General features: G+C 48.4%; 12 protein-coding genes across 13 annotated transcripts; 8 read left to right on the plus strand and 4 right to left on the minus strand.

Annotated features, from left to right (window-relative positions):
• Nucleotides 1-3616: 3616 nt before the first annotated feature.
• On the minus strand, nucleotides 3617-7976 carry LOC128731397 (battenin). 2 transcript variants are annotated; one of them, XM_053824516.1, is made up of 5 exons: nucleotides 7690-7976; nucleotides 4853-4956; nucleotides 4621-4779; nucleotides 4177-4540; nucleotides 3617-4103 (listed from the first exon to the last, which is right to left on the minus strand). In XM_053824516.1, the coding sequence occupies exons 1-5, from the start codon at nucleotides 7906-7908 to the stop codon at nucleotides 3675-3677; spliced, it is 1275 nt and encodes a 424-aa protein (XP_053680491.1). In that variant the 5' UTR covers nucleotides 7909-7976; the 3' UTR covers nucleotides 3617-3674. The 2 variants fall into 2 exon arrangements, with proteins under 2 accessions (XP_053680491.1, XP_053680490.1); XM_053824515.1 differs by having other exon boundaries at nucleotides 4853-5016.
• Nucleotides 7977-11741: 3765 nt separating this feature from the next.
• LOC128731077 (proteasome subunit alpha type-6-like) lies at nucleotides 11742-12638 on the plus strand. The gene is made up of 2 exons (XM_053824173.1): nucleotides 11742-11817; nucleotides 11901-12638. The coding sequence occupies exons 1-2, from the start codon at nucleotides 11742-11744 to the stop codon at nucleotides 12563-12565; spliced, it is 741 nt and encodes a 246-aa protein (XP_053680148.1). The 3' UTR covers nucleotides 12566-12638.
• A 77-nt stretch (nucleotides 12639-12715) lies between these two features.
• On the minus strand, nucleotides 12716-13108 carry LOC128721964 (probable small nuclear ribonucleoprotein Sm D2). The gene has a single exon (XM_053815775.1). The coding sequence runs from the start codon at nucleotides 13106-13108 to the stop codon at nucleotides 12716-12718; it is 393 nt and encodes a 130-aa protein (XP_053671750.1).
• Nucleotides 13109-14423: 1315 nt separating this feature from the next.
• LOC128730463 (A-kinase anchor protein 12) lies at nucleotides 14424-19696 on the plus strand. The gene is made up of 10 exons (XM_053823509.1): nucleotides 14424-14698; nucleotides 15177-15328; nucleotides 15414-15647; nucleotides 15721-15985; nucleotides 16159-16291; nucleotides 16430-16639; nucleotides 16989-17212; nucleotides 18380-18630; nucleotides 18750-18788; nucleotides 19483-19696. Exons 1-10 carry the CDS (start codon nucleotides 14597-14599, stop codon nucleotides 19694-19696), a joined length of 1824 nt encoding a protein of 607 aa, XP_053679484.1. The 5' UTR covers nucleotides 14424-14596.
• Nucleotides 19697-21773: 2077 nt separating this feature from the next.
• LOC128720729 (uncharacterized) lies at nucleotides 21774-23252 on the plus strand. The gene is made up of 5 exons (XM_053814422.1): nucleotides 21774-22114; nucleotides 22181-22236; nucleotides 22478-22554; nucleotides 22636-22691; nucleotides 22823-23252. Exons 1-5 carry the CDS (start codon nucleotides 21774-21776, stop codon nucleotides 23250-23252), a joined length of 960 nt encoding a protein of 319 aa, XP_053670397.1.
• A 1874-nt stretch (nucleotides 23253-25126) lies between these two features.
• LOC128731520 (membrane-associated guanylate kinase, WW and PDZ domain-containing protein 1-like) lies at nucleotides 25127-27814 on the plus strand. The gene is made up of 3 exons (XM_053824646.1): nucleotides 25127-25595; nucleotides 26924-27063; nucleotides 27176-27814. The coding sequence occupies exons 1-3, from the start codon at nucleotides 25252-25254 to the stop codon at nucleotides 27595-27597; spliced, it is 906 nt and encodes a 301-aa protein (XP_053680621.1). The 5' UTR covers nucleotides 25127-25251; the 3' UTR covers nucleotides 27598-27814.
• A 97-nt stretch (nucleotides 27815-27911) lies between these two features.
• LOC128721146 (uncharacterized) lies at nucleotides 27912-28617 on the plus strand. Its single transcript, XM_053814868.1, has 2 exons — nucleotides 27912-28441; nucleotides 28503-28617. Exons 1-2 carry the CDS (start codon nucleotides 27990-27992, stop codon nucleotides 28615-28617), a joined length of 567 nt encoding a protein of 188 aa, XP_053670843.1. The 5' UTR covers nucleotides 27912-27989.
• Nucleotides 28618-45634: 17017 nt separating this feature from the next.
• Nucleotides 45635-48046, plus strand: LOC128721967 (forkhead box protein C1-A). The gene is made up of 2 exons (XM_053815777.1): nucleotides 45635-47440; nucleotides 47519-48046. Exons 1-2 carry the CDS (start codon nucleotides 45635-45637, stop codon nucleotides 48044-48046), a joined length of 2334 nt encoding a protein of 777 aa, XP_053671752.1.
• A 2648-nt stretch (nucleotides 48047-50694) lies between these two features.
• LOC128731839 (electron transfer flavoprotein regulatory factor 1) lies at nucleotides 50695-51336 on the minus strand. Its single transcript, XM_053824987.1, has 2 exons — nucleotides 51295-51336; nucleotides 50695-51225 (listed from the first exon to the last, which is right to left on the minus strand). The coding sequence occupies exons 1-2, from the start codon at nucleotides 51334-51336 to the stop codon at nucleotides 51016-51018; spliced, it is 252 nt and encodes an 83-aa protein (XP_053680962.1). The 3' UTR covers nucleotides 50695-51015.
• A 465-nt stretch (nucleotides 51337-51801) lies between these two features.
• Nucleotides 51802-53268, plus strand: LOC128720102 (zinc finger protein 2-like). Its single transcript, XM_053813748.1, has 3 exons — nucleotides 51802-51881; nucleotides 51945-52092; nucleotides 52193-53268. The coding sequence occupies exons 1-3, from the start codon at nucleotides 51862-51864 to the stop codon at nucleotides 52805-52807; spliced, it is 783 nt and encodes a 260-aa protein (XP_053669723.1). The 5' UTR covers nucleotides 51802-51861; the 3' UTR covers nucleotides 52808-53268.
• A 2877-nt stretch (nucleotides 53269-56145) lies between these two features.
• On the minus strand, nucleotides 56146-75752 carry LOC128731568 (DNA-binding protein RFX2). Its single transcript, XM_053824698.1, has 8 exons — nucleotides 75360-75752; nucleotides 75047-75293; nucleotides 60877-60970; nucleotides 59660-60035; nucleotides 58233-58340; nucleotides 57467-58060; nucleotides 56415-57398; nucleotides 56146-56256 (listed from the first exon to the last, which is right to left on the minus strand). The coding sequence occupies exons 1-8, from the start codon at nucleotides 75750-75752 to the stop codon at nucleotides 56146-56148; spliced, it is 2907 nt and encodes a 968-aa protein (XP_053680673.1).
• An 8588-nt stretch (nucleotides 75753-84340) lies between these two features.
• On the plus strand, nucleotides 84341-110264 carry LOC128721930 (rho GTPase-activating protein 100F). The gene is made up of 12 exons (XM_053815732.1): nucleotides 84341-84427; nucleotides 96347-96625; nucleotides 97848-97970; nucleotides 98069-98206; nucleotides 101530-103677; nucleotides 103744-104018; nucleotides 104097-104254; nucleotides 104309-104388; nucleotides 104465-104699; nucleotides 107476-107912; nucleotides 108311-108422; nucleotides 108493-110264. The coding sequence occupies exons 1-12, from the start codon at nucleotides 84341-84343 to the stop codon at nucleotides 110262-110264; spliced, it is 5844 nt and encodes a 1947-aa protein (XP_053671707.1).
• Nucleotides 110265-128890: the final 18626 nt, after the last annotated feature.

Genomic DNA, 128890 nt, shown 5'->3' on the forward strand with positions numbered 1-128890 from the left:
AACCAACCGGAAGCTGTTTTGCAAATCTTTCTCTACAGTCATAGTTCATGGAATTCATAGGCGTCTTAGTGGAATCCATTAGCAAAATTCTGAGTAGGGAACGTGACATTCCGGTATATTGCAATGCACGTTGCATACATTCAGGAGTTTTGAACGACGAAAAGTCGACATGTTTCAATATGCATTTTGCGCTATGTTTGGAGCATGCATATACAAATAGTATTTCAGGCTCTATCCATAGTCAAACTACTTCATTCTAAGCTACCATCGAACAGCTTCGAGCGCGCAGTCGACATTTGCTCCCATTTTCCCCCATCCACGAATGGCACCATCAATTTGGCATCGAAATCCTCTCTGATGGCGTCAAATTTGCAGCCAAACTAAATGCAACAATCAACAACGATTATCTGCGGTGCCTGGTCATGAGGCGTCGGTGTGTTTTTCCGGCAGCTTATCGACGGCTTACCGCCATTTGTCTCCGTTAAGGTGGCGTACTAATATCCACCCGGGACCCGATACAATCCGGCTCGAATTCTCGAACTCCACGGGGTGCTTTTAATCCGTAAGCGCCATTAAAACAAACGACTGTACCGTGCACGTCTTTGGCCAGCGGCCGGACGTTCTTGAGTGACCCTACAGACGGGGCCATCTTTCTTGCTTTGCATAATGGCCACGTTCCTCCGAAGCGACGTCCGGCGGATCCTACTAATGGGCATTACGTGCAGATCGGATCTGTTGGGGTCTGCCAGTCTGCGGCTCGGGTCCTACAGTCAGGGTGCTCGAAGCGTACTTATTAAGGGTACCTTTCTCGTACGATCCGTCGAAGGACTTGACCCGGATGCGAATTAAAAGCGACTTCGCACGCGCATTTCTCCCAACCCGTCGCTGCGGCCGTCGGTCACAGGTGAGCAACAAATAATTATCTGCTACACTTATCGTTTCTAATTTATTGCCCGAGTCTCCACCGAGTCCGACCGCTAGGGTGGCGTTCATTTAGGAAAACCCTCCAGTGAGAGGGCATTTTTGCCATCCTATACGCCCGGTCAAGGGCGTGCAGGTGTCGAGGAATAGGCTTTTGATTTATCTTCGCCACCCAGGCTTTGGCTGTGTGAGACGGTGTCGCCATGGTACCTAACCACAGTCGGGACTAATGGCTTTCCGGGGGATAATTTCAAAATTATTTTCTCTTGCTTCAACCTGCCACCTAAACCGGACCACGTTGCTAATGGCTAAACAAACGGTGTAAAATACGTCCCGGCACACTCCGCCACAGGCTTACATACGGCGCAGATTTATGCTTCGTGTGACTAACCATCCGGCCCAGCCAGCACCGGTTTCGGGTCTGGGTGAGAAACCATAAAGATGATGGCGGCTGCGGAAGGAAGCCAATTTTCATAAAAATTCAAATTTGCCTCCATTCAATTGAACCATATGAAAACAGGACGATTCGTTTTGTGCTGACTCGTGTCGGCGTTTCTCGGCGCCAAGACCACATGCGTCCCAGAGGAAGCAATCGAAACGATGTACGGACCTAGTAGTCGGCATGGCTCGTACGCGTCTGACTCGCATTCCGCCTGGAAGGTATGCAATTGTGTGTTTTGGGAGCGTACGTTTCGCTTGGCTGTCGAGCAGTTCGACGTTACAGCTCAACGTTTTACATCAATTTGACGTTGCCGGGCGAACGATCTGAGGTGGAACGGCAAACAGGCCCACGTGCTTCAAAAAACCTCCCTCTAAAGGCTGGGTAATAAAGAGTTGCTCCCGAAAATGGGAACGAACATATTCCGCACAAACTAAACAGCGCGCCCATTCCGGTTCCAAAGAAACCGAGTTCCCTCGCTGCTCGTACTCAAATACAGCAACCCAAAAACGGTAAGAACAAATAGAAAAAGGCTGGTAGGGTTCGTTTTGCGCCTCTGGTTCGCATGAGAATAATGTTAATTTCGGCGCCGCTCAACGTAGACGAGGCTCTGCCCGCAATCCAGCTCCAGTTGGTCGATGTCGACAAGGAATGGGGCTTTTCTCCGGCCCCGGTGACGAAAGGACGTAATTTATTTGCGCCGAAGCTCTTTTTTCTTGCTGGCTTTCACAAAACGGGTGGGCTGAGATGATAGGGCGAAAGGATCCAGCACCTTTCTGCCGGTTCTACGTGCATTATTGCATTTGTTTCTTTGGCAGCCCACGAACCGTTCGCCGACAAGTCGGGTGTAATTTATTTTCAGCCCTGCTACGGTGCTCGAGGGCCCCAATTGTACACTTTAATAAAGCCACCCGGTTTTCTTTACGCCTCCGCTCGATGGTTGTGTAACCTTATCCGGTGGAATTCATGGAATACAAAATAATAGACAGCCCGCTGCTTGGTGAAAATGTCGTGCAAAGAACAACGGAGCCAACTCGACGTAGGATTAATTTCTCAGCACACGTCGATTGGCGTAATTTTGATTAAAAAAGCGACATTCTTGCGTTCGTTAAGGTGCGAACGGTCGCTGAAAGCTATAGACTCAGACCAGCGAAATCGTAGTGCAAACATTCCTTCAAAAAGCTTGCAGAAAGGTCTTTCAATTAGCACGCTCTTTTCCCCGAATCAATTCTGGCGTGCCTTTCCCGGAAGCGCCAGGTTACCGGGTCTGTTATTAGATGAAAGAAATTTTGCAAAATTATTGCCCACCTGGCCCATACGCCGCAAGGATCGGGTAAAGGTGCTAATTTTCGCCGTACCAATGACCCGGCGCACTTTTGCCGTGGCAAAGTGACAATGGCCATCCGAAGAGAAAACCACGACGCCAAAGTTTGCCCTGACTTTTCCGGCACGTGTGCAGATGGCGCACATGGTTTGCCGCAAGAGAAGCAGAGAGAGAAAAATATGCAAATGTAAACATGAAACTATGTAGATTGCATTACTTCCGGGCGACAAGTGGGCTCACCGGTTGCAACAGGGTGGATGGTGTGGGTTCGGGTCCGGGGTAAACCTAACCTCGAAACCCAACGGAATGATGCCATCCAACCCAATCGCCTTCCAACGGCCCGGTCCCGGACACGGTGCACCGACCAAAGAAGAAGCACCGAAGCGAAAGCAAATTGTTTTTTCCCCCGTGCGCTAGCGATGAGTTTTAGAGCTTCCGTTTCGCCCCATCGATAAACTCCGAACTTCGGAACTCCCATCCCGGTGAAGCGGGCCAGGGAAAGCGAACGCAGGTAGATTCGACCTTCCGGGCGGCCCACCTCGGGGACTGCCGCATACGAGGGAGGATAGTTTATAAACCGGATAAAAACTTGTTTGCATAATTTAGGCCGCTACTCAAATCTGCCCAGCCGGGGCATCCTGCGGATTCCCAGGTAGCGAGCGAGACAGCGGAGACCGGAGCGGTTGTGATAAAAAAGTTTTGCTAGGATCCTGCCCGTTCGGGATGCGGTTGCCCGTATTGGCATGCCGGTACCGCATGTCACCGACAGATGGCTTCTCTGGAATTTGTGGTGCACGCTAACCGGCCGGCAACATTCCTGGGTCAGCTTAAGATGTGGTCGCCGGGTCTCTCTCTGGCGCTGGACCGGAAGACAAGCTTCGAGCTGCAAATAGCTCCCCGATGGGGGTAAACTTTGATCGTTGGATTTGGCTACGTTCGTTTGCATCGGTTTATTTTGCAAGCTTAAAATATCAAACAGGAAACAGCGTGTCACAGTAAGCGATTTGGCACGGGCAGATCACAGATCGCATTGTGCGATGGAATGGCAGCAACACCTGCCAGTGCTATGCCGACCGAGTCCGAAATGGACGTCACCATCATGGCGTACTCGCGACGAGCCGCAGGTACATCGGTTTGGATGCGATAGAACGTGTTCACGTAGCCACCGCCTCCAAGCAGGCCCTCCCACAGGATCAGCACGAAGATGATCCAGATGGAGGGCGTGAAGAAGTACACCGCCTCGAAGGTGAAGTACACCACGTTCAGGAACTGGAACACGGCCATGATCCACACATGCCGGAACTGGATCAGGTTGACGGATGAGCGTGAGATGAACACACCGATCTGGTAGATCACTTGGTACCAGCGATACTGAGATGATTGTGACAACCAGATTCCTGGGAAGTACACCAGCTCGAACTACGGGAAAAGGGAACGAAACGGAATTATTTCAAATGTCCCTCTATACAGGTGTTGGCACGTGCACACTTACCAGCCCTTGGTTGATGAAGTACTCCAGCAGGTACACCAGGATGAGCGGAATCATGAAGATGAACAGCGACGGAATGTATCGAATACGGTCGGGCCAGTTCGTCAGTGGTCGCTCGTTCTCCGGCAGCGTGTTATAATCGATCTCGGGTGTCTGCTCCTTACCATCCTCGATCGGTTCAGCCGGTGCGTCCGTGTTCTTGTGGCGTAACAACAGCCAGAATGCAGCCGCTTCCAACGCCGGTACTACCAGCATGATGAGTATGGTCGTTTTAGGTGTCAAACCGAGCTCTCTTAGACCAGTGTACGAGAGCGATCCGGCAATACCGGCACCACCCGTTCCGGAGGACCACGTAGAGATGACGTTCCTGTCGGGGTGAACATTGAAGCATGACTCGTTACTGACATGTTGACATAAACACCTGCATATCCCTCTCCCGATACTGACTTGTTGAAATAGGTCGCATATGCCAGGAACGTGGCCTCACCGAGTCCGGAAGAAAACGAGGTCGCTATCACGCCAACAAAGAGCACCCATTCGACGGTGGCGAAAGCCGTCAACAGGAACCCGGCCGCGGCTGCAACGACACACAGGAACACTCGAACGCTGAGGCGAGAAAATGAGTGTTACTCGAACGGGAAAGCTGTTCGAAGGTGTTCTGATACGAGGTGCTTCTTACTGCTTTGCTAGTGGGAGGAACGAAGCGATTGATTTGACTACTAAAGCCGGCAGGATGTCCGCCAGGAGGATGGCACCTGTTGACAGCTTGTTGCACGGACGCTTCTCATATCCGTAGGTTACGTCGTTAGCTCGGGCTGTCGTATTCGCTACGTCGTAGTTATACTAAAGAATAAACCAGAAAGATGAGAAAAGCTATGCTAACCACACAAACCCAACCCGTGGTGATGCTATTGAAATTGTTATTGTATATTTAAGCTAAAATAATGTGACTCTTATACCCTGCGTCAGTAAAGTAAAACACTGATCTCTTCCAAGAGCATGCTAAGTATAAAAACTTTTCGAAAAATGTTAGCTTAAGAGAGAATTTCTCTCCCTTTATGCAAAAAAATCTGATTCACTAATTATTACTATTCAATTAACAAATTCTGGTTATTTCCTTAATTAATTGGGTAGATTCAATAAACACAGATTATATATTGCCAATCGACAATAGCGTTGCTGGAATCGAGAATAACTTAAAACCCGGTAATTGGGTATACAGTTGAGTGGAATTTCACAAGGGCATCGAAGCCTGAATCCATTCTTTCATTGTTAAATTCCAGTGAGGCAGCGGTTAATGCGAACTCATCATTTGCGTGTGCCTGGCCCATTTTAATATATCCTGAGCTCTTTCGCAATACGTTTATAGCCAACGTGCTTCGAAGCACTATAAAAACCATCCACGTGGTCACCGCTCTGGAGAGGCTAAAGGACTTTTCTATAGAATGTTCTATACGCTCTTTTGGGTTTCCATCAACTAAATCCTTTCAACAATAAAGCAGTACAATTGGCAAGTAGAATCAACTCCCATGCACACGTAAAGCTGTTCTTTATCATCGAAAGAAGGATTTTCTTTTTTTTCTACTGAACTCCCGGTTCTCAAAAGTTCCCAGTTCCGACCAATCGAGTCATCAGGTTCCGGTGCTTTCATGCTTTTCCCTATTACGATGCAGGAACCATATGTACTCGCACGCGTACCAAAATACCTTCCCTATCATGGGTAGTCGAGGTCGTATTCGCGTATGCGGAACAGCTTTTACAGCCTCAAGCTATTTGCTGCCAGTCGCAGCAACAGCAGAGCCATAAAATGCACATTGTACAACCCGCGATACGGAGTGTGGTTTCGCGTGACTATTGTTCCCCCATAACTTACATCGACACCGGCTTCTGACCACACCGAGAGCAAAAACTTAATGGCTCGGGAGGCTGGATTTAATCGTGACCGGTTGAGGGTATTTTCCTACAATACCATTCAACCTGCTGGCATGAACGAGGTATAACGGTGATGTGCGCAAAAAACGCTTTACAAAACAGCGTTATATTCGAGTGAACCCGGTCGACTGGTATCGCCAAATGCACGCAGACTTCGCGTACGTGTTGGCAGAATTTTAGCACCTAAAATGCGCGAATAATTGTACCGATGAAAAGGCGAACGAACGTGGGTGTTTCGTTTGATTAAGCCCTTCATCCGACAATGGTCCTTTTTTGGTTCGATAAAACCTTCGTTTTCGACGTTTTCTACCTCCGGGAAAAGGTCGTGGAGCTCTTCTTGCCAGAGCTACTGATGGAACTGCTTCAATTCTCGCATTACTGACACCCTCACTTCGCCACTTCCGGGAATGGAGGCATGGTTTCGTAATTGTCAAATTCGTTTGAAGGACGAATTGATTTTAAAACCTCCAGACATCGAAGCTCTCCCTCTTCAACTAAGGACTGATTAGATAGACACATCACCCGTACCTCGTACCGATTGGCGTACGATCCTAGCGCCAGGAGGTATACCATAAGATTGGTTACGGTAGTACAATTGATGTACAATCGACAATAACAAAAATATCTCATCCTTTCGTCAACGCCACCCAACCTGTGGCGTCTCCTCGGATCTCCAAACGTGTCGCAGTAAATCATTATATCTTCCCTCGTGCAGGTCCAGCGTTCCAGGTAGCTGTTGTCGCGGTCTTCCACGAGGCGCAATCTTATCAATCAAACAAACCCCACCGGTAACAATTGACCAATCTACAAGCACAACGCGAATCGTCAGGCTACACCCCGATCAAACAGTTCATTGATTGCGCGGACTATCGCGTGATTTTGACCGCACCGGCGCCGTTGGACATCGTGATCCTCTTCCCAGACGATCTACGTCAAGTGGCATGATTTAATTAGCTTTTATCTCGGCCCTTCCCTCATCGTTGAATAGCCGATAAACTATTGTCTACCTTCCCATAAAGGCCGTTGTGCTACGCACAAAACCTTGACCATCTTCGACCGCAGCGAAGGCGATCCTCAAGCACGTCGCTTATCGGCCCAGAATGGCCGCGACATTGACGACCGACGAAAGAATTGACTAATCAATCATTCAGCAGACACACACGCCTCCATCACGATCAACGGCAAACCACGTGACGATCATGGTCGCACGTACTCGTGCCCTTCCCGTTTATAGTGCCGAGTTCTCCGCTTATGGATGTACCAACGCTAGACGACCTAGTAACGAACGCTTCATTGGGGGATTTCCCCGACCATAATCGTCCATCGGAGAGTGCAGCTGCAAACACGAGTACCTCCCGGTAGGGGTTAGGGTTGTTAGTACACAACGAAATGCACTCACAGCACGCATACGCCAACGATCGCGTTTAGCGATTCGTAACAAACGCGCGCACACAACCGCCGCGATCGCGCTCACGTTCACTAACGCACTAGCATCGTTGACACTTGGTTTACTAAATCCCTCCAGCTGGATGCGATAAGTCGATCGCACAATTCCCCCAGAGGTGGACGCTTTTCACAACTCACCAGTGCACTTTTTGCGTGATCCTCGTCGCCCTCCAGCTCCTTCAGGATGTCGTGTGCAGCCGTCAGCATCACCACGTAGCCGTAATTATTGCACAAACCTAAAATCCAGTACGCAACCAAATCACGCCACAAGCCTTTGTCCTTTGGTGGCACTTGCTCCGGATCGTCCACCGTCAGCGGAACGACCGATGGCGATGGGTCATCGCCTGTGTTCGTCATGATGACACACTTCCCGTGTACGAGCGCAGTGTACAGCTCCCGAGAGCTCCGCTGCCTTGTTGGACGGCTTTATCGGAACTGTGGTGCTGTTGAGCTGCCAAACCGTTGCATTGGCCTGTTAGGGCTAAGCTCGAGCTGTGCCGTATCGCAACCGTTGGTCGAGCCTCCTGGCGTTTCGTCACGGTCGTGGTGGAAGGGAGAACGTTGGCCGAAGGTCGGCCGTTGTCAGACGTGACGTGTTGTTACCCAGCTCGCAAACCCAGCAGCAGCTGCAATCAACTCCGAACGAGCGCACGCTGGCGAGTAACGACGCAGACCAACGCAAACGGGCCTCACACAAGCGCATCGACATCGATCGTGGAACCGGCGTACGATCGCGGATGATGGGGATGATGATTGGTTGTCGCTCGTGTGGTGAAGGAAGCCGCGTATTATTGTCAATTTTGTGTTATCAATCGATACGCGCCTGCGGGTTTTGGCGGTTTTGAAGCTGCGATGGAGATGGAGTCAAGCCTTAGCGACTCTGGGCTGCCAGCAGGTTTTTGAGTTGGCTGGTGTTCGAACTTGGGAACGAATTCTAATTGATGCCATCTGAAAAGCCGCTTTCGTGGGTTTTCTGAGGTGGCAGATTTTTGCAACTGCCATGCGTTCGAATCGCGAGAGGGATTTTTGTGGAAAAAATCATGGTGATCGAATGCAAGCGGATGGAAGCCAGCCAAAAGAGGTTGAATAAATATACCAAAGTAAGGGAGTAAATGCTTGTATTCATTTCAATTTTATGATTTATTTTCAAACTTACTTCATTTATCTCTGGACGCGAACTCAATCCGATTTTAATCAAATGAACTAATTACGTTCGAAGCTACGTTCCTGTTTGCTGCATTCATAACAACTCACCTGAGTTACGCAATATAGATTAATTCCCATGCGATGGGAGTGTTTTACCGCCAAAGAGTGAAACTCGTTTCAAATGAGTATTTATTTCTCGAGCTATACACGTGGCATTGATTGAAGCTTCCCTTTTTGGGTGAAAAACTCTGATCCACGCTGTCATCCCATCTACCCGAAGGAAAACATTGTCTGATATGCGCCTCCCACAACCCTGCAAGTCATTAAACTCCCTTCCATTGATCCTGCGGCCCATGAAAAGCACCCCCCAGACACCGTGATCCACCAGATCGGGAACGCTAATTTCCTGTGCGTAAATAACCATCTCGCTGGCAAATAACAAACGGCCGAAAATCTCTCTTTCCGCACCGAAACGGAATCGTTATTTACGCCACGGTAAAACGAGCGTGGCCACGGGGCGTGATATCCACGCGGCAAGACCACCAATTTACCATCACCGTCGAGATTGTAATTAATTAAATTCCTCCTCCCATCTGCCGCTCGTGGCAGCGTGACGAAACGTCCGCTATGCTCCCCAGGACCAGGACGTGCAATACGACCGCCTCCGCAAGGCTGCGAAACGCGACCACTCCGATCCAGGACGTTTGTGAAAAGAGTTTTCCGGTCTTTTCCCGGCGGCGAGAGTGAAACACGCCACCGCGCCATTCCGGAAGCAAACAAAATATGTAAAAGCACTGCGCGGAATTTGCGTCCCAACCCAACAAAAACCCTTTGGCCGGGCCGCGGCCCTGGGAATCCCGCTGCCCTTCAACCGTCCTTGCTACAGGGCCCTGGACGGTACCACACGCATGCACCACTGCAACTGCATCATCACTGCCACGCGACGAATAAAGGGGCGTAAGTTTTTGTTCTTTGCCACATCGGAAAACCGACATGCCTATCAGCATCTGAATGTGCCGCTTCTCGTCTGCATTTTCCCGGAGCGAGGACGACGGAGGCGACGCCGACGCCGGTGGACACGGACAGCTGCATCAGCTGCAATCTTCCTAGAGAGAATATTATTTTTCGTACGTGGGATTGCGGGGAAAATGCCACTTTCGATATTCACTCGGCTCGTTCCCGAGTCCGGGCGACACCGGTCCAACTATGCCGGAGGGAAAACTTTCCCAACCCACCCTCCTTTTTCACCCACTTTCCTCTTTTTGCGCCCAAACCGCACGTCGTTGGCGCGCATCTCCGAAAGAAGTTGGAATAGGAGAGTGTATTTTTAGCACACCCGAGGCCTTCCGGGCGCGACCGCGTGGGTGATGGCGAGGTCGGGTTCGTACATAAGGGGTGTCCCATAACGGGCGTAGTTTCCACAACGATGCCGACTGAAGCCCCTTCCGTACTACGTCATAATCACCGGGGCGACAAATAGCTACACCTTTGGGTTTGCCATTTTCCCTTTTTTCGACGGTTTTATTTTATTTTATTTTTCCCATGGATGCAAGTTCACGGAAGTGTTTCATGAATAGTTACATTCCTCTTTCCGGAGTTTGTATTTGCTGCGGGAGCGTGGGGTGACTAAATTGCGGTGATGGTTTCTTCGAAATTACTCACAATAGAGGAAAGCTAGGGTTGAAGATGTTTACCATCTGTACCGCATGGCTGCTTGGCGATTGCACGCGTTATAGATAAGCCTTCAAATCAGTGGGTGAGAAAATGTGCACCAGAAAATTACGGATTGAATTATGCAATAAGCTTTTTCCAAAAACAAGAACAATAATTATTTTATCAACGAACTTTGGTGCCGTTTCCGGCTTGGTTCACAGTAAACCTAGTGACTGGGACGTATAGAATACGATCTTCGCTTCATGTTCTTATATCTGTACGCATAATTGATATCCTTCGTAGTGCTACTAGTGTGTAACTTGAACGAGCCTACATAGCCTCACATCTTCGATTCGCAATCGAATTCTGGACTCAGCATCAAGTAGTCAATCCCGAGCCAGAGCTGTATAACTATCTGAATCAAAGCTGACAGTTTCTAGCAGAGTTTCTCTTCTGCACACATGCAATTGACCCGAGACTGTTTTGTACGGGTCCCGTATTTCCGAATCAGCCTTGAATGTAATACGACGCTTAGCATGCATTTTTAATGAAGAAATATCACAACGCCCTGCATGCGGGCTTTCCCCAAACTCTGTCCAATCCGAACCTCCCAAGGGTCCCGAACACGCTGGGGCTCGAAGGTTCATATCAGTATACCGCGCCGTTTCGATACCGCAATGCCGACAGAGTCGAACTGCGGCAATCCAATTAGGCTGAAGCAGGCTTTTCTAGATGATTTTGTAATTAACAGAAGCACATGTACAAAATTTACCGAAAATTGATGCCATATCTCACTGGAACCCACCTGGGAGTGGTGGTGGACGTGCATCATGAGCTCTAATGTAACTTCACAGATCATAGACGATTCTGGTTTTGTATACCACGATATTAAGTGCAGTTTTTTTACTTTTTTATGAAGTTCTCAAAACCATTCACCTGTAACTGTTAACATAAAACGGATACTAGGTACTACCTCGTAGAAATGTCCTATGAATAACTGTTTGATCGATTCAATAGACTGAATTTAATTGTATTAACTATCTTTCTACCAATATATTAACAAATAACCTTGTAATTACAATACAGTACGACATATTTATTTGAAATACGTAAGTTGTAACCGACATATCGAAACATAGCTGAAACACGCAATTCGAAGTATTCCACCTGTAGTCATGGCAGAAACTCATCCTGGCTTTTGACGTGACGTTCGTTCTGCTCTGACAGCTCAAACCGCTGAAAACAACAAAATCATCCCTCAAATATTAACCCCACAAATCCGTGTTTTGTCGGTCATCTATTCAGTTCACTAAGTTGTAGGAAGCTTGTTAATTTTGCGATCATTTCGAGTATCTTTACTCGTTCCTGTCTCAAACTCAACTGGCTGAAAAATGTCACGCGGAAGCAGTGCCGGATTCGATCGCCACATAACAATCTTTTCCCCGGAAGGACGTCTCTACCAAGTTGGTTCGTATAAACTTCTTCTAATATAGAACTACTGTTTTCGGCAATTAATGATTGATGTTTTTGATTTCGATATTTTTCCTTAGAATATGCCTTCAAGGCTATCAATCAGGAAGGCCTCACGTCGATCGCACTGAAAGGAAAAGACTGTGCGGTTGTCGCCACGCAGAAGAAGATCCCAGACAAGCTCATCGACCCCGCCACTGTGACCCATCTGTATCGTATTACTCGAGAGATTGGTTGTGTCATGACCGGTCGCATAGCAGATAGCCGATCGCAGGTGCAGCGAGCGCGTTATGAAGCGGCTAATTGGCGGTACAAATATGGCTACGAGATTCCGGTCGATGTGTTGTGTCGTCGGATGGCGGACATTTCTCAGGTCTATACGCAAAACGCTGAAATGCGTCCGCTCGGTTGCAGCATTGTCATGATTGCATATGATAGCGAGAATGGGCCGGCCGTGTACAAAACCGATCCAGCTGGATATTACTGCGGCTACCATGCCATTTCGGTTGGCGTGAAGCAGACTGAGGCCAACAGTTACTTGGAAAAGAAATTGAAGCGCAAAGCGGAACTAGGTGAGGAGGAGGCAATCCAGTTAGCTATCACCTGCCTTTCCACAGTATTGGCGGTTGATTTCAAACCCACTGAGATAGAGATCGGCATCGTAAGCAAGGAGAAACCTGATTTCCGTACTCTAACCGAGGAAGAAATCGAGGTTCATTTGACGGCCATTGCCGAGAAGGATTAAGCAACATGCCGTTTTTTCATTTGAAAAATAACATTAACGTACGGTTGCTGGATCTTTCATTCGTATCTTTCTTTTCGAACACATTCTAAATAAACAAAAAACAAATGAATGAATGTGCTTAATGTAGTGTATTATGTATACCGAAATGGCTCATTTACCAGCAGCAGTGGCCTGCGGATTGCGAAGAACCAAAATAACTGAATCTCCTCTGAGAAACATTTTTGAAATAAATCTGTCCTTGTTCACAGGCTTCACTTTCTTTTTGCCTTTCCCAGTTCGTGGTATTTCCGTCCACATTTCCTTAACATTTTCCAGAACCATGTTACAGTGCCGATCGAAGGCTTTCACGCGGCCTAATAGTTTCTTGTTGTTGCGGCAGTTTATCAACACCTGGGTGTTGTTTTTGACCGATTGTGTTAGGACGGACAAAGGTCCGGTATTGAATTCCTCCTCTTCCTGTCTCGCCAATTCCTCGGGAGTAAGCTCTGATTTTGGTTTCGTCAACGCCCTGGTGATGTTATGATAAATGAAACTCTTATTCATTTATTTGTTTCTATGTTTTAGCAATACTTACATTTTATTTCCGAAAAGATAATCTAGTTTATTGAATGCGTGATAGGATGCTCTTCTTGATTTTTGTTTGTTTGACAAGCGTCTAGCCGCCACTGTGGTACCAAGCCGTCGGCGGCTATATTTCAATAGCAGCCGCCCCCTTTGTAAAGAATCATAAAAGAAGTGTGTACTCAAATGTTTGATCGCATAACCGATTTTGTCATCCATTTCGGCAATAGATAATTTACAGCAGGTAAATTGTATTAATTTCTTGCATCCTGAGCATAGTTCTACATTTAGTAAAATGCGTTTATTTTCAAATAATTTATTTATTCATTTACGTGCTGATTTCAATTCCAGCTCGTTAATGAAAACTTCAATTTACATTTATACTCTTTCATCATTCACAACGGATGATTAGAAATGCTAGAAATTATGCTACTTGTCGAAGCGACTGGTTTGTGTTAATTTTTCAGATATTACTATATATCTATCTTAACAATTCATTAAATAGTACAACACATTCTTGACCCCTGAATGTATGCATTATTCATTCGTATGGACCTCAACTGATCTATGTACACCATGGTGGATTCCACATAGCAGATTACTCTGAGCAGGACTAGAATAGAGCTTCACAGAATTACGAGATGAGCCAGGAAAACATGTTAAGAATACTATCAATACGATAGACGTTTGTTGAATGAATCAAGTTCAATACAAAGCAAGTTTAATGAATGTCATCACTCTAAATTCCAGTTTGGAAAACTCATTTATATTTCAGGGATTTTAAATTTTTTTATTAATTTAAGTTCCACAAGTCTCTTTTTCTATTATCTAAACAAACTCACTATTCGCGTTAAACTATATTCTAATCTATGTTTCAATTCTGGTAGTCTCTTATTTTAGTCCTACACGGTCTCTCCATCATTCCGTTCGCCTGTATTCAAATTTGTCTATCAATACAACGTTGTTTGTTTGTACCGTAGCACGTGCTCAATTTAATTGCGTTTTTGAATAAATAGCAAGCCACCAAGGAAGAAAAAGAATCAATCAACAAATTTGCTGATGTGGCGTGGTTCAAAATTAAACTACCCACTTTAGCAGCATCAATGCATCGTCTCGTGCTACCTGTTCAGATCTCTTCTGCCGGGATCTCTATGACACACGCGACGGTAAACAACGGCAACTGGATGGCGACAATTGCGCCATACGATCATCTGATCGTGCGAAAGTGAATCACGACACGATGCATGAGACCTGAGGATGCAATCGCGCTTTGTCGTTCGTCGTTCGTCGCCACATTTCCCTGGCAGCGATCGGTCGGAGTGGTTCTCGAATAGAAAGCACCAAACCCGGTGGACAAAGACAGTTAGAAAGTTTAACCCAAGTTGACTATAGTGACGCAACGGTGCATCAAGAGCACGTTTCTAGGTATTTCATATCAGTGGTCAAAAGCATACAAGCAGCAGCTTCAAAATGGTGTTGGATTTAAACTTCTCCCGATACGACAATACGACCCCGTTCGGATTCAAGCTCGTTGGTGGAGCCGACTTTGATGTTCCCCTAACGGTAGTTAAAGTGAGTTTTCGCATGATTTCTGTTCTTTTCTGTGATCAGTGCTTAAAGTACAATCATATGGATGTTGAAAAAAAAACCCCGCTGGTCCTGACAACCACTGCGCGAGATGCGTTACGTAACGTTTGTGACTTCTCATGCCTTTCTGCTGCGATCGGTGGGTGACGAACGTTACATCGCCCACGATAGATGTGTCGGTTTCGTTATCTAGCACATTGCGTTAGTGCATTCGCAAAATTTTCCTCCTAACGGACGTTGTGGTTAACCTCAAAACATGAAAACTAAACCGAAGGCATCTAGCTTCTCGATCGATCGATTCGATTCGATTCGATTGGTGGGCTACCGATAAAAATAGCGTTCGCCGAAACTGAAAATGTCAGGCCTATGATAGGCCGCCCAGATCGTCGGTGCTGTCTATTTCCACGGTTTGATTTGCTTCTTTTCGCACCAACCGTAAATCCTGTTCGCGCTAAACTTGCAGATCCTACCCGGAAGCATCGCCGAAGACGTCGGTATGCACATGGGGGACGTAGTGGTGCGCATCAACGACATACCTACCAGCAACATGTCCTACTACGACGCCCACCAGCTGTTGGCTTGCGCAGGCAACCAGTTTGTGCTCGGCATTTTAAGGTTAGTATCTCGCGCGCACAAGGTCTTCTGGTGCTGGTATTCACCGCCATTGAGACGACCTGTCTGCTTCACATTGTCATGGTAGGGCGCGCGAAGTAACGCCATCGCAACGCCTCATCAAGGAGAAGACCCCATCAGGTGAGGTGGAGTACATCAACACCTCGCCGAAACCGTTCTGGACACCGAACATGACAAGTCAGTCGCAAGAGCAGCATCAGCTCGACGAACAAAGTGTCCCCGAAGTGCCGATCACCGACGAACAGATAGCCGAGGTTCTCTCGGGTGAGGCCGAGGTTCTCAAGCAACACAACGTGATCGGGTAGGTTTATGTCCCCAACACCCATCCCCATCCCCATCATGGCGGGTTGCTGATCGTGTCGATCACCACACAGCGTCAACTTCAACAAGATGATCCCGACGGCGGGTGTGTTCAAGCAGAGTGAGGTGTTCAAGACACTCAACAGCGAGCTGGTGCAGAGCGAGGAAAGTGATGACAAGAAGTGGACAACCTTCCTGCAGCGACCCCAGCGGCCAGCCCCGAAGACACCCGAGGAACGGAAGCTCGAACGGAACCCCCCAACCGAGCGCTACCAGGTACGAATTGTGAAGCAACCGAAACCGAAAATTGCCCCCGACTACAAGCCACCGAAATCGCCGGTAAGTGTCTGCGCCGAACAGGTGCACCGGAAGCGAACGACATATAAGCGGCTGCTGGCCCCACGGTGGACCGCACTGTTCGTGATCGCTACCGTGAGCTGAGCTGAGCTGTGTGTGTGTGTGTTCGAACTGCAAAAACAAACCACCTCCACCCAACTGCAAACCAATTCAAGGAACCCGAACCGGAAGCGGAACCGATACCAATGTACGACGAGTACCTGAGCGAACGCCAGGAGGCGGAGGTGGAGACGATCAAGACGCTCGTGGAGGAACCGAGCGGTGGAGGGCAGGGTGAGCCAAGCACAGGTAACCTCGATTCTCCTGGCCATCCGATCCACTGTCCCTGTCCCTGCCCCGAGTGTCCCGAGTGCCCGGACGGTGTTGTCCGCGGTGGTGAAGAAGAAGAGGACCTCGAGATGAACGCTAACCGCACTTCTACTGCAGGTGATGCAGAGGCTGAGCCCACACAGAGCCCAAGCGAAGAGGAACCCTCGGAGGAGTTCCGTGAGCAGCTGCAGAATGTACAGAAGCAGCTGGAAGCGCTGTCGGCGTTGCCCCTCACGATCCAGGCCACGATAGCAGCACTAACTGAGCAGTTGACTGCACTGGCGGCTCCTAAACGCAAGTCCAAGAGCATCTCACCCCGACCGGAAGGTATAGTCGCGATCAGTGTACTATGTGTGTTTCTGTGTGCTTGTGTGTGCGCCGGTGTTTCAGGATCATCTTCCAGCTTTGACGCACGTCGAACGCCATTTTGCAACGATCATCACACAACGTGACAGCAAGGACGAGAACGTGACGCAAACGAGAGCCATGAAGGATACGTTGAAGGCTAGTTTGCCATTGTGCAATGCCACAGAGAGTGCCCTCGATCGTGGCTGCCAAGAGCGGGCGCGCGATCGTGCGCACACACCGAGTAGAGGACTCGACCCAACATCGAGCATCGATCACCGAGAGTGTTGATCGACATTGAGTGAAAGTGTTTGACCTTACGTATTTGCAGAGGCGGAGCCAAAAGCGAGCGAGGACACCGCGGAATCGGCCATCGTGCCCGAGGTGTCCGAAACGTTCGAGGTGAGCGAGTTTAGCCGCGCGGATAGCAGCGGTGCCGAGCAGTCCTCATCCGTCGACGAAGGCGAACACATCCAGTACACGGTGGAAGAGCTCGAACAGCTTGAGAAAAGGATGCACGAACACGATATCGAGTGGACGAACCAAAACGATAAGGTTAGTGAGCGTGTTAGGGGTGATGGCCTGTGGCAGGTGTGCAACCACGGCCTACTTGATCTGCCCTTTTTTTTTGGGCTACAACTGCTCCGTGGATCGTGTGGATCCTAACCTAATGTTTGGATGGCTAACCTACTGCAACAGTTCCCAATTTCCGCCGGACCTGATCGGCTCGAGTGCCTCGCAAAAAAAAGTGTTCCCCCTTCAAAGTGTGCTTGATTTTTATTTCCGGAACACTTCTCTTTCCCTTTCTCTCTTTTTTATTCCTCTCGCTCTCTCTGTGTGTGTCTTCAATCAATCTATCTCGGCACCGAACCGGGGGTATCCTTCCGATTGCAATGGGCACTGGTTGTTAACCCTTTAATGCTAACCTGCGACTACACACCTCACTCGCACCACACCATGAACAACACGCAACGAACGACACACCTGAACGACACGAAAAGAAGCCAAAGTACCAGACGGTCGAGTGGGCCATCGTGTCCCAGCGCTACCGGGTGTACATCGACGACGAGGAGGAAGTTGAGTACGTCACGTTACCACTGCGTCTGACACCGGAACTGGCCTGTGAAATCTCTGACGTCCTGAACGTCACGGAGGCACCTACACTCGCACCACTCCCACTGGAGGTGGGGGCGTAATACGCCTGCACGTACACCTCGAACCTCTACTCAGCAACATCCTCGAAATACGACACACGAACAGACGCGGGCAGAAACCACGAATACTTCGCTACACGAGATCCTTTACGCACCGTCATGGAGCTCAAGCAGCGACACTTATATGCTCGAACCCGTTGTCTAATAGGAACTGTAATAAATGTACTTCGAACTAACGGCGCGCTGGTGGCTTTGTAGTGTGCGACGAAAGGGGATGATTTCGTCCTTTCGTCGCTGAGGACTATTTCGTCCTTTCGTCCTTTCTCCAGGGCTTTGCTTTGTACGAGTGTTCTAATTAATCTTCTCTTTTCTTATATGCCATCTCTGTTTCTGATCGGACCGCCTGCGCCTATGGTCTTGATCGCGGTTGCCAACCCTCAACTCCCACGCGGGAATTCGCGTCCCTTTTGCTCCCCCACCCCCCACCCCATCCCACCCTTTCTTCCACAAAACCCGGCGTGTTGTTTTGCTTTCCTTCGCACATGCGCGTTTCGTCCCGCTTCGCCAGGATTCCGACAGCTCGAGTCAGCACAATGTCACCGGTGACATCCGCACCGCCGTCCAGGACGAGCTCAAGCTGCAGGTGGTGAAGAAGAAGAAGAAGGCCACGAGCGCATTTGGTCCGCTGACGCCACAGGAGCGGCCCATCTTCCTGCCCGGTGGACGTAAATGGCGCACGGCTAAGGACGCCTTCAACGAGCAGTTCATCGCGGAGGTGATCAGCTCGCAGGCGGAGCTGATCCAGGGCACCACGCTCGGGTAAATGTCGCTATCGCTTTCACGCTCTCTCGATCGCAATTTCAGCCGCCGCATTACCAGCCGCCATCATACGTGCCGTCTATCATGCGTCGTTCATTGTCGTTCTTCTTCTTTTGTAGCACATCCTACGAAAGCCCTCATCTGGGTTACGACGACAGGTAACCGCTGCGACATACACACACACACAATTTTCATTGGGCGCACATGTGTCCTTTTTTTTTTGCTTTATGTCCACCCTCGCGCCGGGTGCTGTTCGTCACCTCACGCCACCCTTCTGTCACTAACGCTGTTCGGGTTTAACCGGACGAGTGCACTAACCGGGTTTTTGACGTGGCTGCTCACTAATCATCATTTCGCACGGGTTAGCTGCATCATCATTCCTGTCTAACAGCACATTCTATGTTTTAGGTAAAGTTCTGGAACTACTACTGGTCCGATGGAAAGGCGAAATCTCCACACGTCTACAGGTACGTCGGTCGGTGTGCATGATCATCACTCGTCATGCCCGGCAGGTTCATAAGACACGTTCGATCATCGATCATTGTGCATTTGTTTCTCTCTCTCTCTCTCTCTCTCTTTTCGGAAGAACATCGAACAAAGCGAAGAAGTTCTCCAATTGCGAACTGTTGGTGGAAAAGTTCGAGAGTGAGCTTTTCAAGTGAAACTCCGCGCGTAGTAAGTAACATTTTTCGCACCATCTGTCGTCCTTGGTGTGTGATCCTTATACCCGTTATCGGCGTTACCATAACTCCATCACTGTGCTCCAGCATGTCTACTCTCACTGACCATAATGTTTCCGAATACTCGAAGAACATCGATTTGTTGACCATAACTTACGTTTCTCCATCGCAGGGTGAACTTCCTCAAGTACCAGAAACCCGAGAAGGACCTAAGCTTCATCAGGAACAGCGACGTCTACAAGCTGGTACACGATATGGACCCCCCGAAGAGTGGCATCGAGCTGCGCCCGGAGATGGTGGTGGCCGAAGAAGATGTGCGAAAGGTAATGAAAGACGAAACCATATTCCAGCCGCGCAAGTCGAAGGTGTTCCTGTATCAAAATTGAATCCTGTGTTCGCTCCCGCGTTCACGTTCCCACTCGTTTGCTCCTTGTTGGAGGAAGACCCGCTGACTTGGTACCGTTCGGCATCGAATTCGGCACACACTTACTGACCTTTTTGCACACATCTTCTTTGCCTGCACACGTCTCGACGTCAACGCAACGCTTTCGCCAACCGGCTTCGACCGCTCATTGAACTTTATTCCTTGTAACGCCCCGGGTGGATTCTCAATCGCATCATCTCGCAACTCATCACTGGGTCTCATCTCTATACTAACTGCAACAACGTGGCATCATTCCGGGTTACCTTCCGGGGACGACAGTGTGCATCACCCTGCTGAAGAAGCCTCCCGAATGTCCGTCCCTGCTCCTTGGTCCCTTGAGTCCTTCTCCCTCTGCAGATATGACTTACTATTAAGCTTCCCTCATTGCTCAACGTTTGCTCCCTATCGTCTATATTGTGCATCGTTCCGTGATTCATGCTCAACACCCCGTTAGGCGTGGGTTCTGGATCAAAGTCACGCAAAGGTCACCGATAGGTCCTGCAACTTCTCCATATAAAGTTCACCGTTTCCGCTTTCATTATCTCGCGTGATTGTATAGAACATCGGGCAAAGGATCCCCTCATTATGAAGTAAATTTAGAGACTGGTATTGCTATGTAAATAAGTGAAATAAAAATAAAACCACTTCCGATACGTGTGTCCGATTGTTGTTCGCGTTTATTATTGTATTCTAAAACGGAAGGAGTAGCACAAACAAGTTGCCATTGCGTCCCGAACGTCACTGCCAACAAAGAGCTTCGACCTTACAATTTCGTAGGTTATCCTCGTGAACTACTCGTGCTAAATGGCGACTGGCCAGAACAGCACAAAGGAAGAGTTCCTGTCGAAAATAGAGTGTCGAAAGACAAAGGTCAAAGGTTTTCAACAAAGATGTATCACGGAAACGTTGATCATTTCTACAAAAGATTGACAAATATGGAGACTGAGGTGTGATTGTCGTTATGAATAAATTATCAAAAAAATCATATGTACATAAACTGGAATATATTCATTTCTAAAGGTAACTGAGAAATTATTATTCAATTATCAAAAAATTACCGATCGATCAATAAATGAAAAGTGAAACAATGTGAAAACAATGCTCTTTTCCGCCCGTTTCGTACGGTTTGTCGACGATGCATCCGTATTTCAGAGTTTATTTGCTTGTCATTTAATTGTTGGTAGTTTACAATTATGGCTCGTTCGCTTTGTAGGCTTGCCTTCGTTTTCTTTCGCTTTTGCAATCCATTTTATCTACATGCATTTACACACATAAATATTCAGCTGTCAACAACCGTGCAACCTTACTCCGAATGTACGATTGAAGGACCCACGTACGGGGTGCGTTGGCTGGCGCCACGAATAAACAATGTTGCCCCAGATAAACGACCACTAGCCGCAGCGAGCCTTCGCACAGAAGGATCGGCCCGCGGTCATTGGCATAAGGAGGAAACTCGCCAGGAAGCCAGCATCCTGACTCGTCGCAACGCGGGCGCGAGGAAACCACGCACCGGTACCGGAAAGGCGGGCAATATTTCGTCAGCGTTTTATTCGCCGATACGTGGAAATCCGGCTCTAATAATAGCCTAATCGGGTGGGCGGCGAAACAATCGGAAATTGATTAAAAATACGTTGATGACTTGACAGCACACCGCAGACCGGACCTCCGATATCCTCTCGCCACCTGCGTGATGCATTAGGTAACACCCCACAACCGATCACCCTGTTTCGATCGAACTTTGTTTGGCTCGGCCCTATCGGGAAGTGGTCGGCCGACCGAGCAACGATCGTGGCTCGCGCGATGGCTGACATTGAGCAGAAGATAATTTAATGCAGCATTACGAACGCTCCGACAGCAAACTCAATCGAACGGTGGTGTCCGGTTAAAGTGACGAGCCAAGCTTTGCTCTCAATTAGTTGTAACTGCTCAGTCAGCCGATCCCTGTAACGGTGCCGGTGGGTGTAAAGTGATCTCGAGCCGTCACAAACCAACCTAAGGGAACGAGCCTATCCGTCAGCCAACAAACAACAGCCTGCGAAATGGACGTACAAGTAGACGCCATGGAGATGGCCCTGCCACCGATCGAGTCGTTCAAGAACTGCGAGTATCACGTGCGCGTTTCGGGAACGACTGAGCTCGACCGGCGGGTTATGTCATTTGTGGACAACCTGTGGGGTTTCGAGGTGACGGGTGGTATCGATCAGTTTGAGCCGTTAACAGTGATTTCGGTAAAGCGTGAAGGACTAGCCCGGCGTGCTGGCATTCGCGTGAACGACATCATTACCAAAATCAACGAGACCCACGCGGAGAAGCTAACCCTTGCGCAGGCACAGGAACTGATAGCGGAGTCCGGCCGAACCGTGAAGATATTCGTTAGCGGGTATGAAAGGGTGACTCATCTGGTCTGTTAACGATTGGTTTTGACGTTTAATTATTGGTTTTACAGTGAGGTGGACGAAGACAGTGAAGATGAGATGACAGTAGACTATTGGTTCAAACCTTGTAAGTACTCGTGGTTCAGGCTAACGTCTGCATTCATACGTTATCGCGATCGCGCCTTCATGCTCATTAGGGCAACCATGCCAGACAGGGCGACCGAAGACGAACGCATATCAGATACTCGAAAAGCTCCACCCTGGCCCATTCTCTGTCCGCTCATGTACATCATCCCGTCTATGTCCTATCCCATCCAATGTCCGCCTGCATTTTGCAAGGATAGTCACTACCCCACCCGTTGATGAAGATGGTTTCTTTTCCTCAGTGAACGAAGCTGACCGGTCAATGCTGGATTGGGAAGCGCGTCTCCGTGCAAATCGCAACGTGAGTAGTATGCGACTAAAGTCGAACGCGTTTGAGTTGCAATTAGCGATCGATGTTGTTAACCATTGTTTTACTTTGCAGCCTGACAAATGGAACGGTTTGTGGCCGTGGAATGATCGCAAGAAGGTGGTCTACAAGTAAGTGAACTTTCCTCGGCATGCGGAACTTGGCAAGGATGCGATCAACGCTTCGATCGATGCTATGTGTGCCGCGAGTTGCATACACGCAGGCTGATAAAATATCTCACGCAAACTGCTTGTCATTGCAGGGAATCTAACTGCTATATGGTGCCTAGCGTCGCTGAAGATACACGTGAACGGGAACTGAAGCTGCGAGCTAGCGAGGATCAGTACGAAAAGCATTTGAAACGAGAACGGGAGGAAGCTGAGAAGAAAGCCGAAGAACAGCGCCTTGTCGATGAGGCTCGTCGAGCGGAGGAAGAACGTCGAGCTGAGGAAGAGCAGTTCTTCGCCACGTTCGAAGCAGAACAGAAAAAGCGACAGGAAGAGGAAGCAGCTAAGCGACTTCAAAATGAAGCCGATGCCTCGGAGCCCACAACGGGAGATGGACAGGACAAATCGAGCGCAGATGCCGAGGCAGATCAGTACATCGACGAGCTGATGGAGCAGGAAAAGGATCTCGGCGAGGTCAGTACGGATATGATCGAGCCAGACGACAGTAGCCCAACGGATGCCTAGGCAGGAGAGCTGCAATGCTGTTTTTACTATTACTTTTAAGCAATCAATGAAACAAAAAACAAATGTGTTTAATAATTATAATAAATAAAGATATTCGAAAAAGGACCTCCCAGAATTTATATCGCTATGATTGGTATTCCTACTGGCACATGGGGTGTATACACCTCCTTTTAATGCACCCTTCAACTGAATCAGTTGTCGTTCAAATGCTCGCATGAGAACTGTACTACATTGCATTGTGCACCAGCTTCGCCGTAACTGATGCAGTGTAGTTCTAGTGCATTCCAACCGAGCCTGATCGGCCTAAACCTCGCATCACCGCTCGAGTTTGTTTGACTCGTTGCCGACAACGACCCGAGTACATTCCCATACTTCGTGCCTACGATTTCCCGGCAGCATCTGATCAACGGAGTCAGTCACACTAAATTTATCTTCGCCACAGTCAGATCAGATGCTGTTGCTCTACCGGCGCGTACATATGCACGTGCAGTGTTAGTGTCGATACCGATCGAGTGATTGAACGTGTATTGATCCGCGACATTGGATCGAAAAATCAGTGCAATTTACAGTTGATTTGGTTCCGAAAACAGTCTCCAGTGGCTGGTAGTGAAGGGTTGGGGAAAGTTTAAGTAGTCAAGCGCCCAGAAACGCGTTGATCGTGAAAAAGATCAATTGTAGGCTTATTGCAAATATAGGTACCACCGAACAAGTGCACAAAAGTAGGCCACGACTACGTAATCCTTAGCGCTACTACGTGTGCATCAGGACGGCGACGACGACGAGGACTGCAGCCCTGTCTGACCTGTCATTGACCAGATCATCGTGTACTTGTCTTCCCCGCATTATCCTTCATCGGCAAAATGCCTGAATTTGTGATTGAGAAGCGCAATATTCCAGTACTGACGGTGTCCTCCAGAGATGGAACGGTCTCCGCAACCAACGAGAATAGCGATAACCCGCTGGGATTCCGAATCACGGGTGGGGCCGATTTCGAGATGCCTATTACCGTTTTCCAGGTGAGTGAGTCGGGCCGGATCTTTCCACGTTTTGTCGGTCGGGAGTTGGTCGGAAGCGTGCACACGTTTACGCTAGTTCGCTCCATTGGATGGCACACAGAGGCGCAGAGACAGGAAAGTGCGGCGCCACACAAGCTGGCTTCGACCGATGTGGTCAAAAATAGATCCCAACTACCACTGAATCTATGCTGTCGCAGCATCGTTCGCTGAACTCGATCGTCTGCGATCTACTTGTTATTGCATGCTGCCACGCCAGAACGCACAACAGTCTTCGGGCACGTTCCAACGGCCACCGGTGAACTGGCGATAAACATAACCTAGCATTCGAACAGTTGGATTGAGCGATGTCACTGTCTTGCGCAAGCGCACAAGGATCTCCGTGCGCACGCTCGTCCCGTGCTATGCGCAGCTGACCATCCACAACACATTGTTTTGAGAATTGGCGGACTGGTTTGTGGTCAAGCCGGGTTTCGACGTCACCAGAATTACATGGGCACGAAAACAAGCTCTTGAAGAATGATCTACACGCCACCGACCCCATCTTTATGATCGGGGCATCTCAACTCTCTCACGTAGCAGACACCATAGTCCTACAGAGATCACAAACACCAAGGCGGACACTATCCGTTTCGAAGTACATTCCCAGCAGCCCCAGCTTAACACAATTTCAAAATCACGTACAATACAGCCAACGAGAAGCTGAGAGAACATTTCTACACGAGCGGAACTGAAACATGTAAAAAATTAAATTAAATCTACCAAAACCACTCGGCCGTCGGTTGAACAGAGAACTTTGGGGGTTCCCGGATAAACTACTGATCTCCGTGGCTCAGTGTTACGTCGATTGTCACGGTAGAAACAGTCAAAGTAGAAAACGATTTCCCAGACGGACGTTGGGAATCTCGAATTATTGTTTTTTTTTGTCGGACGACTCCTAGCGAGCTAGGCATAGTACAGCGACACTAACAGAGCGCTCCGCAAGGATGGCACTGGACGAGCCCAAGGTGGCACCCGCGGGAGACCAGCAAGTGGTGGATTCCAATGGAACGAACAATAAACGTGACGACGCTCCCGACTACTACAAACAGCCCAAGTTCAAGCGAAACATCATCCCCTTCGACACCGAGGACCTGTCCGTGCGAGTAATCCGGGAACGTTTTCTCATCCCGAACCAGGTGTCCGAGAACAGCCCGGCCCAAAAGGCGGGCCTGAAACTGGGCGATCAGATCCTGAAGATCAACGGTGCCGACGCCTCGGCCATGCGCCTTGCCACGGCCCAGTCCGTCATCAAGCAGGCCGGGGAACAGCTGCAGATGATCGTGGCAAAGTAAGCAATTCACGTCATGTTCTGGGGGTTTGGTTTCCTTCACCACAGATCCGCTGCTCGGGGACTTCGAGGGAAGCGAACAAGCAGCCGGACTCGAACTGGGAGCTCGCGATGGGAGCTGTGAGCCGTCCGGTGTTCGTTAAAACCCAGTGTGCCCGCGAGTGAAGAGTGATTACTTTGCTGATAAAAATAACCGGAAATTTTCGGGAAAACGTAAATCGCATGAATATCTCGTGGGGGGGCCATCTGCGCTCGTGGTGTCGTTCGGCCTTCCCCGGGCTATCCACTACAACACGGCTTACTGAACTGGTGCACTAAAGGATGGTGTCGAAATTGCGTCCCCAGGGTGTCCTAGTTATCGCAGGCTAGACTAGCTCCCGGAAGGAGGTCAACAGTGGGAAATTCGAAGATCACAAGGGATTCAAATGTTGGTAGGATCATAGAGGTGGCGTAAAGGGAACTATTTCAAAATCGAAGCCTACTTCGACCTCCAAAGGTATACGATGTAGAAGCCACAACGTCACCTGTGTTGCCACCACAGCAGGCTTCGACGCTGTGGTGGAGATCATAGCGGTTGTATAGGAACTCGTGCATTGAACCTGCATTTTCAAACATCAACAGGTAGACGCAGTGGACGCATCACGTGACGTCAGTTGTCACCTGTTTATGCAATACGTCTGTTGTCAATGTGATGCGACTGAGCAAGTCGTCAACTCGACGATAGTGAGGCGCGTAGCGATATGCGAGACGGCGTTATCCACGTACCGTGGATCCGTCGAACTCGAAATAGATTTTTTTCCCCCTCAGGCTTGGCTTGACTTCGCACACATGAACTTTTGCTCGCGAACAACAATTGACACGGTGCGCTATGGGACACCGCGCAATCGTCTTATCGAACGAGGAGCAAAGCAGCAAAGGGTGGGGTAGTTTTCAGTATCTTGGGTCAGTTTCATCTTTCCTTAGCGCGCCTCGATCGCCAAACGGGTCGACGTTTTAATGTGTTTTGGTTGAAGTGATTCTATTTTGATCGCAATCGGTACCACCCATCGACCAGGGGAACGATCGAGGGCTCGGAGGTGGACATTTGAGCAAAAGTGAAGCGTATTGCGTCGTACAAGTTCACCTCAAGCTCTCAATCGCCACGAGCACATGAATTTCCATTTGAAATATGCACAGTAACGGAGGGTCTTGAGTGCAACCTGGGAGATGGCATGAAACGATGTTGATAGGGGATAAGCGTACCCACAGGACATACTGTCGGCATACAAGACATACATATGCAAACTCGTCGTAATGGTTTCCCAATCTGATCTGCATTCCTTTTCTAGAGACGACGAGCAAAACCGAGCAGCTGAAGAGCAGGGCAAACCAAAGGAAACGCGCGAGGTCAAGTTCGTAGGTAACGAGGAGCAACCGAAGGCCGATGTCACTAACAAACCCGCTCCCAATGTCCAAAACGACGAACGTGGTATGTGCTAATGCGTTTCCCAGTCACCCAGTCAACCGTCACACTAACTACTGTACCCGCTTTTCCCACTGTTTCTCGGACGGTGCCGCTCGGGAAAAAAACTGTCGTCCAGAAAACTGGACACAGCCTCCAGAGCGCAAGGTGTGGCATCCGATCGTATGGCAGCAGCCACCACCTCCGATCCCACCAGATCTATACGGCAAGGATGCACCGCACCAGCAGCTGATCGCGAACATTCGCCGGTTGCTGACGGAGACCGCAGCCAAGCCGGAAGAGCGCCAGAAGCACATCGAGCGTATGATGCTTTCGCTGCCGACGGGATCTCGGCGGGAGGAGGACGAAGAGGACCTGCCACCCCCGCCGGCTCCGAAGCCTAAGAAGAAGAAGAAGAACAAGGGCAAGGCGAAGGCGAAGGTCGCCCCAAGGCCACGCCTGGACAGCGAGACGTCCGAGGAAGGATCGACGGCTGAGTATGCGGAAGAAGCTATGGCTCCAGCAGAACCGATTCCGGAAGAAGTCAGTGTTGACGCCTAACCGAGGCGGATCGGTTGGTCGGCGAGTGCTTTCTAGGAGTAATGAGCAGACTACGAGGGCTCTGCAGATGTTCCAGCAGATCACACGCGCGCGCGTTAGGCAATGTATTACACGAAGCGAAACCGAAACCGCCAGAGCCCCATCGTTCTCTGTGACCACTGTACTTAACCTCGATTTGTTCGTTTGTTGAATAAAATCGTTTCTTTAATTTTTTAAACTACCCGACCCGATAACGCCCATTCATTGCGTTGTTCTCCCGTTTGGCAGTTCCTTCTTCTCCGGATAGCCGCCGGTCGAGCTTCGATTCGGTGTCCTCGCATGACCATCGCTCGTTATCGTGCGAGTCCTGTGACAGCCTGAGCGTGCTAGCGGTGGAGCAACAGCTGCGTCAAATGCAACAGCAACTGAACGAGATCAGTGTGATCCCGATGCAGATCCAGGCGACGCTTAGCTTCCTCACGCAAACGCTGACCAAGTTTGCGCCTCCCGAGCTGCAGCAACAGCTCCCAGAGGCTCTTCGTGCGACATCTGCTCAAGGACAAGCGCAAGATGTGCATGGCGCCGACATCGTTATCCACGTGGAACCCTCAGGCGAGGAAGAACCATTGGGAGATGATGAACAGCAGGAAGAGGACGCGATAACGTTGAAGTCCTTGTTCGACGAGTCAGTGGTATTGGACACGGTACCAGTACGGGATGAAGACGATGCTGACGCACAGTCTGATGAGGAAGACGAAGAGCCGGAAATTAGTGAGGAGGAACGTTCGCGCATCGAGAAAGTCGAACGAATCATCAAACTTCAACAAACCTGGCCTTGGAGCCAGAAGGAAAAACCAATTCACAAGTAGGGCATGGAGCTGAATGCGTAAAGGACATTGTATAATACTCATTTTTCTCTTCCACAGACGTTCGAATTGCCATCTGGTGCCGAGTGTGGCTCTGGAACGCTCGAAAATCAAACAGTTGACGAACCTTGAGTCGTTGCCTTTCTACAAGCATGGATATCTCACACGTGTCTGAGGTGGATGTGTGTGGAGATGAAAAGCCATTCGTTCCTAATGGCATCCTAGAAGTCCAAGAGCTGTTTAACACATGTATTTGATCACCTAGACTTCATCAAATAAACATAATTTAATGGTTTTTACATTAGTATTCCAACTATCTATTTCATCATTATTTTCGTAGAACAAAAGGTTATCATTATCACAAAAAAAAACAAAAATGTTTTTTGTTCTACAGGTTTTGCAGTTTCGTTCAACTGACCATTATAACGATGGCCCTTATCGTCACCCTTTCGTCGTTTCATTGCCACAATTTCCATCAATATTACTCTTCTAGATTGCATTAGAAAACTAACAAGGGGAAGGTAATTTAAAATCGCAAGCATTAATCTTTTTTTTTTTTCATTTAGCCCAAGATTTTGGTATGTCGGTATGATTGCTTTCGCGCCTCTGACTTCTTCAATCTCTCAAATTCATTCAAAAAGTTGATCGTAGTTTCATATTCTTTATAATATGATATATATTCATTCTGGTGCTGGGCCTTATGCATTTTCAGAACTGCATTATCCTTGTCTTAAGATTCATCTTCAATGCAGGGACAGGATATTCGTGCTATAAAATTGTGCTCTAAAATAAATTATGGTTTATATTACGTTTTTATTTAATTTCATTCAGGGTGTTTTGTAATTAAACATCAATGACAAATTATGTAAAAAACGATAATATAAATATTCATAAAATTCAATCAAATATTGTTTGGCAAAACAGCAGAATATCGAATCACTCTGAATTGCTATATACACCTCAGTAGCTATAAATTGTAATAGTTGAATAAACCGGTTGAATCGGTTCTTTATAGCAAATAACACGAATTTTAATTCAATTCAAAAACGGCTTGTCGTTACAATAAAATTTGATTTGATTAAAATACAATAGCATTCTTTCTAGCTAAATCCAGTTATATTTTTGCCATTTATGCTAAATAATCTCCGCAGCAAAAGTAGAATACGATCTCATTTTGTACCAAATTGCTTGGATGAGCATCTGATTAAATCATAGCTTGCAAAGATTTATTATTGGCAAATTATTCCAAAGTTCTACAGTGCGGATTCTGGAAATATTCTTTGATTCAATGTAGCCTGAAATTCAAATTAAACTGTACTTGATTTTTGAGAATACAGCAGAAGGGTTGGGATGTAACCGACCAAATATTGCAATCATAATCTCCGGTTATGTATGATTATGCAGTATACCACATGCGATGGCATTCCTGAAGTAGAGTGATTCAAAACAAGCTAGCTAGAGCATGAGTTGCGTAACTTAAATAGTATATCAGTTTTATGTAAATAGACAGCTGTACGATTTGAAATATACCCGGCGTATATGCAATCTTCTGACTCAATATTCTCGTTTTTTGGTTATTGCATTGCCAAGATAGGATGCATTAAGAAACGCAGGTATGATTACCAGCAAGATACGAAGATGCATTCAAAACAAAACGCAGCCAGGATCACATCATCCTCCCGAATGGAGTCTTCATATGCCAGAAAGAGAGCTGTGCATATGGTACTACGTGAGGGAGACAAATCATCAACACTATGGGACGGAGCACAAAGAAAACGTTCGTTAATGTTCCTAAAACTAAATGTCGCATTTTTGCCTCATAAAAACTATCTATGTTTTATGAAAAAAAAACATGAAATTATTTATAAAACGTTTTATGAAATACCCTTTACATATTACATATTTTATTGTCCCAACTTACTAGTTAGTATTTTGTCCGCTGTTGCTCCCAGTGTGCAACGAAACTGTTGGATTTCATGGAACTTCGATCGGGGTTTTGCCAGAGCGAGACAGGAATAGCACCACCGAAGTACGTTAGAAAGAGCAGCACGATTGGGATCGGAGAGCTTTGTTTGAAACACCGAATGGTGTGAAAGCGAGCAAGAAAGATACGTACACCATCCGCCAGAGCGAGATACCACGAGGCCATTTTTTTTCCCCCGAACAACTTCGGAATGTGTGTGGCGCAGCGCGCGTTAGCAGTGTGGGTTTCAGCCAAATTGTGTGTTGATTGTTTTCATTTCCATTTCTTCCCTTGTGCCGGTAACATGTGCACGCGATCCGTCGTCCCGTTTCGGTGCTAGTTTTGTTTTCGAACCTTTTCCCGCGTTTCCGGTGCCCGTTGTGCGATCGGCGGATATCCGCCTCTGGTTCACGCATATTCATCCACCTTTCCATGCCCGTTGGAACGCCCGCGCAACGACGCGCCTCCTATAAGCTATGGGTGCAGTATTTGGCTAGTGCAACGCACGAGATAAAACCCGCCGGAAATTAGTCCCGCCATCGCGCCAGTCAGTGCCGCGAGTGTATTTTCTGCTTATTCTTTTTCCTATTAACCCTTGCTCCTGCGAGTGGTTCAACGCGAGGCAGAAACAACACCAGAAACAGCAGCAAAATCCGGCGGTTGCCAACGGCAACCCGGTGTGTCCGTTCCAGCGCGTGTGTGTGTGTGTGCGTCTTGTGTCGTGTCGTGCGTGCGTGCATGCACACAGTGCACACGAAGTGTGAGAACGGAACCGGAAACGGAAACGGTGACAAAGAACCAACGGTACCAAAATGTACGATCTGGACGACATGAGTAGCGGTTTCCACGACGCGCTCAGCAAATACAGTGTAAGTACACCCGATTGTCCGTTGTTCCAAGATCTCGGTGAATGTTCGGTGCTACAAAATGGTGCCACAATCGGACCGGAGCAGATGGGCCCCCCGGATGCTGTTTCGCGCCCGTAAAGCTCAATACAAATGGTTCACAATGATCGTGTGGATATTTGCTGCTTCTTTCGACATCTGCTTTGGTGGTTTTTTATTTTGTGAGGTCCTTTTTGCGGTGGAATTTCTCCAGCATTTTCTGGCAAACCGGCCACGCACTAGCCAATGGTGACTTTTGTTTGTGTGTATGTGTGCGAGATTCCATCTTTTTTTTTTCATCATTTATTCACTCGTGGTTCGAGATTCTGTGCGCGAAAATTGTTTCACTGCGCTCTCTCTCTCCCAGGAACCGTGTCACGGTTGTGAACCGAGTTATGGGGGATGTTAACGGGGAGATGCCCCCCCCCGCCCATCTCCCCCTTCCTCTTTTCTCACTTATGCCCCCACTCTTCGCCGGCCGGCACTTGCCCACCGGGAGAGGATGGCCTGGATGGTGAGAAAACGCCGAAGCACGCGCAGTTCAAGGCCAAAAAGCCGGTTCTATTCGCGCCAGGGCAGCACGGGGTGTTGAACCGGGGTAGAGCGAATTTTTTTTCATCACCACCAACCCCCCCCCCCCCCACGAGCTCCCCACTCCTCATCTTTTCCCACCTCCTTTTCTAATGCTCTCCGTGCTGTGTAGATCAAAGGGTGATGGAAAATCGCAACATACACGTGGTTTTCGTCATCGTGGGAGCGAGGCAAAGGAAAGGAGCAGGGCAGGACATCATCATTCATTTTCATCACTCACTTCTCTCTCTCTCTCTCTGCCTCTCATGCGCATACGAAATTCTTCCAAAATAAACTAAGCTGTCACATGGAGTGTGTGTATGGTGTTTTTCTTGCTGTTTTTTTCTTGGATTGTTCGTCCCTACAATTCCCGCGCACAAATCCTTGATTGGTGAGCCGGCGCATGTAAGAGAGAGAGAGAGAGAGAGAGAAAACGGTGCGTGAGCGAGCGCCATCCAGATGTCGCCGAGAACGAAACACTCGAGTTCCTCCGGCCTTTACATCGATCCTTCGCGGTTTCGCGCTAAAATTTTCGCGCCACCACTAGCGAGAGCGAGAGCGAGAGCACACACACGCAGAATGCGTGAGCGAAAGATAATCATCAGCATCATCATCATCATCATCATCCCGCATCATTGGTTCTGCGTCCGACAGCGAGCGGATTGTGGGGTAGAAAAAGAACGTCACTCTTCTACTTGCCGGCGCGAAGTGTTGTCTTTCTCTTCGCGTCGCCATTTCCTGTCTCCCCCTTTTTTCTCCCCAATTCGCCACCCCGTGCGATGGGAAGGGTGGTTTTAAATTCGCCCTCCAACCCCCATTCGGCGGCTTTTACTACTATCCATCCTCCCTTCTCTGCTGGTTCTTCTCAGGCAGCATTCACACACACACACACACGCGTGCGAGAGAGAGAGAGAGAGAGATGGTAAAGCCGGTTCCCTGTGGGGGGGGGATTTGCAGCTGCTCCCCTTTTTCATCCAAGCAACCACGCATGATCGTTCGTGAGTAAAATCGCGCGCGCTTTTTTTAAATGCTCCCATCATCATGTCTGCGTGTGTGTGCGTGCGTATTCACCCCCCCCCCCCCTTTTTTTGCTTCATTTACAATCAATCCCGCGTGTTGGATTGAATTTAAAAACCCTGTCCTGCCCCCCGCGACACCATTCTCCACAGGAAGTGGGGAAAAAAACCTTCCAGAAGGGACGAATGTCCGCGCGAACAATCGATGCAATTGTTTTCCTTTCGGGCGATCGATCCTCACCCCTAGACGGTCCTTTGGAGGGTGGCTGGGAGGCCGTAGTGGAGCTGGTGGAGCTCCCGTAAACATTGCCACCACCGCCGCCAAGGACGTCGTGGCCTATTTTACGGCACACTACTCCCTTCGAGGGCACTTCCAAGGGTGCATTTAATTTCGCGCGTCCGCCGGACGTTCGTTGCGATCGCGATTCGGATATCGAATCGAAGGTAATTCAAATTCCGGTTCTAAAGGGCGGAAAAGGGCGCACTTAAAACAACAACAAAAAGAGGAGGAATCACTTTCGTTCGCTCAAGAACGATTAGAAACAATGAGAGAAAGAAAAAAAACACATTTACCGTACCATATCATATTCCCGAACGTGTGTGCGTGTGTGTGTTGAAGGGGGTTGCATATGCTTAACAGAAGTAGGTCATTTGGTGATGGCATTTCTTCGTGAGTAAATCGACGAAGAAAAAAAAAGCAGGACCTTTAAACAAAATGGTGACAAAAAAGCACATCGTGCGAAGAAGATCACCAAAAACCGCCGTTTGACTGTTCCGTCGTTGGTTCCTTCCATGAATGGCGATCGGTTGGTTGTTTTCCCGCGCGTTTGTATTTTTTTTATCCTTCCCTTTTTTTTCTTGCTTTTTGTCAACACTCCGCGCCGGGGTAACATTCCTCCAGCCAGCAGGTAACGATCCGTCCAGCGCGCCCTATATATAGCCCCGAACACCGAGGGAAAAGGATATCATCACCCCAGCGATGGCAGCAATATGTTACGCGTTTGTTGTTGGTCTGCCTTTTTGGTTTCCTTTTTCCCGTAGCAGCAGCAGCAGCAAAGGGTGTCCCTCGTTCCCATGCGGGCCGAAGGGAAATTAGGAAATCATTGCACTAAGGTCAGTTCCCAGCGATGACGACGGTGAAGGCAACAAACAAGAGACGACGCGAGTGGGTTGCCTTTCTCTGTCCTTCGGGCTACCTCCGGTTGCCGGTCAGAGGAAGGGAAGAAGGACTAAAAGAGGGAAAGCAGGATAGGGAAAGAGAGACGACGACAAAACACAACCGCTCGTAAATCTTGCCTGTAAGTTGCATTCTTTTACGACGGGAAGCGAAAGGGGCCTCCTCTGCTGGCTTGTGTTGACTTGGCGGGAAAATGCTGGAAATAAAACCCTGGACCCCTTGCGGGAAAAAAGGGATGCCAATAAAGCAATTAGAGAGATAGTTTTGCATTTAATCCGCATGCATCGCGCGTGAAGTGTCCTAGTTCAGGAAGGACAACACCGTTGGAGAGATCGTTCGATACCTCTCGAATTACGACACAAAACGAGCCCAAGCGCCTGGCGCTGGGGATTTTCCTTTTTTGGACCAACTCTTAGCAGCAGTTTGTGCGCACAAATGGTTGCTTTACAACCCGCGCGAGAAGCCCGACCATTTTTGTGTCAGAAATTGCCCACTCGGAATTGCAAATGTACCACCCATACCATGGCGCGATGCATCGTCAATCAGAGGGATATGCATTTTCCATCTCCTCCGTATGCGCTGGCCGAAGAAGTGTGGCGAAATCTTGTGGCCTTAACCCTCCCTAGTGTAGTGCTGGCGAGAATCGACCCACCCCGAAGTTCATGGCCCTTTAGGAAGCCACAGCTCCCGAACAAAACGAAAAAGGGGGCAGATCTTTTCTAAATCCCAGCTCTCACGATCGCAGAGAAGAACCCCTAGACACACGATGCGACCGATCACGTCCGTGTTCTCGCGAGATCGAATTCTTCGCGATCGCGCGCGCTGCCTTTTGTGGTGCTCCTTCGCGCCTTTGTGGGCGGTTTTGGGGGGGGCAGCGTTTGGCCCTCGTGTGCTGCACGGTGGGACGCTCTGGCCCGTGGCGATCGTATCTAGGCGTAGAATGAATGTTTTTCTTTTGTTTAGAAAATTAAATTACTTCCTCCCGGGTCTACCGGCGGCAGCGGCCCATGTAGAGAGAGGGTTCGGCGCTCGTTGGATGGGTTTCCTTTATGCTTTCGAATGGTCGTTTTTTTTTCCGAATTTACATATTTTTTACACAACTCTGGGGGGGCTCAGTTCGCTGCCCTCTGGGGCTAGCTGACCATTTTGTGCTCGAGTCGGTCTCGGACCGGAGGCGATTTTTGAGCATTTTTGACGTAATAACCGTTCGCATTCTGTTCTGGTGCAAAAACAAAACCCCGAGAGTCGAGCTTTTTCTGAGTGACCAAAACTTGTCCACTTCCTCCCGTCTTTGGGTTGCTCTTAAACTCTTTGGCCCCATCTTTGGCTTCCACAAAGTTAAGTGTTTAAGCTGCACCTCCCCGTTCCGTAAGCCACAAGACGAACCTCCTCTCCTCGAGTGAGGGCTTATTTTTGTAAATGTGCCAGGCAAATGTGATTTTTACGGCCGCCAGTTATGCAGTTCTCTCGGCCTGGAGAGCTCGCCCTGGAGGGGGCATCATTTTCTTACGATCCTCCTTCATTCCCGAAGGCCGCACTCTTTCCCGCTCGCTGGAGGGAAAACCTGTGGACAAACGACGGAGAGACGACGACGTAAGGAAAACAAAAATCATCCCCAGCCCCATGACACACACACACGAGGGGGACCCCTTTAAGACCCTCGGCACGAGATGCCCAACGGACCGAAGCGGCCAGAAGCAGCGTGGTGATTGGGTGGGAAAAGGGCTACATAAAAAACACCACCGGCCCCATCGCGGCACTGCGATGGTGGTGGTTCGTTGGGCTGTAGTGGATTTAAAATGCTTTTCCGTCAAACCCACCTCGATGCGGGTGGGTGGGTGGATCGGCACACGTGCAGGAAGCCAGGGGGGATGGGAAAGGGCGACACAGGAAGGCCCACAATAATGGGCCCCCCGATTGCAAGGGCAGAACGACGGAGCCCGGAGGATTGACTCTCCTGCCTTCCATGGTTCCAATCACACCCTTTCTTTTCGTCTCATTTCGGGCCAAACCAACCGAGGGTGGTTTTGCGGTGGCAGTGGTGTGTGGTGGTGGGTTTTGTGTGAAATATTTTCCTCCCTTAACTGGGCTCCAGCGTAAGAAGATACTCTCGTATGGTTCTCTCCAGCAGCTTTAGCATCGGGTGGGCAGAGTGGGCCACGAGGTGTATCCACCCCAAAAACAGAGAAGACGAGAGAAAAGCACAACGCAAAGCCCAAGAAACGCCGTCTTATACACCCTTCCACACACACACACACACAGGCCAATCGGTGAGGCGGGAGCAGAAGGAGAACCTCCAGAACGAAGGAACGATTTCAATGCCCAGCGATTTTCGTAAAGAAAAGCCAAGACAGGAACCGGTTTCTGTGCTCCCTTGTGTGGGAGGGAAGGGTTGGTAGTGACGGGGGGGGAGGAGGCTCTGCGGTTGTCCGATTCTCGGCCGGGTGCTTTAACGAGCCCACCTACCCCTTCACCTCATCCATCGTGATCTGTTTATGTGGAGGTTGTTGTGTTTTTTTTTCGTGTGTGTTTTCGTTGCCTTTTGCCTCTGTTTCTCCTGTGGGAGGGTTTTAAAGAGGAGGAGGAGAAGGAGTGGGAAGGTGTGACGGAGGAGAAGATTTTGTTCTTCTCTTTCATCACTCCCCCACTCAAAACCAACCATCCCCACTTCATCTGAAACAACCCCCAGAATGATGATCTTCTTTCCCGTGATCACGCGATCCCCGAGGGTGGTTTTAGTTTGACCGATGGAACATGTATCATTGCCGCCAGTATTCTACTCTGGATGATCTTGGTTCCCGAGAACGTTCCAGCTGGGTTCGTTCTTCCTCCAAACGGCGAGTTTCCGACCTAACCAAAGTCTTGCCGAGAGGCTGCCCAAAGCTCGTTCGTTCGTTACCTGTTGCTTTAAAAGGTACCCGCGAAAGGTACGCTGATCGATCTGAATTTCCCAAAAGCTCTTCTACATTTGATGCTCTTCTTTTTGTGCTCGTGTGTGTAGGTCCCTTTTTGCAACTTCATCCCACCTGCTTGCTGGAAAGAGAGTGCCTGTTCAGGCCAGGATACGTTTCTTTTCTTGCGCTTAAATCCTTTGATTTTCTCGCACCATTTCCATTGTCTTCCACAATCGCACTCGAAGGCAATTCAATGGGCAAAGTCATGGGGTCATTAGTCACGGTCTTCCCTAGGAGTGGGTAAAAGCTCCGGGATTTCGTTACCTGGTAACGAAATGTGTGAATCCTTGAATCGGTTGGTCGTGACCGTTAAGCTACAAATATATAAATGTGATATTTTTAACAAGTCACTTCACACTTGTCCGCCCGCACGAATGTGTTTTTTTTTCACTCAACCAAACCCAACACACACAGCTATGGGTTCTAATAGTTCATCAGAACGTAAAATGCCGGCACCTGCACTGGGGGGGGGTTGTTGAATAAAGTCGCACCAACGGGTGTTGATAACAGGCTCTTCGCCCGCGGCCGTCTGCCATTATTCTCATTCGGTTTTCGATTTTTTGGGCGGGAAAAAGCACACTATTCCGGTTATGTAGGGTGGAATAATACGCCACGAGAGTGGCATCGGTTGGTTGTCCGGGGTGTGCCTTATCTGCCTTTCAACCCCATCGCATAGTCGCATAGCCCGCACTCGGTCTCGGTTCTCGATCGAAACCGTCATACTACCGGCTTCGGTTAAGGAAAAACACCCCAAAAGGTCAAACACACACCGGGGGGTAGGGAGGGGGAGCTAGAACTCGCGGAGAAGAACTGCTCTCTTGGAGCGTTTCCACCCACGCTTTGCCCGACCGATAGAGCAGAGCGAGAGCAAGGACTCGTCGAAGGATTCATCCACGTGCCGCATGCGCACAACGTGTTCTCGTTGTTTTCCACCAATTTTCCACGACTTCGGTGGGTGGTTGTGTGCGTGTTGGGGGTGCAATGAGGAAGGAGAGTTTCCTTGTCATGTTTTCTATCCCCGACGACCTTCCCATGTTCCCTGCGATGAGCCGCAAGGGCTGAGAAGAGAGCCTGGAAAACACTAAAACACAACCACGCTATCATCGCGTATGGGCGCCTGGTACTTTCCGGAAGTGGCACGAGACTCCAAAACCCAATCGTCTGGGGGGGGGGGGGGGGGGGGGGGAGCCCACAATGTTTCGGGTCTCGGTCCACGTGGCAAACAGCCCACGCCGGCGGATGTCCGCCATTCCAGCCTCCAGGAAGTGGGTTTTGGCAACCGTTCACGAGGCTTCCTTTATCCCCACAAATCGTCCTTCCGATGGAACCGTGGCTCACTGAAACCGGAAGTCGATGGGGAAGGTGGAATCGAGAAGGAAGTAGATCCTTTTTGTCGAGTTCTGAGAGCAACCCGGCGTGCGTGCGTGTGTGAGAGTGTGTGTTGCAATCGATCGATAAACGAGAGCGCGTTCCGAAACACGATGGGGTTGGGTGTTCTCCTCGGCGTGTTCGGTACAGTTTCCGGTCGGAGTTTGCGCCCTGTGCGAGTGTTGGCGGCGCGAATTTTCCACCACCGGAAAATCTTGGCGCGAACGAGATACGGTCGAAATAATTTGAAAAATTGCCAAAATCACTTCACGCGGGGGGATGTTCCTTTGTGCGTTTTGTGTGCAATTTTTGGTTCGCTCGCAGGAACGGGCGGGGGCCATCTTTGGGTGGAAGGAGTTGTTGCCAGAAATGTGGTCTGATGGTGCCCTAACTTGTGGTGGCGTGGGTTGATTAATTGTTTTTTTTTTTCGCTTCCTGGTGTAAGTGAAAAACGCAGAACGACTCTGCTCGCGTTCAACTTTGCTAGCTGTTTGATGCATATACCGGAAATGGTTCCCTTTTTGCTGCCAATTGCAACGGTTCTCATCACCTCCGGGTTACGGGGAATTTGAGTTTGCCCAAATTGTCCTTTGCACTCTCATCCGCTCTCCCTCGAAAGTACAGGGGAGATGATGGCTAACTCTGGAGCCCACCAACAAGGATACGAATTTCATTTCGTCCTGGCGGATCGTTTCCGCCCATCGGTTTGATGATGAAAAATCCTCTTTAAAAACTTCACACATAACGCAATCTGTTTCTTCCCCCACTGTGGGGACGACCGATACATCCGCTAGGATACGCGCGCTAGGATGTGGTTGGATTTTCCCGCGTCGAAAAACGGGCGCTCGGCAAAGGCCGCATGCGCGCACGCCGGCGGCAAAACTTTCGTGTGTGTGATGAACCGCGCCGTCGTGGGGGCAGAACTTTGGTGAGGGTGGAAATTAGAAGGGAAAAGGACGAAAATTGGGGAGAGTTTTGAGCGGCTGAATAAGCGCAGATAAAGTTTTCCTCCCAATGCGGTACGGGGGATGATGTACCAACCCCCTTTGGTTGGAAGCCCGGAAAGGGTTTCAACCCTCGGTGATTCATTTGGTTACGACCGCCGAAAAAATACTATATCGTTACAAACGCCCCCGTAATGGGGCTTGTGTGTGTATGTGTGTGTGTGGGCTGATTGCTAGAGTAGGAATTTGTTTATCAGGTCTCAGGGTATGGAGAGAATGCTTCATCATTCATGCATTTTTCATAGAAAAACTTTCAAATAAAGAGATTGGATTGGATTAATGACTAAGAGGGTGATATGAAATATGTTTCATTCCGATGCTTTCCCCGTTCGGCAGGCGAAGGAATGTTTTTCGGAATTGTGCCCTGAGCGGAAACAAGATTTTAACGAAGTTTTGAAGGCGCTAGATAGTAAAATACCAAATCTAAGCTTAGTTTTGGTTCAATCAACGCCCAATTTTGTGAGCGGGAAAAAGCTGTTAAACTCGTCGTGCGTATCCTTTCATGTCGACTGTCGCGCTTGTTGCGATCCCTCAACGAACGACGATCCCCTAATCACGCGAAAGGGCTCGACTTTTCCCGCGGTCCCAACCGAAGAAGAACTGGTTGATCAGCGTCTCGCGTTTCCCACACTGACGAAGGAATTGGTTCAGTTTCAGAACCACAGACCGAATCACGATCAAGTGATGTTGTATTTCGTGTTTTTCCCACAAGACATCACCCCCGGCTTGGGCGTGAGTGCGCGAGAGAGAAAACGGAGGAAAATATGTAGTTTTTTTGTTGTTGTTATAACTTTCCCGAAACATAATTCTTTTCCCACGCAGCAAAACGGGAAGGACAAGCGCTCGCGATCGGTTTCGTGCTGAAGTTGAAAAACAAAGCAACAACCTGCTTCCGATCGAGTTCGACATGGCATTTAACGTGTTTCGGTGTAACGCCTCCTGAGAGCAAGCGCGCGCGCGCGAAGGTAAACGAGCCATGCTGCTGCGATCAGCATAAATATGCTCCCGAGCCCCAATGCTCGTACGTGGAATCATTGGTGCGAGGAAAACCCTAGGGAGAATGCAAGCTCTTTTCCCGTGTACGTGTTGTTGAGTAATTTTCGTTTGGTTCGAGAGGCGAATGGTTGACTCGAAAAACACACACACACACACTCCCTGTTATCGCATCGATAAACTATGCTCGCTCACGTGTAATTAATCAGTCAGTGGAAAGGGGGAAAAACGACACATCAAACACGAGGAAGGTGTGTGCTTTTTTACTGTCCCGATCAAAAAGTCCCACCGGGTGTAGCACGTGATCTGCGCTCCGTGACGAAGGATCGAACGATCGTAAGGAGAGCCGGCTCGGTGAGCAATGCGAGAAGCAGATGGCATCCACAAAAGGGCGCGTGCCGGTTTTCAGTACGCACGAAGAAGTGGAGAAGTTTTCATTCGTGGGGGAGAAAGTACGACTAAAGGAAAAAAAACAACACCGAACATATCGTGTATAGTCACTTGTCGTAGCACAACGTCCGTAAAGGAAGCAAGGAGCATCTGTCACAACTGCTTTCTGATGGCAGAAACGGCAGCTTGCTTGCGATTCACCTGCTCTCGTAGCTCTCGTAGCTTATTTTTAATTTTCTCAACATATGCAGCAACAAAAAAAGCAAAAATGGGGAAGCACCGAGCGCGCAGAGCACATCAAAGCCGCCAGCTTGGTTTAGGAGGCGATCGCAGGATCTTCTTGCGGGTCATGGAGATTGTTTGGTTTTAATTTCCTCTGGTTTTTCTTCGCCTGCGGACGACACGAGCAAGTTTGTTCAGGCGTAGTGCGCGCGTTCGGGAGTGATAAAACTTCTCCCCTACCGATATATGCTGCGTGTAGAGCAACAAGCAGTCGGTTTGGATTTTAAGGAGATTATTATTAGCGGTTTTCCACTTAACCAGCACTCTCGGTCGCTCTTTGTTTCAGAGCTCTTGAGCACGGGACGCGATCTTTTCCGGTTCTGGTTGCATTGAAACAGATGCTGATTGATGATTTGAGTGCCAGTGTCGTCCCATGTGTGTTAATATCGCCATGCCTCGTGCCTGGAACGTTTGCGCTTAAAGATCCCGCACCCAAAATCAGCACGGAGATGAAGTAATGACTCATATCACCAGCCCACACTGGCGTGATCCTTCTTCGTATGGTGCTGTACCGTTATGTTACGTGGGGGGGGTTGAGAAAAAAAGGGCGCGAAATTCAACGAATCAGCAAGAGGAGATAACACACAGCACAAAAAAAAACAATTCACCAGGCGCGACAACACATGTAAACATCTCGTGGGGAGTAATGACCCGCGTGAGCACTCGATTTGGCGCGCTTTTGGTGGGACTTCTACTGTGGGGGTTTTCTCGGGTGGGTGGGTGGGTGGGTGGTTTGTGGGAGCCGGTTTTTCGTCTCGTGGGTTCGGTTACACGCCGGAGGAACCTGGGAAGGGATTGACAACCAACCCCATCCGGACCCGAACTTTTTCCTCGCTCACGAACGAATAACAAACGGCCGCGTGCGGAGAGCAACGACGAGATATCCTTGCTCGTTTGCTTTGCTTTGCTTGAGAGCTGAGAAGCGACCGTCTCTCGTCATTTGAGGTGAATTCTTAACCGAATGATGGGGCAAATCATGACCACAATCATTCATCCATGCCTCGACTTCCTTTCGACCACCAGCAGAGCGCGATCCATCGCCGGAGGTTTGCTGATGTCACACGATGATGATGGTATCGCGAAAAAAAAACGACTCTTTGGAGGAGTCTTTCATCCCCAAAAAGTGCCCAAGACTTCGTTCCAGGCCCGCGCCACACACGCAGAGCGCGACTTGTACATGTGTGCGCGGGTTTCTTTCACGATTTTTCTGCCGGCATGTCGTATTTTTGGCGCGAAAATTGTTGCCACCCAGCCAGTCGAGAGAAAGCGATCTGTGACTTTGTTGGTGGGGGTTCGAAAATGGTTTGTACAAATATGGTTTGGAGTCTGTGAGGCTCGTGAGATTTCGCCTTCTAAGAGTGGAATAAAAACACCCAACGGCAGGCTTCCGGATTGGCCGAAAGTCTTCTCCCAAGAAGGTTTCAAGGGTTCTCCTCGCGATCTCTCGAGCTCGTGTGCTCCACCTTATTCGCAACACCAATCGACCTCCTGCAGAGTCCTTGTCTCCACGCGGCCGGTTTTTGGCGCGAAAATCTTCTTTCTTTTTGTCGACTTTACGAACCTTTCGTTCGTTCGTTTCTCGCAGACTGTGGCCGCCCGATTCACCCGTTCCGTTTCGAGGAAATGTGGTGTAACACTATGTGTTGCTGACCGGCAAAATTCCTTCGCCGGTGGTGTGCCTCGAACTCCACAATCGAGCAGTCTCTTCAAACCGGCCCTAATGCATCGGGCAATTCTCATCAACCCGTCCCAGAAATCCGATAGTATTCCTTCTTGCCGCCACACGCGAGAGGTTTGGGGATTATTTGCTTCCCGCAAACGGCAGGATGTTTTGATTTTTTTGTATCAATTTTCAATCCCCCCCTCACACTCGCTGATTTCATTTGACCGTTTTTCCCTTCCGGCTTTCGGGCGAGATTAGCTGCAACACTCCAACCCTGAATGATCTCACAAAAGGGGCAGCCTTCTTTCGACCCTTGTGCCTGCCCCATTCATAGCTCCTTCGCGGTTATCATCATTTCTGCACACTGTGTTCCCCGTCATCCCTTGCTGTGTGGTTTCGGTTTTCGCGCCAAAAATTTCGTGCCTCTCGACGCACACACACACACGTTGCCATCATCTGAGAGCATAACAAACGCGCAACACCCTCCACCGACGACAAGGGATGATAACGCGCGAGCCGCACGTCGTTGGGGAGTGAACACCACACCGCGCCCGTTTTGCTCTCGCGCTCTTTGTTGCAGCAGGGTTAGATTGTTTTGCTTTGCTCCACCTTGGCTCCACAGTGAGAGCGGTTTGGTGGCCACCGGACGGGGTGGCCATGCAAAGGGGGCGCGGGGGTGTTGAGAAAATTTGCGCGCGCGTTTTTTTTTGTACCATGGCCTCCTGCTCTCTGCTGTTGTAAAAGGCAGTTGGAGCTCGTCGTGCGAGTCGTCACCGCAGCCTGCTTCGATGTGGTTTGACTTTTTTTCGGTTAAAACCCCAGCAGCAGCAGGAAAAAAGGGCACATACTTTTCCACCCGTGTGCCCTGTGTGTGTGTGTGCCGTGTGTCGTAGTTGATCCTGTTCTGGAACGCGCGGCAAAAGGAAAAACAACCGGTGTGTGTGTGTGTGGAAATAGTTTTTCCGGGCTCATTCTTCGCTCCTGGTCGCTGGAATTGTGAGTGCGCGCGCGCGCGAGCCCTTTTCTATTACCTGTCACAAATTTTGTTCCCGTTTTTCCTCGTACGTCAATCGCGCGAGACCGTGGGGTGCAAAATTTTCATTTCCTAATCGCACCCACCATAATTCGGGGGAACGATAGAAGTGCCGTTTTTCCACTGATGACACCTCATTCCCGCAAATTCACCACAGAAAATTGCCCTCCAATGCGAAATGCTCATAAACGTGTGTGTGTGTGTGTGCGATTTGTTAGTGTCTCCCCGCGAGTTTGGAGAGTAGTCTCCATCGCGCGCGCTTTTTGTGTTGATTTTTTTTTGTTTTGTTCTTTTTACGTTATGCTCATTTTGCTGCTCTTCTCAGGCCACCACCCCGTTTTCCAAAACACACCCCCCCCCACCCCAGCTCGTTGGGGGTGAGTTGAGAGTCCGGGATGGTGCGCCCGGAGAGAAGGGCATCGCGGGAACGAACGAGCGCGAACGAGCGCTCCGAAACGTGGCTAAAAAGAGCGCACCAGTGTTCAGCACGCGTGAGCGCAACTTTTGACGTGACTGTACTTTCGCGGTGTCTCCTTTGCGCGGCTCTTTGTTGTGTGAGGCTACGCGCGTTTCCCCTCGGGTTTGCTTACGTTGATCGAGTGCGTATGCGCGTGTGTGTGTGTGTGTGTTTAGGGTGCCGGCCGGCCGGCCGGTCTTCTCTTCTTCCCAGCACTCATAGTGTTTCGGGTGAAGGGTAGGGTTTACATTACGCGCAGGGTTCCAGAACCTAAAGGGCGCTGGGTTCTCGTCGTCCTTGTCTGGCAAAAAGGATTCCCCTACCGGGTTGTGTAGGGCGTCTCGCTCGCTTGCACGCGAGCGGTTGAGTCTGCTGGATTGTTTGTCTGTGGGGGATTGGGTTGGAAGGGCGAAAGGAGGGCCACATCCCTTGTCCCAGGGTGGTTTCCTTTCCAGAGCGAACCTTTTCCCGCGCGCGCCCTGCTGCTTCTCGAGAGGGGTGGTGCGCCCTGGGTTTTTATGCTGCTTTTGCTGCTGCTGCTGCTGGGAATCCTCCAGGCTCACGGGTTTATATGCGGCGTAACGAAATGCGAGCCAGAACAGGAGGGGGCATCTCGGGTAAGGGCAGCGCGGCCGGAGGGAGGGTTGGTTCTCTTTCCATTTTTGTTTCCCTTTCTATCCGTCGGCCCTTTTTTTCCCTTCGCTCGTGTTTGCCTGTGTGCGTACATATGCCGGCCCAGCAAGCGAGGCAAAGAATTATCTACCACATCCTTTGTACACTTTTTTTCCTTATTTTTTTTTGTGTTACCCCGTCGTCCCGGGACCTCCTGTCTGTTTCCCACCCGGCGGTTGGTGTTCTCGGAGCCTGCCTGCTGCTGCTGCTGTTGCTGCTGGCCGACGACGGATGAAAATGGACGCATATTTTGCTGCTATCGCCCTTACGCGCGCGCGCGTTTCCTTTTGAACGAACTGTACTTTTTGGCCTGTTCCTTCCTTTGTTTGCTCCTCTCTCTGGCCTAGCAGCAGCAGTAGCCTAGGAGGGGTTGTGTGTGCCCTTGGGTGTGAGCAGAGCGGTGCAACGCTGTGTGAAGCGTAGTGAGAAGGGCCAGTTTTTATGGCATCGGAGCGCGGCTCACGAGGGTTTGTTTCGAGCAGGGTTGCTTCGAACGCTCGAATGCCATGCAATGCTTCGTACAAGCGCGCGAGCTTCTCGAATTATTGTTTGCACACAATCGATGCAATCGACGAGGTTTATGTGGAACTATTTTACTTATGGAATTGATGCACGAAAAGTGCACTATGATTTTCCTCGGGCCATGATTTTTCCCTGAACGTTTTTCTGTTTCGTGGCCAAAATGACGGCTTTTTGTTTCAAACAACAATCAGAACACGTAGAATGACCCTGTGCAATCTTGTTTTCTCCAATTCTCCAGAGCCCAATGTCGGACCTGTACATCTCCGACTCCATGCAGGACCTGCTGGACATGGACATCAAAACGGAAGTCACGACGGTGGTGGGTGGTGTGAACGAGTTCGTGTCACTGATGAACTACGACCTGCCATCACTCGAGCTAGACTCGAACTCACTCGACGGAGACAACTTCTTCAGTGGCGCGTTCACTACAGGCAGCAATGATCTGTATGCGGATGTAGGGACCTGCGCTAACCCGAACTACGTCATGCCCGTCCTGTCAGCGTCGTCAGCAGCCGTTGCCACCGCGAGTCTGTCACCGAGCTTCTCGACTGGAGCCGGCAACCTGCTGGCATCGCAGTCCTCCTCCATGAGCGCGCTACTGGCAGCCCAATCCCTGCTAAAGTCCCCGAAGCAGAATCTTAACCTCAACACGACAGTGCACGGAGCGGGCCCTAATCCGACGTTGCCGAGTCCGAAGGAGCGCAAGAGCCACCTCACGTTCTCACCAAACCTGCTCAAAGTGCCCATGGTGGTGCAGGAAGCGAAGAAGATGTCCAGCTTGGCGCAGATCACGCGAGTCACCGCAGCCAGCAGTAGTCCGGCGGTGGTTACGGCCACTCCGATTCAGAACGTGCGCAAGGATCTCAGCGCACAGATGGCGCTCAAGGAGGAGAAAATCATCGTTCGCAATGGCATCGTGAAGGCCAGCGCTAGCGAACACCTGGGAATGGGTGGTGGCCACACAACGACGGTGGCTGGTGACACGACGATCCACAAGACAACCACCGGCGCGACGGGACTCGGTGTAGGGCTTGGCAAAGGCAACACGATCAAGCTGGCGGCTGGTATCGGTGGGCTAACGTTCGCCAACAGCGTGCAGTTCAAGAACCTAAAGAGCGTACAGAAGATCACCAATGCGAGCGTGAACGGAGGTCTGAAGCGTGATGCGAGCCCACACCGACAGCTGAATGGCGGTGCATCCAGTCCGAAGACGTTCAACCGGGGTGTGATGATCGAGGGCAAAGCTGGTTCCGGTGGGATCATCATGCTTGGCAGCATGCCGCACGGATCACCAACAGCGATGGTCGCGAGGCAAGTCCAGCAGCGGGCGATGACTCCGACTGGTCCGAAGCAAAAGCCCGCCCATCTGGGCAAGGCTGGTAACGGTGAAGAGAGCGAATTTCCCAAACCGGCCTACTCGTACTCCTGTCTGATAGCGATGGCACTGAAGAACTCGCGATCCGGCTCACTGCCCGTGTCCGAGATCTACAGCTTCATGTGCGAGCACTTCCCGTACTTCAAGACGGCACCGACCGGGTGGAAGAACTCGGTCCGGCACAATCTGTCGCTGAACAAGTGCTTCGAGAAGATCGAGAAACCAGCCACGAACGGTGGCCAGCGTAAGGGATGTCTGTGGGCGATGAACCCGGCCAAGATCACGAAGATGGATGAGGAGGTGCAGAAGTGGTCTCGCAAGGACCCGCAGGCCATCCGTAGGGCGATGGTGCATCCGGAGCATCTCGAGGCGCTCGAACGGGGTGAGATGAAGCACGGTTCGACCGGTGACGATGACTTGGACGATGATCTGGAGAGTGACGGTGGTCCGTCCGACGTGGACGCCGAGGAGGTGGACGAGGAGGTGGTCGATCCGGACGAGGACGAGGAAGAAGACGAAGAGGACGAGGAAGAGGAAGAGGACGACGTGGAGCTGATCGAGCAGCACCACGAGACGATCGACGTGGATGCGGAAAGCTTCATCATCAACACGCCCGAGTCGTTGATCGACGGTGACGAGGATGGAACTGGAGAGCATGTGGATTTTGATCTCGAGGTAAGGACTCCTCGCGCAAGCTGGAGGGAAGCTGTGTTGAGGTTGACGCAACATTAACGAGAATATTCGTGATTTTAGGTGCCAGATTTCTACGAGAACATCAACGTAGACTCCAAGGACAGCACGTTAGCGATGGATTTCACGCAGCAGGATCTTTTGTCACTGGAAGATGAGGACGAATCACTGTACATTGGTCAACTGCAGCAGCAGCACCGGCTCGGCGGTGGTGCCGTAACCATCGCCCAACAGCCTCAGGTGCTCCACCAGACGCAGATTATACCTCACCACCGGCAAGCGTCGTCACAGCAACCGCTGGCGAAACGGGCGCGACTTGACGTTAACTACTCTATCTCGTCACCTGCCCAGAACGGCACGGCGAATCTCGTGAATGTCATATCCAGCCGCCAGCCGACGATAGTGAACGGTATCAGCAACGGTAACACCGTCACAGTGACCACCGTCAATGGTAACAACGCTATGGGGATGAGCTTTCAGCAACAATTCCAGCAGCAGAGCACACTTCAGCACCAGCAGCAGATCCGGCAGCAACAGCACCAACAAGGGACCGTGAGGAGAAAAATACCCATGATAACGCGGTTAGTGTAAGCGGGTTTGATGGGTTGGGTGGAGGCTGATGATTTTACAATTTGCTCTGGTGAGTTGCACACCCGACACGCACGCGCTTTTCGTAGCCGTTGTTGTGTTTTGATGGGAGAAGGCAAAGCTAAATCACCAGCCAAATGCGGTTTGTTGCTAAAGGCCAGCGCTGATTGTTGTCTCAGGCATCTGTTGCAAGCGCATTGAAACCGTACGAAATTGTAGTTTTGAAGTGGCATTTGAAATGCATGCCCCCTGTAATGCAAGAAGCCTGGAAAAGGATCCACACCGCAAACAGGCGTTGTGGCGATGTTTTCTTTCAGTTTCAATGTAGAGTAAGTATGGTCTAATACCAGAACACGGAAGCCACAGAGAGGCCCCGAGGAGCTAGCAAACGTAGTTGCCGGCTCCATGACCAAGCCAGCTGATGGTTCCCTCGATGCCACGCACTCAACGTTCGCAAATATCTAACTTGTTCGAAAATTTCGAAGCATTTAAGCCACAATCTACAGTGTGGCAAAATAGTGTGATTTTCTTTTTTGCTCCATGTTCCGTACACTGCCACATATTCGTGATCGAAACGATGAAGCGCACCAAAATACAATCATTTTTTTTTTCAGCTGAAAGCTATACCATACACTCGGGGTGCACATTATGATTTTGATACCAACATATTAAACAAAAAAAAACAGAAAAATAAGGACAACTGCTGAATGCTTCGAATAGAGGGTGCAGAACGTTGATTTGATACGCAATTTATCGTGCGAATTCGTATCTGTAAAGTAGACTTATAAGAGGGAAGCCAGTTTCAGTTTGAATCAGAGTACTGCATTAAAACGATGTTGTTGGAGTTCCCTGTATCATTTAGGAACAGGCAATTGATTGGCGCGACGAGTTCTAACATCACCAAAAGACACCTCCCAGCGATGTTTCGGATCCTTAGCACTCGTCGAGCTAATCAGTTGTCCTGGGTGACAATGGGGCGAGCGGATGCAACGTTAATGCTCCCAAATGCAGCACTCTCGTTCGACACATGACCACCAATCAACATTAACGGTATCATGCGCGAGATAAAATCATACAAACTTACACTACATACACATTTGTATACCTGATAATAGTTAGGGCCTGTACAATCTCGTGCTCCAATAACGCGGACGAAGCACGTTTTAGTTGGTTGTTATTGTTTCTAAAGCATAGGGATGGAGGAATCCATTTACGCGTGAAATAATTCCGAGTAAACATTTGCCAGTGCAGTATTTCAAACAGTTTGTGGATGGGTTTATTGAAGAGAATGAGGAGAATGGGAAAGTAGTGGGACAGACGCGGAGAGCCATCGATAGTTCATATCAATTTTCCAGACGTAAAAAGAAAAGATGCAGGAGAGGCAAACTAAACCGATTCGTGCTTTGCTTGGGCGTTCAGAAAATTGATTTGAAATATCGATAGGGACTCTCCACCGTCGAAGCGTCTACGGGGGGAAGAAAATAATTTCCGAACGAACAAAATCCGTATCTGCTCCAGGCTCGGATGATGCGAAAAATAAGATAAACAAATTACACAATCCATCAGTACAAAGTCGTTTAAGGCGCCAATCGCATCACTAAAGCACTGTAGGACACTTTGGAGCACCTGACTCTAAGATGAGTGTCGTATTTTTTGGCACGTCCTTTAGCGGTGAGATGGTGTATTTTAATTTTTGAGCTTTACACAATTCATTCAAACGACAACGTGCGCCGGAAAGCACACGACGAAACCCCTGCCGGGTGTTGATGTCTCGTATGTTAGATAGTATTTTTTTCATTCTGTTTTTGTTGTAAGTCTCAACAGTCTAATGTAGTTTTTCTTTTGCCTGTAAGTAACTAAGCTTATTTTATGTTGTACAGTACAACTATAAAGGAACGGTTTCGGCGGAGGACTAGAATCCGAGGTACGAGAAGAAGAAAAAGCAAAATTAAAATAGCGGTAAACTTTCTTTCTCTTAATTTTTGTACCTCTCTTTTGGCGCTACAATTACAACTGATCTATTTGCCCTTGGCTATTCTTCTACAGCCAGCCGTTCGCTGCTAGTACGAGGGCTATCGTACAAAACGTGAAGACGATGTGATGATAAAACGTTGAACATATAAAGTAGCATTTAAGCATTTGCCGCACGGGAAGCGGAAGCGAGGGAAATCAATCATTCATAAACTGTACATTATGTCATTCATGTTAAGAAACCATACTTGAGCGTGCCGATAAAGGAGCTGGAGGAAGGCAAGTCTTAAAATTTTTGTATCAAAAACTAAAGTACTTTTGAAGTGGAGAAGAAAACAAAAAAAAACTCATATGCGTCAAACAATAAAAAAGAATAAAAAAACTATTTAAAACGGAAAAAATGCGATGTTTGTTTTAGTATGTATCAAAGATAATCAGAAGTTATTCTCTTATTTATACTTTTTACTAAATTAATATAATTTAATTACAATTTTTAGAGTTGGAATCCTTAGCGGTTTTTTGATTGACTTAATAAAATTTCTAGTTATTCTCTCGACATAGTTGGACATAGTTATAACAAACAAAATTAAATGATAGTTTTTGCATGAACAGGCTGATACGTTTGATTAAAACATGACCATTGATTAGAATCTGTAGCAAGAAATGTATTTACATCCTTATAAACATGTGAATGGTTTTAATTTTACACTTCATATGAGTAGTACAAGTAGTTGTAGTTTGCTTCTTGAGGTTCCAATCTTATGATCCCCACTGATTTGTGCACTTTTTGCTGTAGAATGTTTACTGCTCTTCGATGCCGCTTTGCACCACTTTGGAGAACAACCTCTACTCCGTGTTGTGAAGGGCATATTAATGATCTCTTCTCTTATCAGCGACAGCATCAGCGGAAGCAGTACAAAGGTTACCGTAACTCATCCTATCGTCACCACTTTTGTACTGATCTTCACTATTTTCCGTGAGAGATCGCCGCACGTTGGGTATCATTTTTCGTCGTAGTACCTACGCTTCATCGCTCGGTACTTCCGCAGGCTGTACAGGGCTTCAATTTCTTTGACCACGTACTCGCCAAGCCCGATGGCCTTTTCGATTTTCTCCGGGTCCGTTTCGGAGCTCTGTTTCTTGAACGCATTGTAGCAACGCTGGCGAAACTTCTCTGGCCCACCCGGATACTCGCGGCCCATGTACTGCAGCTGCATCCACAATCGAAAAGTACCAATTAGCTGAATGTGCTGGCATTGTTCTTCGAATGAGCTTCTTACCCGCTTGTAAAGATCCAACACACGCCGCCGATGGTCTCCCATTGCGAAACAACGAACCGATGTTGCGCAAATGAAAATGTCAACAAAAACAAACACCACCCGCCTCGCAGCTGTCAAAGTGTGCTCACGAACACCAATGCCAAACAACGTTAGGCTTCATATATTTGGGAACGAATTTCGAGCACTAGTTCGTCCTGGCGATTGCCAGCAGGATTTCAGTGAGTACCAGTAATTTTCATAATGCTGTGGATGGTTACGACAAGTCTTAAAAGGCGCCATCATCCTCGCCGTAAATGGGTGGACCCATGAACAAAGACGCACAGCTGATGGAACATACGCCGGTGTTGGTGCTAACTATTATCCACCCATTCAAACAGGCCAAACAGGGTTGTTGTTAAACAAAGCCGTTACTAACGCGTTTCAGCGCCAAGCGAAAACAGCACAAGTTGTGAAATACACAATTACAGACACAACACAAGCAGCAATCGGACGGGTTGCTTGGACGACTCAACAGTAAAATTTAGCAGCAAGTTAGCCGTGCAGCCGCGAAAAGTTCATTCAACTGCAATGGAGCCCTCGATGGAGATGTAAGTAGACCCCGTTCGGTACGCCCTTTGCTCGAGGTTAACTGTCATCGTTCTTTTCGATAGCCCTACCGCCGGTCCGGAAACGTACTGTCGCCTTTGCCTTGGCAAAGATGGCCTCTTGGGGGTGTTTACATTGGAGCGTGTTTCGACGGAACCGAGTGGCGGATCAGCCGAACTGGTTGAGAAAATCTACGAGTGTACCAACATCAAGGTAAGCGTACGAATGCCAACCCAAGGTGGCCTTGAGTGGATTGCATCTTCGCGAAGATGGCGCATCACTTCTTCATGAATACATCGTCCCTTATTTTTAGCTCTCAGCGCAGACTGACGCGACCTGTGCCATCTGTGGCCGGTGTTTGCAGGCGGTGCGGGATTTCTACCATTTTCGTGTGCGCAGCAACAAGGTGAATGATCTCATCCAAGAAACGACGGTTCTGGCCAGTGGTGATGGTACCGAGGACGTGAAGCGTGACAGTGACACGGCCACCAACGCTAGCTCGGCGAGCGACGAGGAAAAGCGACCTGCGTCCCGACCGTTGGTTCCGGTTGATCCTGCGGTCGGTGAACGGAAGCACCACCGTTGCCGATACTGCCCAAAATCCTTCCGGACGGAGGCCGCACTCACCGAGCATCGTAATCGAGTTCACGTAGCCGGACGTCAGCATCATTGCCCCAACTGCCTGGCGCAGTTTCAGCACGCACCGTCGCTGGCTCGACACGTGCGAAGCCGGAGCTGCTTCGCCTTTACCCGGTACCGGTGCCGAGTTTGCAGCGAAAGCTTTACCGATCGCGATCAGTGGGCCGTCCATATCCGGATCCACGCCAAGGACTTCCCCTACCAGTGTCCCGATTGCTGGTCGCAGTTCAAACACAAGGCCACCCTTCGACGTCACGCCAATACCGTACATTTGCTGGTCCGTGCTTGAGGGTCTGTCGTGTTGCAAAATTCTGCTATACCGATGTGGAACACGCTCAATGAGAGCCATGAATTGTCCCACATTGTAAACTGATAAGCGCTAGAAGGCCGAACGGGAGATGTAGATGTATGTAACACCATGCATGCAATGCAAACGCATTAGTTCCGAAGTAAACTGTTAACATCGGGAGGGCATTAGACACGTCGCCGGAGAAAAGTATGATGACGACCGGCTGGATAAATAATTTCGCGTCTGAATCGAATCGTCACCAAGATGACGCGCGTAGAATCAAGTCGGTAGAACTAGAAGGGAGCTTACAAGGCCACCAGTCAACCCGTCTCGAGTACGGTGTGTTCAACTCGTTTAGTAGTATGCCTTGTACAACAATATACGATCGAGAGCAGGCTCCGCGTGATAACCAGTGCCGACAGGCGTTGAAATATGACTTTGCTTACTTATAAGTTAATTTTAGCAATAAAAACTGCATAGATAGGAAATACGTTCGGTTTGTGGTAAATAAATGAAAAAATATGCTTCAATCGATGGAATCACTCTCATCTGGCATAGTTGTAATTGTTTAATTAATGGCTACAGCTTCGTTCTGGAACATGCAACCCTGTGTGATCATGAATAGAATCAATCATCCCGATCATTAGAAGCGAACGCACGAAAGAAACCTTCAAAAACGGCAACGCCAAAACGCTCCGAATCAGCTGATGATTTACACATTAGTACCAGGCTAGCAGGGAATCCAGCAGTCAGCTCGCCTATGACGTCATGGTAATGTGAATTGCAAGGGGAGACAGAAATATAGATCCGCTACATGAGCCGCTGTTCACTGTGAAAGCGAGAGAGCACTTGTTCGTGAGAGAGACACCCGCATCCAATCCGGCGATGATTGTGCGTTTGCAGCAAGAGCGAGATAACATGACAAGAGTGTAACGATCGCAGGCAGCCTCTTCGGATGCATGATCTCCTAGTATTATCACTGCCCACATGGGTAGGAAATCCGGCGAGCGCAAAACGACACAAAATGCTATTCTGCGTTCTCAACATTACTCACCCGTTTCGATTTACAACGGCGAATGCTGGACTAGTGTGGTTATTACTTCCACAAAGATTAAAGAGATTTTAAGCAATCGTTTGGTTCGGTTTACACATCTTCGTTTTATTTATTTCACTCAAATAGTTTCGAAGGGATCGTTCCGGTACATAATTTCTATACAATTTTTTGCGTTTTGTATGTTTTCTTTTGATTTAAAATATATCATCGCGGTTGCATGGGGGAAAACAACAAATGTACATCCTACATACTTCGAATGCAATAAATCGGTGCAGTCTATCCTTTAGTTTTCTTGACTGTTATGTTGTCTAATTTGTTTCCATTTAGCTTACCGCCTCGACCAAACTGTTCAATTAGCGATTGACTTGTGTTTATTAAAATAACGATAAAGAAACGCCGGCTGCGTGCACGCTCCACTGAGCGGACAATTAAAACTCAATCGAAAAATAATTGCACAGTGTTTAAAACACCCAGATGGCATCCTAATTCGCACGCACGCACTTTTCGCTTGCCCGAGGACACCATCCAGGCCACTTTTGTTGAAATTGCATTTTTTGGTAAATTACGCTTACATCTATGACTCGCCAGATACTTCGCTAGCGCAAGGTTTTGCTCGTTGCATTCCTTTCGATCCGTTTTTATTTGGTTACTTTTGCGACTAGATGGAATCGATTCTGGATGGGCACCTGTTTATCTGGCGGGTGGGAATATAAACCGAGCATAATTTAAACATTCTCGACCGACATTCACGGTCATGTAATGGCATTTATATAATTAACTCGTATCACGATTAGATGAATCGTCGGCCCGACACACCTACCTCGAGAGTTTATCCGTGCAACCAAGGGGGCAGACATATCCTTTTTCAACAAGCCGGAAACCCATCGCGCAGTACCAGTAGCTCAAAGGTCATATGCATCGATTTTTGTAATCTTTAGCTGCTAGCGTACGCTTGTATCGCAATAAACGTGATTCACAAGCTCATGAATAATCTATACTTATTATATAAATGTAGCAGTTTTTTTTCTATAATCTACCATATTTTTTCTGATGATCACGAGACAGGCACATACATATTTAATAATCGGTACAAGTTGAATCTCCCTTACATCATTTATACTCTTTCAGCTCTCTTTTCCCAAACACTCCAGGAAAGCTCTAATTTCTACCCGATACAAATCGCGCTCCTGTTTTCTAATTTAACGCATTCTTCGGACTCGGCATGGTGGCTGAACTCTTGGGAAAGTGCATGGGGGCCACCTATTTGTAACACGGTTGCCCAGTAAATATATTCTTATTCTATTTCAGGCTGTGTTACTTTGCGGCCAATCACTCACTGCGTTTGAAGCGTAGTGTTCTGATTGCAGCCGTTACGGATCTAGCTCTAGCTGCCAGCCGCCAATATAAACGATCGATCAGATGTACGGCTCAAGATAATGTACAATTTGTGTTAACGAGTAATAACTTACGATCGATCCATTCCCCGCCGTGCCAAGACCATGCAACAGTAGCCCGAGTGCGTTCTGCCCTTCAAATCAACCAACGCTATCTGATAAATAATTAATATAGGGCTTGTTTTGCACGCTTTAAAATTAAAATAGTCAACAAAACTACACGAAACACAACCGCAATCTATCTCTGGCAACCTCATCACGTGGCACACACGGGCCACCTAGGAAGCCACCTAAATTGCAATAAATAATAAATAATCGTATATCTATCGGAATAAGTGAAACCCGCCAATTTATCGTTATACTAATGATAGCAATTGATTACACGACGATGACTAAACCAGACAACCAGACAGCTTTTCCATCGCGACGCCGAGACTAATTCGTCCGTACTACTCGAAGTTTTGGTAACAGTTGTGCGTAAAAACGTGGTCTCGCCGACCAAATCAATCCGGGAGAAGGACCGTACAAAACTGGAGGTTACACTGATTGCGATGAAAGTGCCCAAAAAACAACGTCTTTTTCCTTCTCCCGAGTGAAACCGTATGGCAGACAATGCGGTACGACGTAGCCGTTTCGTGCAACAAGTACAGGGATGCAGGCGTGCCGTGGAGTGCGCTAAATGCAAGCACGACATACGATGTCTGGGAACGTACAAGTGCTGGTTTTTTCTTCGTTGAGCTCTACATTTACGGTCAGTAGAAAGGAATGCTTTAAACCGGCGGACATTTTACCGCAGTAGAATTACACCTCAGGTTCGATCGCTTCGCACAGCATCACTAGCGAGATGGGGTCGCATAAACGAAAGATGAAAGCGCTTCTTGTTTAATTGACTAACTGCGCATTCTCTTTGCGCTGGGCTCCAGTTTAACGTTCACCATGCCATATTCGGTGCTGTAGAGCATGCGATCCAAATCGTCCTGCACGGGACGGGAATTTATTTTCTAAAATAGAAAAAAAAGAATGTTATTATCTATTTAGCAAATTTGTTTTGCAAAACTACTATTCCTGGTTTAGCTAACATATTCATCATTTATTCGAGGTAGGAGATAAGATAAAACGTCATTACTGCGTGCCAGAAATACTATATCGCTATATTTACCTCCCCCATAACGGCAATCGGCGTGGTATTGGTCGCCTTCGCAACCTTATGCTCAATGATGAAGAACATGTACTCGTCGTAGAGCAACCGTATGAGATGAAAGCTGCCAAAGCTCCCAGCCGAACGCAGCGTCAGGTCACGGATAACCATCGAGCTGTAGAAGCTCCACTTGAGCAGGAACTGGCGGGCAGCATGCACGAAACTCGGTTTGCCCCGGTACTCCTGCAGCGCATCATCCACCACATTTTGCAGCCAGCCAGCCCACTGCTCGAGCGTGTTCTGTTGCTGCAGTGCTGCCTTGAAGTCGTTCTCCAGCCGCTGCACGATCGCGGTGTCGCACTGGCAGATCCAGGACGCCTGCTCCTGCACGTTGCGGAAGTCGACCCGGTTCAGGTCGCTCAGCATCTGCGCAATCTGCGTGCCATTCTGCAGCACGGCCCGGGCGGCCTGAGCCAGGTGATTAAGCGAGGTGTAGCGGCGGAGCGTCTGCCCAAAGGCGGCCACCGCTGACAGTTTGATCGCAACGATCGGTTCCGGACAGCCACCCATCGCGGACGTCAGCCAGTTCTCGAGGTTCTTCGCGAAGTTTCGGATCGCTTGCGTTAACCCGGTAGGGATCGGTCGCAGTACGTCCGGTATCAGTACGTCCACCATGTTCTGGTAGAACTGAAGATCGACGTGTTTCACGAACTCCTGCACCGGTTCACACTGCGTAAGAAGATACAGCTTCTGCTTGCTGAGGTACTTTTCCTCCTCGCACTCGTCCCCGTTGTTGTTGTTGTTCTCCGCACGCCAAAACTCACGCCACAGCGACTCGATCATGTTGAAGTCGAGATTTAGTATCGCGTCCAGGAACGCCTCGCAGTGCTCGCGGTAAATCGAACGCAGCGTGTCCACGTCCTCCATCGTGATGTCGTCCGGTAACGGGTGTATCATGTCGATCATCGGGAACTGCGGTATGGCACCATTCGGATCACCAAGGTACTGAAAAGCGAAAAAAGAGCGTTAACGTGTTGTAAAATCAACTTCCTTTAGCGTTCAGCAACAGTTACCTGTGCGCAGGTCTCAGGCATTTCTGCCTTGAAGCTGTTCTTCTTTCCTCCACGTCCGTGGTGCATTGACACTCCATGACCGGCACCTCCTCCTCCGACTCCACCACCTCCATGCTGCATGTGACCACCTCCACCGTGAGCCATGGCTCCGCCGTTGCTGCCCTGCAGCCCGTTGCCAAGATTACCACCGTTCGGGCCATGCATACCACTGTTGCCACCGTTGGCACCTACTCCTCCACCGCCTCCAGTAGCTCCAGTTCCTCCGAGCCCATTACTACCACCCAACTGCTGGTGATGTCCTCCCATCAATCCACCAACCCCAGACGCATGTTGCGGTTTGCACTCGATGGCGTGGACCAGCGGAGATGTCGGCTTGATGCGGATACCGTAATAGTGATACTTGCTGTTGCCACGTGTGCCCAGTCGGCGGGTTCGCAGTCCGCTAAACACCGATCGGATCAGCTTACCGAAGCTTGCCGCGTTGACCGCGTCCAGCTTGTTCTCGTTGCAGTGCCACATGTAGTGATTGTACAGCGTTGATCGAGGCAGGCTAACGCCATCCGCTGTTTCGTAGTTTTCCATCAACCAGTTCACCTGTTGGAGTGTAAAAGAAGTACGCTTTAGAACGGATCGTTGGAAACACTGACAGATAAGATCGCGGAAAATTAGCCTCCACCGAATCGCTGGTGGACGAACCAAAATTGAAACATTAGAAGGATGCCGCTGCAGGATTTGGCAAATGATGGCAGAGATTAGGCGACCTTACCGTGGCGGGCAGAACGCGGGCCGCGTGGGTCAGGCTGGATGTGGGATCGAGCTCAGGGCCCGATCCTGCGGACGAGGTTTGGTGCGCGTGCAAATAGGACGCTACGTCCTGGATGTTGAATGGAGGTTGATGATTGTTAAGGTGAGTTTCATGGAGCCGAACGGTAAGCATAAATGAAGGGCAGACAGACAGCGTAAGCAGTGTTGGAAAGAGAAATTGAGAACGAGATAGAGGAGCAGAAAGATAAAAAGAGAGGAAAAAAGAGAAAGAGCAAAGTGTTAGCATTTTTGGTTGGTGCATTTGGGAAAAAGGAGTTGAATGAAGCATTTTTGCAAAACGACGAAGAATAGTGTGTAATGACGAAAAAGAACAGTTGAATTGATGCTACAGCATTGACTACGATTGAGTAATTGAAACTACGATTTATGCAGTTTGAGATCCAAAGGACATCGGGAAAACCGAAATTCTGAAGCCGAGAATATTGACTGTGAGGTTTGTAAGATGCAATGAGAATTGTCTCTAAAACTAGATCTATCTTAGATGTGGAAAATGAAATGTGCTGTATAATCCTATAACCTGTGGGTGAAATAGAATCCTATAACTTGTCTTACATATCAAAGAACATGGGTAAACAGTAGATAAAATTAAAACATATACGTAAAATTATTATATGCGGTAAGTACGGTAATTACGAGTACAACGGGTAGCGATCGCTACACTTTGTACTCGTAAAAACATTATTAAATCAATACGCAAAGGCAGGAGGGCATTCCCGTCGATATTATTTGTCAATCGTTTTCCGCTTCTGACCGGCTCAAATGGGCAAGAAAAACCGCGCAATCAGTATCACCGAGCTGCAACTAATTCGCCTGGTGCGGGAGTTAATTAAATAACAACTTGTTCATTGGAGCGCAAAAAAACATATTGGAAAACAAATAAAACCTCCGTTGATCCCCATGCGTAAGGATTCCGTGAATGCACACCGGCACGTAAACGCAGAGGGAAAACGCAAACAAGCAGATAAAACTCTCCACCACGAGTCCGGTTGCACAGCGTGCACATTTCGGGAGTAACCAAAAGCCAAAGCGAGTACGAGGACTTGTAAAAATGGCGGTCCATCATCCCGCTGCGACATGGCGCCCATCAATTAGCGTTGCGAACTGGTCGATTGCAATCACCCATCCGTGTGCAGGCGTTCACAGACGCTCCATCCGCATCATCCAGCGGTCAACCGCAGGTACTTCTGCGGGTTTTGGACGCCGCGTTCGCTTCGGTGGAGCGTCTGCGGGTTTTGCACCCCAATTTTGAGCAGCTCAAGGGATGCGCGTGCTGTTGATTGCGGTTTGCCGATAGCATCGATCCCTGACTGCCATTATTTCGAACACGCGACACAGCCCAACCCAATGGCGTGATGCTGCGATACCTACCGTCATGTTTTGTGGCGAAGAATCGGACTGTTGCTGTTGCGTGCCTGAAGTGCTACCGTTGCCACCGCTGCCCAACAGAACCGCCTCGTCAACCGGCACGATGTACTGCTGCTGTTGGTTGGCAGCGTTGCCGGTGGATCCTCCGTTTCCGGTCGACACGGTTCCGTTCGCGGTGACGCCGGTTGGGCCAGCTCCCGCTGTGCCGGTACCATTGGCCGCGACATTTCCCGATCCGGTGGTGTCCGCGTGCGCATTGCCAGTTCCGGCTGTGCTGTAATTGCTGCCGGTCGCGTAATATTGTTGCTGTTGCGTTTGCTGTTGTTGCTGTTGTTGCCCATTCGTACCGTAATCTCCGACGGTGTAGAGCGGGTACGCCCTGTGGAGTGATCGATATTATGAGCAAAGTTGCTTGCCTTGTTTAATGCGAAACCGAATCGGAAGCTTGTGCCCCTTTATGCCAGGAAATACTACATTGTGAGAAAATGGTATAAAATTCTTCTCGCAACATTGTTTGCATCGACAAATTGTTTCCCGAGAAATCAAATATTGAGCCTATCAATAAAAGAGTAGCTCCCAACAGCAGTGCATTGAAGTGTATGAAGATCTAACGCTACATGCCACCTGATATGTCAGTACCTGTTGCGAGCACATCCTAGAGACCACTGACTATGAGTTGGTTATAAATTAGCTTGTTCCAAAAAAGTAACTAACAAATATGTTGGTTTGAGTTTTTGAAATATGATATGCTTGACTTGTACTGTTTTTCATATTTTTAGGAACTACATGAGCTTGAATGTATTATGTGAGAGCAATAAAAAAGAAGTTTTCATTTGTTGACACATCATTGGAACATATTTCCTTGAAAGTACACACTGAAATGTACCCAGGCTAGAACTTATATCGACCCCTATCGAGGAACTTAGCCGAAAACTTTTGTTTTGCTACCGTAATAAAGGTTTAAAAATTGTGTGATACCAACAATCCTGGAAACATTAAAAAAGCAGGCGCATTTGTGAATTTACTATTTTGAAACCTGTCTACTATTTACTAGATAATTTACTGTTGTGAAAACAATGGGATGGAGCAGTTTTCTGTGCGTATTGTTAACAAATTGTCCTTTATGTTAGCCATAAAGAAATCATTTTTGAGAGTTTCTGAGTGTTGCTAATAAAAAAAGATCAGTTTGTAAAACAGATAACAATAAGAGACCGACTTACATTTGCGTCTGTCCCTGACCGGAAGTGTTGTACATATCCGAGTCGACATATTGCACGTAGGTGTGGTGACTGGGAACGTTTTCGGGCGACGAAACTGTGGAATAAAATTAAAACCATGCATTATAGTTGCGTAATTGCTTGTTGATTGTCCAATGCTACAATGGTTTCAATTGAAACAGGAAGACGATTGCTGGCTCAAAATTCCAACTTAAATAGGTACAACTTGACAGCGGTAATGCGCATTGAAAAGCAGCATAATAAATCGGATTACACAATTTTATCAGAGGAAAAAAGATCCTTCTGCCAACGTGGGTGTTTCACATTTGATGGATCCATTCTGTGGGACGTGAAAGCAATATACCATGGTGGGAGGATTTGAAATAATCTTTACGTGCGTATGGAAGTGGACACGTCGGTGAGTCTCGATTTTTGATTGCCATAATTGCGAATGATTCCAATTTCAAGCTTCTCCACGTCCAGACCATTACCCATTTTAATCGTCATGATACAGCGCGGCATTTCCATTACTTTTATTTGTGCTATTTAAATTATGAATCTACGCACACGGGCGAATGAAGGGGACATAATTTAGATAAGTCTTATGCATAGAACCATAACGCAGTGACATAAACGGAAACGTGCAGCTTATACACGGAATGGCCTTGCGGCCATTTTGTTTTTTTCTCCCTCGAACGTGGACGGAATTTTCCGTCACTCTCGCTTTCTCTTACTCGTTCGCGTTCGCGCATATACGACACTACCTCAAGCTGTTTCACCCTCTTTATTCGGCAGCGCTCCACTTCAAGCGAATTCCAGATGGCCGCGGACGCTTCCTTGCTGTACAGAACAGAGCAGTAAGGGACTTGTTCGGGACGGAGGACGCCAGATTGGCAATGCAAAAACATCGGTTCGACCCAACCAACACCCTCTCGCAAAGGATGCTGTCTATTACGAAGGAAGCCCGCGAAGTGAGGCAAAGCTGCTCTCTACCTTCCACCCTTACGTTTGATTTTAGCATCAGCTCCCCCAAACCCGTTGGGAGACCCTTTTGCGAAGCCGAAAAGAAGAGCCACAGGACAATATCACGATTTTTTTACCCCACAGTCAGCGTAAATTCAGCGTTCCGTTCGCTTCCACCGGATTCCGGCGATTCGCAGTTTGGGTGGGAGTATATTTTTGGATTTGCACCGGCAAAAGCCCGAAACCCGGAACCCGGAACAAACAGGAACCCGCTCGACGGGATCTCGGATTGAATAGTGGCTTTGGAAGGCTCACCTAGGACGGGCCAGGTGGAGGGCGGATTTTTCATTTCCTTGAAAGTATTTTTATTCTCATTTCATTTATGAATAGGAAACATTGCACGCACACTCGCAGAAACACCACTTGGCGATATTAACCGAAGCCGGTGGGGGCTTTGTCGCATGGATCGCGGTCCATTGCGCCGGTGAAGGCAATGCAGGACCTGGCCGGGCGTATGAAAGACGAGTTTTTCATCGCTCCATGCGAGACCAAGCTAGCGAGCCGCCGTGGAAAGTCACGGCAGGCAGCGGGAATGTATTTGCGCTAAAGGAAAAAGAACGCCACAGCTACCCATTCCCAGCAGCCAGCAGCGTCCAGTCCAGCGCAAGGACCGATGAGGGCTTTTTGTGTGTTCTCTCGGTGTGGCTCCGGCACCGTTTCGCTTTGTGTGTCGCTGTTTTTCCGACGTACAACGATGGTACGGTGCGGGAAGATGGGGAGCATTTACTTCAAATGCCGGGATCGGCGGAATAAAAACAAGATCATGCAGCAGATAGACCGCGCTCGGGTCGGAAAATTCTAGTGAATAGAAGGTTGGCCTAACGGGAGGCAGCGGATGCGAACGGGGAGCGCAGAGAGGTCGCTTTCGTATTTTCCCTTAATACCAAAACGCCTTTCAGATGGGTTCATTGTTTTCGTTCGGGGGTGGGCATTCACAAAGTTTTACGACCCAGCGAGGCAACCGTGGGTCGATTTGCTGCGAAATGGATGCGCCAAAATGGAGCGCGTTCCGGTCGTGGAAAATTTTACTGGAACGATTACATTTCACATGTTTTACTATCTCTCGCCTTTGTGGGTGACGCATGAGAGCCTACCTTATTAACGACAGTTCGTAGAAATACGTTCCTACGGCGTTAATATTTGCAGACGAAAAAATTGATGAGTAATAACATAGCAGAGCAACAGCACCAGCAGTTCAGTGTTGAATATTGCGTTTGAAAAAGTTGCGAGGTCGCTGAGCCTGATGCTTTATATCTTCAAGAAAACATTCATCTTTGATGTGAGTAAAGTTTCATCTATTTTTTTGTTTTAGTTTATAAATGTCCGCTAGGTAATCCGCTTCTGGATCAGAATTTTACAAAATATCGATCAGCATCGTCGAACAAACAAAAACTAAAGCATTTTTTGATAAAAAAAAACCTGGTCGAAAAGGGTCGCTCGGTATCGGTAAAGTATTCCAGATCATAAAAAAACCTGGGGCATTTATAAAAAAAGTCCTCAGTGCGGTCCAAAAAGCTGTACATCTAGTATCGTAAAATTCCAGCAGCGCGATCGGACATGGCGATTCGTTGCGGGCAGCACCGTGACTCAAAACAAGACCAGATAGATGCATTCGTAAAGGGAAAGCTGCACTTTTTATAGCTGGTCATTTTAGCAAAAAAACAATACAGCTCAAGAAAAAAACTCATGCAGCAAAGCCAAGCCATCCGTGCGATGCACGAATCGATGCAACCGAAAGCGTAGCCCTTTCCACAAGCGAGCTGCGAAGGAAGGCAAATCGAAACAACAGCAAACCGTCACAACGACGAGACACTCCACCGTGGCCGGGGTTTTATTGCACCAATTTAAACGGCCACAGCCACCGTGTTGCCGTCATTCCGAGAACAGAAAGCGTACCGTACAGGCTCAGAATGTCCCGCTCGAAAGGAGCATGTCCTTCGGCAGGCGAGGGATCTGTGTCGTGTCGAACAATCGAACCCGGTCTGGGATCGGTGCGCACTGGGATTCTGAAATCGAAATCGCATAGCCAGCCGCGACTGCATTGGTCTGGTGGTGCAATAAAGCGATAAATCCATCGCCTCCTGGCAGGCACGCACGGGAAATCATGTCAAACTTTCGGGCGATTCCAGCGAAAAGTGGCAGCCGGAAATTTGGTTTTATGTGCACACGAGGCACAAACGCTTGGGATTGTTTGAGAGATGAAAAAAGGCGAGGAAGGTTTGAAATTCACACAATATTGGTGAGTTGTGGCGCGGAGATAACCGCGAATAGTTTGCCTACAAAAGCTGGCTAATCCTAGCTAATGCTCGCGACAAATTAGAGTATCTACGTACACTAACCCACGAGAATGCCATCAATATTCGAAGCCTTGCTGGTAATATGCCACGGGGCGTAATGAATGATTCCAAATGAGCGACAATGCAACGTTTATTGAAGTACAGCCAGCTATTAAAACGGCCTTTGGCCATTCTCGTGTAAAAAGAATGAACGAATAGAAACAGGACGAACAAAAAACACTCATAACAGGCGAGCCATCTCGTTACGCCTCCATCTCCCAAAGACCAGAGAAGCAAACAATGGCGACCAAATTCGATTAGCAATTTGTGTGCACGCGTATTGGCTGCGTGTGTGTGTGTGTATTTGTGCGTCATTTCCCGACGGCGCACAAGATGGTTTTCCTCTCCGCGGCCATTTTGCTGGCAAGCGCCACATTTTGCAGCCGTTTCGCAATCAAAAAGGAGCTCCACAGATGACGAAGGACATAGCACACAAACACACTCACACGCCGCTATCAGATGCTGAGCTCGCCCGCCTAGTGCCAGTGGGGGATTGACTTTATGACGAGCGCATGCCATGGACGAAATCGTCGAGCAGCGGGAAAATATGCGACCGAATATAGAGGGGTTTTTTCTTCCTCCTTCGAGAATGGCACCCCTATAACGCTAGCGCAACCCTCCAGCCAGGATTCGCTGCCGGCCCCACCCAAACATGCTGGCCGTAAAAAAGAACCCAAGTGTGTACAAACAGCGAAACGTCATACCGCCTCATATCACAATAAAGCCTAAGGACGCCTCTGCTAAGCCATCGGGGGCGCGCGCGCCCGCACCCGGGGTCATAAACACATAAAAATACTAATGCACTTAGTGTTTTTTTTCGCTTGGTCTGTTTGTGGCACCACCTCCACGCTAGTGATGCCTGGATCAACCGAAACGAGTTGTTCTAAAGCCTTTATGTGTCGTTCCCAGCGTTGCCTAAGGGGGTTGGCGAGCGAGGGTGCGTTTTTCATCCACGGGAGGCGCGCTGTCCACGTGTACCAGGGGATGTTGAACGCAGGGGAGGCCACAAGGCGGCTATTGTTATTGCTTAGCTTAAGCGGAGGGAAAATATTAACCTCCCCGTCAAGCACATCGTCCAGCACAAGGATGCACACTAAGGATTGCTCTCGAGCGTCGGACTGTTCGGGAGGTGGGCGAGGATGGGGTTGTAAACATAAATTTAATGTTGATTGGATTTCTGCGAAATGGCACCACATATAACGCAGCGGTGGGTGGATCTACGAGCCGCGGAGGATGGCCGAAACGATCCACCGAAGCGGCGCCATAAAGCAAGCCCGTGCGCGAATTAAATCCGCCATTATCGTAAACCCGCCAGTGGAAGCTAGTGCTAGCGACTGATGAAGGAAAACCCCTACGTACCACCTCTCGTCGCACCGTTTTCCATCTCGAGGACTTTTACGCAACGGCCGTAAAGTTCAGCAACAAAATGAAGATTGTGTCGACATTTGCAGTTTAGTGCCGTTCCTCGCAACGTGCCCCCAAGTGCTGGGCAATTAATATCGGAAAATTATGTTTCCACGTCCGAGATCGAAGCCGTTTCTGACTAACAAGAAAAGAATACCCAACTGACACGGTAGCCCGCAATTTGAAGAAGAGTTTATGGACGTGTGAGGACAAAATGGTGTGAAAATGTGTCTCATTAAATTACTTCTGATGGAGGTTTCACGTTTTGCGTTCATTTGGATCTCGAAATACTTTCGTCCAATCGTTCGTTGGGGAAGCATTTGAAATGATCCCGTTTCTATGGAGTAATGAATCTGCCATCGATTATCTTGATAATAACAGTAATTGCAGCCAATTTGTCAAATCGAGATATAAAATGAAAGTTACAAAAACAGTAAGAGAACAGAAAGATAAAAACAAAAGCTGTGTTGTATACGTTACATGAGTTATGCAGCGAGTAGGATTTTCCGCAGTAGGACATGTTATTGCAACGCCTGTTGTACATCATTGCGGCTGGATTGATACACAGATGGGATCCTGTTTTTTTTTTGTGAAACACAGCAATACGTGCACGAGCAGCACTATGAAAAGCAGGTATTTTTTGTAAGCAGCTTCACTCCGTCACTTAAGCAACGCGACAATATTGTCTCTGGAAATCGTTCACAAGCACTTGAGGTGGAAGCCAGAGAATCCCCGAGATTCGATCGATGGCGAGAAGTTCGGTTTCCAGAGCCGTCGGCCGTTCAAAGTGGATTTCATTCACCGTGCCCCATATTGGTACGCGTCTCAAGGACAACCAGAGCTCGTATTCTCAGCCCCATTCACCAGGAACAGGACATGTAGATGCACTTGCCAGTTAGGTGGGTGGTGAATGCAACGTAAAAGCCCACCTGACCTGCAGGACGATTGGCGGAAGGCTGCAGGCTTTACGCAGCCCGATCGTGTCTGCTCCGCTCACCAGGTGCTTCACAGGAAGTAACCATAGGATCCTGTTCAAATGTAGGTTACAACATCACCGACCCGATGCTACACGAGCCACTCAAGAGGGGTTCGATCCTTGGTGGATGGCCTGATTTCGTAAACAGGCTCCGAGTGCCCGTGGACCCGTTGGAAACAGGACGCGGGAGCATGAACTCGAAGATTGGCCCAGTGCAGGGTAGAAAGGCGACGTCTCCAGGACCCGCAATCGAAACGAATCAATGGCGCTGGTAAGTGAAATTGATCCGTTTGACGGTAGCGATGGCGGACAGACAGGTGGGTTGTGCAAATCTTCAGGTCCTGAGCCACCCGTTGCTCATTCTCGCACGCTTGGCGCTCTCTCACTCTGTCTGATTTGCGTGGTCTCTCTCTTTCTCTTTCTCGCTTTCTCGCTCACTCTGTTTCCGTTTGGCGTGCCAGCGAGACTGCGAAGCTTCTCTATCGCATTCTGTCAGCCATCGATGGTAACCAGATTCCCTGATGGTGATGATCCTTCGGCCGGTGCCGCCGAGAGTGAAAGTGAGTTTCGATTTCCTTGTTCGATCGATGCGGCCGGCTCCGTCGCTAAGCCACTCGTGTGTCGACCGTGATGGGCAGGCAACGGCTCAAAGGGTGGGTAACACATGCAGATCCGGTTCCGGGAAGCCAACCTGTTGGCAGCAAGGGCGTTTGTTTACCAGGACGACTCTGTACCAGCGCCTGAGCGAGCTTCTGGAACGGCGGGTTGTATTGTACTTTTGCGAGTGCGAGATTTAAAGTGATGCAATTCGCTATGTTCGAAGCTTAAACTGCCACGACTCCTGGTGACGAGAGAGATGCGAGCTTTCTTGGCGATAATCAACGCGAAAGAAAAGCCGAAAATAAAACGAAAAACTATCCACAACACCCCCGACACACCACTCGCACCGGTTGCAAAATTACAGCCTCACAATTCACAGAAAACACCACACTTGTCCTAAGCACGCCCGGTGGAAGAAACCGAGGCGTTGCAAACCACACCGGGTTTTCCAGGAATGTCCTGCTAGCGTACGTTTCTCGCGATGGCGACAGCGTGCAGACCCTTAGCAACGGTCCCCGACGACGCGACGGTGTAGAATGAACTGAATTCGATACCGAAATCTATCCCCTGGTGCACCACGCCGAGCTGTTCCGACACAAATTTTCCGCCAACCCAACGGTCTGCGGCAGCATCCGGCAGCATCCAGCCAGCCAGAAGCGAGCATCCCTTTCGCTCTCACGCAACCGTCTCGTTTCGATGACCGCCGCCCGCATTCGGGTGCACATGTTGTAGACCCTCTCGCTCTAGCCACCCTCACTGTCTCGCTTTCGACCGAGCGACGTATCCCTTCCGCATCCGGCGACATCCGCAAGCCAATCCGAACAAATCAACAAAAGCGCCAGGGATGGGTGCGCCCGCTTCGTCGACTACGTCGACAACCGTCGAGCTGACGAAATAGGAACAAGGCAATGGAAAATGGACGAGGTGATGCTTCGACGGCGATTCCTCGTCAGTTGAAACCGTCATTCTCGTGTGACGAAGAGTGTCAGACGTGGTAAGTAGTAAACAAGCGCAAACAAACAGCTTCTTTAAATCCAAAATCAAGCCACCGTCACGGATAAAGTCCTCTTGGAGTCAACCTTCTTCCGACTGTTGCAGAATATCTGGGTAGGTGTGGCCGTTACCGTGTGTACCGTGTTTAGTCCGAAAGAAGCAGCTAATCGCTCGGAGCCCCTGTGAAATCCAAAAATCGTGCTTTATTGTATCATAAGCACATGATACCGAGAACGATATCTCGGAAATTAGACGGCTCTAGATTCAGGTGTCGGTCTGACCGATGGAAACGACACAGCATACGGCTAATTGTTGTTCCGCCGATTTCGTCAATTCGCGGTCGATGGGATGCTGTGACAGACGTGAAACCGATGAAAGGATCTCGATTTCTCGCCGACCTTGACGATTGCGGAGCTTCGGTTTACATCAGACACCTTTTCCGGTAGAGTTCCGCAGAGCATGGACCAAATGAATTGCGGAACGGAACAGTTGATGCCGCTGTTGCAAGCGTTTTAGAAATGGGCGTGACAGAAGCGTCACATCTCTGCCCGTGTGGTGCGACCGGAAATCTATCCCTTGCGTATCCTTGTCACAGCCCTGCGTATCCTTGTCAGTGCTTCATGGATTCTGTAAGCTTAAGCCCCGCCCCGAAACATCGACCAGGCGAGAAAGCGAAATAACCCGAGCGAGCGAGAGGGAGAAGAAAAACATGCGAGATTTTCCATGAAAACTGCAGGCAAGCGCATGCCCAAGGACCAGAGGGCTGGCTGGTACGATGTTTTGATGCTTGGTGAAGGATGATGGCCGTCGTCTTCCTGTCCCGGTGTGCTCTTTGGCAGTGTTACGTCGAGCGGCAGGATCTCCTCTAGCGGTGGAACGGATTGAACGGTCGCCATTCACAAGCACACGTACACACACACACACGCACACCAACATTGCCGGCGTTTAGCATGGGTCGTGGAGAACGCAATCACATCAGTAGTGGCTACTAGAGGTGCTGCTACTCGCCCCGCCGTCACGTGGGTATTTTAAAGATTCCTTATCTCAAAACGTTCACCTGCAATTGTGTCATATCTTTCGCTGGAACATCCAGGATATTGGTGTAGGGGAAGGGATCAGAAGGCCATAACAAATAAAACCCCACTTGTGCCCGGGGAAGTTCATCTTCTGGCGGGTCACCGTAGAACGACCACGCCAGCATACCGCTTACGGAAAGCAAAATAACGTCCATCCTTCTGTCGGAAACGCAAAAATACCGAAAATTTGGTCAAGTGTCAACCATCAACCAAGCAAGGGTTGTAGCAAACGTTCCGTTGAACCCGAGCGGCGGTTGCTTTTGTCCGGCAAGCAGCGGCTCTTATATTAATAGTGGAATGCAATTATTACATCGTTCATGCTGCACTCGCAAGTGTACCGTAGAAACTTGCGAAATAAAGCAAACAACGTCGGCTCAGATGATGAGATCGGTACGTTTTTGTTACGTTAGGAAAATATCTCATACAACAAAAGCTATTCAGGGTGAAAATTTCAATAACGACATATTGCAGAACTAAATTGTTAACTTAAACCAATTTTGTGTGATGTTTAAATTGCAACATAGATTGATAATGAAAAGCAACATACTGGAAAAATGCGTTTGTAAATTAAATTAATCCATTAAAATTGAATGTTGAGCGTATATGTTGTTGGCACAAGTGGAATGGTTAGTTGAATTTATTTTCTCTTGTGTGCTGGCCTATATTTTTAAGTAGGGTTATTATATATGCGCACAAGAAAACACATGTGTGAATACGTTGTCTGCACATTACATCAAATCAATTGCGCCAGAGTAGAGCCATTCAACACTGTTCACACAATGCCATAAACTATACAATAAGACTCCGTTTGTGAACGAAGGCAGGTGTGTCGATGACCATTCAACGATGAAACGATGTGCTACCGTGGAAGGAAAATCCTTCATCGATCTCGATCAGTGCAAGGATTTGCCTCGAACCCTGGCTTTAAAACGCGGAGATAACAATCTGCAATCACAATAGCGTGAGACTGATATCGATCCTTTTGACGGTGAGAACAGGCTCACCTGTTGCTCGCAATGTTCCACGGGTACGGTAGCATCACTGACTCAGTAGAAAGGAGTCGAGAATGAGAAATTGTTATTGCTTATTTTACAATCAACATCGCCTATTTTCCGCTCAGCTCCTCAGAGCGATCGCTATCGGTATCAGTTCGAAATGGGAGCAACAAATAAATATCAATGAATACACGAAACCACGCGCTTACGGAAGGACACGTATGTTCGTATGGGTACAAATGTATCGAACACGTTTCGTCCTCACTCATCACATCGAGTAAAATTCATTTTTGGAAGCGATTCCTCCACCAGCGAAGGCGCGGGTGACACTCATTCAGCCACCTGAACAGCGGGTATCAATTACATGGTCGAGGCACGTGCTTGCATAAAGAAGCGCCTGTTTGCAGGACACGTGTTGCATAACCTGACCCGCTATTCTGTCGGCCGGTCGTGCGTGGGTCCCGCTTTCCGATGCTCTTCATTCGTGAATGTGTACCGCTGCTTTTCGCACAGGTGCAAGGACTCGAGCACCCCTCGGTAACACATTCTCATCGCACGCGATACGGCGAACACAATTAAGCGCCCTCCTTCGCTGTATGTCCGCGAGAAGGATTCCACCTTTCTTTGTTGTTATTATTTTTATTTATTTATTTTTTCCACCCCTATGCATTCGCAGCCGAGCTCAGATGCACCCCTTTAATCTAGTCCGGCTCGGGGCCAGGTACGCCGAGGGCTCACCGGGGGGTATGCCCGCTGCGTAATCCTAATTAATTGATGCGCAAATGTTGTCCGACAGCTACCATCCAGCATATGCTTTTACCCTCCGGTTTTTGCCCGCAACACCGCCGGCAATGAGCTGCCGTCACTTTGCTTCACAACTATACTGGCCACGGATATACCACCATCGGTTGCGCTCCTTGCCGTGAATAGGAAAAGTAAAAAAAATCAATTCAACACAGCAGCAGTCAAGAGTGGCGATGTGCGCGATAGGTACGATATAATTTTCGAGTTGTTAATCCTACCATTATTGAGTGCACGCAAAAAGAGACGAGCTCGGCTGGTGCGGCTGCTCCAGATAGATGCAAGCCTCGACCGTACCATGGGACCCTTGGATTTATCTCGTGCGTGCGGTCCAGCGTACTCCGACCGATCCGCACGAAGAACTGCACCGAAGACCCGTCCGGACGCGTGGAGGGATAATTCTTCCAATCAAGACTAATTATTTCAGGATTACATTCGCTTCACTACACCTCGATACGGCGCTGCTCCGCACGATTCGCGCACATCTCTTGCCCTGCGTGTTGTCGCTTTGCTTCTCGCTTTCGACTGCTTCCCTCGTACCTTTTGAACGAGACCTACATTGAGCGCAGCACATCGCGGGCTCTTCGCTCAAAGGATTTCGATGTTATTGTGTAAGTTTTTGCAGTCCTTGACAAATAAAAAACGAGGATGATAAACCGATCGGGAGATACGTTCGCTGAGGCTCTATCATCTGTTAGAAAAGGGACCGAATGCGACGTACAATATGACAACGTGGGTCATCTGATTTTAGATAAAATGATGTGCGAGAAAGAGAATGATAGCAGAAAACACACAATTTGGAGAATGTTTTACAGGTTTGTGTTGAAAGGAACACAAGTTAGCTCTATATAATTTTGATTGTTTTACAATAAACAATATTTTATTGGGTTATTAAAGAATCCATATCCTGCACGTATAAATGTATAAATTTCTTTTGAGCGTTGTTTTAGAACTAAACTATCTGTTAATAAAAGAAACAGGTTTTAAGAAAAGGAATTGTGACACAATTATGATCCACCAAGTCGAAACCGTCAGGATATTAACAAAGCAAATATCATTGTTGTCAACTTGGATGGCTCAACTTGATTCTATGGCAATTTCTGTTCCAGCTACTGGAAGGCGTCATATGAACAAATATCTAAAGAAAGAAACGGCGTGTCCAGGATATATGGAAACAACTTGCGAACGCGGGAAATATCGCTTCCGCTGGTAACGACAATTTCAGTAAAACTAATTTCCAACGTTCGCTCTATCGGTGCGAATCCACGCTTATTAAGAACAGGCACGACCGCAAACTCTCTTGGCGAAAACTTTCCGCCGGTTCCTGCTGGAAAGCTCCGCATTAGCCCGCACCGGTCCAATCAATTTAGATCAAGAGATAAAACTTTACATCGGCCCTATTTAGCTCCGGCGCTGCTCCCGCTGAGCACCCTCCGCGCAGCGAGATCTGTAGTTAAGAGTTTTAATTAGTTCTAGCTTGCGCGCGGTGAAAGCGTTACCATCCGTCATCATCACGATGCGCCACCATGCGAGGCGTACGCGTGGCTCACCAACCAACACCACGTCGGATGCGCGTGGAACGCCAGGAAATGTTTTTCTCGGAAAAGATTTTCGTGCCACCGCACACATCATCTTCGCGTTCGCAAGTGCCATCGGGTATGACAGGATCATCAGATCGTGAGGACAGCAGGCTTCGTTTGCGGCGGTGACATGTCAGGCGAGTGTCTTTGTCGGGAAGACAGCGAAAAATTTCTTCACCACGGATACTGGAGGGCCATCGCCTCGCGAAATGAGTGAAGCATCGGCTTTCCTTGCGGAATGGGGTGTGATTTTCACCGCACCAGAAGCAAAACCGGTGAGAGCGAAAGATCTTCCACCGAACAGGGGTAGGTGAAACCGTATCAATTTCACCCCAATTACCGCACCAGCCGCTAGCGAGTGCACCGCCGATAATCAGCCCCTTTTTCACGTCGAGTTTGGCTCTACCCGTGGTACTGGAGACGACCTTAAGGGGGTGACCAACGACCCACACCCCGAGGGAAAGGTGGTTAATTTGTGATCCTTACTTTCTTTGACGCGACCCTCTCAGCGGCTTCCCCCGTGCCAGCCTGCCCTAGCCCACCTTGTCCCTGCCACCATGCGTGGCAGGGGGCGAATTTCCACTTGACGAGATAATGAGTGATGAAGAGCAGAAGGTGGGATTACGCCCGTTTTCCCGCCGCCAGCGCCCTGCTAAAAGTGATACATTTAATTGTACCGATGCTGCCGGCCGCGAGCTAAGCTCAACCCGGTAAACGCTTACCGGTTCTGTGCCGGGAGAGATCGACGAGGGTGATGGCCACCGGTTCACCCAAACCCATAGCAGTTCGGTGCGCAGATGCACCGAGCGTGTCTGATTACATGTATTTTGACGTGTTTGACAAGTTTGCGAGCAAAAGGCATCGCGAGCGAGGGTAGCGGTGGTTGGCGGGAGAAGAAGCCGGCCACACGGGCGACGATATCTTGCTATTATAAAAAGGATACGTTTAATTAAGCTACCAGTGATACGATCCTTCGAGGTCGGGGTGCGTTAATGGCTACAGTAAGGGACGGAAGGGGTAGCGAGAAATAGGACGAAATCCAGATAATAATAGATCAAAAGATGAGTTGTTTATCAACACTGATTTGACATGGATGGAAAGATGAGAAAGTGGGATGCGATGCTGCGTGCGTTCGGAATTGTTCATGATTTTGCGATAACTTTCCGGTTTAGACCCACCTGGAGAAGCCAAAGATGGTCAAAAGGAGAAATCATACCGTAAACAAACAAAACAATCTAGTTTTGTTCTATGGGAATAAAAACAACAATTTTTAAAGGCTTGTTTTTTATCAAGGAATAGGATCATTGGCATTTTGATTCCGATGCAATTTAGCAAATAGTTTAATGATTCTGGATGGGCAAATTGCTATACAAGAGTCATAATATTCGCAACACACTATTTGGAATTATTATTGGACAAAATTGCTTACATCGCTGCCTACTGTTACGCAATTTTCGAGGTAGCCACTTTTCACGCATTTGTCTGTTTTGTGCCCAATTTTCCTAATACGGCGTCGAGGAGCGAGAAAATGCGTTTCCGAGAACGATTTACGCACCGCTGCTGCCAGAGTACCTCACGTGTATCCTGCCACTTACACGCAAAGAGGAGCAAGTGGCGTTCGATGGATTGTCGTAATGCTAGCGGTAGTCAACCATGGCGAGCAAAGAGGTGGTACATTGATCATCGCCCTTTGATTCTGAGAACGCAAATCAGTCTGTATGTAACGGCATTAGGATCCATAACGCACGTGTCGTCACGCAGAGTGCCAATTGGCGAAAAGAAATGTTTTGTGATCGGTGAATTTTCGGTGGAGCGCTCGGGTAAACGGGGGCCCTTTTTTCTAGGTCAATAACCTTAAAAATAGCATTTCGTATATTAAATCAATCCTATGTTGGAGTTCTGTTGAACCCGGATGAGCATAGTTTTTTACCATATGAGGAAGGATACCAGCGGACTGCGATGTAGAATTTAAATCATAATCTTACCATCAAGAACATTGTCGGTATATTGTTCTTTTGACAGCTTTGTGCTTTATAAAAGAAACTTTGTGAGTTGTACTGAGTGATACACGTTGTCTTAATAAAATATAACATATAAAAAGAGATGCGTGAATCAATGAAAGTTTCGATGGATATAACCATATGGCACATGATGTTATACCATATTTAAGGTGATTCATACAATTCGTTCAAATACTATATAAATCTGGACAAGAGACATATTAAGAAGTAAAAAGATACATTTAACAAGTGAATGTATAGTAAAACAAGCAACCAAAATGCAATAAGATAAAACAAATATACGATCATAGGCGTTTTATAAGCGGTATTTCTAATATCTCAGAAATGAACACAATAGAAAAGAAATCAAGACAGCACATTTTACTTACCAGTGACGGTTATGTACTGTGGCGTGGCATTGGTGTGGCTTGGGCTCTGTACGACTGCCACCTGGGCAGTCACTTGGGACGTTTCATCTACAATAGTTTCGGATGAGCTGCCACTCTCTGCAACATCGCTCGTGGAGGAATTTTCCAACAGTTTTTCTTTTTCCGACTTCAACTCTACATTATCGCTGTCGTCAGTTATGGGAACGATGTCGATCACGGTTCCGTTAGAGTTTATCACAATTTTCTTCTAAAATAAAGAAACCGTTTAGCTTTCATTTAAAAAATCCACGATGTCATAATAGAAAAGACTTACTTGCTGTATGATTTGCTGCAAAGACAGTCCGTTTGTATTACCCAACAAGTTCATAATATTAGAGTTGTTCGCCAGCAGTGCCGTCGACATGAGAGATCCTTTTACACTTCCATTTTTCAGTCCACCGGTGACAGCGATCGTTGGTAATTGTGAAGTATTGCCAGTTCGGGAAGCCATGACTGGTGTTGTACCAGCGACGGACACCGTTGATGTCTCCGATTCTAAACGGCGCGAATTGTTAGACGACGGTTCAATTTCTCCGTTCTCTGTCACGATCTTTTGTACAATAACGCTTTCGTCGCCTGATTCAATTGTAACGGGAGTAACAGTGCCTCCAACAGTAGCAGGAATTACGGTGATAAAATTTCGTTGTGTTGCTAAACGTGTAGCCATGCTTTCAACTATCGATCAACTATCGTTGTGTTTTACATAAATATTATTTTCTTGCCTGATGGCGAATATTTTGATGGTTTGTTCGTCAACCTTCCCTGTATAGTGATTTCGTTTTTTATAGCCTTCAACAGTATATATTGTTGGTGACAAGTAGTTTAAGCTTTGATATGAAATGTTTTAGAATGATTGGGCGGCACAATTATCACTAGAGTAAGTATGGTTCTGTTGCAATGAGCGTAGTTAATGGTGAGAGCAGACTGACTGCCCCAGTTGAACGACTATGCTTTGTTCCTTGCTGTCAAAATAGTTCACCTATGAATAATTGCTGGAGCTGCTTGTTTCCGGAAAACGTTAGACGAAGTCTGTAAAATCCAAAAAAGAAATAAAAATGAATTAATATAGTTATAATAGCAGCTGATAGAAACCTATTTAAAATACTATTTTCAATACGACGCAGAATGCTAATTATTGAAGGTTCCGTATGTGCGCCATCTATTGGGAGCTTTGAGGAATAGTCCTCGGGATATTTTGAATACACGATTGCTTTATTCACAGACCTACAATTTCACAATTTTCTCGGAAAAAAGTTTTCACTTTTGCTACACCACCAAACACAAAAATTCGGTAAGATTCGTATGAGCTTTTGTAATTATTGTGTAGATTGAACTCTCTTACAAAGCACTGTTAGAAGAGAGTTGGAGTGGAGGGGTTGCAGTACAGTTAAGATTTGTTCACTAAGCTTGAGTGGAATACATAATGTTAGTTGCTTATTGCACATTTCAGGCAACTTCATTTTGATGGGATCTAGTATAATTTATTGCACTTTCAACGAACAATATTATCAGCAATTCACAAAAAGCGACCGTACCTTAAATGGTGATAGTAATAATCATAAGACAATACGATTTATGACATTTTAAAAATTCCCTACTTTGTCTTAGGGATTTCAGAGATGCGTTGGACAACAGATTATTGTTTGTAGACACAATTAGAGAAAAAACAAAACACCAAAAGCCGGTTGGTCGTTAAGAAACAGTAACGGATGCACCAAGCACACGACGGGAACTGACGCCTAGTGATCGAACGTAGCTACTAAGGGACTGCAGTGCTGCTAGGACACCGGTGCATGGCGCCGACAACGCCAACGGACTTTGTTAGGGGCGAAAAAAGGTTAAAATAATACAGCACCGACAAGCGAATGAAATCGTATCGATCAAACGTGCGCCACTGCTACCGTTCCGCCTGACGCGGCATATCCTTTTTCGTATTTTACCAGAAGAGGGCAAAGGAAGTCCCCCGGTCCACGAGACTCGGTAAGGCACAACCGGCTGCAACGCATTGGAGGCGAAAAAGGATACGAACGACGGTGGCTACGTTGGGCAGGTTACGCTCCGCTGAACACCTCCGCGGTTGGTTGTTAGGGGTCCTCTCGGATCTCTGACCGTGAGGTCCAACCCAGCGTCAGATACATGGACGCCATATGGGGACGCGATCGTTTCGTGGTTTGAACAGGGGAAAAAATAACAAAAAATCGTTTCCCCTGGATACGGGATTGCCGAGCGTAAGCAACCTTTCTTCATGCGGAAACATTGTCCGCTTGAGCGCGTTGGAGAATTGTCAAAACGCAGTATCCTTTGCTTACTGTAATCATCGCACGGGTGATGTAGAATTAGCTGCAATTAAATAAAAAGCTCTGTTGATGTCAGTACAACAACGATCCCATGTTTCATTATGCATAAGTCAGCAAACATTCCAACATGGTGGTTTGATATTATAAGCTAGAACCTATCGGACATACAATAAGGCGCCACACCATCGGGATTATCCGAGAGGATTCGACAACAAACGTCTTGAAAACAAAAAAGGACAGGCAACACCACAGAGACCATAAATCGCCGACAAACTATCAAACTATCTACGAATATATACGACAAATTTCGTGCCCAATGGTGCGCGAAACTTAGCAACCCGTGGCAACGCGTGCCCCCGTGCACCTGGAAACCGTCATGCCGATGAGCACTCCCAGGCGCGCATGAGTTCAGCGCGTTCCGAAACCCTGTAAACAAACGCAACCAGACGGCATTTGCGACGGACGGTCGGACGAGCAAAGCCGGATCGACCGGGGATTCAGAGAGGACATTTTTCGAATCACTGGATTGATTCTCGACACCACACTACCTTTCAGATCAGAGGTGGAGGCCACCGATAGCAGCAATCATGCGATGGTAATTTCCATCCCGACTTACCGCTCTATCCTTTTCGCAGAATGTAGGGCATTTTCTCCGGGGAAAATTCACGGCTCTGCCATGTGTTTCGATCCATTGTAGCTGCTTGCTATCGACGCTGCGTGAAGGATGGTCGCATTCCAGCAGATGATTCAGGGCTTCATGCGGCAGATGTTATGATGTTACACAAGCACTTCAAAGGCAAGATGTAATGTTTTAAAATACCGGACGCAGCCGGGATAAGGTGTAGCCTTTGATCTGTGTGGTAGCTAAGCCTTAGCCTTCGTTCTACACATATGTGTTCTGCGATGGGACGATTGCACTCACATCCGAGAGCTGGAAAACTTTGTGTGCCGGTTGCGGCTCGTAAATGGCACGGGACCTTTTCGGTCGTTTTGATATTGCACAAATGGTTTATGGTAGCGCTTGCTGCGATTTGCAGTTGCTGACGATAGAAGTGTAAAATGGTCACAAGGAGCCCGGTTTGTCAATGTACTATCGACGTAGATAATTTTTACACAGTTTCAACATTGGACATTGCACCGCATTAGGAACGAATTGTAGTAATTTCGGCTTCAGAACAGACACGCAGAGTCAGTTTCATATTTTAAACATAAACAGGTTGAGTCGAACACAGATTGAGCAAATCGGGCGAACAGATAAATCCTTTGCACAGTTTCGTAGCAACTACTTTGATGAAATCTCTTTTATTTTGTTATTCGTTTTTCTGCTCGTTGCCAAGGAGACAAAATTTTGACAGTTGCTGTCAAGTCGCACCAAAGTTAGCCGCCATCTGGATATTGGCCGCTTTTGCGTGATTTGCACAATCTAAGCCGCCTTTCTTGGAATGGATCTGTGCCGCTTTGCTGAACATGGTTTTAAAATGCTCGTTAGACAATATCTAACAAGAAAAGAATAATTTATTTTATATTATTATTTGGAGATAACAATTATGATTTTTAGTTCGAAAGACGGATTTAGCATTTATAAATGTCCAACGATTAAAGTAGAAAATATACAAAGGATTCTATGGTGTAATGTTACATTTTTTAATTGTGATCTGTTGTGATGTTAGGTCTAAGATGTTACAAACACTGTTGTTTGCTATGTTTAATCAGCTAACATGCTTTCGACTATGCACCCAGTATGTAGATTGATCTTATCTTAATTAAACTGTTTGCTTCTCATTTATCATATGGTGCGTACATAAAACGAGTTCTTAAACACAGAACCCCTTCGTAAGCCGAATGCGTAGACGAGCGTGTCCAAACAGTGTTGATTTCGACTTTATTTTGCAAACTTATCGAGTTTGGTTTGTCTTTCCGGCCATTCCCGCGACCGTAGAGTTTTCCCAAGCATCGTCCCGTCTTACATCGAGCTGCTAGGTAAGTTTATCAAACGCCGGTCGAGAGGTAGGGGTCGAATGTAAGATTTTATGCAAAGACGTTTCCCTCGGTCTGACACGGCTCTCTCGTTTGCTACACCGCAAGGCCATGCCGACCACACGCCAAGTGCACTCTTTCTCGCACGTACAACCACGTACGGGGTTCACGGCACCTTGCCCACGGTAACCACGGTGGAAACCCAAGCAAAAAAAAAATGGCTAAGAAAACAAAGCAAAAACGTCAAAGAAATGCTGAAAGTTTTGTTTACTTTCAAAAGAAATTATGTTGCAGCTTACAAACACGCCCGCACACGGTGGTGGTCGTACACGTGCCTGGGGGTGGAAAGGCTACGGGTTTGTGAATGTGGGCTTTTGCGGCTGAGCCGAAAGCAAAAAGGATCAAGCCGGGCGCGTTGGGCAATGGGGGAGACGACCACAAACAGAATCGTTCGACAAAAAAAAAGGGAGAAATGTTTCCTCCCGCCTGTTGACGTCCGTAGCCTTCCGATGTGGCCACCCGAAGACACCCGCTGATACGGCCCTGAGAAGGCGGTAGCGTCGGGAAGGATTTATTAGGTTTTTTTTTTCTCTCCCCCATGTCATGCCTTCAGTTTGATGGGCCGTGATGCGTTGTGTCGGGGCTTTCAGCATTCAGCGCGTAAATCCTTCGCGAAAAAGATGAAGGACAGACATCTTTTGCTTTCGGATTATGTTGCTGTTGTTGGAAATGAAATGGAAAATTGTGACGCCTCGAAGGCCTGGGTGGTTCGGAGCTTCACATTTTGGCTCGGACTGATGATTTATTGTGGGCGATTCGCCTTGATTGAAGCGCTTTCACCAGCGCGAACCACCGCTGCAGGCCGCAAAGCATGGAGACGCCTGGTTTTGGTCACGCGGTTTCGAGTGGCCCTACCGGACTGCTGGAGTCCATTCGGGGGAAAAGCTCGCTCAACGAGAAAACCGAGAGCGAGTGCGTGGAAATTGCCTGTTGTGATTTTTTTTCGGTAGCGTGGAAAGAACAAGAGAGCCAGAGAGCAAAGGAAAAGAGCACGAGCACGAGCACGAGCGCGAAGCAAAAGCGATGGCAGAGCGAGATAGCAAACGTAAATGCAAGCCGCAGGGTGAAACGAGAAGCCCGAATGTCCCCAAAACGTATCGTAGCACAGGGATGACCATCCTTCGACCACCACATCCCTCTCCATCTCCAGCTCACTCCCTCCCCCCGCCCATGGGTGGCTGCGTGGGGATGCGAGCGGATTAACGGAAAGGGCGCACGGTTGGAAGGGCGCGAAGGCGCGAGAGCATGAAAAACGCCAGCGAAGGCGGCCGCCATACCGAGACCGAGTGAGTTTTCACTGGCCGCACTGGTTCGCATTCGGTCACCGCCGTCGGGAGCGCTCTCACGGCTCCGGTTACGCTGATAGCCTGCGGGTGGTGGATAACTTTTTTTTTGCTCCCTTTCCGGGGGGCTAACCGTTCCTGGCAAAGAATCCCGACCCATCCGAGCAGCCTTGCACCCGTGTCTGTGTCAGGGAAAAGCACCGCAAGCGGATAGTGCAATCAGGTACGCCCGAACCTCAAAAGCGGAAGCGGAACCAAAGTGCCACCTAAGTAGGGCTCAGGTCGGTGGCAAGTGTTTCGAGGCGAAAGAGGACATTTCGGTGAGCTATTGGGGTTTGGTCCATTGGCAAAGCTGTGCAAGAAGTGCGCCTCACTGTTGGCTACATCTCGCTGAAAGGCGGAAATGCGTGAAAATGTGATGTACAGTAACGGGGCTTTGGAACACAGATAGGATTTTGTGTGTGCGTGTGATTGTGCGTATGTGCGTGTGCCAGTGTGTGTGTGTGTGTGTGTTGCTATGTCGCGAAGAAAAAGAAGCAAAAACCCACACCCGCCTGCTGAGTGAAGGTGCTAGAGAGAAGAAGAAAAAAAACGGGAAAGTTTTTCATCATCCCTCGCTGACGGGGAAGCAATTTTCCTGACGAAATGATGACCCGCATTCCCGTGAAGCGACGGAAGTAGTGGCAAGCGTATGTGTGCGTGTGTGTGCGTTTGTGAGATTGCGTGTGTGTGTGTGTGTGCGTGCGTGCGTGTGGGGATAATTTTAATGGATCGAGAAAGCTTCCATGGCACGTAGGAACATTCCGGCTTTTGGACCCACCTCGAGATGGTGCATTTGGTTGGATTTCGATTTTCCTCACCATTTTCTGCCCCCCACACAAGGGGCCACACCGGTGGGTGGGTGGAGAAGACGGAAGTGGCTGTCCATTCCGCGGCAGGATGTTTGTGTTGTGAGGGAAGCACCGTTCCCGTGGATTTGAGAAACGGCGTTGGAAGGGTAGTTGCGGGCAGCAGCAGTTAAATATCGATCGTGAGGGAAATTTTTTTTTCCTCAACTTTTGCTTCGCTCCCGCCATGCTCCAGTTGGGTGGAAAATTCGAGAGTGTGAGTAGGTGCGAGAGAGAAACAGCGAGGATGTACGCACTCACCGTTAATACGGTGTGTGCACACACACACACGCACACACATACATTCACCGTCATGCATCGCTACACAGCTGCACGCCTCATTCAGGAGGGCGCTGCTCTCGCTGCCGATTTGGGCTCGGTTCTCCTGACAGAGCAAATGCGAGAATGGCACCGTCGTGAGGTCGTTGACGGTGTGTGCGGCTCTGATGCGCGCGCGCGGGCGTCTGTATGTGTGATGCGTTCGAAGGCTCCCCAAACGCCACCGTAGATGGATGGCTGTCGATGAGATTCACTGACGAAGAAGGACGCTTTGGTGAGGCGCGTTAACGCACACGTGAGAGAGACGGAGAGCGAGAGCGATAGAGAGAAAGATAGAGAGATTTGGTCGGATGAGAATGCGGTCGTTGTTTCGCTCCTTCTCAGCGCTTTTCCGTCGACTGACACTTTTCACTGCGTGAGCAATTCGTGAGCTGAAGCCCATCCGTTTTTCACAGCTCGCCTTACGCACGCTCACTCTCACTCTGTTGCTCGAGCTCTCTCTCTCTCTCTCTCTCTCTCTCTCGCTCGCTCTGTGACACTCTGTAACACCTCTTTGGCTCATCGTGGCTTATGTATCCATGCGCATGCACACAGCCGGCCACACGCACACAGCACCAGCAGTTGAGCTGAGCTGATAAGAAACACTGCCGCCTCTTGAGAAGGCTTGGCATCGAGAGTTAACCTCGCGTGAAGAGCGTTTATCGTCGATCTTCGAAAGCAAGAGCGAAGGAGAGAAAGAGAGCACCAAACTTCTTTAAATCGAGCTGCGTACCTGCTCCAAGATGGAGTCACGTGCCCTGCTGGCCACGGTAGGTCGGGGGTTGTTGCTGCGAATGCACCGTCCTGTGCTGCACCGGATGCAACCGCGCCTGCAGATGTAGGCCACCGGCTCGCGGAAGGGCGTGAAACAAATGCAGGAAATGAACAAAACCGAGAAAAACGCGTCGCTTCCGCTGTTAACGAAAAGCACACATTACACCAGGCGCCTCCATCGGAAGCGTCATGTGAAGGAAGTTGCATTTTTTTTTCGCTTTTTGCGAGGCGGTTGATTTTTTCTGTTTTTGTTTTTGTGTTTGCCAATTACTTCATGTTGCAACCGTGGGTCCATTGTTTTCGCTTTGCATGCCTACGGATGGCCGAAGAGCGTCGGTGCAGATGCACGGTAATTGGTGCATAGCTTTTCCGATGTTTTGTTCCTCGCCTCGTCGTTTCCGTCTGCTGCGAGCTGCAAGCCCGTTTCTGGGTTACATTTCTCGCATTGCATTGCAAAAGGAGAATAGCACACCGGACCGCACGTGGGGATGAGGTCTCCCGGGAGCGTTCCTCGGAAGATAGCTTTTTCTTGAGTCGTGCTATTTATAGTCCACTGGCACCAGCGCTGAGCTTGGGAGGCTTCCTGCATCACCTACCTTATGCCTGTGACATCATTTGCTCCATCCCATCCCCAATGGTGAGCTTGATTTTGTGATTCGGTGACGTAGCAAAGAATCCTTCACTCCAGCAGCCGAGCTCAACCAATTAGCCGACTCTCCGAGCTGCTCGTTAGTGATTAGTTTGACCTTCACGGATCGATTTTAACGACTTCTGCTGCCCATCCGAGAACTAGTCCCACACGGTTAATCGAAATAAAACAACCCTTCTTACGCCCACGATGTTCTCGCAGGTGACGGTGACGGTGTCTCTCGGTGACGGCGACTCTCATTAGTGACTTTGGTAGTGTGGGTGACCCCCAGAAGGGAGGTGTGATGCGCGGGTGCCGTAACCGGGCGGATGGCTGCACGCAATGTACGCGACGAACGCGCAGCTCAGAATGAGGCAAAATCGCACGCGTCGACAGCAGAAGCAGCAGCAGCAGCAGCAGCAGAAGAAGAAAGATCAGTCACATCGGCACCAACCACAGCAGGTGTTGGGCGTGTTCGGTGGTGAGCTTGCCAGTGCATTACCAACCGGCACCGATCGTGACGTCCCGTGGCGTCCCACGACCATTGGGTGTGTGCGCAACCGAATCAGCCGTCAATGAGTCACGTTCGTTACAACCAGAGACTTCAGGAGCCGTACGAGCAGGAGTGGCAGCAGGAGCACGAGGAGTGGTACCGTGGTAGTAGTGAGCGCAGCAGCGAGGACCGTTCCCGGTCGTCGCAGCAGCCGCGGTTAGGGTCACGCCACCACCAGCAACAGGAGGACGAGGACTCCATCGAGGAAGTGGTTCGGCTGCATCAACAGCAGCTCCAGCAGCAGCAGCAGCAGTCGTTAGGGCACGCAGGCGTTCGCCGTCGGTCGGCGGGCGTGCAAGTGGGTGGGGCGGGAAGGCGAGGCTTTGTAGCGGCGGTCGGTGGTGTCGTTGGGCAGGGATTCCTTGCATTGCGACGTACGCGGGTTCGAGCCGGGTGCGCCTCATAGCACGGCCGGAACAGCGCCGCCAGCAGCCACAGCCCGAAGCTAGTCGTCGTTTCACGCGCCCGACGTAGACTAATGCAGTGGCGGAAGTTCGCACGGCTGAAAACGACTGCTACCGGACATTCGCGCACGCGAAGAATGCTTTGCTGTGGCCGACGAAAGGTAAGTGGTGTGGTTTTGGGAGGTATATGAAATCAAGGGGGACGTTGTGATTGGGTTTCTGAGAGCTGTGATAAGTGCTTCAAAATTCGAAATCAGTTCTGTAGCAATCCTAACTAAACGTTTTGCAAGCTTAGGAGAGAATGTCAATCTCTTTGTTGCAGTTCTACCTGTTTGCGAACGTTAGGCAATGATCTTATCCTTTTTCTTTCAATACGACGATCCACAATACCAATCAATTGCTTAGAAAAGTTGACTTTGTGTTTACTACTTTTAAGAATGTAATGAACTAAGTCAATTCATAAAATATAAATGATCTGACAAAGCGGTACTACATCTCCGTTTGATCTACTGCTATCTATGATCTATCTAGGTCGTATTGGTGGTGTAGGATGGAAATAAATATCAAGCTTACATTTTTTGAAAGCTGTAAGTCTCTCAAAACTTTTACGAGCCAGCTTTTCACGAGGGCTCTTTGCGTTATTGAAGAAGAAATCTGTCTAGTACATAAACGACACCGCCTGAAGAGTGAATCCCACGAGGGCTCAGCGGATCGAGAAAGAAGGGTTTTATTCCATACGAGCCCACGCCACTCACCCAAGCATGTCTTGCGAGCTGGGGCAAAGTTTTTCAAATTCTCCATTTCGGTACAATCCACACTCGAGCGAGAAAGAGAGCGTTTGGATGAAGTAGATGTGTGTATATGTGTGACAGAGAGAGAGAGAGAAAGAGACGAATTCCAATAAGCACGCGAGAAGAAAACGCTATAAAATGGAAAGCACAGACAGCGTGGGTGGCAGGTTGGAAGCAGAATCGAAAAATGGGACAATGTGCCAAGACAGGCCACGGCTCGTACCAGCGCTAGGCCACTGGGAAAACATAATTTATATGGATAAACAACGAATTGAACGACGTCCATATTTCTCTCCGTCCGCTCGTCCGTCCCGTGCGTGAGTCTGTGCAGAATTGGATCCCGACCCAGAGGGCTTCTGCACTATGTTGGCCCGGGTTGTGTGAATTATGTTTCGGGGAGCATTATGGGACATCGATTTTTGCACCACCCGCTCTACGCGGCACCAGGCGTCTCCATCGTACGCTCAGTTCGTGGATTGTTCGTACACTTTCTGGTGGTTCTGTCGTTTCGCTACGTTGGTAGCGAACATCTAACAGACATCTTGCAACCGTTCGATGGCTGATGCTGCTGCTGGAAAGGCACGGCACCAAACTGGCTCGAATCTGGCTCCACTATGATGGAGACGCCTGGTCGCTGTAAGCCCTGAGCAACGTGAAGTTGTTCGCACTGACCCACCGCACGGTGAAGGAGTGCGCCAATTTGGCTCGTACACAATCCTTTTGTGTCGGTGTACGCGCAATTTAAGCGCTAGAAGTGTGTGGCATACGATTCAATTACGGTAAGTGTGACATCAAAAAGGTGCAAAAATCGATACACTCACGAAACGCACCGTTGCACGACTTTGTAAAGTGGCGTGCCGTTCAGCGTTGCTGCTCCTTTTACTGGAGCGATTGCCATGCAATTTGTTACCAAAATGGGTGCCAAACCGGGGGCTAGAATTGATGGAAGCAAAAACCAAACGCCAGAAGCGACCAGCAATCGTTCCTTCCGCCTGCCGACCACTCCCGGTCCGTGGCGTAAAAAAAGGCGTAAAAGTGTAAAAGTATGTTATGTCATCGGGGATTAAACGCCGATTTTATTACCATAAATTTCCCATCCCCATTCCCCATGCCGAAAACGCCTCACGCTCGCACGCTATCTCTTGTGCTTTCCTTTTTTGCCTCTCAGGCTAGAGCTCGAGTCCGGCGCTTTTCCGTGGCAAAAAGCCCGTCGAAAGGAATGCCCCGGCTCGTTCCGTAGATGGTTGCCGTCCTTTTTTGGCTTTCGGGTGTTTCGAACGCAAAATTTTGCTTTCCCCTTTCCGTTGCGACCGCCGAGGACGGAATTTCTTAACGAACATTCAAGTCATGTCCGAGCTCGATATCTTGGTGCGAGTGAGCGTAAAAGGGTGGGCAGACGAGACCGACCGGGAAGCCCTTTTCAGCATAGCGAAGATGATGATGATGATGATGATGATAATAATAATAATACTACTAAAAGTAATAATCGGTTGCTGATGGTCTGGCGGGTGGGTCTTTTCCTTCCAAGTACTAGCGCCCTGTGGGCCAACGGTTGCGGAAGTTTGGTTCCGTGATCGATGCAGCATGGGGTTATTACTGTATCGTCTTGCTAAAGTTGTTAAGAGGCACCATCAGTCGTTTCGAGCCGTAGAATGGTACCCGTTTTTTTTTTGTGCACGCTATAATAGGAGTGTAATTAAAGCAGTAAGCGATCTGCGTGGCAATGTTTCAGTTCGCCTAACAATCTATTTTCTTTGTATAAACTTATTTGCTTTAGTTTTGCTCAGTGCAAATGCATGAATATGCAAATATCAACCAAACACGGCTTGATTCTTTAAAAAAAAAAGACAGCATCATCGTTGTTGAGCATGCGATCACATTAATTATGAACGCCTGGAGTCAGCGTTGTCTGGAGCGGCTCCAATCCAGCTAGGTTCTTGAACTTTATCCCATCCCAAAACGCCTACGAAAGCGATTCCCTATGTCTGAGTCTGAGTCGCGACGCACCATCATACGCCATACGCCGGCTGTATTCATAATCACACTAATTCAGCACAGTCGAAGCTGGTTCCGATTGAGATCTTAATCGAATTTGAAGCAATTTGCCCTCATAGTGCGGTGTGTTTTTTAAACCATAAATGGTTGCAAAATAAAACCAGACCGAAGCCAGATGGAAACAATATCCGATGTGAACGCCTACTCGCTTCGGGGCATGCTCCGGCACTGCACTCGGTGCGAAAATTGCTCAGCATAACGCAACTTCCGTTGCCGCCTCGAGGGGTTTTTGAAGCAAAAATCAATTTCCGTCGGCTTACGCTGTTGCACCCCTATGGTTTGATGTTGAGGTCTGATATGGGTGGCCCGGACCGGTGTACAAGCAGTTTACAGCATCTGTTGGTAATTTGGAAATTATTAGAAACCAATGCAATACCTTTGCAAAAGCATATTTGGGCATTTTCCCTTGTTGTTAGAGTGTCTACGTTCTAAGCGCACTTCGGCGTTTTGATTAAGACTAGTACGTCTGTATTATTTACTTGCCGTTTTGCCGCCACTAAAAGGCATTCCAAGAATCATATTTCACAAATCACTGAGCCGGATAATTTTCAACCATAAATAGATGGCCGGAACATGTTGGTTTTCTCATCCAACTCATACGCATTTGTTTGCTCGGCTATCGTTAGCAACAAGGCAGAGCGAGAGCGAAAGAGCCATGCTGGAAGGGAAATTATGCTAATTATATTTACGAACGAGAGCATCAACGAGCAAATGGTCTGTTTGGTATAGATCACATCGTTAACATTGAGATTGTCTCAGCAAAAATGGTTGCTCAAGCGAACCGTCTCCGTTTGAGACAAGACGTTCGTTTCGTCACTGCATGAATCGTCGTGGAAGATTTTCATTCTCAACAATGTACTAAAACATACGTTCATAAATCTGAGCTCATGCAGGTTTGAATGATATAGCAATCGTTCATTCCCGCCGGTTGGTATGTTGAGAATATTCAATCTTATCGCTCACACAGTGCACAAATTAGCCTCGAAAAGCTCCGCTGGAATGTCCCAGCAAACAGGAACGAGATGAAATGGCCGAAGAATCTCATCGCATGTCCCGACGTTAGCACGAACAATGGCAAACGTGCGCGAATTCGGTCCTTTTCACAAAGGATAATGCCAGAGAAGGTCGGCAGAGCTGGGTAGAATGACAAATGAATCGATTCATGCTCAATGCAGCCAGCAGCTCTGCCAGGATCACCGTTCGCTAATCGTACTACATCGTATCACATCCGCTTCATCTTTCCTCTTCCCACTCTCTTGTGTGTGTGTGTGTGTGCATGGGTGTGTGTTGGGCCATCCATTCGTACGGTGAAATTGGCACGGAAAGCTCTGGTCGGCATTATTACACTGCACTGCACTCGGGAGAGCATGCACAGTTGCACCGCAAAACCGAGAGCCATGTGTGGGATTGTCTCGCACAATAAGGACATTCCGCTCGGCTCGGTGATGTCCTTTCGCACTGGGAAGCTGACTCCCGCGCACACTCCCTGTCAACCTGAAGGTGGAGTAGCGGGTGGTAGGTGCAGTACATAGTTGCACGGCACCCGTCCCGGTTACACCTTGCGCCTCGTATGTCCTCTTCCTGTCCTGTCGTACGCGGCAGCGTACTTTTGATAGTATTCCATCCGCGCGTAGTACAACCGAGTTCCACGGGACCTCTTCGGTTCATTCCACCCCCACCCACGGGGTCCTTTCAACCGATGGAGTTCTCTCTTTCTCCTGATTCACACACACACACACACACTCTCTCACGGAGGAACCGAGCAGTCTCTACTCTCGCTCTCGTGAAGGCTTTCCATCGGTATTTGGCCCGCGAAGAGCGACCGTGTTGTGCAGCTGTCTCTGCACCAGTGCTGAAAATGGTCAGGATCCTCCAGGACTTGGGGTATGTGGGTGCATAAATTCCACCAGCAGTCCATGGGGGGGGGGGGGGAGAGTTCCGAAACACCACCCCCAGGTACATAATGATCTCGATTTCTTTTCGCGGCGACCATTCGCGGGTGTTGATTCGGCACACGGAAAAGAAATACGATCATTCAACTAGCCATTTCGGTGGTCCGTAGCGTTCTGCGCGATTTCGTGCGGATGCTACGTCAATCGATATTTCTCAACGCGCTTGCTTTCGCTTCATTCTCTCACTCTCGCATCTCGCTCTCTTTCTCGTGCTCGATCTATCGCTACGGTTTCGCCAAATGACAAGAAGCTTGTTCTAGCGCGTGTACATATGTACACGCAAACGCGCACAACCACACTCACACACAAGCTTACCGGTGGGGGGTGGGTGGGTGAGAACTCTCCCCAACAAGGGGGATGAGACGGGCACGAGGTAGAAGGGGTCGCAACAGGACGAAAATGGTACAACTGCTCAGGTCAATAATCATTACGATGTGCTCTTCTGCTGGTGGTCCGATTTTTTGGTTCACATTTGAACGGTCACACACACACACACACACACCTGGCTACAGCTACATCTGCAGTCGAGGGAGAGGGTGGAAAAACTCCTCCCACCAGAAGGGTGGCAATTGATAGCGAAAGAGGTCGAGTGGGATTTAATGTGTGAGTAGTGCTTTGGTTCATTTCGTGTGTGCATTCCGCTCCTGGGCTTTTCCCCCCGCACTGCCACCCCCATCTACACATTTGAGTCCTGTTCGTTCTCAGGTTCGTCCTTTGCGCACACACATACACACACACGTACGGGCGAAACGTGCCAGAAAACCACCCCAACAAATGGAACGTAAAAAGAAACCGGATTCGAACGGGATCGCGGGAGCAATCGGTTGGAATGGACCCATTTTTGTATGTGTGTTTGTATGTGTGTGTGTGCATGTTTTTTTTTCGCAGAAGTAGGACACAATGTACCTGCTGGTTGCCCACCCAAACAGGAGGCACGTCTAAAGGAGGCAGCTGACGAAGCAGATTTGAGGCGGAATAATGCAAAAGATGACTTTCTCAGCTGTGAAACGGCAATGGAGTGGTGCGAACGAGTTCGTACAACCGTTGCATAAGCACGCCCCGAAACGGTGGTGGAACATGACAAACACACAAACAACTGGCGCTAAAAAAAAAACAAAAAAAGGACAATACTTCTCCCTGGGTAGCAAACGCGATGTTACAACCCAAACATGCCACCTTTCGTCAGCCAAGTGTCGTTTCCGCAAGCGAGTAACTTCGGGAGGGAACGACGACGATTTATGGCTGATAATCGGTGGCTAATTAAGATCGAGAGATGGGCGCAAAGATGGGTGGGTGGGTGAAAGATGGGGCTCGAAGGGAGCTCGTGGCGAGTTCTTTTGTAAGCCGTCCTTTTTCCACCCAGCTGTGTCACAACGCTTCGTTCGTTGTATTGTTTTGCTTCGTTTTCGCTATACCGCACGTTTGTTACTACGACTCGCTACACCCGCGCGCCTTCTTTACTCCATTCTTCGTGCCTTTCCCTCGCGTGTACTTCACCCCCCACGGGGGCTACGCAGGACACGCACGGCGATCATTAATGGTTAATGCATAATTTCCTCTGCAGTGCCAGTTACTCGCACACCACCCATCCACGACCGGATCTGATTGATGGCGGTCAATTAGCTGGCCAGTGTGCCGGGGTAGGGTGCAGATAGGTGGGCGCCCAGGTGGGTGTCCTTGTCGGTAAACGAACTCGTCAACCTACGTCTGCCAGGCTTAACCCCAGGATGCTGGCGTAGCGTTTTCGATGGTCATTGGCCGGCTGGCATTCACCCGTTCACACGGTCGGTGGCTTTCCTTCTTTCGTTCAAGCTTTGCATGCGACTGTCATCTCGTGGGCATTTGGCGCTCCCACACACACACACACACGCACACATGCGCACACAAAGAACAGAATCCTGACTCCATCCCACCATCCTGAAACAGCCCCCCAAGGCCGTGCAGGGTTTCCTTCGGTTCGCGCGCGCATTCAAACACCGAATCCTTCGCGTTACTTCGCCAACGCGGTCGTATCCAGTCGTGGGCCAATGTGTGGGTTCCAACGCGGACAAACCCGCACTAACACCCACGCAATTCGCGTGGGGCAGAACGTTTTTCGTCCTACCGTGTACCGTACCGTGCGCGCCTGCGAGAGTCCTGCTGTGGCAAGGCGAGTGGCATTGGAGAAGTCGACCCTGTTACTGTAACCGGCAGGCACGGGGACGACTTTGGTAGATTCCTTCCCGATTCGGTGGCGCTGAGAATGGAATGGAGCCCCCGCACATGTGAGCGTGTGTTTGCACACGAGAAGCGACTCCAGCTTCGTCGTGTGGGTCGGTGCGGCCATCACGGTCGGTGTGAGCAACCGATCTAGCCAGTACGGTTCTGCCACTCGGTCGGTCGGTCGGTCGGTCGTCGGTTCTGTCGAGGTTGCGAGTGCGGTTGCGAGCGCCATATTTGCACAGTGGGTGGGCGAGAGTTGGCTGGCAAGGTGGGATCGCTTCTCATCGCGGCCACGAGGGTGACAGTTCCTATAACGGCAACCCGACCCGGTCCGGCCGTCCGTTCCGTCCGTTCCGTCCGTTTCGTGCCCGTTGCTCTAACCAACAACCGGGACCTTCTTGGTCCTGGCCGCGCGTGAAGGTGACCCATTTGCAGCGGCAAGTCACCAACCAAACCGGACCTCGATCCGCAAGTGTGACCATATACCGTGTGCGTGTGTGTGTGTGTGTGTTAGGAGGGTGTTTTTCACCCCTTCCACTCGCAAAGAGATGGCCACGAATTGTGAAGCCAATTGTTGTCCTCGTTGCTGTATGTTGGAAGGGTTTTCGGTGCAGCGACAGAGGGCACGAGTCCTTGTGAAGTCCAGTTTGGAGCAACGGAACGAGCACTGAGGGTGTGTGTGTGTGTGTGTGTAAGTGTGTAGGCGCGCAACAATCACGAAGCGGTGAAACGCGGGGGCCAAACATCCGACAGGGAAACGAACATCGACATATCAACGTTGTGCCCAGGTTAGGGATAGCGTAGTGGGTAGTGGCTTTAGGCATAGAACGAAGGATACGCGAGTGAGCGTGCAAAGGGAGCGATCCTTGAAACGATCGAGTGACGTGACGACCAACGGTGGGATCGACGAGCTTCAATGTGCGATAGTGCCACAACCGGGTGCTTCTTCTCGCGGAGCAGCAAGGTGAGCACGTCGTCTCGGCAGTTTCGCAATCCTTTTTCCTCCCAAACCGAGTGTCCTTGCGTTGATTCATCAAGTTTTCCCTACGAGCGAGCAGCGTTCGGTGCGGAATCAAATCGCTCTAATTGTGTGCGGGTGTCGAAGAGGGATTCGGCGAAGAGAAGAATCGAGAAAAAGTGTGCCAGTGTGTGACACAGTCACGCACTATCAGCGTTTCGTCCTGCAGCGTGCCAACATTCACTACACTCACACCAATCTAGAAGGAGCACTGGTTCGCTCTTTGTGAAATGGGAAATGACGGGAAAATGTTCTCCCACGTTGCCGCCAGAGAGAGAGAGAGAGAGAGAGCCACGAGCCATTCTTCGTCGCTGTAACAAATCCGTCGGTGGAAAGACTCCACCGAAACGGACGTCTTGAGAGAACGGCCATGCGTGTGTAGGTGTGCGAGTGTGGGTGAGCTTTGCCGAATATCCTGCGCTACTATACGCCATTGCATCGGGTCGGATCTTCTGCGCTTTTCACGTGCCATTCGGTTACTCTCTCGCTCTCGCGATCCCTGTGACGGGACACGTTTTCTACAACTGAGCGTTAATGCGCGCGGTTTTTTCATCCTTCGTTGGTACTCCTCATTTACGCGTGTCCTAGCTCTACCGCGCTTGCGTGAGTGTGTGTGTTCGTGCCACCCACCGCAACGCACGAGCACGGGTCTCCGTTCTATTCAACAGTGGAATTTTCATTCACACCACCACCATCAACATGGGGAACGGGACGTTACACACCACGAGGAGTCCTTTGACTCTCCCTGCCGTCGGTGGTAGGATTCCCTCGCTTGAGTAGCGTGACAAGTTCCACTCCCACCACGAGTCCTCGCTTCCACAGGCTGCACAGTGCACCCGTGACCATTTCGGTTTTCGCGTGACGATGGTCATGGACGAGCCCGTGGTGAGTCGACAATCGGGAAAGGATTTTAATAACCCGATGCCCGTGCCAGCTTCCCTTGGAGGGATGAAAGCTCTCGAGCGTTTCAGGGAAGACGATATTAGCTTTGGACGTCCGTTTTTCGGAACCGTAATAGAACAGAAAGGCACCGTTTTGTGGAATGCCAATGGTACAAAGTTGCACGGGCGCATATTGGGGATTCTTTAAGAGGATTCGACCGTAGTGCTGGACGCTTCCAGGAAGTTGGGACACAAATGTAACTCTTTCGTTTCGACTGAATAAGGCTACCGAACGGGGACGCAATTAAAACGGTATGCATATTCCAAGCGGCTATTCTGCTTATTCTGCGCCGAGTGACGCAAAGGTTGGTGAGGATTTCTAAGAGCACAATTTTTCACCCGTAGACCGAAGTTTAATTTCGAGAATGCTGTTTGGTTGCTAATTTGATTGAAGGTGATTTATCTCGAACCAACGGAAAGAATGTTTTTGGAGCAAATATAAAATTTCTATTGAATTGTTTGTGCATTACAATGAAGCATTTTGGGATGTCAAGAAGCATTCTTTGGAAAGGATTTGCGCTCTATTTCATCCCGGCCGTCGGTGATGTCATCGACGATTGAGCAGAGCTGTGTAGAAGAGCACGACGGCCAAGACCCATTTTGTGACGACGTCCGGTCAACGGAGCAAGTTGTGACAGTAATTAGGGTTTTAAGCGCGTTATTGCAGCGAGATTGCTTGCCGCGGGGAACCGTACCGAGGCAACAGTTTCCATTAGGGCGTGACACGCTGACGGCACTTGACTGATAGGTCCGGTTCCGTTTGACGTCGGCCGTATTTGAGCATGGGTTGGATGCGTGGTGAAGGATGACGATGGTGGAAAAGTTTGTTGCTCTACAGAAAAAGAAAGTAAAAGAAAAATGCTCTTCTGTAGCTGTGCGTCATGTTCACAAGCCCGTGAAGTAGCGCTTTTGTACAGCTGCCTCAAAGCAATAAGCTTTGAACGAGCAGGTACATTGGGAGAATTGGGTTTTTTTTGTATGGTTAGGGCAAGGAAAGTGACGTTTCATTAGAAAATAATGCAAATCATCATGCACTTGATGATGTCTCTATCCCTGCATTTACTATATTGCATTCTGCTTATTTTAGATGAAGTTTTCAAATTTTGAACTTTCGATTACCACAAACATAGCTTCAATTTACCGATTAGATGAAGCGTATTGAAAAGCTCTTAAAAGTCAAAATAATCTAAAGCTGAAAGACATGACAAAACAATAAGCCAAACGTACTTCAGCTGATTAAAAATTAAAAAAATGATCATTATTGTTTTTGGTATTTTATGATAAAATTGTTTCACTACTGGAATATTGCTACAAAGTGTATAATTAACACCGCAAGGACCTTTATTTGTCGCGTATGTGCGTAAATGCATATTCCCCAGCTTGAGAAAATAAAACTCACCAGCTTGGGAACTCTCACAAAGGTTGATGCTCCACCAAACCGTCAACGTCGCCGGTTGCCATGATGGTGACCACCGCCATGATGATGATGATGATAATGGTGGCGTTAATGTGACCGAGACCGAACCCGAGATTGGATTTACCAACTCGACCGAGCCGGTGTACACGACGCTCCTGAACTGACGCATCGCAACGGACACGCGACCACGCTCAAGCTGGTGTTAGGCGGCATTTTCACGACACCTGCGACGTCCCGGTTGTGTTTGCTCGCGGGCCAGATTAGATAGTAATTGAATCCGGAAAAGTATCCCAATTAGAGGACGTTTAAGCGAATTAGCAATTCAAATGGTGGGCTGCGCAGCCGTCACGCCAGCGTGAGCTTTCCGTGGGTCGTCTTGCCGGGGCATTTCAATTCTCGGCTGCGTGGTACCGAGGACTCCTGTTTGTTTAGGCTCGTTAGCAGATGGTTTTCCAATCCATAAAACCAAAGCTTCCTCTTCAGTGCTGGTTCGATGCGCAAGCAACTGGCTCCGCAGCTTGGGTGCCGCACACGCAACCCATTGGCGTGGACGTTTTCCGTCCGCTTGGCAGATGCCAGAGGTCGAAAAGGACCCGACCGATGGCATTCGAGAGGCGCTCTTGCGTGGAACAAAACCTGACCACCACGAGAGATGGGACCGATAACGGAGGGCTCTTCCGATCCGGGCTAAGTGGTCGAATTATGTGCCCTTGTGCCTCGGTATGCTCCGTACGTCAAGCACGCCGTATCGAAACCATCCGTTGACGTCGAACAATTGCGCCCGTGATAGCTTTAATTAGGCTTCTATTGCGTACACTGTTCCCGTGGGGAGAGAAAATGCATGCACATTCGTTAAGTGTGTGAGTACGTGTGTGTGTGTGTGTGAGAGAGACCGATCGATGAGGTTTCCTCCGGCCTCGTTGATTGGAAAATGAATAATACAAAGTTACTTCCATCCGGTGGAAAAAGCGCACAAGCGGAAAGAAATAGAGCGAGACTCTCAAACAAAACTGTTTCATTGTGGGGCCAAAAGGGCGACCAACTGATGAACAAGAGAAGAAGAATAGGGGAAAAAAAACCTTCTACACCGACTCAACTCCTTTTCACCGTGAACGACCGGAACAGGGACCTCCGTTATCGAAACATGCAATCCCGCTTTTCATCCGCCGCTGTCAGTGATCGCATCATGTGAAGTGAGGAAAAGCGGGAAAACTCACCGATGGCAGGGTGGATGGAGGGGGTGAGGGCCTTTAAGACGCCACGCGTGAAAGCGGACCGGAAGGAGCGCGAACAAAAAAAAAGCTGGCGGCGGGAAATGTTTGCGTGACGGCTGCTGAATTATTAATCATCGATTGTGTTCACGCTCTCCGATTCGCGGAGCCTTTTTTGTTGTTGTTGTTGTTGTTGTTGTTGCAAGGAACCTACTGCGGGCAAAAAAAACTCGTACCGGAAGTGGAGGATGGGTGTGAATTTCCTGTATCGTTTCGCGTTTTTCGAGCGTTTTTCAGCCATTCAAGCTCTGCTCCTGTAGCTGCGGGTGATGAGTTTTCCCTGTTTGCGAAGAAACACAACTGGGTGGGAAGAAAAAGAGCTGGGAAAATTTGTATACACTTCACCGCCATGATAGGCTTGCGGGAGTGCCTATGTGCCCGGAATGTGCCCTTTGATAACGTCCGCTTTTGTGCTTTCTCGTTCGTTTCGCAGGAAAATGGAAGATCTGTGCCTGACCTCACTGCAAGCCCCGGGCGGGCACCGCCGGGTCCGATGCCTTCCCACCAGGCGCAGGCTCTTCAGCAACAACAGCCGCACCAGCAGCAGCAGGGCCTGCAGGGACACCATCAGCAGCAGCAGCGCCAGAGCTCGAAGGAACCGGTGCTGTTGCAGGGCGACTTCCGGAAGGTGTCCGGCATCAGCTCGGAGATCTTCCGGCAGATCGAGGCTGTGGAAAATGATCACGATCCAAGCACCGCGGCCGCGTTGGAGGTGAGCTCTATGGCTTTGTTGTAGGAGCAGGAAGTGCGTCCGGAGCAGAAGGATGTCCTCGGGGCAATCCGTTATGGCTAGCACGCTGGGGTTGACAGATCGTAGCCATTTGCTTAGATTCCGTCTCGGGAATGGCTTGTTCAAACCGACGCAACGAAGAATGAATTGCTTGTATTATGTTACAAGAGAAGAATAAGCTAGCAGCGAATAAAAAATCTTCAGCGAATGAAAAAAACACATTCAACTAGATCAGGAGGCTTTGCTTTTAATGATTTTGTTTGTTAAGTAATGCAATGGAACCAATAAGATTGTAAAAGTTCCCATTTAACAAAAACTGTAATCAAAACTAGGATCAACTATTTATACCTTAGTCAAAACATTGCATCTTATGACATACAGTATTAATAGCAACAACTAAATTCAGTTCATTACAAAAATATAATAATTAATATTAAGTAAAAAAGTTTCCCAGAGTTAGGGACAGCTATAGCTAGTAAATAAAAAGGATACTCTTACAATCCACCCATAATACATGCTGCAGTAGCTGTTAGGTGATATAACAGAAACTCTTTTCCATTTCAACCAAGACTTAAGGGCACTCATACAGGAAGACAAACAAAGCTGGAAAACGTGACAGCTTATTAATTTCCCCCACCAAAGCGAGAAAAAAAAACGTTACATGGCAGTTACAATCTCTCGTTGCGCCTGCTAGGATGTTGCGGAAAGCTCAAACCACAGGCAGCGCCATTGTGCCGACCCACGCCAAGCGTCCTGGCGTGTAGTTCAAAAAGGTTGCCACTCGATTACGGGCAGCCATTTGGTGGCGTTTGTGTTAAATTTGGCTCGTCGCTCCGCTGTCAGCCATCGGCTAGGACGAGTTTTCCCACATCAAAGCCACCCAACGTCGTGCTCCATTTCGCTCGAGCAATCGGGCCAAGGATGCAGCAATCACCCGCGCGGCCACTACCGGCCAGCGAAAGGACGCGCGCGCCTGAAGCGAAGATTTTCCGTCCTTTTGCGCGAGACGAAACCACAGCCCACAAGGGCCCAAGACTGACAGGACCGTTTGTGCGTAGAGGAAACGTAGTTGAAGACGATACTAATTGAGTTTCGCAGTTCACCGCGAACGAGCAATCCCTCACGTTAAAAGGAAGCGCGGGAACCGAACCTTACTGACTGGTTTTCCGGTGCTTCCGGGCACTTCTTCTCTGCTCTCTCGCAGGTGGTCGAACGACGGGGCGAAATGATAGTGCGCATCCTCGAGCCACGGTGCATGGGAAGCCGGCAGGCGATCGAGGCGGGACAGAAGTTCCTCAACAAGAGTGACGCCAGGCACACGGTGCAGGTAGGTAGAGTTGGCCTCCCGATCCGGGTGGCTTTTCGGTGGCTTCGGTGCACAGATTGCGGCTAACACCGTGCTTTCGCCTTTGGCTTCCTTCGCAGCTTGTGGAGATCGTGAAACGGCCGGGCCAAACGCTGGGTTTGTACATCCGCGAGGGCAACGGAGCGGACCGGTCGGATGGCGTGTTCATATCTAGGATAGCTTTAGAGTCGGCCGTTTACAACAGCGGCTGTCTGCGGGTGAGTACAAGCCCCCTTGTGGGTGGGTGGGCAAAATTTTCAATTAAACTTCAATTATGAGAGTGCGGATGCTTTGGGGCGTGAAATTGGGGCTTACTGCGCGACCGGGGGACCGATAAGACGACCAGTCCAACATAATCTTGATCACCAAATAACGTCCCCTCGAATAAGGAGCGGAGCTAAAAATATGTAAGCGAAATCCGTAGGCAGTGGACAAGTTTTCCGACCATACTTCGATGCAAATGGAAAAAACAGGGCGAAGTATCGATCGTTCGTGCTTTCGAAGCAAAAGTTTCGGAACATTCTCAGTCTGTTGCAGGCGAACGTAAATCCGATCGAAAATAAATGCTCCATGAAGGCGATATATTAATTAAAGCCTCCTGCTGGCTGAGCACGGCTAGATTTTCGCCAACTTTCACTGAAACATGGTTTACGAAACAGGGCGCCGGTACGAACTTTCGATCCGGTGCAGTTATCCTCAGTCGAAACGTGCAGAAACTTTGGCCAAAAACGATCATTACCACTCGGTACCGACGGTGTAGCAACAATGTTTAGTTTCTCCGAAGCTTGTGAAGTTTCTGGGAAAAGCTTACATTGTAGTGCAGTGTAACAGAGCTGCCTGAAAATTGAAAGCAATGAGCTATAAACCGAGATGGAACAAGTTAACAAGTCGTGAGTTTTGGAATATAAAAGAGGATTTTGAACCTTATGCCAGGCTGATCGTTTTGTGCGTGCCCGCTACTTGCCAACGTAGACCACCCTTTTTGAGAGGCGTAATGGAATCATTTTGATCAGTATTGACTAAAAAGCACTCGTTCGTCCAAAAAACATCAACCCCTGAAAATTACCCGAGATAACATCCCATCATGCTATGACTCGCACACAGTAATTGCAGCCAAACGGTGCTGGCGGCTCCACAACAAAAAAAAAGGGACGAAATCATTCATTAAAAGTTTCCCGCGTCAAATGGACCGTTCGGAAAATCCGTTCTGGGGCTTTCGTCCATCCCCAACGTGGACAACGCATAAAAGAGTGGTCTTGCGGATCTTTGTTGTGGAAATGTTTCCGCTTGATGTGGTTTCCCGGTAGCAACCGGATGTGGTTGGATTTTTGTTTTTTTTTTACTTTAGTCGATCCGATTGCCGCTGGGTTGGCGTGAAATTAGTAAGGGCTTACGATTACAAAGCCGAACGATGTCGAGATTGTTTGTAGAACAGACTGGGTGAAAAAATAAACCAGCAAAAAGAATGCCCACCCGCTTTCGGGGCCTTCCACGAAGATTCGATTTTTCGCCGCTTCTAGCATCTATAATGCGGTAATAAACTGTTCCTTTATCTCTCTCTCTCTCGCATTACTCCTATCTCTCTCTCTCTCTCGCTCTCGCTCTCTCTTCCTCACTCTGTTTGATGCCTCTCGTGTGCTTTCACCATCGTGAACCACGGAACCGTCTGACCGCCTGTTGGGGAGGGTGGTTATTTTTTATTCCGTCAGCGACCAGGCGCCTCCATCGATGTAGAGCCCTGCACGGGTGAAAAGGGTTTTTCTTTCCGTTCCCTGCCTCACGCTCAATCGCATTACGTAATGTACGGTCACGGAGAGCGGCCAATCGAGGCTGGAATCCTTTTAGCTCCTCACGTTCCTCCCACAGTTCCGCTCTCCCCGCGAAAGGACCTCCTAAAACGGGCATGCCGATGGAGCAGCAAAACTCGAGAATGTAATAATGCGCCCCAGGGCCTCTCCGGTGCGGAGGGCCATTGATTGGATAGCAGCTTCGGCTATCGAAAGATAAATAGAGCTATTATCTGAACCAGTTTCGTTGGCGCAAGTGCCGCTTGGTAGCAGGGTGCAGAGTGCAGATGGTCGAACAATTGAATAAATGGCGGACAGATGTGCCACCGATGAAAGCACCGCTCGGGTGTATCGAAGCTTCAGTAGCCAAAGAACGCAAGCCATCGATTTTGGGAGCCGTACGAATGTTGCCGGGCTCGAGCAAAAATTCAACCCATGCAAACAAAATGTCGCGCAGCACTTGACAGCGGAAAATGCGAGATAAAATGTTGCTGCAAATATAAAATCACTTCGCAGCGGCGACGCACCCGATTCGTATCGATGTGAAACGCGAACAACCGCTTCATATGGCACGTGCCAGAGCATGATGGCACAACATGTCAACAGCCCCCTGTCTGAGCTGTTGCTTGGCATGTCGACAATGTGTGATTGGGTGTGTGTGTGTGTGTGCATGTGTGTGTACGCGTTCGTGTTTGCGTTTCATAAATACTCACCCCGAGACGGCACAGACTGGTGGGCGCGAAGGAAGAAGGTGGGTTTTGTTTGAAGGACACTTGAAAAGATATGTTTTCTTTGCCCGTCCGCATTTGCGAAACGTTGAGCGCGCGCGCGCATTCTCTCTCCTTCTCTCTCTCTCTCTCTCTCTATCTCTTCTTTTTCCTTTCATTCCTGCCTTCCGATTTTCCTCGATTCTGCTCGATCGTCGCGGAAGACACGCCGACGAAAAGGACAGCTCAGTGGGTTTGCTTGGAGGTCCTTCCGTGCTTCGTGCCGCTTACCACGCGAACACCACGGCCGTTGTTTGCATTTTTCATCTTTTTCCGACAATAAAACGACAAGACTCTTAGCTCGCGCCTTCTTGGCCCCTTTTCCACGGGGCTCACGGCAGAGGGGGCCACCGAGAGTGTTACAAGAGTCGAAGAAGCTTTAAAGAAGCTCAGGGAGGTCAATGGGGGTGGAAAATTTGTTGCTCTCGCGGAGAAATGAATTCGATCGGCGACGCTCCGTTACTTTTTTTTTTCGTTTGGTTGGTCTTTGAACTTTTGGAGATGGCACTTCGTTTGTGCTGCGTTGCGTTCGTTTCGGATCCGAGTGCTGGTGACAGTATGGCACTGCCGGCACACACGCAGATGGAAGCTGGAAATGGATCCGCACAAAAATCTAATTTCAACGTCGTGCTGCATTTATGATGATTATGCTATGGACCGTTAGTCTTCACTGCACGAACCTTTGGAGTATAGGCATTTTTTGTAGGAAAAATTGTCCCATTTTTCAATATGAATCCAAAAATATACAAAACCTACGTTTACTTAGTAACCAAATGGGGAACTTAAAAGCGTGCTTCTTAACAGCCGTATGCTTCGGTTTTGACTGTGAAAGGTATGAATAGCATCGTTGAGTCTGATCGATTGACAAAGATCAATCGACAGCTTGACACAAATGGCTGGCGCGTCCAATGTTCGAACGAATCGCACCTTGCAATGGAGTTCTTTTCAGCATCTAATCCCACTCGGCTCGCTTTTCCACTCACGCAGGTTGGCGATGAAATTCTGGCCGTCAATCTGGTGGACGTGACGCGGATGTCACTGGACGACGTAGTCATCATCATGTCGATTCCACGTCGGCTCGTACTAGCGATCCGGCAACGACGTGGTAACCGAGGCGCCAACTCACCTGGTCCACCGCAAATGACCCGACAGGAGCAAAAGCCACCACCAGTCGTCGTGATCAAGCGTGACCTTCGTGACGAGGATCTGGACGATTCGGATCGAGCACCTCGTTCAGTGCGATCCTCTCGCGAACGTCGTACTGGAGATGGTCGTGAAATGACGGAATCACGCTCACGTCTCGGGCTTGGCCTCAACAACTACAGTCCGCAGAGTGAGCAGCTTGATCTCTACTACGGTGGTGGTGGTGGTGGTGGTCGAGGACACGGTGGACACGGAGGTCCTGGAGGTGAGACACCCAGCTGGGGTTACAAACCACCTCCACCACCTCCATCGGTCATCACGGAACAACCGAAAGGAATGGGCCATGGTGGGTTCCAGACGTCACACGCGTACTACCAGAACGCGGGAACGCTCGAGAGTCTCGCGGAGAAGGTTCACGCTTTCTACCCATCAGCCACCACCAGTCGGCGTATGTCGGCGGGACCAGGAGGAGTGGCGATGAGTCAATCACATCAGCGTTTCCCGCGCAGTGGCTCCGATCAACATTTGCCACGTGTTGAGTACGCGGACTACGCCTCGTTAGGGCGACATCCGTTGCTAGCTCGCTCCACGCTCAAGTCCGACTTGGTTGGGGCGGCACCAATCGCAGGAGGCACTCTCGGTCGGTATGGACGCTATGAAACGGGTCCCGGTCCTGGAGGACCTCGAGGACCTAAGTATGGAGCGGCACCACTCGGTGCAACAGCTTCACTGCAGCGTCGATCACGCCCGGCTCTCGATTACTCGAGTGATACTGAGGCGACGATTGGACCACGACCTAGCTACTACTACTACAACCACCCGGCAATGGCCGCTGGAGGTCCTGGTGGTCCAGGTGGACACGCAGGCACGATGGGTGGACGTGGTAGCACGCAAGCGTTGGGTGGAGGACCCGAGTTCGCCAAGTTTAACTCACTGCCACGCGAACGCCCCGGTGCCAGGTTGGGTCTACGAGGACGCATCACTGACCGACTGCAGGATGAAGCTGATGGGAATGTGTCAGCGCCTGAGTACTCACTGCCGGTTCGACGTGACATTCGGGATCTTCGCAGTCGCATAACGGCGAGTCCATCAATCTTCACGTCGGACGAGTATCGAGCGTGGTTACGACGAGCACCCAGTAGTTCGGCTATCTGCGAACAGATGCGAGCTTCTCGCGATCTGCTCAATCAACAGCGCGCCCACCGGTTCTCGTGCAGTGCCGAGAACATCCACGACGTGCTGAAGAACACCGAGCACATCTACAGCAGCCGCACTGGGTTGATGGTGGGTGTTGGTGCGGGTGGTGCTGGTATGGGTGGAGTTGTAGGTGGTACCCTCGATCGGCATGGATTGGCAGCGGGAGGTCCTCGTATGTCCTCGTTGCCGGTGAGGTCACTTTCTTCGCAACACATCGGTGGTCCTGGTTCGATTCGATCACCTAGCGTGCGACGCATGCGACAACTGCTCGAACTAACGCAGGGTGTAGGTGTAGGTGGTCCTGGAGGAGGTGTACCAGGGTCGGTAGTAGCGGCCCTCGCAGGTCACCAAAGTCCAGCACCAACTCCTAGCACGACACTGCCACGCGCTCATCGTCAGCTGGACATCAACCCGGCAGAGTACACGAAGTACAAGCTCGATAAGCCGGTCGTGGATGCGGCTGGTATGTCTGGCATGTTGTGGATCCACCTGCTAGCTGGCCGGGGTCTACGAGGTGCGATGTCAGATGCAGCACAACTTCAGCAGCCTCTTGTGAGGGATCTCTACTGTGTGCTTGAGTGCGATCGCATCCACAAAGCACGTACCGTTGTTCGATCGGGTGACTTGCAGTTCGATTGGGACGAGTCGTTTGAACTTGATCTTGTCTGCAATCGGCAGCTGGACGTACTCGTCTATTCCTGGGACCCACAACATCGGCACAAGCTGTGCTACCGTGGTGCTCTCTCACTTACGACCCTGCTCCGACAATCACCGATCCACCAGCTGGCGCTTAAGGTATGACAGGGCACTCTTTTCCAACGACAGGTCAGAGTATTAACAAGGCTTTTGGATCTCACGCAGGTTGAACCGCGAGGTACCATCTACCTGCGGTTGAGGCACACAGACCCATTCCAGCTGTTCCGGCGACGTGGTCTACCAAGTCTGCGAGGTAACGTACCCGCTCTGTTTGGAGCCGACCTTGAGACGGTGGTGACACGTGAGTCGAAGGGTGCACCCGGTGGAGCTCCAGTTCCCATTATTCTGCGCCGTTGTGTCGAGGAAGTCGAACGACGCGGTTTGGACATCATCGGGCTTTACCGGTTGTGTGGATCTGCCACCAAAAAGCGACTGTTGAGGTAAGTCGTAGCTCCCAACAACAGCTCTTACTTGAGCTTTTTAGACGTGTTGCTTGACGTGTTGTCACCATCCCACAGAGAGGCGTTCGAGAGGAACAGTCGGGCAGTGGAGCTGACACCGGAACACGTTCCAGACATTAACGTCATCACGGGCGTGTTGAAGGACTATCTGCGCGAGTTGCCCGAGCCACTGTTCACCAAGTGTCTGTTCCAGATGACGGTGGATGCCCTAGGTAGTGCTGCTGATCAGCGCAAGTCGTCCATGCTCACGATCTATTCCTCTTTCACAGGTGTCTGCCTTCCGGATGATCCCGAGGGTAACGCCAAGCTGATGCTTAGCATCTTGGATTGTTTACCACGCGCGAACAGAGTAAGTATAGGGGCTGACGAGCCCATCTGACGACCTGTTGAAACGAATCTCACATATTATTTTCGTCCTTGCTCAGGCCACACTCGTGTTCCTGCTGGATCATCTGTCACTGGTGGTGTCCGCATCTGAGCGCAACAAGATGTCAGCTCAAGCGCTAGCGACGGCTCTTGGACCACCGCTGATGCTACACTCGGCGAGCGTTGGTGCGAATGAGGAAATTGACCACGCGCAACCGATCGCGGTGCTCAAGTACCTGCTGCAGATCTGGCCGCAGCCGGGCACGGGCACCGGTGCTGGTGCGCCTACTTCAGGTAACGTAACTCTCACGCGGCCCGCTTAATCAACACCAATACGCCATCCTCCTTCGTCAAAACAACAGACCGAATCACAGCCACGACACCACCATACAAAACACACTTATCGTTCGTTACTCGCTGTTATTCGTTGTGTTGGGCCGTGTAACCATGCCGCCATCCGTAAGCACCAATCGAACTGTCTATATCTGTTTCTTTGCGGGCTTTCGTTTGCTGCTCTAGAAAATGCTTTTGCGTGTTTCGTACTCTTGTTGCTGGTTGAATTTATCCCTCTGTTCTGTTGAATGCTTGCCACGAACACGAGGAACACCCTCGCAAGGACATCAAGCATGTACACCCACACACGCAGTATTTTCCAGCTTATTGCACTTCTTTGCACAACGTCCATAGGTTAATTTTTTATGCCTTATCCATCAATAATCTCATTCGATGCGATGAACTAAAGCTCTGATGTGTTGGCTGAATGTGAAGCTAAACAAATTTCTAAAAAAAAACCATTGTCAAGCAAGATCTTCTACTGCGTTGATAGGTGTAACTGCTTTTCAAAAGCGGAGTAAGCTATCTCTATCAACTTTATCGATGGATACAGCATACGCTACACATGTTAACCCCTTTTATGCACGCGAATAATCCCACATATTATCACAGATATTAAGCCTTCACAACGAAAAGTTACCCCGCATGAATGTTGCATGTTGTTAGTACTACAAACTTTAAACAACTGTGTCTTCAGCTTATTTGTAGAACATCAAAAAAAAATTAAATAATCAAAATCGTCCACGGGCATGTTATCGCTTCATTGCTCATGGCTTGTCCGTGATGTGCCTCTAAACTCCAGCAGTTCCTTCATCATTTCACCTGATCATCTCATCCAAGTAGTGAACGAGTCGCATCGACTGCATCTGAACCTAGTATGAATGCAAAGCGTGAAACAATAGAACGAATGAGGTTGATTGAGCAAAAAAAAAAAAAGAAGGCCGAATGTGGTTTCATCCCTTTCCGATAATGACGGGTCCATGTACTGAGGGCTGTGTCCGTTTTTGCTCGCTCGCTCACTCACTCACCCATGCTCTCCGCACACTCATCAGCGCAACACACCACCGATCGCAGCAGAAAACGCCACAATTGGACAAAATGGCGACCACAGAAAATGGCAGCGTAAAAGCGAGCGTGCTGTTGTAAGCTCACGCCGCCTGCACACGGGTGTGTAGACAAAATTTTCCAACGATTCACCCCATTTTCCACTGCCATTGGAATCGATGGAGCCGTGCGTGAACGGTTTCACTCAAATTCAATGCTACATTCCTGCTGCTTCCGTGGTAGAAGAAGTGCACACGTTACTCGATTAGTTTTCCATTTTCCATTGTTTTTCATTGTTTCGTTCGTTTCGGCTGCTCCTTATGCATCTAGCGTTTCGTTTCATTGCTTTCATGGTTAAGCTCCAATGTTCGGGCACCGCACGTCATCACGCCGGACAGAATGCGGCTTGGGTTATGCATCGCTCTCGGATCACTTCCGAGCCCGGAATGCCCTTTTGCGTTAGATTGTGCTGCCACGTTCACTTTACTTCTTTTTCGTCGCCACCTATCCGCACTCTCGTGCGCCATGCAACACATCGTTTACATCCTGTTCGCTCTATTTTCCTTTCCGTACTCTAGACTTGACTTCCAAGCGCACCGCCATCGAACGTTTCTAGCATCCTTTTTTGGCTTCATTTTCGCGAGTGATCATTTGGTTCACCGATCCGGGTGGCTTATGTTTCGTTCGGTTCGTTTTGCGGGTATTCGCGTGAATTGGGTAGCAAATTGGGCCTTGTAATTTGAAGCTAAACAAAGGCAAAGCAAAAACCACAGCAATCCTTAACCAAACCAAGTGAAACCGAAACTAAAACTGCACCGGATCACCCTCCACAGCATCCCACCCGAAACAGTACACGAGATCAAATATACACACGCGTACACGAGCCCACGATTCTGGGATTGACTTTGGATTGGGCAAGTTGGATGGGCCTGCGCCTGACTGGCCACATCCGACCGGAACCGAGCGATGCGAGCGATGAGCGTGAGTGAGTGGGCAAGAGCTGGCCAAAAGAGAGAGAATAAAAAAACGGAGAAGCAATGGAGCGATATCCTTCGGCTGGAGCTGCTGACGCGATGCTGCCCACCGAGTCCGTTTGGTTGTGCTTTCGTTTCACTAGCGATACCGTGTGTCCCGTTGTTGTTGTTGTTGTGCCGACCTTCCGTTAGACTAGCTGAGTGTTTGTTTGTACCTCCCTTGAGCCCCATTCAGTGTGTAGTAGATGTTAATAAATGCATTCCTGCAAATCGTCGGTGTTACGTCCACGAAATGTGTGGATTCATGCAAACCAACGCATCGAACTGTCGCATGACCTTCTGCATAAGGATGTCCTGATGTACTGGAGACCCTCCGACCTACGGGTGTCCTTGCATGTGATGTCCATGTGGCATGGTAATCCAACCCAACTCCTCAACACCGGCTGCTTATCCGTCTTTCTCTCCGTATTCTCTCTGTCTTTCCGCCACGCGTTGTCGCTATACTCCTCTCTTAAACCTTTGCTCCCTTTCTACTACCCCTGCCACGCGTGAAGGACATTATGTCCACCCGTCTATCTCCCTCTCTCTCTTTCTCTCAACAAACAAATTCCGCGATACTAATAACCGCAGCAAGACAACCACACTGATGAAGCCAAACTGTTCTTCTCGACACCGAACTCGCAATATCTCGTGGTTAATTCAGAGTCCTATGTAGACAGGTCGGCGCGGCGAGCCAGTCGAGCCGCGTGGAAACAAAGCCAGTGCGTTGCCAGCGGGCAAATCGGCGGCGGCGGCGGCGCTGCAGCCGGGCAGCAACACCCTCAGCAGCAGCAACAGCAGCAACAGCAGCCACCGCAGCAGCAGCAGCTCCAACATCCAGCAGCAGCTGCACAGCACCAGCAGCACCAACTTGGCGGGCTCTCTCAGCACCAGCCGCAGCCCGCACGCCCTGGCCAGCAGCAGCAGCAGCAGCAACATCCAGTCGTCGGTTCCACCGGCTATGCAGCAGCCCCGTTCAGCAGCCAGCAATCCATCAGCCACATCCTCGGCGCTCGGTCCGCATCTGCTCTCAGCCACTCCCAGCACTCTTCAGTATCAATCAGTAGTGGCTCAGTTAGCTCAATCGCATCGAGCCTTGCAACAAGCGGGCCCACAGGTAACCAAACACCCGACAGCGACAAAACAACCAACCAACAAAAAAAAAAAAAGAAACCAACCCCAACAATTTAAGAAACTCGAAACCTCCCAAACCCAAGGCAGGGAGTAGCTACGGCCCTCGTGTACGACATGCACACAATCCCACACACACACACACACACACCTGCGTACATACGTACACTAGCCCGCCCACACACACACATACACACCTGTCGCCTGAAACACCTCATCCTAGCTCGAGCCGGTAGTAGCCGCCATTTTGCATCGCATCGAGCGCTGCTCGAATCGGGCACTCGAGCACCTTTTTTGACAGCTCAGCGTGTGCTTAAGCGCTCGACTTTAGCTCGAATTAAGCTCGAACACTACTAACCGGATGCGCGCATTCTCCATTCGCAGCCCCATCAATCGGAGGTCTCAGCGGGCTTGGCGGAGCGCGTCCAATCGCCACATCACGCCACACCCTCCCCAAGCTCTAGTTCCACTTCGTCCGCGTCCGGTTCCGGGTCGGGTAAGTGCATCCTTGCCGGCTGTCAAGGACGGTTTCCGTACGGTAATCTAACACTCGCTCGCCCATCCAGGTACTGATACAATCAAACGTGGGGCTTCACCCGCTTCTGTTAAGTTCAAGGAGTCCACCAGCAACTATTCCCTCAAGTCCGACACACAGAGCCGCCTTCTGGCTGGTTCGAAGCAGCTACAGCAGCAATCGAGTTCGTTGTACTCGTCCGTTTCGAGTGGTAATGGAACTTCCGGTGTCACCGGGACCAGCACGTCCTATTCGACGGATCTGCTGCTCGCCCGCAGTGGCAGCCTGTTTGCGTCCTCTGCCGGAGCCGATTACCTATCGTCGACGTCCTCTATCGCGTCGTCAGTGGCATCCTCAGCAGCTGGTGCTTCCACGGTTGGTGCAGGTCCAGCTGGATCCTCCATGAGTGGCTTATATGGCAAGGTAAACGCAACGGCTAGTGGTGTCACTTCGGCACCTGTCACCAGCACGCTTAACATCACCACGTTCAGCTTGGATGAGAAGAACAACCTGGTGGTGTCGCCATCGCCCTCATCCGCCTCGGAGTCGTCCTATCGATCGTCGAGTCCGGCTTCGAGCATTCAGCGTGACAAATCCCCCAACAGTCTGGGAGATAGCTCGCGAGGTGCCCCATCCGGGTCACCTTCGCCCTTACGCCGTCAGGATCCGATCGAACGTGCCGATAGCCTTCCAGCGACGTCCTCCAGCGTAACGGCGGCTTCGGTGGCTGCGACAACTTCTGCCACTTCCGGTAGCTCGTTCATGTCGTCGCTACGTAGCCAGACACTCGGTAGCTACCAGTTCCCGTCGAGCAGCCTCAAACTGACCAGCCAACTGAGTGCCGGCGCATCCGTTGGAGCGGACACTCAGGATGAAGGCAGCACTTCGTCGTTGTTGCGCAAGCTCACCTCGTCCTTGTCACGCACGATCGTCAGCAACACGGGCACGTTGCCGTTGTCACTGGGCAGGGATAAGCTGACGGAGCTGTCGTCCTCGATGGGACCGTCCTCTGGAGCTAGTGGCGTATCGTCAGCAGGCGCGTACTCCGGCAGCAGTGGCATCGGAAGCATCAGCAGCAGTATCAGTGGCAGCATCGGAGGTAGTAGCAGCAGTAGCAGTGGTGTCGGTGGCAGAATGAGCTCATCGTTGGGTTATTCAAGCCTTGGTACTGGGGCATCAGGACTAGATGGTAGTTCTTCAGGAGGTGCCAGTTCCGTTACGACGGCCGCGGCTGTGACGAGCATGAACATCTACGGCACATTGCCGAAGAACTCGTCCATCTACTCGTCGTACGGGGCAGGCTCTGGTACGTCCGTGAGCAGTGCTTCCGGCGGTGGCTTCTCAGGGTTGCTGTCGGGTACGACCAGCTCGTACGGTATTAGTGACCGATTGCGTGCGCTCACTTCCGGTGGTGCTAGTGCCACTGAAGGGTCGGCAGGTTCCACTAGCATGGATAGTGGAGCCACCACAGGGTCTTCGGCAGGTGATCTCGATAGCAGCGGGTACGATTACGAGTCATCCGGGTTTTCATCCGCTTCGTACAGCGGCATGGCCACGAGTGGGGCTTCGATTGGTTCCGGTTCCGGTGGGTTGTCCTCGTCGTATTTCAGCACCGGAAGCAGCAGCAGCCCGTTTGCCACGGTTACCGGTGGTAGCGGTGGTTCCGGTGCTGGCTCTGCTCCTGCGGAAACGAACCCTTACCGGGTGCAGTACTCCTCCACAAATCCTTTCCTGCCCAGCTTCAACCCTGCGAGTAGTGACGGTAGTAACGGGCGGGCCGATTTGAAAGCGTCACATGATGACGAGCCGTTCGACATGAAATAAAATAAAAAAAAATGGCGTCCGGAAGCAACTCAACTGTCAGTATTACATGCGAATTTGTGAGCCGGGTGCTTTCTCGCCATTCTCGTAGATTTTTAATTGAGCGTTATACACCCGACGGGCGGGGGCAGGGTTAGCAATCACCTACTAGGTTTTAATAGGCGTTAATATGTTCCATTTCGACGCGACACAGACGCACACATACCGACCCGACCTTCGAGCTTCGTTCCGCCATTTTATGTTCACGCGGCAGGACGCGAAACGCTTCGAAACGGGCCGGAGAAACCTTTTGCGTGCACTTCCCGGTGTAGTGTGTTCCGCTTTGGGAGTGTTTTAAATTCCATTAACGTTATAATTGTTGAAACATGTTACCGATGGTAGGGAGAACCTCGTGTGCGACACACTCAGAGGGCACACATCTACAGGGTGTAGCGCGAATGGCTCGGCTCGGGGATATTTAACTAGGCACGATGGGGTGCCAATGTTTGACAACTATAATATAATGCAGCATCAGATTAACCGCAAATAATGGTTCCGGCAGTGCGCAAAACCAGCCGAAAGTGGCCGGTGCGTCGAAATCAAGCTGTACCAAAACCCTTAACCGCATGCACAGTATCGCATTGAAATCGCTACATCTCGCCAGCGACAAACGCCATAGACAAATTACCGTATATTCGATACGCTTTAATCGTGGGTGTGGGCGATGTGGGCGTACCGTAATTAGTAGTGTAAAACCAATAGTAGCGTGCTTGCGCGGGATGTGCCACGTGCAACAATGGGGGCAACAATCGAATCGATGCTACTTTCCTACCCACTAGGTGGCAATGTGGGGCGAACGATACGAACCGAACTATTAGCGCATGAGAAACGCAGCTTGCATAGGACATAGGTCTCATATGAGACGAGGCAAACAAGCCGTAGGCGTAGGATCTTAGTTCACTCTTAGTTCACAACGCCCAAAACACAAATGATGGGCATACAAGCGAAACACTGGGAGGCGCCCGATAGTGAGGCGGAGACACATACAATAATATAAAGTGCAACAGAACAAGACTTACTCTTTTGAAACCACCCGCGCCTGCGTGTGTGCGTGTGTGAGATTGTGTGTGTGGTTGTGGGCGGGTGGGTGGAATAGTAATCGTTAAAGAATTACACGAACAACCGACTTTTACACCGAACGTGTTAGAGATGAACGAGGTGTACTAGCAACGGTCCACAAAGGAACGCCTCATTGCACACGATTTACGTACGATTTTACGCCAAGGACGCGCACCCGCAATGCTTGCAGCACAGATTAGCCAAGAGGGACAGGGGGAGTAAGAGGGTTAGAGCTTTCGTTTGATCTTATGATTATGCAGTAGTTTGTCAGCGACTCGACACCAGTGAGGTGTTGCGCGATGTTTAGAATTATTAGCCAATATAGTAGCGGGAATCGAAAGCTGCACGAAGCGTGTGAGTGTGTTAAGTTTTGCGAATCGCAGTATGCGAGCGCACGTGTGTGTGTGTGTGTGTGTGGTACGTTGGTGTGTTTGTATGACTGTCAGTAGGCGAATCTCGGCGTCCGATCAGAGCCATCTTAGACCTCGGATCGGAGCTAATTAAAATAGGGATCGGCGTAAGGTGCGTGGTTTTATCGCGTTATTAAGGACGAAACCACTGTACATAGGTGGGGCGGGAAGAGATCCCAAAATTGAGCTACAAAAGAAAAGAAAAGCAACGAAATAACCATTTAAACGCATCCCGTATCATTGTACCCGCTCGGTCGGAGTGTTTTTTGGAGCATCATCTTAGTAGGCCGATGGGCAGGCTTTAGAAGTCCTTGCGTAGGAACCTCTCCATCGTATTCGCAACGCTACATACACATATTCTAAACTAGTGGGCGCCATTTCGCTGTTCGGTTTTTTCGCGAGTGTAGTAGTAACTTCATAACCAACCGAGCATACGAGACCAGTAGCTAGTAGACGGTGGGATCCTGTAAACGGGCCTCCTTCGCGGCCACGTGCGGCTGCGAAACGCGATGTTCAATGTCAATTCTGTGTCGATTCTGAACGCCGAACGGATGCCCGAGGGAAAGCCATGCCCAGGGTGGAAGGAAAATGGTTCATTTTCCGTCTCAAAAAAATGAAGCGAACTGACGGGCTTTGGCAGGATACGAATTGAGCCTCGCGCGATAGGAATTGGTAGAACTTTTTCATTGTTTGCTATGTTGCTTTTGAAAATGTCGTCCCGCGATAAAACGCGGACACGAAACCAATCGAGCTGCTCGTCGATCGAAACCCATTAGTCGTTACTTTGTTCATCCCTCACCAACTGAAACCTCCCTTTTACCCTTGTTGTAACGCGTAGATAGTTTAACCCGCTGATCCGGAAGTTCGAGCGCGTGCCGTTTTAGTTTTCCGGGCAGCAACCGTTTTCGTATTACTCGTTGTAAATATCCGTGCGTTCGGACATTCGCACGGCGTGCTTCGTTTACACGTTCCGTGTGCAGATGTGCGGGTGTGTGTGTGTGTCAGTGTGTCACTGTGTAGGGTGGGTTGAGCGTGCTTTTCTTCACTTGATCGTGGAATCAAAAATGGCTCCCGATGGCCGTGTGGAACAATTTTCGAAAGCTTTAACACACGACCGGACCAGTGAACGGGTTAGCCTCTCTCTCTCTGTCCCGTCAAAACAGCTCGATTTAACTGATTAAATTAATAAATGATACAATCGCTAGATGTAAATACGAGTCAATTTCGTACCAGCTGTCGATATCGGTTGCGCCAGTGAGGATACCTTGCGAATGGCCGCTAGAGGGACGATCAAAGCATGTCTCATTTACGATCTCTCGCTTTTCCTCACCCTCCATTTGTACAAACACACACACACACACACTCACGCGCGTACATTAGATACGGCCGGGAACGGAACGCACGTTGCGTACACTCGTGCTGTACGCCCATTCCGAGTAGGAGTTGGGAAAAGGATCAATAAGAATACTACGAATTAGGCTCTACTATCCAATCATCTAACACACTTTAACTCTCCTTCGTCTAGTTCTTCAGCTCATTTGGAGATATAGTTTAGGGCAGCAACACCAAACTAAGTAAAATCAACATTAAGGCAGGAAATGAAGAGAAAAAAAAACAACGCATAACCATTTACTCAACTACCGTTACTACCGTTATCTCGTGCAGATTCTTCAATAGTTTTTAAACTAACATATTACCGCTTAGTAAGGAAGTGTTGAAGGCCATCGGGATGAAGCTGGGATTGTAGGACACTCCACCGGTGGACCAGAACGGAGGGAATCCTTCTTGGCGTTCGCCAGGATATGCACATTATCATACCTGTACCCCTTTATCGATCGTTTCGTGTGCCGCGTGTTTCTGGCGCTGGAAAATCTGCTTGACCGATCGCACAACGGTTTGGAAACGTTCCGTTCAGGATGGCGTGTCAGGGGAATGGGACACACAAACACACACGAAGGTTGCTCATTATCCTTCGTGAAACGTGTAAAAGAAAACCAGTGTTGCTGTCGGTTATGGGATGCCTGCGATCGAACTACCCATTGCTAGGGCTCTGCAAATCCAACGCTGCTCATCACCATGTTGCTGCTGCTGCTGCTGCTGCTGTTTTGCTTGTGTTGTTGGCCATTGTTCTGCTATCTTCGTTGCTGACGACTTGTAAGAGAGCCTGGAGTGGTGGCGCTGTACGTTAATGCTTTAAGAATGATGTGTTTGCGTGTGTCAAAATTGGGGGAAAATAAACCCAAACAACACTCTTAAAAAATACGAGAAAAAAAAACCAACAACTCACAAACTCCCAAAATTGCATTTATTTAAGGTTACGCTCGCTATAGACTCACCCACAAGTATTAGTATTCGCCCAGTCCGCGCAAAACCCACACTACCGAATATCATACCGTTTCATATCGTCAACTCTACAAATCACATTCTTACACCCGTTTACACGCCCTGCAAACGATCAAGTGATGAGAATGATAGGTAACAAATATACATATATACATACTATATATATATATATACATATACAACTCACACACCCTTATATATAGATATATTAGCAAGCAACCAAAACAGAACATGGAATATGTATTCAACTTTCATCACGCGGACACCGCGATTCGGAAGCGGAAGTCGATCGAAGCGAAGCGTACGTGTGTGTGCTATCCTTTCTCTGTGGTTTTGTTGTTGGCCTCAATGATTTTTCATGAGCTCTCTCGTTTTTAAATGCACCTTTAGCGCGAGCTGTGCCAGCGAGAAAGCAAGATGGCACAATGAAGAAGTTCAACAGAAGAAAAATAAAAAAAAGAAAACTAAGCGGTGAGAGAAGTAGAAAGCAGAAAAAAAACATCATTCAAGCATACTGATCCTAACCTTTAGCCATAGTGGAGCAAGAGAAAACAAAAATTAAAACCCCTCAAATCTGCGCCTAGCGTTTCGAATTTGGCTTTCATTCCATTTCATGTGGCCGAGGACTATGCCGAGGCTTAGCAACACCCGATCTCACCCCTAGCGTAATGAGAAAAACAAAATATGTTCGTACAACAGGAGCGATAGATTCAGTATCACAGAGAAAAAAAAACAAGCAGTCAAGAGAAGCAAACCCGAGACAGCAAATATTAGCAGCATCAGCAGCAACAGCAGAAGGCATCGATAAAACTGCGGTTAAATATTACACACTATCAGAGAGCGAGAATGTAAACGCAAACATGAGCTCACACACACCAGACAGATTTTCGCGTGTGCATTTGTACACGCGTGTAAACTCAACGTTCCCCCGAATCGGGAGAACCGCAGAAGGTGGTTGAATTAAGCGATACAAAAGTTGCGAGCGATACAAAATTACGTGGTGCAACTATATTGGTGTGTAGTGGGTATGTGTGACTAATGAAACGGTGTCTACCGGCGGAAATACCCTCTGCACCGGATATACCACTCCCGCCCCCCTGCTTTATATTCGTTTTCGTAACGCTGTACCACCCACACCGCAACGTGTTGAACTGAGCTGTTTGTGGAGCGATTTCGATGTGCGTTTCTCGCTTATTTATTTCTCGTTTTTTACTAACTATACCGAAACAAAAAAAAAACCAACTACAACTCCGTAAACCAAAGAATTCAAAAGTAAGTAATGGAACAAGCTATTAATAATAATATTGAAACTTATAATAATAACGAAAAAGCAAAATGAAATGAAGAAAACAAAAAACTTTGATGCAACTATAACTCGGCGCGCAAAATAACGAATACAAACAAACCCAACAAACGAAACGAAACAAAGAGCAGAGCAGAGCAAAACAGAAAAAAAAATATATTAAAAATGAACACACCGATAACGATGTAAAAAACTCCTTCCGAATGGGGACAGTTTTGGACGCATACCACGCAGCTTTTGGTGGGTGTGGAAGAGATATGGAGCAAACACGAAACAAAAAACAAGAATGATTGAACTCAAGCATTACAACAACAACAAAAAAAAACAAAACGACATTGAAGAAAGCTGAAAACTACACAAACACACGCTCACACACAAACACGGAAACAACAGAAGGAAGAAACAGACGATCAGTAAACTAAGTAAGCATAGTAGCGGTTAAGTTTCGAGCCAATTTGTGTTTTTTTTGTACCTTCGGGAACTGAGACTTGATGTTTTTTTTTTTTGATTATTTCTATAACTAAGAACAAGTGAAACCAAACGAACACAATGGAAGAGATAAGAGGGAAAAACTAACGGAACAATCAGCCTGCAGCAACGGAGCAGCTTTTGCATTTTGTATTTGCAACGTGAATCGAAAGGAAGCAAAAACTTACACGATCATATTTCTACTCACTCCGACACACACACACACACACACACATTCGCTAATTAATACATATACTCGAACAGTTCGCACATGAAATATATCGCTTTGATCCCATCGAGAGGGAATGGGAACGAATATTGCGATCCACGCAACGGTTGAAGGCAAGTTCATTCATTCCATTAATGGCAGTCCCACCAAATCAGTCGATCGATCCACCAAACGATTTACATTTACACGATCGCACACTCGCGTATCGTTTGCGGCAAATTGGGAAGACGAGTGGGGCTAGTTATTTGCAGCCATAGTCCCTTTGTTTGGCGTTTGTTTCCTCGTCGTGCGGGACGAACACTAGGGAGCTTTAAATTCCAAGCATATCACTAAGGAAAGGGAAAATTGTTGGACATTTTAGAGGGGCTTCGGACGAACGCTTCGATAGGGCTTGCAGGGAGTAAAGCTGTGTTTGGTTAAAGTACGCGATCATTTGCCAACATTTAATGGGAAACCATTTTTATGTGCGAAATTTCAAACGTTCAAGTATCGCGCATACTGCCGCCGTGTATGATGCTGTCCGATTTGCACAAAAGGTCCAGAAACGGATAAAAAGAAGTCAAAATGCTAAGCAGGTATCGGACACTGAAAGGGAAGTAGATTTTCACACTAAAAACGTGGTGTGAGCAGCATTGGTAATAAAACACCAGGCGTCTCCATTGCACCAAATACCTACTTCGTACCAGGCGTCTTTATCATTCTACGGTATTGCATCAGAAGTGTGACTATCAGAGATCACGCAACACCAGGCACCTCCATCAGAATACGTATCTCAATCAGAAACGTGGTGGGAATCGTTTTGATCATGAATAACCAGGCGCCTCCATCGTAGGATATGTCTTTATAGTACCAGGTGCTTTCATCATACCACGTTTTTCTATCAGGTGTGTGACGATAGCAGTTTTGGTTAGAAAACACACCGTTTCTCCGTCAGGCAGCGTGACTCAATCGGAAAAGTGTTGGTGGAAAGAATACACATGGCTTTGGCCACCAAACACCAGGCGTCTCCATCGTACTGAAAACCTACGTCGTACTAAGCGTCTCCATCCACCACGATTTGTCATCATTCGTGATTCGGCAGCAGCTTTAGTTGTATAACATCAGGCTTCTGCAACAGAATACGTATCCCAAGCAGAAACGTGGTTTGAGCAGTTTGTCACAAAACACCAGGCGTCTCCATCACACCACGCGTATCTATCGTTCGATTTATTACAGTGTAAAAGATACGTTGTCAAATGCTTTTCGAGAAGAGAGAAGAAAGCCAATCTGGTACTCCCTTGCACGGCACCAACTCACTGGGATTAGAACGAAAGGAGAATAGCTTCTGATGAATTGTTTTTTTCACACTTTCTTTACATTGCTTTGCACTAGCAAACGCTGGGACCACTTCGGAGATCTACGTTTTTAGTGTGCGTTTGCGTGCGCTAGTGTTCGGAAACAGGCAATCATTATTGAGTCTCGCACATTTTTTTAACAACTGATGAACTTGTTCGTCACCTCACATTCGCATCCATTGCAATTGGGCTCATTTTGCATTTTTATTAGCAATGAAAAACAGGAAAATAGCTATGACCACAGGAGAAACAACAAAAACGTTCTTTCTTCGTTAGAGAAACGATGTGATGAGTGCAACTGATACGCTCCAAAAGCAATCCAAAGTAAGGCAAAGGGGAAATAATGCCTCTAAATTCTCTTCTCTCTTCTACCTTTTCAACCCACATTTGTAGCTCTCTCTCTCTGTCTCTTTCTCTTTCTCTCTCTCTCTCTCTACTACTCTACGCGTCACAAAACGATGCACTCAGTTTCCACCTCGAACTGCTTGTAAAGCAATATAATACACATAAAGCAACACTTTCATACCGATAGGCAACCGAAGCACGCCTGCAATGATCGGTAAAAACGAAGAAACCCCTTTTTGCACACGTGAGTTGGCCTCAAAGAGGACCTTCCATGCATTCTAAGCTCTCCGTTGCCGTTCGTCCATCTGCTCTCACCTTGAACGTGCTCGAACAAAGGCATTTTTCTCGCAATTTTCTCTTTCTCTCTCTCTCAAAACACACGCGATCATGTCACGATCCACATTTCATTCGAACAAATACACACACCCGCGTACACATACACATACAGACACCTAGATCGATCTGCGCGGTATTGCAGCAAGCAGGAGATAATACTCTAATGGTCTCAACCACTGCCACAGCGTACGAAGATAATTACCAAATAAACGAAGCTTATAGGAGATAGTGAAAAAACAGGGGCAGAGGGACACGAGTGGGCGCAGAAAGAGTTGAAGTTTGGTAGGGCCGTTTGGTGTAACGAATGCAAAATTAAATAGAAAATAAATTCCAGCTCGCAAGATAAACGTGAACGAAGCAAAAGTACGATAAACTCGATCTCCACTCATCACTTACTTACATCGCATACGAGGCAGCGTTTAGCAGAATTGGGACAGGTTTTTTTTTTCGCAAAAATGAAGAAACGCATAAGTGAAAATCAAGCCTCAAAATGCGAGTGATGTGAGCTGTGCAGCGTAGGGTTTATGCAGTCAGCGGATTGCAGCAGCAGCAACAGCAGCAGCAGCAGCAGCAGCAGTTGGAGTCCAGAAAATGATCGGTAGTAGACCCTGTTAGCAGAAGAACAGCAGCATTAGAACGCACGGCACAGAATCAGTATCGAGTTCGAAATCAGAAAACCCACAATAGTAACCGATGCGGCCGTGGCCGTGAGCTAACCAAACGATAACAGCAACTAAGGCAGGATGGAAGTATGGATGGAGCAGAAGAAAAACACGGAAATTCGAACCCGCGTAAACGCGCATTGATCTGCATTGCGAGTGGGTGGGGGGAAAGTATAAGTAAAAGGTAAAACATTAATGAATATTTAAAAGATATGTTATGAATATATATAAATATATACATGATAAATATTAAAAAAAAGTCCACCGACGAGCAGTAATTATTTCTTTGTTCTACTTTCGATAGAACCGATGCTGATTTTAAACGACACGAAAATGGGTCGTAGCTGTTTTCGATTCATTTTCAGCAATTTTTGTTGTTTTTCAATGACAAACATTGTATGACTCGCATTTTGAAAAGAGGAAACCAAATCATCGACAAAATAGTGCGGTTGATTAGTAATATTTTCAATTTTAAATGCGAGAATTTAAATTTGCGTTTGCTTTTAGCGCCATCTATGCGTCAAAACTTGTACTAATACTTAGTACAGCGCCATCTATGAGCTAATAGATGCAGCTTGTCATACTAGCGAGAGCGCCATCTAGTTTGTGGTAGGTACAGATTTTTTGCTAGCGCCATCTGTTGAGTGTTAGTTTCATGTGCTACCTCTTAGCTGGTATGTTCTCCTGTTACTAAAATGTGAAATTTTTGTCGTTTGGCCCGAAAAAAGCGACCGCCGAAAAACTCTTTTTTGGGGACCTTGATTTTATCTCGCGCGCTAACGCAAATTCGCTTGAAATTGGAGCCAAATATGGGTTCTTTGCGCATAGTTGGCCATAATATCGTGCGAAAATCTATTGTTTAAGGATATTAACTCAAATAATATTTAAAAGATATGCTATTAATGATAAATATTACAAAAAGGGCTTCCGCCGGGCATTCGTGCTTTCTCAATTCCAACAAACACAAGAAAATTAACAGCTTGGGGTTTTCTTTTTTACATTGTTTTATTGTTTTCACTTTTAATTGTATAATGTATGTGTTTCTTTGAATGGTATTTAAATGTTTTTTACTTTTCCTTTTATTACAAAACGACAGAACCTTTGCCGTACCGTTTTCGTGTCTTGTTCAGCAGTTTGCAAGAGTTTATAATGATAATTAGCCGTTTTCTTCGTCATTCCGTCATTCGTATATTTCAGTTCGGTCCAATCGCGGCCTTGTGGGTGTGTTTTCCACTCGTCCTTGTTCGTCCTATCGTACCCCGAAAGGGAAAACTCGCTCCTCGCGAACCTGACAAACTGGCATGACGATTGAAATGGGATTTTTCTGTTTTCGCTGCACCTGGCTAACTTCTGCAATTAACATCATAGCCTAGGACATAGCCTGCTGGATTTCATCCTTAAAACGTATCTCCACAGCAGCATAGTACGTGGCCGGTGGCAGCAAGTCCGCAGACCTCCCAGACCTCTCCGGCTCGAGAGTGGTGTGAAGGTTTCTATGTAGCTTTGCAATGGTTTGATTGTTTTGTTTGATTGATTGACTGTTTGATTGGTAAATTGTTTGCTGCCCTCACGGGATGAGAAAACTTACATATAACCCACGAAAGGATGCTTCGGATGATCATGTTTCCGTTCCAAAACCATTGGCTTTGGTTTGCGTGTTGTCTTGTTGATGGCCCGAATCGTATCATGGGGGGGAAATCTATTTTTTTTCTCTCTCTTTTAATATAGCTTATATAAGAGCTTGTCGACATATGCTGTAAAGCTGCGTAAAAGCTTTCTGTTAATCTGTACTCCTCGATTTGGCTCGATTTGGCAATGAGAAGATGACGAAATAAGTGCAAGAACCCATACAACTTCTGCAACATATTTCCCATTTCCTTCCGTCGGTAGCTACAGCAACAAGTAACGTAACCACACTGCAGTACGATTTGATTTCAGCCAATTTAACCACCAAATTGCACCCAATTTCGGATATAAGCTTAAACTGAACGGCTGTACGGCACGCAACAACGCCTACATTTGTGTTCAAACGCTGCCATCGTTCCATTATGGGTTCATTTTCTTCTTTTCTTTTCTCATGATGGTTACCAACAAGTGTGAATAATTAATTACAATTGGCTAATTTGATATTTCTGTGCTTTGCGTCATCTGGTGGCGTATGAATTACGTGTTTTTTTTTGCTCTCCTTCTCCAGCTGCTGCTAGTTGTATACGGGTTCATTCAGCTACAATGCGCTTCCGGCTTCGCTACACCATTCAATGCTAACACTTACGCGGGCTATCGCCCGTTAAATCGCAATTTGTTCAATTTCCTTTTCTGCAAGGATAATTATACTCCGTGTGAGTGTATGTAACTGTTGTGCAAATTTTCAAAATTTCACTTAATTTCGCTACTGTTTTGCTGCCTTCCGCCATCGGTGCTGCTCTAATGAAATCATTCTGCTCTTTCTGTAACACATTTCCCACTAATTAACGCACTATTTTTAATGGTACTAATATCCCTTTGCCTTCTGGTGGCCAAAGTAACGCGCATGGTTCCATCTCACTTACGTTGGCATTTATCTAGGGTTTTCCATTAACTAAAGTCTCTTTCTCTGTTTCCTGTCTCCCTTCGTGACTGTAGAGTAGCAAACAGGACTCGTTCGTGATTTTTTTAATCCTTACAAGAGAGTTTTTTCATGTGAAAGAGCAGAGATAACAGAGTGCAAAGGTATGAAGTAGAGTTCAAGACGAGAAAAATTTAGAAAGTAAAGAAAATGTGCAAGAGAAAAAGGCGACAAGAAGAAGGAAAAAGATACATCGAGTGAATATGAAAAACAGGATTGAGTGGAAAATATTTTTCTGGTATCAAATTTATAAGTAATAATGACAGGTCCTGTTCCACCTACTAAGTACCTTGGTCGTGTAAAACATTCTTAATGTCAAGCGAAAAACAAACCGCAGCAGGCCGGGAAATCCAAAATCTATGGACAAAAAAAAAACCTTTGGTACAACATGCCAGTCATTGTGATCGAAATACGATTCACTGTTATCCTTACGAACCATTTCTCTCGAAACATTCTTTAGTATAAGCACTGCTAAAAGCAAAATTTCTCTACCCTCAACTGCTGGAACGAAACGTGTTTCACTTTCAAACGTATACTTTCCAAACCGTTCTGGAACCGTGGTTATAATTTTCACCTTCTTCGGTAAGCGAGCTCGGTATCATAAGAGTGTTGAAACAGGTGTTGGCCAGCGAACGTGCCGCTTCCGAGGTGGGTCCTTCGGCATTCCAAGGCTTATTCCTTCGTTTATACTACAACAACCATACTCAGCGGCAAAACTTAACCGAAGTAATTTACCCTCGCGAACGTGAATAAGCATATCGCTTAAGATATTCGAAAATTACGTCCGGAAATGTTAAAATCCCAACAGATAAGAGCAGACTGAGAGCAGCTGATCGAAAACGGCTAGCACATACAACACTTAACTAACACGTTAACACGGCTTATCATATCAGCTAATTCTCTCCCATTTACGCTCTACTTGCTGAGTCCATTCGGTTTGCTTTACTTTCCTGTTTTTTGTTTTGTTTTTCAAACATTAATGCAAAATTTTGTTAAACATTGCCGCCATCCCGGGAACTGGTGGGCCTTTTCCTAAAACCATCGCTAAAACATACTAGCAGTGGGTCCTAGTAATGCTAACGCTGTCACCTACACTACGATACACTTAGAGTTCCAGAGAGAGTGACGCCGGGGGAAAATTAAGGACTTTTTTAAACAACTCCTGCAGCCCCTGGCGAGGATTGCTGCAGACGAGGAAGTGTTCGTATGCTGCTTGAAATTGACTTGTGATACTTTTTCCCTACTCGTGGGAATTTTCCCAAGGCTTTTCCATTCCTTTCAAAAAACTGTAATTCTCGCGATGGGTTATTTTCGTGGTGGACAGAAGAAAGAGCGAGCGGTATGTTGAAAACGGACAAAAGTGAGATAGGAAAGATGCTGAAAGTAAGAGATGTACACTTGTCATGCGTTATCCTTCACGAGCTTCGGAGAAAATATGTACTAATTGTTCCATGTTAGTACGCTGGCTTTGAATACTATTTCTTACACAAACGTAGGTAGAATTTCACACACGAGTAACAGGAGATCATGCAGCAAAGAGGCTGCATGCATTCGATCATATCGATGACGGGGCGATGCCATCGATCACTGATCGATCTCACCACGCTGATAAGGTGATCGGTTACGTTGTTTCCCTGACAGATCGCTAGATCGTTCCATATGAATATTATTGGCATAATTCATTGCTTTCAAAAAGATTACAGTTTTGGTTTGTAATTAAATTTACATTCAGGTTGAACGCACTAGCTTTGAAGGCGATTAGTATGGCTTTAAAGTAGGCAGGCCTGTGTTGCTTGCTCAGATAATGTAACCCCGCATATGTGCAACGGCAATATTATGCAAAAATAGAAATAGAGATAATAAGGAAAGCACAGATGGGTATAGTGAGTGACTTTAGATGACGAGAACAGGCGAAAAAGTAGCACGTACGGTACTACAAACAACCTACGTAGTACAGCAGATAGACGCGGAAAGACAAACTACTAGAGATATATTGAGAGAAAGAGAGTGAGAGTGATTGTGAAAGATGGTAGTCGAAAGAGTTGTACACAGAATACGACAGTCATAGTAGAACAGTAGATACGATAGTCAGCGTAGCAACAGCTAGAGCAATAGAAACGGTAAGAATAGCAAGAGTGTTCTCGGAAAGAGATAACGATAGCAATAGCAATAGTTTTTTTAGTTTAAAGACTTTTATTGATAGTAGCATTAAGTAGTAGTAACAGTTATTGATTATCCAAGCAAACTTATAAGTAGGTTTCAATTTAAAACTGAACATAAAAAAAAAGGATAAAATCTGTGATCCGCTAAATAATCGGCCTAGCCTAGCTTCTGGTTCTCGGATCCGTTCGCCTTTTTTTTTTTGCTTTCTTCTGCAGCCCTGTCGAACACTGCAAACTAGGCTGGCGCAGGATATGTGTTAGATAGTGTGGGATAGAGCTTCGGAAAATGGCTGTTGACAACGTACAGCATTCTCGTGTACTGCAACGCCGATGAGAAGGAGTGAAAGAGCAAAAAGAGTGGGAAAGATGAAGAAACAGTGAGAGACAAGGGAGAAAGCGGAGCGTGTTTGCAAAAAGGATACCCTCCGTTCGACAGCGTCGGTCGTCGATCATTCTCTCTTTCTCTCTCTCTCTCTCTCTCGCTCTTTCTTACCTAATCCTTTGCCCTTTTTTTTTGCAGCTTATATGCCCTTAAAGGTTACGGTTACCAAACATAACGCTATTAATATTAACACAATTGTATACTCGCGATCCGTCTAACCGAAAACAATCTAACGATCTCCTCTAACGGGGGTGTGTTGGTTGTTGCCGGAGGTTTTTGTTTTGTTTTTTTTGCTTTGCTTTAGCTTGCTTGCTTGCTACTACACGCTTCACTTCGATTCTAGGTATTGGGCTAGCAGTAACAACGAATTCCAAATGCAACGTGCAACGGCCAGTCTGTTCCCTTTTCGTTTACGGGATCCTTTCTCACCTACGCGATCGGGGTGACGCTGAGCCAGGACAACGATCCTTTTCCCCGGATGTCCTGGCGCGATCGTGCCTGACCCGCTTGGTTTATCCCTCTCGCATCCCTCGTTCTTTCTGGTGGTTCATATCATGCGATTCGTCATTGAAATCTCTTGTATGTATATATTTCTTGCTCCTTCATGAAAGGGGGGTGGGGGGAGTGAAAAATGGGGGGAGAGAAACAACTCAAGTTTTACAGAGAACACCTGTTGAGACATTAATTCGATTACCGTTAAGCTTGCTTCCTAGTGAAGCCTACACATGATTTTTTTTTTGTTTCGTAAGGAGATTAATACGCGCGCGTTTGTGTGTCATAACGATATTCAGCAGAAAGAGAGGTGCACTCTATAATAGTTTGCTTGCCACCGTACGGGTTTCTGTATGATCGTGTGCTTGAGTACGTGTGGACAAGAGTGTTTAAGAGCTAGTTCTAAAGTCAACTTATGCTAGGAAATATGGGAAGTATAGTAGAAATAAATCTTACGTGAAGATACGAACAAATAAGAAAGAAAAAAAAAAAACTACACATATTCTATCTAGTGTGCCCATGCGGCTCGCAAGTCGTCCTGTCCTGTCCTCGTACCTGTTCTGCTGATGGTTTGTGTCCTTTTAGGTTTGTTTCGTTGCGATATAGTAAACAGAGGAAGATAGATAGGTAAGTTGTAGATAGAGTAGATAGAACGGTTACCACAAACCCGGAGGAGATTATTTAACTTGTATATCCCGATATGGTGCGCCCACATTTGGGGTCGCCGTTTTTTGAAGGCTCATTTTCGCGCCCTGCTCGGATGCGGCAGCCTGGCAGAGAATACGAAGGGACTGATGCCGACTTTTCATTGATTGTTCCGCACCCTCTCGACGGAGGGGTCCTTATATCCCTGTTTGCGCGGGATCGTACACGTCTGCTACGGCTAGGTATGTGTGGTATGATTCTGTTTCCGTGTTCCCTTCCATAGATAAGATAGTTTTATAAGCTACACATATGAAGAAGATTCAACGTTTTTTTTTTGTATGTCGTAGAGTTTTTGTTTTACCTTGTGTTTATAAGTGTATAATAGAGCTTGCTCTTATAGACCATTCATTTTAAAGATTTATCGCTAAAATATAACATCATCTGATTGTCGAGATTTCTCTTACATATATTATTCAATCTCTTTCACCGAGCTCGTGTGTGAGTGTGTGTACGGGGATATTTTCGCTTACGATTATAGTTTGATTCAATAGTCCTTGCCCTAAATCTTCATTCCCCCGTGGCTGCCCACTGCTCCTCTCTCTCTCTCTCTCTCCAGCCATCGCCACCACCCACACGCTCGTCATCACTCGGTGCTTTCGCTAATTTGATTCCCATCCTTCAGCTGCGCGATACTGCTAATGTGTGTGTGTGTGTGTGTGTGTGTTGTATGAGTTTCTGCTCCCAGACGAGTCCTTCTCTCTACTGTATATGTGTGTATGATTTGTGTTTAAATCGTATGCACTTGTTCGCTTTCTACACCCACCCCATCATTATTACTCCAACACGAAGCGTTACGTGACGACGCTAGGGCTACTCTTACGTTCTCACTTTCTTCTGATTATCTTGTGATTATTCCTGGCATGTTGTCAGTTGTTGTAAATACGGGATCGTTATTTTGCACGATTGAATTCTTTTTTTTTTTGCTTGCACTGTTTTCAACATGATATTCTTTGCCTTTTGTGGGGCTGTACGCCTCTGTTTGTGGCAGAGGGAGCACGCTTACCGCGTGATGATCGTCAGAAAAGATCAACAGTTTCATGGGAAACCGGTCTGGGGGTTTCATGTCCTTTCGGTTGCATAGATTTCTATCATGCCATGCCGTTTTTTTCTTCTTCTTCCTTTCAATCGCTTTTGACACCTTCGCGTTCCTCACCGTCGCGCTACGCTAGCGCATCATGTGTTATTTTCTCTAAGATTTCTGTTGTAGAAAATTGTCCTTTAGCTCGCATACCTTTAATTTGTCCTAATTAGTTACTTATAACGTCGGTCTGCTCTCTTCTCAGCTCTGGTACATATATATAAATTTACTCTCTCTATTTCGCTCTCATTCTCCATTCGTTCCGTTTCCAATTTAATCCTGTTCGTATCCTTCCGTCAGTGGTTTGCGCTCGCTTATCTCCGCTGTGCTGGGCAACGATTCAACATGCCCCGGTAACCGAAGATCATGCACCCGTGTTCCGCTTTTTAATTGTGTGTCTCTGATCGACTGTGTGTGTGTGGGTGTCTGTGTGTGTGTGTGTGTGTGTGCGGAATGAAATGAGTTCGATAACCCTCGCCGAGGGTGACAAAACGTTAACATCAACAAACAATACTCGCTTTACAACATATACACACCTACTTAACACAACTAATTAAGCTTGTGTTTTCTTTACATGCTTGAACACAAGAAAAAGCCTTAGAGTCTGCGATGGGCAGGCACCGTCACCATGCTGGTTTGTGATCGCTGCGTCCCATCGCTCTCCCAGAGACCCCCTCATAGTGGGGGCCAAAGGGGACAGAGAAACAAAAAGGAGGCAGAAATGAGGATCGTGCGAAAACTTCTTACAACAGAAATTTTCCCACGCCGTTTTAAACGATATTGCACCTAGGAATATACACAAACGTATCGTACGCCACAGTGGCGCCATAAGGACCACGAAAATGATGAGAGTATGTTAAAAACAAACAGCGAAAGGGTGGAAGGAATGATTTTATCAAACAAAATTCCACAATACACGAAGCGGCTAAAAGGGGTTTGCATTCTCAATCGCGACATGAGAATGGCAGACAAACAAACGAACAAAGCACGGAAAAAGTGTGTCATTTAACAGGACGATGACCAACACATGTCGATAAAGTGTAATATCTCATGTAAACGAGTGCCTCGCATCTGCATCGTAGTAACAAAATGCTAAATCTCATCTGTATTCATACGCTACGCCTAACAACTAAACGCTATGTTAACAAAACAAAACAAACATATCATTTTGCACGTTTCCGAAAGAACGCTCGATTAGCTTCGAGCAGGAAAAATATACGAGTGAACAGATACAGATGGTCGTTGACACAACGACACAACGAGGAAGCCACAGACAGCGAGCGCTTACAGGGAAATGGAAAGGAATAAATCAATTCGAATTGTTACTGAAGATTACAACAAATACAAAACGAAAATCGAATGATCGTATTTTTATAGAGCGAGAATACGAGAGTGAGAGAGAGATACAGAGAGAGAAAGTGAAAGAAGAAACACAGAGACAGAGTGGGCTGCGATTAGCACCAGACAGGGGAACTCGTGAAAACGGCTCGGAAAAAGATGGAAATCGTTCGCAATCGTGACATTTTGTTTCACGTAATGGTCGATGATTTTGCTTCGCGATCTTTCTCACAATTTTTGCTAGCAAGAAGAAGTAAAGTATTACCCTAACCACCTAAAGTAACCGAGAGAAGAAAAAAAAAAACTAAGCATCATAATAACTAACGTTGTAATAGCAGTAATAAGAGTAATAATAATGTCTAAGAATAACTTGGTTGCCCAGTGCCCGTTTAATCCCTGTTCTTAACAGTAACCCTAAACAATACTGGAAATTAGTTCATACACGCATTCAGACGCCTGTGCCTTACATCCAAATAATACCTACCGGTTGCAACCTGTCTGATCATGCTGGCCGCAGCGAGCGTCCATCTATCGTGAAAGCATGGGGATCGGTAATTATTTGTTCGTCTTGGGGAGGAGAACCAGCTTCATCGCTCAATGTGGTGTTGCATAAATGAATCGCCCATGTTTCAAAATTCGAGATAACACGAATGAAAGATGATACAAGCGTTGAATGAAAATGGTCAGAAAATACGGCGAAAATGTAGTCCGCATCGCGATCCTTTGTTGCAGGACATAGGACGCTTGGTCAGTCGTCAACGCAGCATGTTGGCGGGATCCAACGATGCGCAAACAAAATGTGAGCTTTTCTAGGGGCAAAGCGGAAGCGGAAGAAAAACAATTCCGCAGCCCATCCGAACACGCTTTCTTCACCTCTCTGTTGGATCTTCATTTGCTAAACCTACTACAACAAGTTACCCACGCGCTGTACTGCCGATTCCTAGCGGGTGTTGCGCGTTAAGATTCACTTTGCCTTTGTCTATCCTTTGCCAAGCTATCTGTGAGTTTCAAACTCCTGCCATAGGTGTCCACTACATGTCCCGCGCAAACTGTTTGCCTTCTCTCTTCCCACCGGTCCGTTTGATATTACGAGTTTCTTCAAAGACTTACAGCTAGCTGTCTGGAACAACATTTAAATATTTTGTTTTGTTTACAGTAAATGAATGGGGGGCACACGTGCGTAGTGTGCGCATGCCGGTTTTGCAGATGTTGTTTGATTTGTGTCTTCTGTTTGAATGCGCTACGCGGTGCACCCGGATTTTCTCTGCCGCGCCGACGACAACCGACGCCTGCTTCCAACAGCTTCTACACATTTACTAAATTCGCTTACATTGTTACA

This window comes from Anopheles nili, chromosome 2 (genome assembly GCF_943737925.1).
Source record: "Anopheles nili chromosome 2, idAnoNiliSN_F5_01, whole genome shotgun sequence".
Taxonomy (NCBI): Eukaryota; Metazoa; Arthropoda; class Insecta; order Diptera; family Culicidae; genus Anopheles; species Anopheles nili.

Excerpts from the sequence above, each read along its gene's own strand:
- LOC128720729 (XM_053814422.1), top strand. The coding sequence starts at position 21,774 with ATGGACGTACAAGTAGACGCCATGGAGATGGCCCTGCCACCGATCGAG. Across the intron at positions 22,115-22,180 it reads GTGAAGATATTCGTTAGCGG|TGAGGTGGACGAAGACAGTG; the intron begins GTATGAAAGGGT and ends TTGGTTTTACAG. Across the intron at positions 22,692-22,822 it reads CGCAAGAAGGTGGTCTACAA|GGAATCTAACTGCTATATGG; the intron begins GTAAGTGAACTT and ends TTGTCATTGCAG.
- LOC128721964 (XM_053815775.1), bottom strand. The coding sequence starts at position 13,108 with ATGAATAAGAGTTTCATTTATCATAACATCACCAGGGCGTTGACGAAA.
- LOC128720102 (XM_053813748.1), top strand. The coding sequence starts at position 51,862 with ATGGAGCCCTCGATGGAGAT. Across the intron at positions 51,882-51,944 it reads ATGGAGCCCTCGATGGAGAT|CCCTACCGCCGGTCCGGAAA; the intron begins GTAAGTAGACCC and ends TCTTTTCGATAG. Across the intron at positions 52,093-52,192 it reads ACGAGTGTACCAACATCAAG|CTCTCAGCGCAGACTGACGC; the intron begins GTAAGCGTACGA and ends CCTTATTTTTAG.
- LOC128731568 (XM_053824698.1), bottom strand. The coding sequence starts at position 75,752 with ATGGCTACACGTTTAGCAACACAACGAAATTTTATCACCGTAATTCCT. Across the intron at positions 60,971-75,046 it reads ACAGTACATAACCGTCACTG|TTTCGTCGCCCGAAAACGTT; the intron begins GTAAGTAAAATG and ends TTTATTCCACAG. Across the intron at positions 58,061-58,232 it reads CCCGCGTTCTGCCCGCCACG|GTGAACTGGTTGATGGAAAA; the intron begins GTAAGGTCGCCT and ends ACACTCCAACAG.
- LOC128731077 (XM_053824173.1), top strand. The coding sequence starts at position 11,742 with ATGTCACGCGGAAGCAGTGCCGGATTCGATCGCCACATAACAATCTTT. Across the intron at positions 11,818-11,900 it reads AGGACGTCTCTACCAAGTTG|AATATGCCTTCAAGGCTATC; the intron begins GTTCGTATAAAC and ends ATTTTTCCTTAG.
- LOC128731839 (XM_053824987.1), bottom strand. The coding sequence starts at position 51,336 with ATGGGAGACCATCGGCGGCGTGTGTTGGATCTTTACAAGCGG. Across the intron at positions 51,226-51,294 it reads TGTTGGATCTTTACAAGCGG|CTGCAGTACATGGGCCGCGA; the intron begins GTAAGAAGCTCA and ends TTGTGGATGCAG.
- LOC128731397 (XM_053824515.1), bottom strand. The coding sequence starts at position 7,908 with ATGACGAACACAGGCGATGACCCATCGCCATCGGTCGTTCCGCTGACG. Across the intron at positions 5,017-7,689 it reads ATCACGCAAAAAGTGCACTG|TATAACTACGACGTAGCGAA; the intron begins GTGAGTTGTGAA and ends TTTATTCTTTAG. Across the intron at positions 4,780-4,852 it reads TTCCTCCCACTAGCAAAGCA|CGTTCGAGTGTTCCTGTGTG; the intron begins GTAAGAAGCACC and ends TTCTCGCCTCAG.
- LOC128721967 (XM_053815777.1), top strand. The coding sequence starts at position 45,635 with ATGTCGGACCTGTACATCTCCGACTCCATGCAGGACCTGCTGGACATG. Across the intron at positions 47,441-47,518 it reads ATGTGGATTTTGATCTCGAG|GTGCCAGATTTCTACGAGAA; the intron begins GTAAGGACTCCT and ends TCGTGATTTTAG.
- LOC128730463 (XM_053823509.1), top strand. The coding sequence starts at position 14,597 with ATGGTGTTGGATTTAAACTTCTCCCGATACGACAATACGACCCCGTTC. Across the intron at positions 15,329-15,413 it reads TTTGTGCTCGGCATTTTAAG|GGCGCGCGAAGTAACGCCAT; the intron begins GTTAGTATCTCG and ends TTGTCATGGTAG. Across the intron at positions 15,648-15,720 it reads AAGCAACACAACGTGATCGG|CGTCAACTTCAACAAGATGA; the intron begins GTAGGTTTATGT and ends ATCACCACACAG.
- LOC128721146 (XM_053814868.1), top strand. The coding sequence starts at position 27,990 with ATGCAACAGCAACTGAACGAGATCAGTGTGATCCCGATGCAGATCCAG. Across the intron at positions 28,442-28,502 it reads AAGGAAAAACCAATTCACAA|ACGTTCGAATTGCCATCTGG; the intron begins GTAGGGCATGGA and ends TCTCTTCCACAG.
- LOC128721930 (XM_053815732.1), top strand. The coding sequence starts at position 84,341 with ATGCAGTGGCGGAAGTTCGCACGGCTGAAAACGACTGCTACCGGACAT. Across the intron at positions 84,428-96,346 it reads TTTGCTGTGGCCGACGAAAG|GAAAATGGAAGATCTGTGCC; the intron begins GTAAGTGGTGTG and ends TTCGTTTCGCAG. Across the intron at positions 104,019-104,096 it reads ACCAAAAAGCGACTGTTGAG|AGAGGCGTTCGAGAGGAACA; the intron begins GTAAGTCGTAGC and ends ACCATCCCACAG.
- LOC128731520 (XM_053824646.1), top strand. The coding sequence starts at position 25,252 with ATGGCACTGGACGAGCCCAAGGTGGCACCCGCGGGAGACCAGCAAGTG. Across the intron at positions 25,596-26,923 it reads CTGCAGATGATCGTGGCAAA|AGACGACGAGCAAAACCGAG; the intron begins GTAAGCAATTCA and ends TTCCTTTTCTAG. Across the intron at positions 27,064-27,175 it reads TGTCCAAAACGACGAACGTG|AAAACTGGACACAGCCTCCA; the intron begins GTATGTGCTAAT and ends ACTGTCGTCCAG.